This window comes from Cavia porcellus, unplaced genomic scaffold, assembly GCF_034190915.1.
Source record: "Cavia porcellus strain 051 isolate PalLab524CR breed Dunkin Hartley unplaced genomic scaffold, mCavPor4.1 scaffold_27, whole genome shotgun sequence".
Taxonomy (NCBI): domain Eukaryota; kingdom Metazoa; phylum Chordata; class Mammalia; order Rodentia; family Caviidae; genus Cavia; species Cavia porcellus.
This window is the reverse complement of record NW_026947510.1, coordinates 38,452,645-38,596,823: the sequence shown is the minus strand read 5'-3', so window position 1 is coordinate 38,596,823 and position 144,179 is coordinate 38,452,645. Positions and strand designations below refer to the sequence as shown.

The 144,179-nt window shown below is 40.7% G+C and overlaps 2 protein-coding genes across 4 annotated transcripts; one reads left to right on the top strand and one right to left on the bottom strand.

Moving 5' to 3' along the window:
- The first annotated feature begins 81,749 nt into the window (after window positions 1-81,749).
- Window positions 81,750-98,281, top strand: Gsg1 (germ cell associated 1). Of its 2 annotated transcripts, none has more exons than XM_063238254.1 (6): window positions 81,750-81,964; window positions 91,038-91,356; window positions 92,208-92,255; window positions 92,948-93,100; window positions 93,704-93,815; window positions 96,253-98,281. In XM_063238254.1, exons 1-6 carry the CDS (start codon window positions 81,917-81,919, stop codon window positions 96,593-96,595), a joined length of 1,023 nt encoding a protein of 340 aa, XP_063094324.1. In that variant the 5' UTR covers window positions 81,750-81,916; the 3' UTR covers window positions 96,596-98,281. The 2 variants fall into 2 exon arrangements, with proteins under 2 accessions (XP_063094324.1, XP_003470469.1); XM_003470421.3 differs by having other exon boundaries at window positions 81,751-81,964; window positions 92,208-92,372.
- Window positions 97,437-128,096, bottom strand: Fam234b (family with sequence similarity 234 member B). 2 transcript variants are annotated; one of them, XM_003470313.5, is made up of 13 exons: window positions 127,896-128,096; window positions 117,622-118,020; window positions 115,005-115,103; window positions 111,397-111,585; window positions 110,578-110,708; window positions 107,062-107,209; window positions 106,566-106,707; window positions 105,104-105,247; window positions 104,873-104,954; window positions 104,263-104,418; window positions 102,011-102,128; window positions 100,279-100,499; window positions 97,437-99,665 (listed from the first exon to the last, which is right to left on the bottom strand). In XM_003470313.5, the coding sequence occupies exons 1-13, from the start codon at window positions 127,930-127,932 to the stop codon at window positions 99,660-99,662; spliced, it is 1,872 nt and encodes a 623-aa protein (XP_003470361.2). In that variant the 5' UTR covers window positions 127,933-128,096; the 3' UTR covers window positions 97,437-99,659. The 2 variants fall into 2 exon arrangements, with proteins under 2 accessions (XP_003470361.2, XP_063094323.1); XM_063238253.1 differs by lacking the exon at window positions 127,896-128,096 and adding an exon at window positions 127,555-127,676.
- Between the last annotated feature and the right edge of the window lie 16,083 nt (window positions 128,097-144,179).

Here is a 144,179-nt window from a genome sequence, read left to right as displayed (position 1 = left end):
TTTGAGTTGTTTAAAAATATAGGGGATAAAGACAATCACAGCCACACTCCCAGGATGAGTTGGGAAAAGTCTCACAATGGAAAAAGAAGACCACAGAAAATGGGGAGGTGAGTGAATGAACCTCTGTGTTACCTTGGGTGATACAGTCCAAGACAGGGTCCTAGGTTTTGTACATGATGAACAAAGAATTGAACGTGGCATGTGATGGTAAGGAAAAAGAAGCAAAGGTTATGAAGGCAATAGCAGCCATAGAGTGCACAAGCTCACAGCTGCAAAAGGAAAATGGCATGTGCACTGGGAGAATAAGGTGCAGGGATTTAAAATGTGCACTGACTGGGCTATCTCCCATTGGGGTGGTCTTCCAGAGCATGATTGACAGAATGTTGAGTCTTGTTAGGTGCATCTATTCACATGTCCTTTCCCATAATTCACTGTTATAATTAGATGTCCCAGATTCAGTCTATATGCACGAGCCTTCAATGAGCTCCACATGAAGAAAAGTTACTGCAAGTCATTAGTGCACATTGGCCGTGGATTGGAAGTTTGGAATTTTCCAGAAGAGACTTGGAAGTCTTTGTTTTTCTTATCTGTGCCTTCCTGTAGTAAGCTTTAGAACAAAGGTCAGATGATTGGCCCTGAGGTTGCTCAGATTAGGTGAGTGGAGGGGAGTGGTCCAGTAGCCAGTAGAGAGGAGCACAGCCCTTTGTAGCCCCAATGGTACTATCTACATTAGCTGAGTAGTAATTAGACAGCTCTAATAGGAGAAGGTAAAGATGCTGACTGTGGAAAGTAAAGGAGCTTAATTCTATGCAGTTTGACAATGGTTCAGATTTATAAAGATGCGACAGTCCTTAGATGACTTGGTCATGAGGCCTCAATTTTCTGTGGTTTCAGAATCACATTTAATCATTTGAGAAAGATGCAGCCTCCTGGTCATTGTAAAAGAACAAACCCGGTATTCCCTGGGAGAATGAGTTGCTGCATCAGAAACTGAAGAAAGAGGATTGTGCATGCCTGGCTTCTGCTTCCGCATTCTGGGCTCGGTTCCCTTGTCCCCTGAGTAAGTCTCCATGGCTGTCGCACTGGCTCTGCAGCCCTATCAGGGCTGGAATGGGAGGCTCCTCCCAGGGGCCAAAGCAGGTTCACCCAGGTCTGAGAACAGTGCGTTCCTGCAGGCACAGTGTCTCTAAGTCTTCCCTCCAGCAGCATGGTGTGAGGTGTGGCCCCCATCTGTGCTGTATATTTAAAGTATCAGCCTGCAAGGGAACCATTCCTTTGAGTTAGCCCAGCCCCATGCTGAGGAGTTAACTTGGACTCCATTTCTCTGCCTCTTGTCCTACTTTTCCCTGTAGCTGAGAGAGATTTTTCCATTTCATTTTGCAGACATTTGAGGTATCTCACACGCCCACTTTTTCATCCCACTTGTCTGTCCACACATCTGGAAGAGCAGTGTTCACATCTGGAGACCATTCTCATCTGGAAGATTTCTTTCAACATTCTTTTCTTTGAAACCCAATCCATATAACCCCTTGTTCAAAAGGGCCTCTGAACTACTGGAATCATTTGAAGAAGCTTGGGAAAAAGTCTTTAGTTTCAGCCAACATTATGTTTCTGATTGTTTTTAAAAATAATTATCTGTTAGATCTTCATGTTTAAAAGGACTGGAAGTTCTAGCCTAGGTAACCCACAAAAAGAAAGAGAAAAACGAGGTGTTCAGCAATCACAAGGGTGAGTCAGGTTACTCAGAGTGTGACCTTGAACAAGATAGGATATTTCCTCATCAATAAAATTGGGACTCATTATCCCAGCTGTATTTTCCTATGGGTGTGTAAAGAGAAAACATAGGTGAACATGACTCGTCTCAGACCTGTATAAGATAAGGGGGGGTGAAGAAAGAGGAAGGGGTTTGTGTCAGAACAAGACAGGCTCTGCATTTGCACACACTCCCTTAAAAGTCAAAGAAAAACACCAATGGTGAGGTGCCACTGAGGGGAAAACAGAAACTTCTGGAGTATGAGCCCACTGGTAGCTTTGCACTCTCGTTTTGACCAGAGTATTTGATCAGGGTTCTCAAACATAATCACTGTACAGACTCTCAGGCCATTCTGACAAATGCAGATTCTGCTTAAGTGGTCTGGGATGGAACAGGGGTCTTCTTTACTAACCAGCTTGCAGAAGAGGCTGGAGTCACTAGTTCAGTTCATTTCAGTGTAACCTTGGCATTAGGAAAGTGGATCCCGAATCAAAAGCCAAAACAGCACAAAAAGTCCACCCTCTGCTAACAAGAAAACTTGCTTCACAGAGTAGACTCTTATTCTCCACTACAGCCAGTGGAAGGGAGAGGCATGGAGGGAAATTAAATTCACATTCCTGAAATGCACAAAGTCCAATTCAACTTCACCTTTACCCTCTTCTGCAGGAAGGCAGAAATCCTGTGGCTCTTGGGTGTGAAGGCAAAATTAACTGCTCTATTTCACCCAGTTCCCTGCCTGCAAGTGTTTCCCCTTCTGAGTCAGGTTTACACCTAGTGGAGAGAATACCCTGGCTCTGGATGACTGACTTTGACCTTCAGCAAGTGGCCCCACTCCCAATAGGCGGCTACCAGACAGTACAACTGCTATTGCAGTTGGTCACCACCAGCCAGCAATGCTTGGCCCTGATCCATGTTGCCTGGCAACCAGAGGGCAGGAAGAAGGAGGTATGGAGGAAGGAAGAAGCAAGGAGGAAATAATGGTGATGGAGAGACAGGCCTGAGGCTCTGTGGAGCCTCCTCACACAGGGGCACACCAAGGGTGGGGACTGTTACCACGTCTCAGAGGGAGGGTGCCAGTGGGTGTGAACCTCGAAAGCAGCAGGCTAAAAGTATGAAAGCATTCACTTTTTCCATTTTATTATTTAAAAGTACTAATAATAATAGAGGAAAAATCCTATTTCTTAGATAAATTGGCAGGGTGGGAGGAAAATACTGAAAAACTACTTATTAAAAACACGAAGGGAATCATTGAAGGGTGGGGGGATGGGTGGAGAAGGGCTGCTAAAAATCTTGTGCTAAAACTAAGACATGACTTGAAAAGTGGCCAGAAGTAGTTTATAGAGAGACCTAAAAAAGCTGAAATGAGATGAAGGCTCAGGTGGGGCACCTAGGGCTCCTAGAGGAGGAGGAGCAGATAATTCCAGGTCACCGACCTCTGTCAGCCACCAGCTGCTGCCTATGGGGGTGTCCCACAGCAGGGGCCACCCCACCAACAGGAGGGGACGGAATGTGGGCCAGTCCAAGGAGACAACTAACTTGACAGGAATAGTTTTTATTCCGGGTGCCGCCATGGAGAGTCAGTTTCTACATGGGTCAGAAACCATGTCAAGACTCAAGATTCCTGGTTAGCGCCACTGCCATAGCCTCTAATCTAACCCTCCTGCCTCGGGTCGTTCCCACAATCCTACCCCTCATCCCTACTGCTGTGAGGAAGATCCTCCTAAAACACAGATGGAATCACGCGCTGCACAGCTCAAAACTTTGCATAATCCCCCTCTGCCAACAAAGGAAATTCCAAACTTCTTAGTATGGCAGTAGATGCTTTCCACAGCTCTCTCCCAACCTCCTTTTCCAGAGTCCTCTCCAGCTTTTCCTACCCAGCCCCCATCAGCCACCCCACAGTTCAACCACAAAACCACACCACTCCCAACCAGCCACAAGTCAATTCCTGTTCCCTTGTACACTGCTGTAAGCCTCATTCGATGTATCTTCCAAATAAGCCGTATTTATCCTTTTAAAACAGATTTATAGTTTTTCAAAGGGATACAGGCGCATGATTTAGTTTTTTAACGTGCAGAGATTTAAAATGCAAATCAATAATCTCTTGCTGGGGCCTCTTACCTCTCCTCTTCCCCTTGATCACTTCTTCCACCAAAGCACTGTCAGTCTTTTTGGATTTTCCTTACTTGTGATCTTCACCTCCCCAGAAACTATTTCTTGATTTATATAAACCTATTTCTTAATTGAGCACTTTTACAGAGCCTCTTTTGCATTAGTACAAAGGGCACGTACAACTATTTCCATTTTGCTAGTGAAAGTTTTTTGGAAGTTTAAGATAGGCTAGGAGAAGCACCATCTGGGCATAGGTGAGAGTGCATGCCCTGAGCCAGTGGACTCAGATCCCTAACTTATTAATCTACTCTTATGCTCATGTGTTCCACATCCATGGATTCAACCAAACAAGGACAGAAAGTATCTAAGAAAAAGCTGCATCTGTGCTGAATGTGTACATGCTTGATTTCTTGGCATCATTCCTTAAACAATACCATACAACTACTATTTACAATTACTGATTTACGTTGTATTAGATATTATGCGTAACTTGGAGAGGATTCAGAGTATATAGGAGGAGGGGTATAGCTCATACACAAAATACTATCTCATTCTATATAAATATCTTGAGCATCCTTAGGTTTTAGTATTTGATAATGTTCTCTGGAACTCATCTCTTGTGGATCTTGATGGATGACTACACTTATTCATGTATAATTTTAACCAATTGATTTAATCTCTCTGTACTTAGGATGTCTTCAAAGATGTCTGAAAACACAAGTAAGTATTCATCTGTGAAATCTCTCTGGTCTCTAGACCTACAGCAAAACTGTCATCTTGTGTTTTCTTTCACTAGTGTCCTGGGTTCCAGAATCCCAGGATCCTCCTGCTTGCTTTACTCTGTGTTGCTGTGGTACCTTCTCACACAGCTTTCTTAAAAGTAAGCCTCCGACTCTTCACCCATCTCAAAATGTCTTCACTACTGCTTTCAAAATTTACTCATATTTTGCTGAGCATGTAAATCAAGTTGAAAAGTCATTTCCTTTACCATCTAAGCCAATTGAAAAATATCTTTGAGAAACCTAGGTTGCTATTAAAGGTCTTAGATGCCTGCTTATTGGTAGGTTGCTGTTATGTCTCTCTCCCTCTTTCTAAAAGTGTTAAGGTCTCTCTCTTTTTTATTACTAATTTCTTGAGTCTCTTGTTTTTTATTTCCTAGATTTTGTAATATTACCTTTGCTAATTTTTATTCACTGTAGCTGATTACCAGATTAATACTTTTTTCTTAAATTTTGTATCTTTCAACTCCAGGAAATTCTTTTGCAATATTTCTCTATAATTCTTTCCCATGTCGTTTCTCCTCAATATTTCCTGTCAGTTAGTGTTGAATCCCTGGGTTATTTCATTTTGATTTTCTCATTCTTTTTTTTTTTTTTTTTTTGTCTCTTCTCTTGCAGCCTCTCTCCCCTCTTTCCTTTTCTTTCTCTCTTTGTTTTCCTTTTCTCTATTTAATTAACATTTCCATAGCATCCTGCTTATCTCTTTATTCTTTAACAGATAGAAATTATATATACATATATATATATATATTATCATGTGCAACATGATGTCTTGAAATACATATAGTGTGTCACACTAAGTAACATATGCCTTATTTTATATACTATTTTGTAGTAAGAACACACAGGATCTATTCCCTTAGCAGTGTTCACACATACAGTATTTTGTCATTAATCATATTCACCATAATGTAATAGATCAGCATCCTCTTTTTGTTCAATTGATGTCTTTTATAAATGTCTCTGAGGACACCTATTAGGCTTTTTCTTAAGCTCCTTACATACTCTGAATTATCTTTTGTTTTGTGTGGTATCATTTCTCTACTTCTCAATCTGTTTTTCATCTGTTAGAGTTTCCACAAATACCTACTGACTGTGAACTCGGACCACACTGCCAGGCCTTGTTGACTCTTAGGCTCTGAGGGGGTGGCGGGGCCTGGAAGTAGCATTAGCTGCCACAAGAAGAACAGGTTGTACAATTTCTTTAGAAAGCAGCAATCCTTTCCCAGGACAAGTTCATCTCAGTCTGTATCTTACTCTTGCTCTCTGTCAAACGTAGAGTCTTTGAGTCCTCTAATTCAGACTCTTCACACAGTCTTCAAATTTAGAGTTTGGAGCGCTTCTAGGGTGGGCAAGCAACCTCAACCTTGACAGCAGCTTCTCCTGTGTATTCTTCACAGCGATCCCTCTGTACCACGGTGCACACACCACACCACACCACCGTGTGGCCTCTGAACACCTTCCACATGCTCACAAGCGTTGGCAATTCATACCAGTGTTTCTTCCTGGGACATCGTATCAAAAGAGTTCAGATGGTAAAGAAAATAAATGTGTACTTTACAAAAGCAAAATAAAAATGACAATTCTAAAAGTTTCCAGAGTGAAGCTACAGATCCCTTGGAATGGAACCGGAATCTTTAATATTGACACTGGATACCAAACAAAAGAATAATATTTTTCAGTGTTGAAATACAAAAAAGACAAACTTCCAGTTACAATTTTAATTCTGATTACCTTTAAATCTAGGGGCAAACTAATGTTATTTTTGGCATATGTAAGACCTTTTTATTATTCTCCTGGAAGTATACTCCGGTAGAAAAAAAAAGAAATATAAAGTAAGACTATGAAACTTACATTAATTAAAAATAAATACATAAATACCATACAGATTTTTAATTTTTTCCCAAAAAATGAAAATTAAGATAATGGAGTAAAGAAGTAGAAGACTCACCAAAAGCTATAGAAAAGACAACAAAATTAATGCAGGAGGGATCCATCTAAAGAAATGAATATTATTTCTCTGAATTGAGGAAAATAAAAACCTTCAACTAAAAGGACTTATGAAGTACTTTGCAATATAAAGGGACTTCTTTAGCTAGACACATTATAGTGAATTTGTAAAATGTGTCCATATTGGAAGAAGAAATCAAACATTTGCATAAATAAATAACCATTTCAGAAATTAAAATAGTGATCACTGTATAAAGCTAGTAAATGCAATCTTGATTCCAAAATTGGATAAGAACAATATCATAGTATATTACCCTTACATGTAGATAATTATATATCTAATATAGCCAAAGAATCTCATGCTAATCAATATGAAGAATAAACCCAAAAGAAAAATAAGCAAAAGATGTAACATACAATTTTGAGACTAAATACCTGGTACAAAATGAGAATGAACCCTTCCTAGAAATCAGAAAAAATACAAATTTAAAAGCAATAATATACTAGTTTACCCAAACCCAGTATGGAAGGATTAAAACCAAGTAATCCAAAGTGCTGGAGAAGAATCAGGGAAATAAATAGGCTCACTGATGCACTGTTAGAGCACTATTCTATCAGCACTGTCATTCATTCTGAACTGGAAAGAGAAAGTGTTCGGTGAACGTAGGTATTCATATTCCCTGTAGCCCAACCATCCCCATATGGGACACATGTACAGGGAGCTGCTATCCCATTATTACTGCACCGTGTGAGTGAGGGCTGAGTGGGGCCATCAGGAAGGGGAACAGAGGGAATGGCAATAGAAATCAAGGATGAAAGGTAAAAAGCAAAACTAAAATGAACCGGAATATGACCCTACACAACTCACTAAGGACAATGTGTTACATATAGGCCTTTATTTACCACTTAGGGTTCAATCAGTAGTGGTGGAAAATAAATGAGCATCTTGTATTGGGCTGCTTTGTCCCAAAATGGAGCTGTGCAGTAGACGTGACCTTCCGTGGGTATCCTCCCTCACCTTGCCAGTCACCTGACATGATGAGAAAGAGGAAGCCTCACTCTCTATAAACATACTGCTCCCTGCCCTGTCATCCCCAGGCTTAGCTAAAACCGAGGCTGCAAGCCCATCCCCCACGCCCAAACAACCCTTGAGGAGTGGTTTCCTCAACCTGAGTAATCCCTGCCCAGGATCCCTGGGTCACGCTGGATCCAGGCCAACACCTGCCCTCAGCACTCACTTGAGTACGGCCTCTGCTATCCCAAGAAACTCTGGCCCAGGGGCAAAGGAAGTGCTAAGGCACCAGGCAGAGGAAAGATCCCGTGCTTCAGGGGTAAAAGAAATTATTTCAGCAGCAATAACACCTGGCCCTCCTGGGTAATCGAAATGAGACCAAGAAACCCCACCTCCCCCTTCCCTCCAGAAATGGCGACTTGCTGAGCAACATCGAGATTCAGAGAAGGCATGTAAAGGTGAACTCTAAGAGCAGGTGTCATTATAGGAGACAAATTTCTTTCAACAGGAGCATCACTGGTATTTTTTGTCTTTCTCTTGCCCATGTCTGCTCCAGACATCATCTCTTAGGACTAAACACTGTGTTTTTCTGTTTACCCTCATTTCTTACTCCACAGATCCTGTCTTACCTAGTTGCCTAGTTCAGAGAAACACACAGTATCTTTTTCCCCCCATTCTCCATGGATGTCCCTGGAGCCAAGATTCTTAATCTGAACTTCTCAAGACTTCATGTGCACCATGAAATGGCCTGCTGGTCTTTCCACTTTGCTGGACCTCAGCTACCAACAGACAGATTATAGTAGTCACCAAGCACACACTGTGAACAGAGCAGCATGGTGCCACCTTAGCAAGAAAAACTAGAGAAAGAGAAGTTAGAGGCTCTGTCTTTAATGTATGTGAATTGGTATCTATGGGTTCCTCCATTAAGTGACAACAATTATTTTAAGCTCTTTTATATACATTCCTTTATTTATATATATTCCCAAATAAGTGACTCCTGGAGGGAAAGCACCATTTTCTGTTTTCCAAAAGAGTAAACTGAGCCTCTCAGGGGGAGAAACCTGGCTCAAGGGACAGCTGTTAATGACAAATCCCTGACTTCTGACTCCAAGCCCACAGCACTTTTCTAGACTCCCTAATCCCATTAAAGAGAATCATCACACCTGGAAACACAAAGCATTGTGCCCTGAAAAGGATTCAAAGAATTTTCAAAACAGCACATCCACCAGAGCAAATACATGAGAGAATCTCTGACAGCCTGTGTTCTTGGCTCTTCTGTGGAAAAGAGCAGGCTCAACAGTGAAAAGAAATATCTTTTTTAAAACGCTAGCTTGAGAACTGAGTCAGCAGGATTCCAAGTCTGAGGCCATCCTGGGCTACTTAGAGAGTTAATGAAATCCTGTCTCAAAAAATAAAAAGGGGTAGAGGATGCAACTCAGTGCAAAGGCCCTGGTTTCAATGCCCAGGACCAAAAAAATTCCAATTTGAAAAAACAAGTCTGTAGAGTGGCAGAGAAGAAATAAGGTCAGAATTCTCATCTCCTCTCTGTGCTAGACATTCCTACTGCTATGCAATGAATTTTCCACTCTGTCCACCAGAGTGAGAAGAATCTCGGCAAAACGTGGCAGGGTGGATTCAGGTCAGACAGCCCAGAAAACATTTCTGGATGGGAAGGCTAAATACCAAGCTATTTCATTAAAGGAAGTGGTAAAATGTCGATTTTTCTCCCCTCTGAATGATTGTGACTTACTTCTGTGGAGACAGGAGATGAAACACAGGAACTCAAGAAGCATCACCTGAAAATGGCAATTCTGTGGCTATATGATAGCTTTATCTCATGCTCAGATAACAGGGTTCAGGGCAGCCTATCTAGGAATAAAGCATTGCCCAACCTTAGAGCCTCCCAGAGAATCACAGCAGAGCCATTTCTTGCTTTTCTCCGGGTTCCCATACTCTGACAAGCAGGAACCAGAATGAGCCTGAGTCATCAGATCATGTGACTGAAAGTACACCTGAGGACTCCCTCCACACTTGGCACAGCCACATGAAACTGCAGTGGCCTGTGCCCTGCAAAGTATGGCTTTGTGTCAGAAACATGCAGGGATCCTGCTTGATTATCCAAGCTTAAGGAAAATGCATAGCCGGAAATGGTCCTTTCAAAGGGATAAAGCATGGCTGCAAGACCTTCCCAGGAGGCCATGTATGTAACCATGATTCAGAATTGACAGCTCCTGTTTCAGCCTCTGCCCTCCATGTTCCACAGAAAAGGACTTTAACAAGCCACAAATCTGGCTCTGTTCACATGTGTCCTATTTAGCAGTTGATTAGTTGATTAGTTAATTACCTTGTTAATTGGTGAACTAGTTGGTTGGCTAATTGGTTACTTTTGAAAATAGCTCAGGATATAATCTGCCCCCAAGATGATGATGTTCTTTCATGAACCCATCAATGTTTTTACTGCCCCTGTGGGAAAGCAAAAAACAAACAAAAAAGCCTCTCAGACAAGAAACTGTCAGAAAGAAATTCTTTTCTTGCTGGTCTAATGATCTCCAATTCCTAAGAATCATAAAGTTGAGACTATTCTAATTACTCAGACTTCAGAAATCTTCTAAGCAACCACGTCATTCTCGGAAAGGAAGCCTAAGCCCATGAGATGAAGGGACTAGCCCAGGGTCACAAAACTGGTCAGTGCCCTTCATCTGGGAGTGGATCTGTACACACCAAGGTTAAGGAGGGGGAAGTAGGCTGTTTCCCTTTGGTTTCAAGCCAGGCAGGTAGAATTGTAGACATTTTTCCCTCCTCTCCATTGTCATTATCTGTTACTGGTCTGCTTCTATTTCCGTAAGATCTTTAGTTTATAAACACTATCTGTTCCTTGTAGCAGAAACAGGGCTAGCTTCATAGCCCACAGAGAAATTGGCCCCCCTCAGCGAACTCGGGCTCACAACAAATAGAAGCTTCTTGCCACCCAGGTTTTACCACGCAGGTATTTTTCTATTCGTATCCCCAATCCCAGAGTTCACCCCTTCACCACCTAACTGAATTAATCAAGTGTGGATGCAGACAGGTCAGGGGTAGACAAAGAAAAAGTGGTTAAGAGTACTTTGTTTTCAAATCCAAGACTTAAATATGTATGCCCTAGCTGCATGGTCTCACTCAAGGTATTTATCGATTGGCAGAATTTAAATTAAGGACAACAGGACTGGGGATTTAGCTCAGTGGGGTAAGCACCTGCCTGGCAAGTGTGAGGTCATGACTTAGATCCCTGGACCAAAAATAAATAAATTAGGAACGATAATGTGAGAAGAAAATGAGATCATATTTTGGGACAGCCCTGCTGAATTGCTAGGAAAGTATATGTCAGCTGCCCTTTGGCCACGCAGAAGAGTTCACAGCTGCAGGCAAGGCTGGACAGGAGACAGGGCTGGGGTTAGAAACCGGTCTCCTCCTCCTGCGTACCCAGGGAAGCTCTGCCCACAGAGCCTCAGAGGGGGTATAGCGGCGCTGCGGCGGGGCAGGTCATTGCTGGTGCCTGCTGCACACGCAGTCTCAGAGTGTGATACTCTGTGTCAGACCCTGAAACTCCCTCTCTCCACCCCCTTCCCTTTTTGATTCTCATGGCTTCTGGAGCGTTTCAAAGAGGTTGTGTCACTACTGGCCTGGCAGATGGGTAGATGGCTCCAGGGCAACAACTCACTCCTTTTCCTAGTCTGAGCTTGTGCAAATGGAGAATGTTGAGGACTGGAGGGGGAATGTCTTCTTCGACTTCCTTTAAGCACTTCATCGGCCCCTCCCAACTCCCAGATAGCAGTTTGATGAGAAATGACAGTCTCCCGCCTAACAGGAAGCTTCCTTCTCCATCTCAACACTTAGTCCCCACAGTATAAGAGGGCACATCCTTTTCACAGAGTTGTGCATCGCTTCTTCCAGAACCTTCTTTTCTTGACAAGCACAGTTGACCCTCCCCGCTTCCCTATCCTCATCCAAAAGCAAATCATTTTTCCTTACAGACTTGCCCCATGCATACAAACACACTCAGGCATATAATAATTTTGATCATGTTCCATGATGTTCATTATACTGCTCACTCTATTCTCCAAATTTTATTTTCTTTACATTGGCACACTTCTGAAATCAGTGGTCTATACCAGCAGTCTCTTCTTTTTCTAAAATTGGCATTTTGTCCCAATTCATGCTCTACAGAAACTTAATTCCAAAAAGTCACCCAGAACTTGTCTGAAGGTCTGCACCTAATTTTTGACCCTCATTCTTCCTGTGCAGTGCTAACTTTGCTCAAGGGGATTCATTCTCCTGTGGCTTCTGCAGCAGTACAACTGTCATGTCTCCGTTTCTGCTGTCATGTCCCTGTTGTCAACACTTCTTCCTCCTCCTGCCTCCTTTTATCTGTCAAGACTCAGTTCCTACAGCCTTCACTGGTCTATTCTCTTTCCTTTGTTAATTACACCCACTTGCTTAAATGTGTGGTTGTTCCTTTTTGACAGCGTGTCCAAAATCTCCATCTCTATATAGGACTTCGCTGACCAGCAAATGCCTGTTGGATATGGTCTTCCTTGGAGTCTTCATGGTGACTTGATCTACCTAAAATTAAATTTTCCATCCTTCTAGCTTTTCTATTTCTGTTAACAGACCTACTTCTCTCATTACCATTTAAGGTTCACCCCTGAGAGCCATTCCTAATTCCTCCACCTTTCTGGTCCCCATAGTTAGTCAGGCAATCCCTGAGTCAGTTCTTTCTAAAGACCTTTGCAGTCTGTTCCTCCTAATGTCACCTCACCTGATTCATATAAATCATTTGTTTAATAAACATGTATTGGGGCTGGGAATTTAGCTCAGCAGCATAAGCACCTGCCTTGCAAGCAGGCGGCCGTGCGTTTGATCCCCGGTACTAATAACAATAAAAAAAAATAAAAAACATGTACTGAGTATGTGCTCTGAGCCAGTCTTTGTGTTATGAACTAGGTAAACAAAAAGTGGACACAGACTGCCCATTCCCATAGTAGAATTTGTAATTTCCTAGAAGAGACATTGAAAACATAAATGAATATATGACTCAAATTGAAATGAGTACCCTGAAAAAGAACACAGAAAAGATGAGACAGGAAGCCTAAGAAGAAGTTAACTAGACAAATGGACACAGCCTGTGGAGAGAAAAAAGAAAGCTGCTTACTGATGCAGCAATGTATTCAAAGACTATTTAGTCAGAGGGAATACAGGAGAGTCAAAAAACTGGCAGGAGCCACTGAGGCTGGAGCTGAGAGGGCACAGGTGACATGAAGCTGGAAAGGAAAGGGACTGGTCATGTCAGACCTGGCTGATGAGGGTAAATTTTTTGGTTGAACTCCAAAGATCAGTGAAGAGCAAGTGAATCATTCTTGCCATGGCTCACCATAATAGCAGCAATAGCACTAAAATCTGAGTTTCTAAATTTCCTTACTCCAACCTGTGCTGTGTATCATCACAAGAATTTTCATGGGTATCCTCCAAATCTATCTGTCTAGATTTACTTGGTAATAACTATCTCACACAATTCATGCATCACAGATAACTTATCTACCCGTTGGTCCCTGGTTATCGTGTACTTTCTTAACTGTGCCTTTGATCATTTTCCCCATCCCTCCTGCCAGCAAGCCACTGCTCCTACCTCTGTTATGCTTATTCTTCCTTCAGGGGGTCACATAAAGTCATATTTTCTAGAAATCATAGAGCTCCTGATCACCCTAATGGAATGACGCTCCGTGCTCTCAACAACCATGATACTTGACATATTGTAAGAGCCTGGGCTTTGGATCTGGAAAATCTTGGTTTGAGTCCTGATTTTGAGCAAATCATTAATTCTGGAAGCCTCAGATATATAATCTATATAATAAATAAAATTCATTGTATTTGCAGAGTTGTTCCTGAATATACTATATATTTCTGAAGTATCTAAAAGAGGACCAGGAACAATGTAAACACTGAATATTGTTACACACCTGCCTCTTCAGCTTCTCTTACTTTTCTAAGGAAATAGTAACCTTTTAGCAGAAAGGGACAATGTGTCATTTATTTTTGTATTTCTGCACTTAGCACAGTGCCTGGCATATTAAGTATCAATCAATAATGTTGAATGTTTAAGATGTTGAATAAATGTTGAATAATGCTGCATAAATATTTAATCAAATAAAACTCAACATCAGAAAAATGTTTTAATTAAAGACTATATTAACAAATGAAAGAGGAGAAATTTTATCATACCAATAAATGAAAGTAGCAAAAATTTAATTTTGTAGTGAAAACATTTCATTAAGAATCAAATAGAATATTCTTAACCGAAAAAGTATGTTCACCAAGATACAGTACTATAGACAACATCATATTTGATGATAAGACCTTAAAAGCAACTATGTTAAAGTCAAACATAAGACAGGGATGTTTGTTTCATCGTTTTCATTCAGTGCTAGAACTTCTCATCAAGGGAAGAAGAGAAAGATTAGAGAAAGAATTAGAAAAAATGAAAAAGGAGCTTACACAACTATCCCTTTTGGCAGAGAACAAATTTTCTGTAGAAAATCAACATAGAAAATTAGTGCCAATGAAATTAATTAAAGCATTCAGCAATATTATTAGAAGAGACACCAGGGATTTAGTTCAGTGGCACAAGCACCAGCCTGGCAAGCTTGAAGTCATGAGTTCAATCACTGGTATCAAAAAAAAAAAAATTAGAAGTAAAATCAATATATAAAAATCAACAGAGTATGTCGATACAATGGAATGTATTTATACATACCCTAATATGAAAAAGCATTTAAAATTATGCTAAATCAAATAAGCCAATCACAAAAGACTGCATAGCAGACAATTCCATTCATATCAAAGTACAGAAAAAAAAGGTCACAAAATAAATTAGTGAATGTTTGGAGCTGGAGGAGGCAGAGAGGAACAAAGGATGAGGATAAATATAGAATCTTGTGTTTCTTAATGTAATAAACATATTCCAAAATCCACTGTGCAGAACTAGGCGTGCAGCTCAGTGGCAGGGCTTCACATATGCAAGGCTTTGGGTTCAATTTTCACAAACAAAGCCAATAAGTGAAAATAAAATTCACTTGAATATGGTTGCATGTATTTCTGAACATACTAAACTAATGGCCACTAAATTATACATGTTAAGTGGTTAAGTTGTGTGACATAAATCAGTAAAAATATTAATGAACAATATATGCATATAAATAGCTAACAAGCAATTAGAAAACATAATAAAAATTCCACTTACAAAATGTACCAAAACGGAATGATGTCTAGAAATCTAATATTTTGTGAAAACATTTATTGAGAAATTTACAATAATGAAACAAATAATATGTGAAGAAATGGAGAAATAAAGCACATACATGGATAGAAGATTCAATATTAAAAAGACATTAATTCTTCGTAAATAAATCTATGAGAGGAATATTTACATATTGATTTGATCTTAAAGTTCATATCAAAGAGAGAAAGGTTGATAATAGCCAAGATTCTCCTGAAGCAGATAAAGAAAAGGGGAAAGCTTGCTGTATGAGAGATCAAGTCTTTTTATGAAGCAAAATTATGAAGATGGAGAATATTAGTAAAACATGGGCAAATACACCAAGATAACAGCAGAGTGCTCAAAACTCAGCTCCCATGTAAACTAAAATTTGGTATTGAAAAGAAATAACCTTAGAAAATTAATGGAAAAAATATGATGTATTTAATAAATGGCTCTCTCTGGGAGAACATGCAGATAACAGCAGCTATGGAGGCTCTCTGAGACAGCCAGCTTAGAATCTAGGAATGGTGCAGTGTGAGGAGTCCTAAACAAAGGGAGATATACCCTGCTGACCCAGGAACAAACTAAGCTAAGAGAAATCAACTAGAAATGCAATCCCAGTGCTATAACCGGAACAGATAAAATCTCAGCGCTGAAGCTGGAACACGCCCGATTTGAATTTCCTGCCGCCGCAGCTATGTCTGAATCCACACGGCCCGAACAGAGATGCAAAAGCTCTGAGAGAGGGAATCAGCAAACGGACTTGAGAGTGGGACTGGCGGGGAGCCCTGCATTGACCTGTGGTGAGTAAGAGGAACAGAGACCCTTCCATAGACTAGGAGGCTCCAACAGAGGACATTCTGGGACTGGGCAGACTAGCCAGAACAGGATGCTGCAGTGACTTTAGTCACATATTCCCCTCTCAAGTGGGATTGATGGGGAACACTCGGCCTGGGTGACACTGTGGACTAAGACTCAGTAGGCTAGCTCAAACCAGGTCCCAGTGCCTGGCGGTGCACCCTAATGCAGTAAGGCCTTCAGTAGGTTGACCTGGAGGGGAGGGCCCAGCAGAGGCTGCCCTGGTCTGTGTCTCCCTAGTACACTGCAGTGGGCAGGAACACCTAGCTGGCACAATTCAAACAAACTGTAGCCAACAAAGAAAGAAACTGGGCCTCCAATATACACTTGTATGGAAGGAACAAAAAGTACAGGAAGAGGGAGCAGCAAGAAAGGGTCCTCAGCCCCCAATCCTGAGAACACTGATCCAGGAAAGGTAAATGCAAAGGAGAATGAGGACAGAAAAAAATGCAATATCAGACACAGCACCAATAGACATAAAGCGATATCTCTGGAGCCTCATACACGAGTTCAAAAGTGAAGTTTTGAACAACCTAAAGCAAGATATAAGTAGAATAGTTAGAGAAATGCTAAGCACCACCCAAGAAATAACAGATGGTGCAATGGAAGAACAGAAGAAAAGGGGAGAATTGTTTGATGGAGAAAATAGAGAAAACATAGAATACATGAAGCAGGTTCAAAGAAATTACCAGGAAACTAAAAACTCTATTGAAAGCTGGCATAACAGCTTGAAAGAAACTAAGAAGAGATTATCTGAACTGGAGGACAAATTTGTAATGTGGGAGCATCAAATGAAAAACTTCTTAAAAATAACAAGAAAACAAATAGCAATAATACAAAGGCTTGAAGATGATAAGAGGATCCATAACTTAAGAATTAAGAACATAAAAGAAGTAGGGACACAAACAAATGAACTACAAAGGCTACTCCACAGAAATAATCCAGGAGAATTTCCCTAATTTAGCAAAAGGTAAAGATGTATGAGGCATACAGGACCCCAGCCACCTACAACCCAAACAGAACAACACCCAGGCATATAATAATCAAAATTCCAGAAATCCAATATAAGAACAGAATATTAAAAGCCGTCAGAGACAAGAAACAGATCACTTACAAGGGAACACCCATCAGAATTACAGCAGAATTCTCGCCACAAACAATCAAATCACGAAGAGGGTGAGGGGAAATAATTCAAGCCTTGAAAGACAATAACCTCCAGCCAAGATTGATATATCCTGCACAACTGTCCCTAGAAATTGATGGAAAAACAAGGTGTTTCCAGGATAAAGAGGAACTAGGAGAATTTGCAACCACCAATTCAACTCTACAGAGAATACTGCAGGACATTCTAAAAAAAGAAAAATACGAAGAATCCAGAAACAGTGGCAGAGAGGCCACAATGAATGGAGCAGAAAACGAAATGAAGAAAACAAACTGACAACTAATGACAGAAAAAGAGCTCAAGAGAAATGAGGCAGAGAAAGTTGGATGGTAGGAACAGCTATTTTGGAGAAAACAAGACATCATAATAGCTAGTGCTGATTTAATATCATCTTGTTTTAAAGTCCCATCTAGCTTTTGTTCTTCTGTCTCCATTGGTCTTAACATGTTGTATCTTATTGGATTTTACTATATGTGATATTATAAACAAATACTTTTATAGACAAGGAGATAATACAGAAACCATTGTTCATTTTCTGTTAGTTGGTTCTAAGTACCCTGTAATACTGTCATTCTCTTGAATGGTTTTACGTTATCGTGATATGTTTGATGCTACAGTATACAAAGTTATACTCAAAGATTTCAAGGAAAGAAACACTACAGTAACTATTTTTATGTTGGAATATCTGGTGGTGAAACACTCTTTTGCTTAAGTGGTTATGTTTTGACCTGTGCTGTTTTGTTGTTATGTCCTCTTTTATCTCAATCTCCTTTTTTTATTTACTTTTTTATCTTTTTAATTAAGGGAAAAATTTAAAAAATAGCAGGATATATTATAGTAACCCACTTTGATTTCCTATTAACTTGATTTGAAACCCTGTATTGCTCTTACCATCTTGTTTTGACTGACATTCCTCTATTCTGTTTTGCTTGATACTACCATGTTCAAAAGTATAGGCAACAACTGTAAAGATAATAAGATTCATTATGACGCCCATTCTGATTTGACTATTATCTTCTTTTGAAGTCCTGTAATGTCTCCAATGCTTTGGTTTTATTGTTCTTTACTGTTTTGTTCAACTTTATTATAACTGATGATATAGGCAATTCTCTTTAAGATAACAAGAGGCATTGTGGTAACCATTGTTGATCACCTTGTACTTTGTTTTTACATTATTATGTCTATCCTATTGATTTGACTGACCCTGTTTTGTTATGTCACATTTGGCTTTACTCTCTTCAAAAAAGTAATAAGAACTGTGGGAGTAATAAAACCCAAAATGTGTAATTGTCATTGTACCAAAGAGAAGAAAAGAAAGTGCTCTAAAGGATATAACTGCATGTATATTTAAGCGTATAAGATTGATAACCATATTACTGAGTTTTTGTTGGATCATTGAACAAAACTGTTTGCAGTCTCACTGTTTTAATGTCCGCACTATATGCTTTAATTTTGTAACTTGAACAACCATTTCTAAGATGACAATATGTAACCTATTAACTAGTGATTTCCTATGTTTATTTTTTCTGAAATTCTGTATAACTTGTACCCTTTTTCTGTTTTTTTTTCTTTTTCTCCTTAAATAAAATTTTTAAAAATAAATAAATGGCCCTCATGAAACTGAGTATCCACAAATTTTATCTTTTATCTCCCCCTCCCACTAGTCACAGCCATAAATTTTGAAATGAATAATTCCAATTTGGAAGGAGATCTTCACAAATTTCAGAAGAAAATTGAGAGAATATCTTCATAACCTTAGAGCAGAGATTTTCTTGGAAAAGGCATCAAAACATTAGCTTTATGTTAAAAATTATAACTTTGATTAATCTTTTAAAAAGTAAAGTACCATAGGAATGTTTCCAAAGCAGTTCAGGAAGTCCTCTTTCATGAGTCTTTAGTTGCACCATGATGGCTGCTTGGGTGTCCTGAGTGAGTTCAAAACATTTGCCTTTCATGGTCATTTTTTCTTTGGAAAGATCCAGAAATTGCATCTATTGGGGTGAGAGTGTCAGCAGGAAGTAGAGCACTGCACCAAGCCACTGCTACAGTTTGTGCACCACACACTTGAGTCATGAAAAATATTGCTAAGAAACATAATAATATTAAATATCTGTGTTCTTGTGGGACCATATTACTAAGGTTTGGACAAACCTGTGTTAGATAAAGAGTTAATATACAGAGCCTTTCACAAATTAAGTATATATAATGTATCGTTAATAATTGAAAAATAATATGAACAGAGAATTCACAGAAAATGAAATATTACTAGTTAATAAGAATCTTTAAGTCATCATCAAAGAAATTCAACTTTCAAATAAATATGTATCATTTTCACATATTAGATTATCAAAAATATTTTGATAATTTTGGTAATACTCAATATTGACAGATATGATAAGAATATTTGCTGCTGCTAAGATTACAAATCACTACTATTTAAGAAAACTCTTCAACAGTTTGTATATAAATGTCCATAACTTTTTATCTTTAATTAATAGAACTTTCAAGTATCTGCCAGAAACAATACCAGGACTGTAATAAACATTTACACTCAGAGATGTTATTTGCTACATTGCTTATAATAAAAAAAAGACAAAAAAGAACTTAATCATCCAATCATAAGGAAATAATTCTATAAATTGTAGATTCTCTTTATCCAAGAGAGAGTTTTATGTAGCCAATAGCTTAAGATGATATGTATAAAGAATTCTTAGAGACACTGAAAAATATTTGTGATGTAATAATCTGTTGTAGCATAAAGTATAAGCCTACCCAGAGTGTTATACAAGCTATGGAAATACATATAGGGATACTCATTATCCAAATCTCTAGAGTTGCAAGATTTCATGTGTAATGAGGTAGTTTGGCAGCTGCACAAATCACATACAGAGCCACTAGCGAATGAGAATCCGGAGAGTTAAATCAGTAAAAAATAATTGGAATGAAGGCCAAAAGGGATGACTGTAAGATGAGCTATGCAAAAAGCACAATCTGAATATTAAAGTATTATAAGAGATCACTGAAGAAATCCATAAACCCTTTAAACATTTTTGTGCAAATATTCCTCTTTATGATTGTATTACAAGAAAAGTCAAATGTGATATAAAAGATGTAGCATTAAGTTTTCACTTTCTTTGGAAAAATTGTCCTTTTACTCCACCCCAAATCTCTTTTTATTGACATTTTCTTCTAAGAATTGGTATAAGACAAGTATGATTTAAATTTTATTTTAAAAATTAACAATAAAATTACATTAATAATGTTTATTATAGTTCAAGATTTAAAAATCACAATTTTTGGTCTAATTATGAAAATTTATTCCTAGTTTAATTAATAGCATCAGAATGATCCCTTTTTAGGGTATTTACATAAGTATTTAAAATATACTAATTCAACATGTAATACATATAAAATTATTTCTGAGATTTTTTATCAAATCTTTATAAATCTGTCTGCATTTTATACTTACTGAGATTCTCAGTTTGAATTAGTCACATTTCAAGTGCTATATAGCTCAGGTGTAGAAGAAAACACACTGAAATGCTTTTTAAAATCCATACAAAATGGCTGTTTATGAAAGAAAGAATCAAATGTTGCTTGCTTTTTTTTTTTTACTGGTATCAAGGATTGAACTCACAACCACGCACTTGCAAGGCAGGCACTTATGCCACTGAGCTAAATCCCCAGCCCCTGAAAGAATCAAATGTAAGAAGTTATTTCTGTAATTCAAAATTATTTTACATTTACATTATTTTAGATAATTCATCCTATATTTTTAGTTTTCTTTTTTTTTACTTATGAAGAGTAATGTTTTTCTATGTGTCTCATTTATGTATTAAGTATTTAAATAATATTTTTTATCTTTTTCTATTAATATCCTTTGCTGATTATATTTCACTACCTGCTTCAGCTTTCCTAATTTTTTTGGCAATTTATTTCTTTTTTTTCCATCATTTTTCACTGGTAGCTTGGAAAATTTTCTACTTCTGAGCTCATTTGAAATTAACTCTTAGCCTCACTAGATTACTTTAATATTCTTCACTTCCCTACTTTCTCAGTAGCAAGACCATTCTAACTCATATTATTAGAGCTATACTGTTTTTTTATGGAACTAACAGTTCCCTTGGACTTCTTTATCTTTTAAAAAGTCCTCTTTGAATGTGGGCCCTGGATACCTCAATTGGTAAAAAGTCCTCCCTTAGGGTCCTTTAAGCCAATGGAAACCACAAGGGTGATATTCACCTTTTTTTTCCCCACAGGGTTCCTGCCTTTCAATCACCAGCATCAGATAGTCCATAATATGCAAATGTACAGTCCCTTTATACTAGGTAGCCAAGTTTAAATTCCCACATACTCTCTTAATCCTGTATATCCTAGCAAGTGATTTCTCTACTACTTGTCATGAAGGATTTCTTCTAAGAAAGCCTGAGAAGTAGCTTTATAGCATTTCAGTGTTACCTGTCTTAAGAGTAGATACAAGCAGGAATTATTGCTTATATACCTTTACTGTTGTATTTGGTATTGAAGAATTGTAGTAAATTTTCCAAATAAAACTATAGAGGTTGGTCAAGGAAATCTCTCTGTATCATATTCTTAAGACTAATTGCTGAAATACATCTTTCTAACATCTTTTAAAGTCCTGGATCTGACCAAGAACAGAATTGTTGGTATGTAACATAATCTAACTAATTTTGAAATCTCTGGATATTAAGAAACTAGTACTGATCACTGTAAAAAAGTACACATTCAGAAATTAGAGGTGTTGATTTAAATTATAGAATTTAACTGAATGGGAAAAAATAAGAGGAGGAAGAGACATTCAAGTAGCTACTGCTAAATAAAGCCATACATATACAGATACTGAAACTAATGCTCTGAACATCTCAGGCCATCTGCAGAAAACTAGAGATTGTGTTCATTAAAGTAGGAGTAGAAGGCTGTGAATAATAGCTTTTTAATGCAAGAAATGAAAAAATAAAGCAAAACAGACATTAAGATTTTGCATGGGATCCTTTATGGCAATCATTCTGCAAGACACATAGATAGGGGTTATCATTTTAAGTCAACATAGATTATCTCATCAAGTGTGCCTGATTTATCAAGGTCCCTTCATCACAGAAAAAAAAAAGTTTATTTTTTTTAAAGTAAAATATAAGAAAGGATAGAAATAATACAGAATTTCAAAAAAATGTAAGAAATCAACATTAGTTAACATATTGCATATGGTTATTTTAGAAGAAGTTGTTCAGGTTACCGGATAACAAAAATGTTTTGAAAAAGAAAATGTCTAGATGAAGGAGCAAAATGCAATCTCAGATCTCCAGCCCACTCAGAACAAATCCAGGAAACATCAACATACAATAAATCGGAAGTCAAATACCTGAAATTTCTGAAATGATAGCAACTGAAGCAAAGAAACAATTCCGTGAGGCTGTAGAAGAAATCAAATCAGACATAATCTCTTAGGTAAAAAAAGAAATGACAACCATAATGAAAGAACTGCTGAGCATATTTAAAAGACACACAGATTCTAAAAATAGAGGAGCATAGAAAAATGATAGAAACCTTGAATGAACAATTTAGAAAAGAATTAGAATGCATGAAACAAGTTCAAAGTAATATCCAGGAAATTAAAAACTCCATTGAAAGGTGGTGAAACTGCTTGAATGAAACTAAAGATAGACTTTGAGACCTTGAAGACAGGATTCCAGCTAGTAATCACAAAAAGGAAGAGCTCTTAAAAATGACAAGGAACCAGGAAATAATAATTCAACTGCTGCAAGATGATGCAAAAAAGAAAAAAACCAATATAAGTTGATAGGTAAAATGAAGAAGCAGGAGTAAACACAAAGGACATAAAAGACTATTTGTAAAAATAATAGCAGAAAATTTCCCAAGCATGGGAACAGAATCTGACATACAGATAAGTGAGGCATAAAGGCCTCCAAGAACCATAACCAAAATGAATCTGCACACAGACATATAATCAAGATCCCAGAGATTCAGCATAAGAACAGAACCTTAAAAGCTGTAAGAGAAAAGCTTTAAGCTATAAAGGAAATCCCACCAGAATCACAGCAGACTTCTCAGCACAAACCACGAAGTCAAGAAGAGTTTGGAGTGAAGCATTTCGAGTCCTGGAAGAAAATAACTTCCAACCCAGATTGATGTACCCTTCAAAACTATCTTTCAAAATTAATGAAGAAATAAAATACTTCCATAACAGAAAACAACTGAAGAAATTCATGACCACCAAACCAACCCTACAAAGAATACTGAAAGATATTCTAGAAAGAGATAAAAGTGACCTCCAGTCCAAGAATATCAACAGAAAGAAACCACCAAGCAGAGCAAGCAATTAAACCAAGAGGAAAACAGGAAACCAACAGCAGGAAGATAACATGACAAACATAAGCCTATACATCAATGTAATTCAATGTCAATGGCCCTAATTCACTAATAAAAAGACTTTCAGAATGGATCAACAAACAAAATCCAACAGCATACGTATACAAGAAACATATTTAACTCAAAAAGAAACTCATAGACTGAAAATAAAAAAATAAAAAACAATACTCCGTGCAAAAGGAATCCATAAAGAGTAGGGGTAGCTATTCTATTTGCAGGCAATGTGAATGTTATACCAAAAATGATCAAAAGACATAAGGAAAGTCTACATACTTGTTAGGGTAAAATTTCAAGAGGAAGAAATAACAATCATAAATATATATCATTAAACATGAGAGCACACAAGATAAGACAAATATTAATAGACATAAAAAATCAAATAACCAATAACACATTGTAATGGGGGACCATAACACCTCATTGTCATAAAGAAATAGATCAACTAGACAAAAAAAAGTCAGCAAAGAAGTAACAGAACAGAACCAAACTTGTGAACAAATGGACTCAGTACCTGTTTAAAACATATTCCACCCAACATCAGAATATACATTCTTCTCAGCTGTACACAGGATGTTCTCTAAAATAGACTCTATACTAGCCCATAGAACATGCCTAAGTAAATGCAGAGGAATTGAAATTATTCCATGCATGCTATCTGACCATAGTGCAATGGAATTGGAAATTAATTACAATAGAAACTGCAGAAAATCCATAAACACAGGGAAATTAAATAACACCTTCCTGAACAATCAATAGGCCACCACAGATGAAACTAAAGAAGAAATTAAATAATATCTCCAATCAAACAAAAATGCAAATACAATTTGCAGGAACCTGTGGGATGCAATGAAAGCACTCCTCAGAGGGAAATATATAGCAGTGAATTGTCACATAAGGAAAATGGAATGAGCACAATAAACAACCTAATGTTGCACCTCAAGCTACAAGAAAAAGAAGAGTAAGTCAAGGTCAAAGCCCAAAGAAGGGAGGAAATTATAAAGATCAGAAGACAAAATAATACAATTGAAACTGAGAAAACAATACAGAAATAATACAATTGAAACTGAGAAAACAATACAAAAACATTGATATATCAAAGAGTTGGTTCTTTGAAAGAATGAAATTTGCAAACTCCTAGCCAATCTTATCCAAAAAAGGAAAGAAAAACTCAAATTCATGCAATAAGGAATGAAAAAGGGTGAAATCACTATAGATCCTGTGAAAATTCAGAAGATCATCAATACCTACTTTACTCACAAAGGCTGGAAAACACAGAAGAAATGGACAGATTCCGAGAAACATATGAAATACAAAAGCTGGATCAAGAAGACATAAATTTTGAATAAGCCAATATTAGTTAATTAAATTGGAAATATAATTAAAAACTTACCAACAAAGAAAAGCCTAGTTCCTGATAGATTCATAGCTGAGTTCCACAAGGAATTTAGAGATTTAATGCCAGTGCTCCTTAAACTTTAATGAAATTGAAAAGAAAGCAATTCTCCCTATCTCATTTTTGGAAGCAAATGTTACTCTGATACTAAAACCAGAAAAAGACCCAACAAAAAAGGAGAACTACAGGCCAACCTCCCTAATAAACATAGATGGAAAAGCCCTCAATAAGATACTAGCAAACAGAATGCAGCAAATCATCAAGAAGATTATACACCATGACCAAGTAGAATCCATCTCAGGAATGCAGGGACGATTCAACATAGTCAAATCAATAAATATAATATACCATATCAACAGAGCCAAAGACAAAAATCATGATTATCTCAATAGATGCAAAAAAAGTTTATGATAAAGTCCAAAAATCAGTCATGATAAAAATCCTAGAGAAAAATCAGAATACATTTCTGTCTCAATCTGATAAAGGGTATTTATAAAAAGCCAAAAGCCAGCTGCAGCTGTCCTGGGGGAGAATCACCAGCATCTCCTGAGATCTGCACCACGTTGGAACTTAGGATGCTAGGAAACCAAGCAAGCATCTCACTTCCTTGGTAAGAGGCTATGGTGTGACAGGCTACAGCCACCCTAGGGGGAGAACCACCAGCATCTCCTGAAATCCATGCCATGTTGGAGAAACCAAGCGACCAGTTCGCCTCCCTGGGAAGCTGCTGTGGTGTGGCAGGCTGCAGCTGCCCCAGGGGGAAAACCACCTGTGACTCCTGAGATTCATGCCATGTTGGAACTTAGGAGGCTGGGAAACCAAGCAAGCAGCCTGCCTCCCTGCTAAACAATAGTGAGCCTACCAGTGCTCAGGCTGAGAGTCAAACATCCCACTTTCCCCGCCCCCTTTAGCAAATGGGAACCAGAGATCTGAATATCTCTTGGGAGTTTGACCATATGCAATATAACAAATAAGGGGGATTTCCTTCTACCATCTTTTTGAAGGCAAATATTTTTACTACTGTTTTGCTTTATTCTGATTAATGGTTCTGCTCTACTCAATATTCTGTTTTGATAAGTTCTATAATGTTTTATACTTCATTTTATTTTGCTATACATGATTGAAAGACCAACTATTATGAAAACAATGAGATAGACTGTGATACCTGATACTGTTATCCTTGGTAACCTTGTAAAGTTCTGTACCAATTTCACCGTACTGTCTCAACTGGCTTTATTCTGTCTTGTTCTGTTGTACTTTACTACCTTCAAAATAATACATAAAAAAAAATTTAAAAAGCCAAAAGCCAACTTCATACTAAATGAACAAAAACTGAAAGCTTTCAGCCTAAAATCAGAAACAAGACCAGGTTGTCCACTACTACCACTCCTATTCAATATAGTTCTGGAAATGTTAGCCAGAGTAATTAGACAGAAGAGAGAAATAAAAGGAATAAGGATAGGAAAGGAAAAAGTGAAATTAACATTATTCACAGATGATATGATACTGTACATAGACTCCCAAAACTTCACCAAAAAACTTCTAAATTTAATAGCCAAATTCAATAGCATAGCTAGATACAATGTTAACCCTCAAAAATCAATAGCATTCATGTACACAAGCAACAAAATTCACTGAGAGAGAAACTAGGAAAATCACACATTCGTATAGCATCCAAAAAAATGAAATACTTAACAATCAATCTAACAAAAGAAGTAAAAGATCTATATATTGAAAATTATAGTATTCTGAAAAAAGAGATCAAGGAGGGTATCAGGAAATGGAAAGATATTCCTTATTTGTAGATAAGAGGAACCAACATTGTGAAAATGGCCATACTCCCAATACTTTTATACAGATTTAATACAATCTCAATTGAAATATGATTAGCATACCTCACAGAACTAATGATAATATTCCTAATATTTATTTGGAACAAGAAGAGACCTAAAATAGCAAAAGCAACTCTGGGCAACAAAGACAAGCCAGGGGACATCACAATCCCTGACTTGAAATTATACAACAAAGCTACTGTGATACAGTTAGCAGGGGATTAGCAAAAATACACAGGTGAGCACCAGTGAAACAGATTAGAAGATGTAGACAACTACAGAGATACTCAGCCACCTTATTTTTGACAAAGGGGCCAAATGTGTTCACTGGAAGAAAGATAGCCTCTTTATTAAATGGTGTTGCAAAAACTGGCTTACATTGCTTGATCAATTTTGCATGCCTGTATCTGGTAATCTGAGCAACTATTATGAAGACAACTATATGCAATATAACCGTAGTTAATTCCCTATTATCTTGTTTTGAAATTCTGTATCATTTTTATTATTTTTTAACTATCTTTAAAACTAAAAAAAGATTTTTCTTGTAATGAATTAATGACTACTTATGTTTGATACGTAGTGTGGGTAAAAGAGGTGAAATTTACAGATCAAATGAGATTCTTTGGCAGAGACTCCTTAAGTATGTGCACTTCCCTGGGAGGGGATTGCAGTTTTGAAAAAAGGTAGCATTCTACATAAATATTACAGAGATAGAGAAAAAGATGAGGAAGAAAAGAGGAGACAAAAATACTGGAGGGAAGAAAGGAAAATGAAGAGGGAAGGAAGAAACAAAAGAAGGGAGGATATCATTTGTACTTCCTTTATAGAATAGGTTTCCTGGAGGGGAAAACAAAACAAAGCAAAACACTGGTTACAGTTCAGTGAAATTCAAGAAGGACTTAACTGAGATGATATGTGCTGGTGCTAGGGACAGTCACAAGACACCATGAGTAGTTTAATCTCTACAGGAGATTCCCCAGGAGAAAAATACAGTTTTTACTCCTAGTGATGAAAGAATCCGCGACTGCATGGCACTCAAATCAAACCAAGAGCCCTCTGCACAAGTCCAGTCTGGTAGAGCCTCAGGAAGATGCCAGACCTCAAACCGGGCCTTCAGAGTTCTTTTGAGCTTCCAGACCTTCTCTGGTCTCTTCTTTCCTGTTTTCCTTCTTTCCTTCCTTTCTTCCTTGCTTCTTTCCTTCCTTCTTTCCTTCTTTCCTTCCTTCTTTTCTTTTTTTTTTTTTTTTTTTTTTTGGGAGAGAAGTATTTTTTTTACTTTATTTGTTAATATTAAGAAGAAAAGGTAAAACAAATTTTCACAACAAAATAATAAAAAAGTAACAATTGTTGATAAATTACACATCATTATCTTTAGTCACTCAAGTACAAAATATGGGCATAAAAATTTCTTCAATCAATATTAGCACAACCTTTCCTATTCAGTGAACTAAGTGACACTAATGGTGTAGCACAGAAAGAACAGAGACGCTGAGGTTAAGGGAAACCCTAGCATCTGGAGTTGAAGAAAAGAGGAACAGAGCCAGAAGGAAGCCTAGAGAACCCACGTTTGAAAGCCATTTCCTCACTGTGTGCTGTGAGACAAATGTCTCGACCCTTCGTGCACCCATCTCTTCAGTCGCCAAAGGATGATGGCATTACCTGCATCACAGGTCCCAGTGGTGATTTAAAAAGAGCTCAAAACACTTTGGAACCTCTAACACTCTAATGATTATTTATAAAATTATGAAAAAGAATACTCGGACAGGTGAGGTAATAAGCTGAAACTCAATGACTGAGAGACTAGGCCCCTCCTAAGAAAATCCTGAAAACAGAGAAAGGACTAGACTCAGAAAGTCTGAAAGAATCCTCCAGTCCAAGTAACGAAAACATCTAAAATCAGAGGTCCCCAAACCCCGCCACAGACTGGTACTGATCAAGGACCGGGCTGCACAGTCAGAAGTGAGTGGCCCAGAGCAAGCTCAGCTGCCTCTGCATTTACATCAGCTCCCCATCGCTGGAAGTGCCTGTGCTCTGCCTCCTGTTAGATCAGAAGCAGCATTAGATTCTTACAAGAGTGTGGACCCTACACGTGAACTGCATGTGTGAGGGATCTAGTTTTCACGCTCCTTTCATCTGGAAATTATCCCCCTTACCATCCACCCAAAACTCTCTTCCATGAAACCAGTCTCCCGTGCCAAAACAAGTTGAACATCACTGATCTAGATAACCAGTTTGTGCTCTCCATTTGTACAACTTAGAAAACTGAGCCAGAACTCCACGTGCAGACTGTGTGGCAATCATATTCAGTGAACCTAAGGGGGCAGCCAAAAACCCACCACCATCCTGGGCTTCTGAGGGTAAAGAGGTTTGTGTCTCTGAAGCCATCGACATGGCAGAGAGAAGTGGCCGCAAGAGCAGGGAGCTGGTGGTGCACAGACATCTGGCTATGGTCCTGCCCCACCCTCATCTCCATCCGGTTTGAAACTGCACCCCAGGGCTGGCCTCAGGCTGAGCCAAACTCCACACAAGTGAGGGTGCCAAGTGCCTGTCCCCGGTCAGTCACTGGGGAATTTCAATGTTCCTTCTCTGGTCCTGTCCTGAGTTTCTTTCCCTTTCTCTGTTAATTTTCCAACATATCCTGTTGCCTGTTTTCAGCCTGCTTTAGTAAAGCTGTGAGGAGATAAGGCAGGTGCTACATTGACAAGCAGGGCTACAAGACTGAGCTAAAATGGTCCTTTAGGTCTCAGCCCTAGGAAATCCTAAGCCTACATGTTTTTCCATATATCTATGTTTCTTCTTACTAATGCCACATAGTCTCAAAACAGTACCTTTACAGTTGCAGAATTCCCAGACATTATAGGAATTCTGAACAAAAACAAAATAATAAACACTAATAAACTGCATTTAGCTTTGGACAATTGCTCTAGGTAAATAATAAAATGAATATTTATATAACAGGTTAAAATCCACAAAATTTTTATATCATTGCCTCATAATGAAAGCTACCTAGAGAGTCAGGTATCCAACTAGTTTCAAATGGCTCTCACTTCCTAGTATTCAGGGCCTTTGATGACCCCTTCCACAGTGAGTAGAGCTCCTGTATGGCCAATGAAGTACTACAGAAATGATGGAGCATAGCCTTCAATGTTGGTCGTGAAAGGTATTTCAGCTTTCACCTCATTCTCTCTTGGGTCTTCCCTTTAGGAGAAGACAACAGCAGCCATTTTGGAAGGATATTCAATGGACCTGTGGAGAAGTATACATGATGAGGAGCTCATTTTCCTGACCACGGTCAGAACACCTCAGAAGTGGACCCTCCAATCCCTATCAAACCTTCAGATAACTGCAGTCACTCTCAACATATTTTTTAAATAAAAACTTTATTGTAATAAAATTTACATATCATGTAATTTGCTTGCTTAAAAGGTACAATTCATTGATTTTGAGTATATTCATATCCATGTACAGCCATCATCATGGTCAAATTTAGAATATTTTCCTCATGGCAAAAGAAACCCCATATTCTTTAGCTGTCACCTCGTTTCCCAAGTTCTCCCAGCCTTGAACAGCCTTTGAACAGCCTTCAGATTTGTCTTTATACAATTGTCACTTGTGAACCTTTCCTATAAACAAATTCATACAGCAGGTAATAGTGTGTGACTAATGTCTTATATTTAGCAGGACATTGTCAAAGTCCACCCATGTTGTAGCTGTGTTAGAACTGCGTTTCAATTTACAACTGAATAACAATCCACTATGTGTGTTCACATCTTGTTTATTCCCTTGTCTCTTTGTGGACATCTGGATTATTTACAACTTTGGGTTTCTATGAATATGGCTGCTATCAAAAGTCATATATAACTTTTTGTATGGATATGATTTAACTTCTCTTGGTATACTAGAATGAACTTTAGGATCATAAAACAATTACACTTAGCCATTTAAGAAAATTTCAGACTCTTTTCCAGAGTACTATATCATTTTACATCCTCACAAAGAGTATCTGAGGATTCTGATTTTTCCACCTGCTCACAGCACTTCTTATATGTGACTTTTGATTCTAGCCATTCTGGATAAGTATGAAGTAGCATCTCCTTGTGGTTCTGATTCACGTTTCCCTGATGACTTATGGTGTTGGGTATCTTTTTATGTTTTATTGGTGATTTATATATATTCTTTATATATCTATGAGATGTTTTCCCTAGTTTTTTAGGATTTTTTATTTTTGAGTTGTAAGTGTTCTTTTACCATTCGACATACAGTCTTTTATCAAATAAATGATTTGCAAATATTTTCTTCCATTTTGTACATTGTCTTTTACCTTTTTAAATATCATTTGAAGGACAAAGTATTTGAATTCTGATAAAGCCTGCTTCATCTGCATTTTCTTCTGTGGCTCATGTTTTAATGTCTTATCTAAGAATCCATTGCCAAATCCAAACTCATGAAAATTTACCTATTTTCCTTTAACAGTTTAAGGTCCTTAACCTATTTTTGAATTGACTTTTGTATATGGTGTAAGATAAAGGCTCAAGTTCATTCTTTTGCTTCTAGATATCCAGCAGTTCCAGCACTATTTGTTGAAAAAAATTGCTTCCCTTCCTAAATTCATCTGCATCCTTCTTGAAAATTAGTTAATCATAGATACACAGGTATATTTCTGGACTCTCAATTCTTCTCCATTGATTGTTCTATATCTCTACCATTAGTACTCTACTGTCTTGATTACTGTTGCTTTATACTAATGTTCACAATCACAAAATATGTGAATCTTCCAACACTATTTTTGTTTTCAAAATTGTTTTAGTTATTTTAGACTCTTGAAATTCCATATAGATTTTTAAGTCATCTTGTCAATTTCCACAAATATCCAGCAGAAAATCTAATGGGGAATTCATCTTTAGGTCATTTTGAGAAATATTGCCATTTTCATAGCATTGGATTTTCTGGTCTATGAACATGGGATGGATTCTATTTATCTAGATCTTGTTCAATTCCTTTCTACAGTATTTTATATTTTAAGAGGATAATTTTGTACTTCTTTTGTCAAATGTTGTAAATATTGTATTATTTTTCACATTATTATAAATGGACTTATTGAATGCATTGAATTTTGGAGTTCTTTTGTTTTGTTGTCACTGTTCTGGGGATTGACGAGAGGCTTTCACATGTGGTAGGCAAGTGCTCTACCCCACTGAGCTATACCCTCAGTCCTGGGTTTTTGTTTTAATTTTGCAACCTCCAGTCTTGTTTAATTCACTTATTGGATCTAATAGGATTTTAATAGTGGATTCATCAAAATTTCCTATGTATAAAATCATGGTGCCTTTGAATACAGTTGATTTTGAGTCTCTCTTTCCAGTCTGAATGGCTTTTATTTCTTTCTCTTGCCTAATTGCTCAGGCTAGATGTACAATATTGAATAAAATAAGTAAGAACAATATTCTTGATCTGATCTTCAAAGGAGATCTTTCATCATTAATATGATGTTAGCTGTAGATGTTTTATAGATAACCTTCACCATGTTGAGGAAATTCTTTTCCACTGCTAATTAGTTCAATGTTTTGATAATAAAAGTGTGTAGGATTTTTCAGGTGCTTTTTCTGTATCTACTGAGATAACCATGTGCCTTGTGGATTTTGTTCTGTTGATACACTGTGCTCTAGAAATTAACCAATCTCCTCACAATGACCTTATGAGAAATCCTGAGCCAAAACCAAACAGTTAATCTACTATTGCACACCCAACCCACAAAAGCCATGTGATAAATAAATGTTAAAACTTCTAAATCTTTTGAATACTTTTAGAGTAATATGCTACCTAGCAATTGGTAATCAACACAGTATTCTTATCACTGTTTTCCATGGAAGAAACTGAGGTTTAGTTGTGCTTATTTGTCTCCTAAATCTGCTCTACATTAGAGTTAGTAGTAAAGTGTATTTGAACCAAGTCTTCTGACTTAATTAGTAGGCTTCTCTACAAATTTCTACAACATTTAATGACCCTGCCTGAGTTTATTGCCAGTTGTTGTCCCTTTGGTTAGTAGACCCATTTAATATAGAGGGTCAGGAAGTTCAGAGCACAGGATCAAGCGCCTGGGAGTACAGATAGAGCCTCACACAAGGCCTCTGCTTCTGTTAACCTTTGCACCCTGGCTTAGCACTGCCGCTGCCTAGAAGAAACAACTTTTTTTCAACTGTGCCCCCAAGTACAGACCAATTGCCAGATCATATATCTAGAGGCTGATGCCCACTTTTGAAATCTGCACAACATCACTAGCAAATGCAGTCTCTTAGATTGTTCTGATAAAAATATGTAACTAGAAAAAGTCTCATATTTTCCTAATGCTGCTTTTAAATGCCATTCCATCAGTGTTAGTCAGTGGGACTAGTCCCTGACAAATTTTTCAGTCTATGAAAAGATTCATTCCCACCATCTTCTGCTCTTCCCACCATCACACACCACTCAGCCTCTTCTGTAGAACTTGACTTTTGATATCAGGTACCCAGCCAAGAGTTCCAATTGTCAATATCAAAAACCCAGCCAAGAGTCCCTATTGTTAGTCTCAAGAATGTCATGAGAAAAATAAAAAACAGAGACAAGTATCATATTCTAACAATGGTAGGGAAGTCAGTGTCTCTGGATCCAACCTTTTTCCACTCCCAAAACTGCCACTATTTATTTGGTCTATATAGTGATAGGTGGAGCTAGCAAAGGTTTACAAGTCATCCAAAGACTCCGATTCCAGAGGGCGTAGATAATCTTATGTTTGAAATAACTTGACCTGAGTATAATCTTGTGATGATTTAAGAATTATAGATGATCTTATGCTTGGAAGAGTCAATGGGAAATCCCAGATGGGTGGTATCAACAATCCCAATCCTTCCTTTCAGCCCACAGGGAAATATGCAAAAAAAGAGTCACTGTGAATTTGTGGTCCCCAACACTTTGAAAGTTAAAAAAACTCCAGTTACTGGGTATTTTCTGTGAGCAAATATAAGCTGGACACCTTACATACTATCATTAAACACTCATGAGTTTGGGAGGCAGGTATTATTATCCCCACTTTAGAGGTAAAAAAAAAAAACTACTTAAGAGAGGCCAAAGAACCTGCCCACGTTACAAAAATGGTAAATGGTGGAACCTAGATTAGAATTCAGGCCCATCAGACTCCAGCTCCAATGATACTGTATCTTCCCATTCCATATTACCAATTAATCTGTATTTTGCTGTCCATTTGCCTCCTGAACCTTGCTGTTCCATCTTACCAATAAATCCAGTAGTGGCATCTCATGAAGAACACCAGCATTCTCATATGGAGCTACTGCTGAACAAATAACTAGTCTAGAACAAATAATTAGTCTAAAATGCTGAACTCTTTTCCTTTCCAAATCCATTTTATTTCAGGTATAAAAAGAAAGAAAGCAAAAAAAAGAAGAGGAAAAAAACTACAGCAAATTTTCAAAACACATCAATCAAGGAGCAACAATGGTATACACAGTGTACATTTTCATCCCCAAATCATTCACCCAGAGCACAAGATATCTGTATTCAATTGTCCAAACAATATCAGCATAAATCTTTCTCTTCAGTAAATTCTATCTTAACTATGGTTTTATATACATATACATATACATACACATACACATATACATGTTTTATCTTTCAGCTTCTCACACTAATGAAACAATATGATGTTTACACATGTGTGTCTTATTTATTTCACTAATGAGTATGTTCTCAAGTTGCATCCATTGACTTATAAGTCTCCAGCTTATCTTTCTTTATGGCTGAGTTATACTCCATTGTATAAAAATATCATATCTTTTTATTCATTTCCTGGTCAATAGACATTTAGTTGTTTCCAAGATCTGGCTATTACAAACCATGCTTCTATAAACATGGGTGCACATATACCACTGTGTTTTGATGTTTTTAATTCTTTTGGGAAGATACCCAGAAGAGGACTAACTGAGTTGAATGGGACCTCCAATCCTAGGGTTTTTTAGGCATCTCCATGCTGATTTCCACAGTGATTACACCAGTCTACATTCCCACCAACAGTGGAGAACAGTTCCATTTTCCCCACAACCCCTACAGCATTTGTTATTGTTTGATTCCTTGATAGTAGCCATTCTTTCTGGGATGAAGTGAAATCTCAGTGTTGTTTTAATTTGCATCTCTTGAATGACCAGTGATATTGAACATTTTTTTCACATATTTATTTGCTGTTTGTATTTCTTCATCTGTGAATTATGTATGCATTTCAGGTAATTATTTTTGGATTGGCTCTTTAAATCTGAGAGGACTTTTTTTTTTTTAGTTCTTTATATGCTCCTGATAGTAATCCTTTGTCTGAGGGACATCTGGCAAACATTTTCTCCCATGTTGTGAGCTGTCTCTTTACTCTGTTGGTGGTTTCTCTTTGTGCAAAAGCTTTTCAGTAGGGTGAGATTCCAGATGTTGATTCTTTGTGATGATTCCTGTACAATCTGGGTTTTATTCATACACTCTTTGCCTACACCAATGACTTCAAGAGTCTAACCTTCTCTATCTTCCAGAAGATTTAATGTTTCTGTTTTAACATTGGACTCTTGATGTGCCAATTATGGGGTTAATTTGGGTGTCAATAACCCCCAAGAGGCTTCAAAACATAAGTGACTTCCTGGACTGAAGAGCAGCACTACTGACACAAAAATCTATTGAAGTGTACACCCTGGATCTCAAAGATTGGTTCACTTTCCAGTTCTGAGATAGGAGAAAAGCTGTGCTACCATAGTTTGGGTCTTTCAGATCTCATGTGTTAAAGACTTGGTTTTCAGCTAGTGGCACAACTGGGAGGTGACAGAACCTTTAGGAAGTAGTGCCTGGAGGGGGAGAAAAGATGGTGGATAGATGACAGCAGGCTACAGAGGCTCCCTAAGATAGTCAACTTAGAATTCAACATAATACAGAGAGGGGAGACCCGAACAGAGGGAGATGAATTCTCTCATCCCAAGAAGAAACTAAGGTGAGAAGAACCAATCAAACATATAGTCCTACTGCTACTATTAGAACAGCTGAAGGTTCAGTGCTCCCACTGCAGTGCCCAAATCCAAGCAATGGTGACTTACCAAACTGTTGGAAATCCCACCCTTTCAACTCATTGGAAACACAGTCACACTGAGGTTGGGGGTCGGCAAGCTGAACAGAGAGCTGAACTAGTAGGGAACCTGCATTGACCTGTGATGAATGAAGGGAATAAAACCATTCCACAGAGAAGGGGGCTCCAACAGATGACATTCTGGGACTAGGCAGGACTGGCAGGAACAAGGGGAAGCAGTGACTTCAGTTCCCTTCCCAAACGGGATTGGAGGGGTGAGCTTGGCCTGGGTCACACGACCTGTCTGAGCCCCAATAGGTTATCCAAAATCAATTCCCTACAATGGTGGCATACACTAACACAGTGAAGACCTCAGCAGGTTGACTGATCTGGAGAGGAGGGGCCAGCATACTCTTGTCCCTGTATACAACTCACTAGCACACTGCAGTGGGAAGGGTTACCTAGCTAGCGTGCTTCAGAAGAATTGTAACTAACAAAGAAAGAAACGGGGGCCTCCTGGAAGAAACAAAAAGATGGGAAGAAGAAGAAACAAGAAAAAATCCCCAGGTCCCAACCCTGAGAACACTGACCCAGGACAGGTAAGAACAAAGGACAATGAGGACAGCAAACATGCAATATCAGACACAGAACCAGTGGACATAAAGAGATATATTTGGGACCTCATAGACGAGTTCAAAAGTGAAATATTTAACCAAGTAAAGCACAATATAAGAAAATTAATAAAAGAGATGCTAAGCACCCCTCAAGAAGACACAGATGGAAGAATGGAAAAACTCAAACAAAGGAGAGAACCATTTGATGAAGAATATAAAGAAAATATAGAATACATGAAGCAGATTCAAAGAGATTACCAGGAAATTAAAAACTATGGAAAGATGGCAAAACTGCTTGAAATAAACTAAGGTAAGGATAGATTATCCAAAATGGAGGACAGATTTGCAATATGGGTTTATGAAAGGAAAAAAATTTTTAAAATAACAAGGAAACAAGCAGTAACAATACAAAGGCTAGAAGACAAGAGGATCAAGAGGATCTATAACTTGAGAATAAAGAATGTGAATGAAGAATCAGAAGTACAAAGGAACTAAAAAGGCTATTCACAGAAATAATTAAGGAAAACTTCCCAAACATAGGAAAAGGAAATGATATGCAGATGTATGAGGCATACAGAACTCCAGCTACCTACAACCAAAACAGAGCTATACCCCGGCATATGATAATCAAGATCCCAGAATTTCAATATAAGAACAGAATATTAAAAGCTTTTAGAGACAAGAAGCAGATCACCTATAAAGGAAAGCCCATCAGAATCACAGCAGACTTCTCAACACAAACCAGCAAGTTAAGAAGAGCCTGGAGTGAAATATTCCAAGCCCTAAAAGTAAATAACTTTCAGCCCAGATTGATATACCCTGAAAATCTATCCCTAGAAATTAATGGAGAAACAAGATGCCTCCAAGACAAAGAAGAACTTGGGAAATTCGGGAGAAGATGGCAGATAGATAACAGCAGCTACAGAGGCTCTCTGAGATAGCCAGCTTAGATTCCAGGAATGGTGCCGTGGGGGGAGTCCTAAGCAGAGGGATATATACTCTGCCAACCCAGGAACAAACTAAGCTGAGATAAAACAATTGGAAATGCAATCCTGGTGTTACAATTGGAACAGCTAAAGTCTCGGTGCTGCTGGAACCTGTGACTTGAATACCCTGCCACTGCTGCATCTGAATCAGCACAGGGATAGAGACACGAATGTTCTGAGAGCAGAAATTGGCAAACTAAACTGAGAGCAGAGCTGGCAGGGAACCCTGCATCGACCTGTGGTGAGTGAGAGGACACTTCCATAGACTAGGAGGCTCCAACAAAGGACATTCTGGGGCCAGGCAGGCTGGCCTGAACAGGGCGCTGCAGTGACTTCAGTCACATATTCCCCTCTCAAGTGGGATTGGTGGGGAGCACTTGACCTGGGTGATGCCATGGAAAGAGGCCCAATAGGCTAGCCCAAACCAGATCCCTGTGCCTGGCAGTGCACCCTAATGCAGTGAAGCCTTCAGCAGGTTGACTGACCTGGAGAGATGGGCCCAGCAGAGGCTGCCCTGGTCTGTGTCTCCCTAGTACACTGCAGTGGGCGGGAACACCTAGCTGGTGTGATTCAAACAAACTGTAACTGACAAATAAAGAAAGTGGGCCTCCTATATACACCTGTATGAAAGGAACAAAAAATACGAGAAGAAGAGGCAACAAGAAAGGGTCCTCAGTCCCCAATCCTGAGAACACTGATCCAGGAAAGCTAAATTCAAAGGAGAATGAGGACTGAAAACATGCAATATCAGGCATAGCACCAATAGACATAAAGTGATATCTCCGGGACCTCATAGACGAGTTCAGAAGTGAAGTATTTAACCAAGTAAAACAAGATATAAATAGAATAGTTAAAGAAATTCTAAGCACCTCCCAAGAAAAAACAGATGGTGGAATGGAAGAACAGAAAAAAAGGGGAGAATTGTTTGATGGAGAAAATAGAGAAAACATAGAATACATGAAGCAGGTTCAAAGAAATTACCAGGAAACTAAAAACTCTATTGAAAGCTGGCATAACAGCTTGAAAGAAACTAAGGATAGATTATCTGAACTGGAGGACAGATTTGTAATGTGGGAGCATGAAAGGAAAAACTTCTTAAAAATAACAAGGATTCAGACACATAAAACTAAAAAGACATATAAAACTGCTGTATAAGGAGTTCTACCATGGTAACTGTGCTATTTCTTGTTGTCATCAACTGAATTGGCTACATCATCAGATAAAGTAACATATTCCTATAGACACATAAAACTAAAAAGACATATAAAACTGCTGTATAAGGAGTTCTACCATGGTTTATAGGTTTTACATAAGCATGAGTCTTAATATGTATTTCTATCCTTTCTAAGGAGGAACAGAACAAAGCAGTACAGAACTAAACATATTCCTATAGACACATAAAACTAAAAAGACATATCATGTTTTATCATGACTGATCTTAGTTAAATCTGGTTTGTTTGATTGCTGTTTGGTATCAACAGATTTTATTCAAAACTGAAATGATTGATAGTATCAAGTCTGAGAGTATAAGCAACTACACTGAAGATGACAAGACTCACTATGGTACACATTCTGGTTTGACTACTGCTTGTTTTTGAAGTTTTATACTATATACAAAGTTGTGTTTTTATTAATACTGTTATGTCCTGCTATATTCAGTTATACTATGTCTGATGATATAGCCAATTCTGTTGAAGATAACAAGAGACAGCACAGGAACTATGGTAGGACTCCTTGTACAAGGGTCTTATATGTCTTTCTCATTTCATGTGTTTATAGGAATATGTTTTGTTTTGTCTTGCTTTGTTTTGTTTCTCCCTCTAATATAGAAAGGATAGAAATACGTGTTAAGACTCATGCATGTGTAGAACTGATAAACAGTTGATAAGAATTGATCTTATGACACATGATGAAATGAACAAATACTTTGAAGAAAAAGAGACACTAAAATACCCAGTGCTGATCCTGGAGTGTCATAATGTGAAACCCAGCAATAGTATTATTCTTTTTGTTCAGAGTGATATTAGCCTGCTTGGGTTTGTTCAATCTCAACATAATTGAAGATATGGATAACTGCATGTATGTTTAAGTGTATAGGATTGATAATCATATTTCTAAGTTTTGTTGGATAGTTGAACAGAACTGGTTGCAGTCTCACTGTTTGAATCCCCACGTTATATGCTCCTCTTTAGTATCTTGAATAACTATTTGTAACAGGACAATCTGTAATCATCAACTAGTGATTTCTTACTGTTTATTTTTTTTCTTTGAAAGTATGTATTATTTCTACCTGTTTTCTGTTTTGTTTAGTCTTTGTTTAAATAAAATTTAAAAAATAAAAGACACGATAGTACCCAATACAGAGTGCATGATGTGAAATCCAGCAATACTATTATTCTTTGTTCAGAATGATTTTAACCTGCTTTAGTTTGTTTAATCTCAACAGAAATGAAGATATGGATAACTGCATGTATGTTTAAGTGTATAGGATTGACAACTACATTATTAAGTGTTTGTTGGATAGTTGAACAGAACTGTTTGCAGTCTCGCTATTTGAATTCCCACTTTATACATTCCACTTTTGTATGTTGAACAACTATTTGTAAGAGGATAGTATCTAAACATCAACTAGTGATTTCTTACTGTTTATTTTTTCTCTGAACTTACGTATTATTTCTACCCATTTCCTGTTTTGTGTAGTCTTTCTTTATTTTAAAAATTTTAAAAATAATTTTTTTTAAAGAGGAAGTGGTACCTAGATAGAGGAAGCTATGTCATTGGAAGAATGCCCTCAAGAAAGACACTGGTCTATTTCTGTCTCTATCTCTATCTCTATCTCTATCTCTATCTCTATCTCTATCTCTATCTCTATCTCTCTCACTCCTTTGTAGTACCATGAGGTGAACACATTTTTCTGCCACGTGCTCTCATTGTAATGTATGACCTCACCACAACCTCAAAATCAACAGGGTCAACTGACCATGGATTAAAACCATGAGCCAAAATAAACCTTTTCCTGTAAGTTTTTTGCCTCAGATATTTTATCACATGTTGGAAAGCTAACATACCAACCATAAGAAGGTAGTTTTATTCCTGTCACCATGTAGTGCCTTGCTAGCGACCTTAAAACAACAAAGTCAACCAACCACAAACTGAAACCTCCAAACATGTGAGCCAAAATAAATCTTGTCTCTTTACAAGTTGATTATCTCATGTGTTTGTTTTAGTGGTGGAAAGCTGATTAACACAATGTACTGACACAATATAGCACCATTCATTCATTCCTTCACCCGGTACACTCTTTGTTGAGTGTTGACTATGTAAATATGGTAGATACGTTTCCTGACCTTATGGAGTTTAGATATCAGAGCTTCTTAAACTTACCCTTTCCAGATTACACTCACACAGCACATGGCCTTCAGAGATAGGAAAAAAGGTATACACATACCTCTCATCAGAACTCCTGGAGTACAAAGCTCAATCGACTGGGCAGAGCTTGGTGATATAAGAGCAAACAAAAGCTAGGAAATTAAGGCAAAAGTTCTATTCACCTTCTCAAGTGAATAACCAGAGAATAAGCAGATGCTCAGCAGGCACTGTCTACGAAGAGGATAAGACAATTGTTTCTACCTGAGCTGAAGGTAAAAAGAAATACATGACTGGAAAGAAAACCCTAAGGACAGAAGATGGCTCTAGGGAAAGTTTGACTGTAAAACCAAGAATGTCCTCTGTTACTGTCACAACTTGACCAAGGAATCTCAGAAGGTGGCAGAGCTCGGGTTCGTTCTGAACAGCATGTAGAAAGCATTAATGGGCTATCCCCAACCTTAACTGAACCTAAAATTTCTGCAAACTTGGGCAAAAAAGCTCAATGAAAAAACTTTTTCCTGGCAAGCCTTTTTGCCAAAACCCCCTTCAGTCTGGTTTTAACTGAATAAAGAAACCAAGGAAATTAAGTAGAATTTTTGAAACTCGATCTTGGTGTGCTGTAAGCCAAGGGTAGAAATATTTGGGTTGATGTAAGTGGGGTGCAGGCCTTGTTGCTTGAAGGACCTTCGCCCTCTATAGAATCTTGACCGGCATTACAGACTCAGGCTGGTCTCAGCCTCCGAAAGACAAAATTCAGGGTGATCTGTCCAAAATCCTCACCATGTACAAAGCTTCACATGGAGAATATTAGTTAACAGCTCCTTGTAAGAATAGCTTCCAAATTTCTAACAGGAATATGGTTTTTAAAAAACTTGAATACATGTCAAAGAAACAGTGGCATGTACTGATAAGATAATAATGTGGGCACCTCTAGGGCAGCTACAGAGAGGGGGAAAGGGCACAGTGTAAGGATAGAGGCTCTGTTATGCCCTCAGCCATAACAGATCAGCTTTTCTTATGCATAAACTGTGGATCTGTGAAAAGTTTAACTTTGTGATAGAAGATTCAGATAGATGAGTTAAACTAGACAGGATAATGAATAGGTAATATGATGGATGATAGATAGATAGATAGATAGATAGATAGATAGATAGATACTGATATTTGGATGATGGTAGGTAGGTAACGAGATAAGCATTAAGTCACAGATAACTGTTAGGTCATCTCTTTGCTAAGACCCTGTAACTGCAATTCAGAGATGAAATCAGCACATTATTCCAAGGAGGACTATACAGTGCCCTAACACCCAATATTGTCCCCAGAGGTGATAAGTGAAAGGGTACTGCTACTAGGCTCTGATCAGACCTGAAGCCTAGAATTTTCACGTAGTGACTCATTTAATTCCCACAACAGTTTCATATAGTGGGAACTATAGATGTTCTCACAGTACAGATGAGGAAACTAAGGCTCAGAAGAGTTAAGTAACTCATGCAAAATCACAGTGCTATTAATAGCAGAAAGAGACTTCAACTATAGGACATCTATGAGAGTGTCTTAACCACTATGCTGTGACAATCAGAGATGCTCTAATACTTGAAGACTCATCAGGGAAGGGAAAAGAACCTTTAGTGCATTGCCTAGTAGTTGGCAGCTGTGACTAAAACTAGGAGCAGAATGCCTCAGAGATGCTTCAGACTGGGCTGACCACACACACTGAGTTAAGAAGGGGCAGGGGCTCCACAGGACAGAGGGAGAACATGCTGACAGTAGCTCCCTAAGAGATGGTCACTGACCACAAGAGGCGTTCAGGTGGGTCCCACAAACAGGGTAAGGAGGCATGTTGGCAAGGAGGGGCTACCAGAAATGTATGTCAAGCATCCAGGATCAGGCTGCATTGCTTATTGGCCCTCAGACTTTTCAAAAGGATTCGCATAGTGATAAATTTTTTGCTGTAAATCTACAAAAGGTCAACTCTGAGTCAAGCGAACTGAGAGAAGGCTCTGTCCCCACTGCTGAGGAGCTTTTCCTCCATGCCTGTCCTGGTTCCTTGTGGACATGAGCTAGTATTTCCATTCTTTTTCCCCTAAAATACTTGACTCAGTCTCCCAGGTATTTCTCTTTCTATTTGCCCTCAACTTTTACTGCCTTCTCCAAGGTTTCTGGAATCCGCATCAGCTCATCTGTCTACAGGGTCGGCTTCTTTAGAAACAGCCTCACCTCTGCCTTCTTTCCTCCTTAAGCAGTCACAGCTGCCTGCTAAGCACCAGAAAAGTGTCACTATCCCTTGGAAAACATTCAAAAGCCGGATCTACAGGGCAGAGGGAAGGAGGCAATGCGGGAGAAGGGCCATTTGAGGGCTGAAACAACAGGGGCAACTGGTCACACACTGCTGCCCTGCGGAGGCCTCAACTGAGACATGTTGGAAGAAAGGAAGAAGAAAAGAAAGGAAAGGAAGGAAGGAAGGAAGAAGGGTTTAATGATAGTTGCCTCTGATCAGAGATTTTGGAGACTTCCAGACTGTACTCAGGCCCTGTCAGGCCCACGGAAATTTTTTTTTATAAAATGAGTCAGATGATATATTTTGTGAAGGATCTTGGTGACTTCTTTACAACTGTCTTTTTCATTCTTGAGCCTTTTTGAATATCCCACTAAGCAGTCCAAATAACTATCCCATCTTGTCCTCCAAAGCTCCCCACAGGGACTCTACCCCAGTGAAGTCACCTTGATCGATCTTGTCTACCTTGTCTTTTACTGGAATTTTGTGCAGTCCAGTGTGTCTCTAGAACTCTAGGATAAGATCCTTAATTTGTCTCTTGAAGCCCATGTCCTTCTCCTACCATTCTGCATTTGGGAGGCTGGACCATGGGACCATGTTTCTCAAGTGCATGGGGAGAGAAACAAATCCAGGCCCTTCTTCCTTGCTGCCAGGCTGCATTTTGGGTAGTGGTCATGTTCTTCTACCAAAATCTGTGACTCATGTCCAATGACCCCTCTCTGGCAGCCACAGCTCCTTCTAGCTGATTAGTCTCCTTCTCTTTGCTCCTTCAAACTGGGAAGTACCACATTAATCCTTACCTACTGTACCACAAGTGATAGCTTCACCTCCTATGCATTAAGAACTTAGTATGAAGTAGAAGCTGTCCTAGGTACGTGCCATTTCTGTGGTACAAATGAGCCTTATCATCACCTCTCTGATCATCCTGCTGGAGCTCTAGAACCTTCTGTCTTCAGGGCTACTCCTATTCTTTTCTTTTTGTTAAAATTCTACTGAAGGTGACTAATATATTAGCATATTTAATACATCCAGTTTATATTTAGATATACATCTTACAGTGACTTCTAGAAGAAGCACACTCTTATCTTGATTGCTGTGAAAGTGCATAAGCTCATCAGAGTTCTGGGGGACAGTAAGCAAATATAACGTATTTCGAGAACTTACAATATACTAGTCACTAACTAAATGTTATCATTTATAAGAATCCCTAAAGATAATGCAGGAGAGAGATCTTTTAAGTTGAACAGAGGAAAATAATTGGTCATGGGGATATAAAGGACCCCAAGGGAGGTGACCAACAGGATGTAAGGACATGAGAACAAATGAAAGGCATTGTGTCCAAAGATACGGAAGGGCCTCAAGAAAAACGGGATTCCTTGGCATGTTCCTACAAAGCTGGCCAAACCCCACCCATTTCCTCCTCCTTCTCTACACCCACCATTACTTCCCTCCGAGAACTGCTGCTTCCTCCTCCTCCTGTCCTCTCGCTCCTCCTTTTCCCAGCTGTTCTCTTGGTCATGACTCATAAATGCATGGTCCGGGTTGCAAAGGAAGTTCATGTTCACTATTTTGCCAAACAAAAAGATGTCAGGTACTGTTACGTAGCTTCCAAACTCCTGAGGGTCTGGGGAAAAGATTAAGAAATCTGAAGAAGTAGTTTCCTAAAAGCTCTAGTAATCATATTTCTGCCTGGGATGAAACTCTAAGAGGCAAGGTTGTCTGTGTTAATATTCTTAACAAATCTGGAGGATTAGTGTGGGCATAAGAAAGGCATTTCCTTTGTCTTTCACCAAGAGATAGCGAGAATCAGATCTCCAACTTCTGCGTATGAGATGTGAGGGTTAATGACTTTCCAGGGACCCCTGCCTCTGATCTGTAACTCTTGGACATACAGGCCACTTTGTTCCCAAGGTTAGGGACAGATAAGGTTATTTCAACTATGATCACAGATACAGCACTGCAAATCCTCTTTCTCTCTACCCACCACTTCTTCCCCCCAAGAGATTCCCAGTTGTCTAGCACATTATTTCTCATCTTTCCATCTGGAGAAAAGAAATTTCCCAGCCTCTGCTAAGTTCTGGCAATATGTGATAAACATAAGTGATGGGTGGTAGCTTCCAAGAAGTATAAAACAGTTGTCAGGTGCCATTTTTCCCCCTCTTTCATTGTCCCTTCCTTCTTTCTGCTGCTTAGAATGTGGGTGTGATGGATGGAGCTAGAGCTCAAGTAGAGCTATGAGAGAGAAGTCAACGAGTTGAAAGGATAATATCATCAGGGTTCATATCCAGGCCAAAGCCTGGGTCATGAATGCCCTGAAAGCGGCTGTTCCAAAGCCTAGCTATTAAGTAGAAACATGAGCTCCATCTACATTGAGGGCCAATAGAGAGATTAGTAATTAGAGGTTCAGTGTCTCCAGATTACTTGGTGATCCTTAGATGAAAAGAGACTTAGGAAACAGAAACACACCCTGTCTTTGGCTAGAAAATTCTCTGTGAATCAGAGCCGACACAACACGTCTGAAACAGAGAGAGCACATCTGGCAGTTTCAGGAAGTAGTTAGCAGAGTGGGGAAGTGGGGAATAAAAGGAAGGAGAGTGGAAGGCTGGCAGACATGGACACTCTGTTCCCAATCTCTATTTTCTCCTGCCATGCCAGCCATGGGGTGCATTTTGTATGCATCATGGGTCCCACTACCATCCACTACCTCCCCCAACATAAACTTTTGACCACTCTCTGAGTAAGATATTGCTGCTGCAGCCTGTTTCCTGTGTTTAGAAAGGTCATAAACTCTCCACCAGTTCAAAGATACCTCCACCATGAAGCCTTCTGAGCTTTCCTTGGGCAGAGTTAGAACATTTCTCCCGTGCACATCGCGTATTTGAGAAAACTACAGTTGTTAGGAGTAGCCAAAGGGCTGCATTATGTACATGTTTAAGTTGCATAAATTTCATGGTCAGTGAAAAGAAAGAGGAAAAGGGAGAAGAAAAAAAAGAAAGTGACATCTTTTATTTCTGTACTCTACAAAATATACACTGGCCTGATTATTTTTTTAAATAAAAAAGTTGTCTTTGAGACAGCATCTTGCCAGGGCCTTAAACTCATTATGTAGCCGAGAATGTCCCCAAACTCCCTGCAACCTTCCTGCCTCAACCTTCTGATGGCCAGGATTACAAATGAATATCACAACATCCAGCTTCAAAATATTTTTTTTCTTAAAAGAAGTTCTTGATGAAATACAAAGGAAAGTAACAGTAGTTCCTTAGCATTGACTTGTAGGATTTATAGGCCACTTTGTGTGGTATTTGTTGTTTCACTTTATGTGGTGACATTATGACACAGGGGAATGAAATTCCTGACCTACCGTATGTCCGATACGAGTTCATATTCTCTAAAATTGAAGAATGAATTTTAGGAACAACAGAGCTAAGAGCAGAAATATTTATTGAGAGAAAGAAAGCTTCTGTCTGAGAGAGAGACAGAAGGGGTCTGGAGCAGGTTGCCAAAGATTCTGTCTTTTCTAGGGAATTTTATAGAGCAAAACCACAAAGTGAGATGGGTCCATGGTGGGGAAAATCTGGGAATATACAAGGTGAGCATAAGATTAGATACAACTAAGGTTAACCAGTAAGATTAACTCCTCAGATAAAATTGATTAAATCAGGGACAAATGGGGAAGCGAGTCACATAGCAAGCAGCATGCTTAAACAGCACTGACTCTTCCCTTAGGGGCTTGGGATAGTGACTTCTGGCTTTCTCAGAGTTTTAGAGACCTATTTAGAGTATCAGACCTTAGGAAGTGGGTGCATTTGTTTGATCTTTTGTCATGAGGCTTGACCACAGCAGGAGGTGTCTGACTCCCCTTAGTTGCAAGGTATCTGGGCTTTTGCACTGGCTCCTTTGGGGGCCTATCCCTGCCTATAATATTTTTATCTAACTCAGTTGCCTGTGACAGAATAAATCTCAGAACGAGATGTAACTCTCAGCATCTTGGTGACTTCCCTGTCCCTTTTCCTGCTTGATTGTGAGCTTCTGAAAGGTAGGAACTTGTGTCTCCGTTTTGGGATCACCCAGACCTAGCACAGTATCTGTGACATAACCAGTACATAATGAAAATTGTTGGAAGAAAAAAAATGCAATGATTTCATCACTTCCCACCAGCCACACCCTAGTTAGAATTTGAAGCACAAGATCTGACTGAACTCGGACTTTTTCAGACCATTGTCTAATTCCTTCCTAACAGTGAACACCCAACCATAACACCTAACCATGAACTTTTCACATTCCAAAGCAGTGAAGGTTGCTGAAGATAAGCAGCATGGTTAGGAAATGAGGAACACTTGTCATGGTACCTTGAGCAACAAACTTAAGTGACTTTTGCTGCCATTGCTGCCAACATAGAATCACTAATGGACCCAGAAACTCTATACTGGTAAATCCGTGATGCTGGCTTTCTGCAACCAAGGCTTGGGATACCAACAGGTGTTGAGGGCCGTTCATTTTCAGCCATGCTTTTCACACCCAGTTACCCTGAGATCAGCCTCTTACCAACCTCAGAATGGCTACAAATAAGAGAAAATAAAAGAGCAGAAGGCTTTTGGGTGGTGAATCAACTCCTGATCACCCACAACAGTAAACCAAGGAAGCACAGGAACATGAAGGCTGGTGAAGGCTGTTGTGCCAAAAAGAAATGCAGCTCCAAAGCCAGGCATGGTGGCACACACCTGTAATCCCAGCATCAGGGAGGCTGAGGCAGAAGGACCACTATGTGTTTGAGGTCAATCTGAACTACATAGTAAATTCAAGCCCAGCCTGAATTACAAAGTCAGACCGTTTTAAAACTCTACCCTCAAAAAAGGAAGGAAAATAGAGCTCCAATTGTTAGTGGCATAGAGAACATGTATGCATCTTTGCCAGGAGAGGTCATCTTAAATTGATCCAATTTCTTATCTCCTTCCATTTCACTTTATAGTGGGATTAAGAATTTTGTTCCTTCATTCCCAAAATGTATTTTGATCATTTTTTCTATGCCAAACCTGTGCTGACGACGTGAGTTCAACAAAGTGTAAGACAGAGTAACAGACAATCATACACTGGAGTATGCTAAGGGCCAGGAGAGCGCTAATCAATATAATGGATGCATAAATGGAGCAGAAAAAAACAAACCAATGAGAACAACAACAATAATAATAACCAACACAGTGTTTACTACATGCTAGATACTACTCTGTATTTTATAGTATTAACCTAATGAATCCACAGCTTGATGGTAAAAGTAAGCTTATCATAATCCTCACTTTCAGCAAAGACAAAAACAAAACCTGAGCCCCAGGAAAAGTAAGAAACTTATCTAAGATCAGACAGTGAGAAAATGGCAAAGCCAGGATTTGAACATAGTGGGTCTGAATTCAAAAGCTGTGCTCTTATCAATTACTATGCTCTGCCCTCTGGGATCTCTGACCTGGGGCCGCGAGACAAATGGGTCTCTAAGACCCCTGAGCCAAGATGAATGTGGAAAGGGGCCTGGGCAGTAGTGAGTAGTGGATCTGGGAAGGCAGCCAAGAGCAAACCAAAAATGGCCATGAAAATTGGCCTTGATTCTGAAAAACATAAAGAACTATGGAAGGACCAGATTTGCATTTCAGAGAGGTCACTTCAGGTCAGGGACAGTGGATTAGTTGAGTTTAAACTAGAGACAAGATCAGACAGAAGAGTGACTTATAAGGGCCTGCAATGAGGGCACTAGATAGAAAGTGGACAAGATGTGAGCAGGCAAAGGAGAGAGATCTCCTAAGGAGACACCTGGGTTTGTGACTTCCTTGACAAATGGGTGGTGGGACCAGTCACAAACAATCAACCCCTTTGAGGAGTTTAAACACCACACAGAGCATTTCACTGTTACAATAAGAAGAGAAGTCAAAGTCCTCCTGCTTCTCTCAACCCAATTGTCTACCACAGTTGTGGTGCAAAGCCATTCTATCACCCTCTGCAACCCAGCTGCTCTGGATGATTGCAGTAAGGGTCAGAGGTCACCAGCAAAGAAGATATTGTGACCATAGAAGAGACCCAAGTGAGAGACAGAAGATAGACATTGTTTAGAGTCTGAATGCACAAGGACCCCACAACTCCCCTGGAGTCTGTCCACAGCCAGTTCTGAAAGCACCCTTGCAGAGCTATCAGCAATAGTGGAGCAGGAGCAGATATCCACAGTCTTTGGCCTGGTGAATATACAGACTGTCTACCAGGTACTCTCCAGATCCTGAAAGTTCTGTGACAGGTCTGTCACTCTGAAGGTTGGCACCTGCCCCCAAATAAAAGCCAAATAAACAATTAAGATGGGCTATATTGACTGTGAGAATAGAAACCTACAGAAAGAGTCAAAATCAAAGAACTTAAAAGGAACAAAAAAAAAGACAACAGAGCAAATTTTTGTAGCCCAGTCTGGATTTGAATTGATATTTTTTTTTTAATTTTATTTAAGGAGAAAAGAAAAAAAAAGCAAAGAAAGGGTACAAGTTATACAGATTTGCAGAAAAAAAATGAACAGTAGGAAATCACTAGTTAATGGATTACATATTGTCATCTTAGAAATAATTGTTCAAGTCACAAAATTAAAGCTTGTAAAGTGGACATTCCATCAATGATACTGCAAACAGTTCTGTTCAATGATCCAATAAAACTCTGTGATATCATTTTCCATCCTATACACTTAAACATACATGCAGTTATATAGTATAGAGCACTTTCTTTTCCTCTCTTTTGTACAATAACAATTACACATTTTGGGTTTCATTGCTCCCATGGTTCTTATTACTTTTTTGGAAGAGAGTAAAACCAAATGTGACATAACAGAACAGAATCGGTCAAGTCAAAAGGGTGGACATAATAGATAATGTAAAAACATAATACAAGGTGATCAACAATCGTTACCATAATGCCTCCCGCTATCTCTAATAGAATTGCCTATACCATTAGTTATAATACAATTGAACAAAACAGTAAAGAATAAAACCGACAAAACCAAAACACTGGAGACATTGTAGGTCTTCAAAAATAGATAAAAGTCAATGAGAATGGGCGTTATAATGAATCTCATTATCTTCACAGCTGACGCCTAAATTTTCGAACCTGATACTATCCAGCAAAACAGAATAGGGGAACCTCAGTCAAAAACAAGATGGTGAGAGTAATACAGGGCTTCAAATCGAGATAATAGAAAGTCAAAGTGGGTTACTATAATATATCCTGCTATTTTTTTCCTTTAATTAAAAGGATAAAAATAAAAAAGTAAATAATGGAGTGGAGATTGAGATAAAAGAGGGCATAACAACGAAACAGCACAGATCAAAACATAACCATTTAAGCATTGAATTGATATTAATCCTCCTGCTTCAAACGCCCAAGGCTGGGATTACAGGCATGTGCCAGCACGGAGGGCAAATTTTCATATAGACAACACATTGATGCTGCTTGATGGAAACCCAGGGGAGATGATCAGGTCATGGGAGCAATGAAGGAAATGCCAGCAGTGGGCTTTGGTGGAAACCAGCTAGAAATGTGGTGAGAGGCATTTGGTAATAAGCATACCATGGGAATGTACTCTTGGAGATTAGGTTCTTCTCCATGGCAAATGCAAAGAAGTCTTTAAGAACTGAGACTTAGAGGAGTAGGAGGTAGAAGATCTGCATAGCACAGAACATAAGAGAGAGGATTTGAACAATTAAATACAAAGAAAGCTGATGAAACACCTGACCTGGCCATTTTGTGGCTACAGGTAAGAAAAAGAGCATCTACCATGGGCGGTATTAGTGATGTGGATGGTGGGAGTGGACACTGGGCTGCCTACTCAAAACTCAGGAAAATCAGAACAGAAAACTAAATGTGAGGGAAGGCAGGAAGGTGGGTGGTAACACAGAAGAGAACTGAGAGGAAGGGCGGTTAGGATGGAGGGATGAGCATCTATCAAAGGAAGTTGTAAGGTTCACAGCACTGGTAAAACCACTGGTGAGTTTTAGAGAAAAGTCAGCATTACAGAGGTAAAAGCTACTGTCACAGAAGCATTATTCATGGAGAGAAACCACAGTCCTCTCCACAAAATTCATACTGGTGGTCTCACCAGCAGCAGGTGAGTGGGCCTTTGGAGCCCATCTGGTATGGGATTCAGTCCTGTGTGATTCAGGGGGCTGGTAGAAAAGGAGCTTGAACAACGGGTAATTAACAAACAGCTTCCTTCATCAGAACAGAGGTCAGTAAACTACCATCTCCTCCTCCCACCACAAAGCTGTGTCAGATTTCATAGAAAAAAAAAACACCAAATAAACAATAGTTGTATTGGTGCACAGCTGGGCCCCCTTTTCCCTTGTTTATGTGTGGTGTGCAGCTGCTTTTATTGCTACTAAACAACACTGAATAGTTGGGACAGAGACTGTCTGACCTGCAAAGATAAAAATACCGACTGTGGCATTTATAAAAAACAAAACAAACAAGCAACGATAACAGTTTGCCAGTTTGATGTAAAAGACTTTGTTTTAAAGAGTTGACAGAACCTAAAAGTGTGCTCAGGAACACCATTGGTTTGGTTATAGACTGGTAACAACTGGTGGACTGGTTTCCGTGGCCAATATCAGGCAGCACTATCCACAGGGCAATGGGAGAGGCAGCCACACTTACCTGTGGCACGAAAGTCAGGCAGCTGAAGAGGCATCAAATGTGCTTCCTTCTCCAATTCACCTTCCCAACACTATGATGCCTAGAACAGACTGAAACCCTGGACTCTGTATCTGAACGGTAATTCAGAAGCCAGGAAAGCTAGGCTCTGCGTAGAGGTTATTTCAATGAGAGAAGCAGAGCTTATTTCAACAAGAGAGGCACTTATGTATATTTATGCTGGTTTGTCTTCATTATAATTAGACTGTTAACTCCTCAGGGCAAAACTCGTCTAGCCATAAACTTCAGAGTGTACACTTCAGTACTAAGGGTAAATAAGGTAAGCAATAACTGGAAACCATCAAACCTTTTGCTGGGAAAATGAATCTATTTGTATTTTATGGAAGTTTGTGAAATGTACTGGACAAATGTAGGTATAACTTGGTGTTTCTCTCCATTTTAGCACCTAATTAAAAATTTCCATGGATCTGACTATTCTGTAAAGTCCTAGTCCAAAGTGGACTTTGCATTATTTTTTGGGATGTGTTTGTTGCAGAGCCAGGGAAGGAGGGACTATTTTAAATCAGGAACCGCAAGTAGTTTCAGAAATATATATTGTTATCTGTGAAAAAATACCAAAGAAATCTCTGTGCTCCATCCATTCATCCATCCGTCCATTTATTTATTCACTCAATGTTACTGAGAAGTTAGCTCACTTAGGCGCGATGCTCAGAACTAAGAGTACAATCATGAGAAAAATACACAGAAAAAAAGTTGTGACCAGAGCAGAGAGCACAGGCATGGATTGTTTTGGAATCTGGTCTTGATTTGGGCCCAATGTAGCTGTTCTTCAATTCCATTGGCTTTGGCCTGTTGGGCCCACAGTGTTCTGTGACACTGAGCTGACCTTGTTGGAATGTTGTCCCATTCTGACCTGATCTTCAGCTAGGACATTTTCATCTCACTGCCTTGGCACACTGGGGTACCAGACTTGCTTCTCTGCCAGTGCACAGTGGGGTGTGGGTGTCCAGAACAGCTCTCTTATAACCACACCTCCCTCAGGCTTTCCAGAAAGGCCCCAGGACTCCTGCGTTCCAGCAACCAGCCCGTCCAGTTTGGCAGACATTTCCTGCCCCAACGACCAAAAGGCATTTTGTTTTGCTTTATTTTAAATGCACAACACATCCCTAGGCAGCCCCACCTCTGTTCTCACTCCACTAATTGTGTTCTTTTGGATCTTTATTTGCATGCATGAGAAACGGGGTTAGAGAGAGGGTAAGGAGATATGGTGGCAAAATAAGGGCTCTCCATAAAAAGTAGAAAGGAAAACTGAGAGTCCTCTGTATTCTTTGTTCTGTGTTTTATTTTGTCCTTCCTTTAATGTGTCACTTCCAAACACTCTTGAGCGGGAACTGAATCTCCCCTCCCCAGGAAGTGGTAGGCTGCTTACCTGAGCTGATACAGTATATGTAATGTCACAGGAGTTGGGAATAATTCAAGAATAATGTGGGTATCTGTGTCTTCAGACAATAGTATGTATGCATATGCTTTAAACCTAATAACAGTGTCATCATGCTAATATGATTAATATCTCACTTATTAGGCCTTATAGGGAATGAACTCCCTCATAATTGATTCTTCTAAATTCCTGGAGTTACAATTCTGGGAAATCAAATTATGTAAACAGCCTCAAAATTACAGAACTCTTTCTAAATATATTTCATTACTCTCTATTTTTGTAAGTAAAGACTATACAATGTAATTTATTACCCTCCATAAGAACAGGACTCTCTGTCTGTTATTACATACCAAGTGGCTGGTAGAATAGACTCTTAATATATGTTCACAGAACAAATAATTATAACCTCTAATATGAGACTTTGATGAACAAAAAAGTAATAAAGTCTGGGCTTCGGTATTATGGAAAACAGTTTGTCCTTACTGTCAAATTACTGCTTTTTGCATTGTTACTTGTGCTTTTACAATTCTCCTGTCCCTTACCATAAAGTTGCTATCTTCTTGTTTCTATTTCTAAAAGTCCTCTTCACCCTCCCCCACTAATGCAGTGATTCTAACCTGCCAGAAATCAAAATTAAGCTTACTAGGTCATAATCGAATTAAAACTGTCCCTTTTAGGGCCTTAAAAAGGCAAAATAGTGTCACAAACGTTCAGGTACACAGTTACCAAGAAGTCTTTTTCACTTCCTTTTTATTTCTCAGGTACATTTGCAATTGTGCCTGCCACCTGAATAACCTCCAGGTAAGTCAGCTGTTACCATAGGAGCCACAATAACAGCTCAGAATATATGCTTCATGCATTGGTTATAACATCTCACTATATGTCACACAGGACAAACATCACTTCTGATGATAAAATCTGACATCTACATTAACTGGTTCTTCCACACTTGTCAAAACCAACCAGATAAACCAACCGTTGACACAGCTAAAGGACACAGCACTCCTCATAACTCAGGGGTACATTTCTCCTAGTATATGCTAGATTTTCCAACAACTGGTGAAACATTTGGCTCTAATAATCTTCCCCTCTCTGGGTGTCTGAGTGTCTAAATTTACTGCATAATCAATGCAGCAGAACTGAGTTCCCCAGCTTTCCCTCAGAGTTGTGAGAATCTCTCCTTTGTGCTCCAAGCTGTGTTAAGACAGTGAAAAGCAAACTGAAGAAAATCCTGATTTTGAGATCGTCGAGAAATCATCTGGGCTTCAGTAATGCATTCCGTCAGCCATGAGTTGTTCGATGAAGACAGCAATAGGGAAAGGGGGAAGGAGGGAAGAAAATGAGCATCAGGTCCAGTGGTCCCACCCTTGGTGAGGCCTCTAATACCATGTTGGTTCCAAAGCAAACTGATTCAACCATGAGTTTTCTTTCCCAGATGAGGCCTGGTGGAGGGCCAGAGAGCTCTTGGTTGTTGGAATAAGAGCCCTGGGCTGACAGACAGAATTCTTAAGCCTCACCTCTTAGTCAGCAGCCACCTCACCAGTAACCTTGGGCATGCTGTCTCAGTCCTTTTGGATTCCACGTTGCCAGCTATAAAACAGCTGATGATTGCACCCCTCTGCTCATAGCACTGTGTGAGTTTTTGTTAACTGATGTTTGGAAAAGCTTGTATCTTTGGATGAAAGCATTTACAAGTTTGGAGCTCTGTTCTTAGCTGAAGTCTCTGTACATATGAATTTTATTAATTATAGCAATGAAGCTTCTATCATTTCCCTTTTGAAAAACAACTCCATAACACCAAATGTCAGGGGAATAGATGCATTTTTAACCTCTTCTTTTCCCCTCTCACTAGTTTTTCACCCAATAGACAACCAACATGGATTCCAATTCTAAGAAAGACTCTTTAAAATTTTGTAATTATAAAACTATTTGGTATAAACTAAATATTTGGAATCATCTAAATCAAATTGTATATTGAATGCAGCGGTACTGACTTTTGCTAGCTTAAAAAAACAGCTACCTATTGTCATCATTATCTTTTCTAGCAGCTTCATTGTGGTGTAAATGACATATAGCAAAATACTCTTTACATTGTACAATTCTAAAAAAATTGCAACATGTATATATCCATCCAAGTGCAATCAAGATAGCAAATGTATCCATATCTTCACAGCTTGGTTTTGCCTTTTTATTATTCTTTGTTGTCTTTTCTTCCTCTACAGTTGGCATTTTCTAGATTTTTATGTAAGTCAAAGTATAAAGCCTGTGCTCTCTTTTGTCTGGCTTCCTTCACTCGGCATAATTTCTTGCAATTCATCCATGTTTTCAGATGTATTACAATTGGCCTTTTTTACTGCTGAGCAGCAGTTATCTGTAGATGACCACAATTGGCCATCTGTCCACCAGCTGAGGAACATTCAGGGCTATTACAAGTAAAGTTGCTACAGAGATTTGTGTGTAAGTCTTTGGATATATCCTTTAATTCCAATATGGTCTTTTGAGTGGATTCTGAATAAATATACATATTATACTATAGAAAAGCATGATACATGTGAACTTCTGTGTACAATTCTCTCTATAGCCGCAAATATTTACCATAGAATCCAAAAACTTATGTTTTCTTCCTCTTTCCTTACATTATAATAAAAAGATAAATAATTTGCCTTTGTGTTTGCAACACAAATTACAAAATACTTTTGTATAATGCATCTTATTATATGCTTACACATCATTTCTTCTTCTCTTTCTCTGATTCATTCCAATTGTCTCTATAAATAACATCAATATTGTGAGGCTGAATGAGATATTCTGTCCTCTCAAAAGAGCTCCAATGTTCCCCTGAAAATAAGACCTAAAGGAAGATAATCAGCCTTAAGGTATAATTCAACAAAGAGAGCTTTTCACATAGTGAGAAGTAGTATTTCCCTTTATATGCATCACAAGTATTTTCAACTGAAATTTCTCTATATTGAATTATATCTTAAGATTTATGTATTTTATTATATGGAAAATTTACTTCAAAAATAAAAAGGACTATAAACAAATACTTAATTCTGCTACTGATAAGTACCAGAAATATTTATTATAATGACACTGCAAGTTACTTCAAAATTCACAAAAATAAGAGATACAAATAAATGAAAGAAATGGGGAGATGAAAAAATATTTAATAAAATCCATATAGCAAAATGTTAAAGATTCCAGATGACAGATACATGGATAACCACCATATAATTCTTCCAACTTTTCTATGTACTTGACAATTTTCATAATAAAACATTGGGAAAGAAGCACCCTAAAATTAATCAAAAATGTATATGATGCCTAAGAACAGGAATCAAAGCAAAATTACAGGCAATTTTAAAAAGAGAAAAACAAATCAGAAAAAGGGAAAGAAAGAAAACTGATCTCACTTGGACTTAGTAAAAATGTGTAAAGCTTGAGAACAGCTGCAGAAATACACACAGGAAAAACACATGCAAAGATACTTATTTCTTTGTTGTTGGAAGCAGAAAAAGAAAGAAATGATCCAAATGGGCTTCCTGGTACAATAGTTGAGTAAATGACAATGTCACTATCTATTCAACAGTTAGAGTAAGGAAGTTCTGCTTGCACTGATGTGGAAGATCTCCAAGTCTATTGTTCTCTGAAAAAAAAATGGACATCATGAATGAAGTGTGTAAAGTGATTGTTTACATAAAAAGTAACAGTGCTGTGAGTGCATGCAAGTACACCCCAGAAAACGTTCCACATATTCTGCATATTCAGTCCATGAATCCATCTTAAGAATGAAATTGGAAGCAGAAGGAGTGAAGACTATACTCTAAAGACTTCTGTATTGTTTGTATTTGTTACAAATGTGCAACGCTTTGATAACTTTTTAAATTATCTAAACTGAACCAAGACACTAAGAATATCCCTTATCTAAATATCCCTAAAATGTCCTACAAAAATTTCAAAATTCAGACAAGAATGCACATATTTTTCTTGCCTGACATCAAAAGCTTCAAATCATGCAGATGGAACATCTGGTGATCTTTCATGGGATTTTTCTTTATTTTTCATGTGAATGTCTCAGCCTTCATGCCTATAACTCAAGTGGTCACAAGCCTATAAATCATGTGAAAGTTCTTTCTTTTCCCAACTTCACCCCACCAAGGGCTTAGCCCAGTTCTGGATGCAGAATCTGGCCCTGATAGAAGCCCCATTGAAAAAAAAAAAAAAAAAGAAGAGTGCTCTTAAACATAATGGAATGCATTTTGAGCTAAATGCCAGGGATTAAATGGGGCCAGCAAGAGGAGAGTTTTACACTATATGCCAAAGGCAAGAAAGGCAAAGATGAAAAAAAAAAAGAAAAAGAAAAACAGAAGAGTGGTCAGGCTGACAGGAGAAGAGAGCAAGGAAAGAGTGTGAGTTGAGTTTGCAAGATTCCAACCCACAAAAGAACTCAGAAGGAGTTTCACCACCTAGGCATACACGTGTCTGTGCACATCCAGTTCCATTCAAAAGAAGAGAGAGACTTTATGGAGACAAATAGAATAGCAAACTCTTCTCCAAAGCAAAGATTCTAGACAATGGGTGTGCAAAAATGGAAAGAGGAGCTAAAAGAGTTGAGTCGTAGACACTTTAAAAAATTATTTGCAGGGGCTAGGTATTTAGCTCAGCGGCATAAGCGCCTGCCTTGCAAGCAGGCAGTTGTGAGTTCGATCCCTGGTACTGATAAAAAGGAAAAAAAGACAAAAAAAAAAAAAAAAAAAAGATTATTTGCAGGTGGTGATCTTGTTTTCTGCTCACAGAGGCTATCAAAGCATTTTACAGACATTTTTGTGTTTGCCAATACCTCTGCTGAAGGAAAAAACTGCCCCCGGGCGTCTGAGGAAGCAGGTAACAGACTCACATGGGTTCTAATTCACACCTTCAGTTCATCTAACCCATATGTACTAGATGCCTAAATAGTGCCAGATACTGTGCTTCCCTCAAAAATGAGGCAAGATCCTCTCTCCCGAGAACCTCAGTCTGATAGTTAAATATTTATGATGTGGTAGATGTTTATATAAAGTACAATAATTGCAAAAAAATGTCAATAATCAATTAATGAGGAAGAAGAAAGGCAGCCCAGTGTCACAGAAAGTAACTGTTGGTTGTCTTTTAAAAATAAGTAGAAAGTTCAGAGAATAGAAAGCCACAGGCTGGGAGAAGTGTTTGCAAACAGCCTATCTGATAAAAGACTGATATCCAAAATATACAAAGAACTCGTAACTCAGCAACAAGAAAATAATCTAATTTTAAAATGGGCAAACGATCTGAACAGCTATGTCACTAAAGATACACAGATGGCAAGTAAGCACTTGAAAAGATCGGCTACATCGTGTCATTAGAGAATTCCAAATTAAAATGAGACACCACTGCACATTTATTAGAATGGTTAGAATCCAAAGCTATTATAGTACAGTATCAAGCTCTGACAGGATGTGGAGCAACAGGAACTCTCCTGCATTGCCGGTGGGAATGCAAAATGGAGCAAGCACTTTGCAAGGTGGTTTTTCAGCTTCTTACAAAGCTAAATATACTCTTACCCAAAGATCCAACAAGTACACTCCTAGGTATTTATCCAAAGAGTTAAAAAAAATGTTAACTCCACTTCCAAACCTGGACAGATGTTATAGCAGGTTTATTCAAAACTGCCAAAACTTGTAAGCAACCAAGATGTCTTCTAGTAAGTAGATGAATGGAAAAATGAACTGTGGTGCATCCAGACAATGGAAAATTATTCAAGACTAGAAATAATAAGCTATTAAGTCAGAAAAAGACATGGAGCAAACTTAAATGTATATCACTAACTGAAAAAGACAAGCTTGAAATTATACTGCATGACTCCAACTATGTGACATTCTAGAAAAGACAAAACTATGGAGACACTTACAAAATCAGTAGCTTCCAGGAGTTAAGAACAACGGACACTGAACTGTAGACATGTGTCATTACAGATTGGCCTAAACCTACACAATGAACACCACCAAGAATGAGCTCTAATTAACATCCCTATGGATGTTGGTGATACGAGGTGTAAGTGTGGCTTCACCAGTTGTAACCAGTGTACCACTGCAGTGAGAGGCTCCCACGGCGGGGGAGGCCGGGGCACTGCAGCAGAGGGCATACAGGAACTCTGTGTGCTTCCACCCAATTTGCTGTGAACCTAAAACTGCTCTAAAATCTAGAGTCTAGAATGATGCTACCATAGCATTTTTTCTTTGTCTTATCTTTTTCTTCCTCCTAAAGAAAAAGTTTATTTAACAACAACAAAAAAAGCTAGAATCTATTTAAAAGGAGAAAATGAGAAGGAAAGGCAGCACTACAACACACACACCAACATGCAGTCCTTTTGTGGGTAGGAGACACAAAGTCAAGCTCCTGGATTACACGAGAATCACTCATGTAAATAAACCCAAGAATGCATTTTTAAAGATCATTGGATGAATTCACCTGAGGGCCAAGGTTGGCCAAACGCAGATTATAAATGTAAGATATTGAAAATTTCCAATGCATGGGAGCTGTAATTGCTATTTGCATCCTCCTTTTCTTCATTGTAAACCTTCATTGCCACAATACTCAGCAGCAGTAAATGCAGCACACCTAAGGCTAAGCGACAGGAAACCCCACCAAACTGTAAAGAGATCTCCGAATGCACTAGAACACAGAATCAAGGTACGAGCAGCAAAGAGACAGATCAGATGTTGCAGAGCCATAATTATTCCCAAAAAAATGTGGCCATGTCTTGTAGGTAAACAGGGCACCACTAGATAGTCTTATGAAAGAAGGTGCATGATAGCAGATTGGTGTTTCTGAAAGATTAGGGATTGGAACCAGCCCAAGGCTGCTGCCTACCCACAAAAAGAAGGCAGCTGCCCTGGACTCAGTAGCAGGGGTAAGATGGGTGGGAAGGAAGCTGAGCTGGAAGAATCCACAGACTTTAGTGACTGTTCAGAGGGTGGCACTGGCGCAGAAGGAGAAAGGAAAGTCTAAGATGGTGTTTGGGTTCAAGATCTAGTAAATGAGAATGGTGAGAACTTCAAGGGGAGATGCCGGAGGGACAAGGCAGTGCGGAAAGGAGGAAGAGAAATGAAAACCATATGAGCTCCCTGTCCATACTACTTCCTGCGTGGCCGCAGACTTCATGAAACCATCGATGACCAACACAGGCCACATCGGTGAAGCCCCAGCACTGTGCCATGGCTTGTGCCCACTTGATCTCATTTGATTCTTCCAACAACATTATGTGATTATTGTTGATGCTGCTGTGGTCGTGCTTGTTTTACAGATGAGGAAATGTATTTGTAAACATCCCCAAGTCACACAGAAAATATAAAGCAGAAATCTAATTTTAGCTGCCTATGAAGTCCACATCCTTTAAACCATGGCTGTCCAACTTTTTGGTTTGCCTGATTTCTGTTATAACACCCAAGTTTAATAAGTAAATATGAAAACTTCCATATCTGCTTAATAACAATAACAATAAATGCCTGTTTTCACAGGCCCACATGCATGTAGGTAGGTTCAAATACTATTATTGGTAATCTTTGAGCTTTAGTCGCCATCGCATACAAACACACGTAAGAATGCAACCAACTCAAATAGGCAATGATTCAACTGAAGGTCGGCAGCTGGCAGCAGAGGCAGAGTTAGCAGTGCACCAGCCCCTTGTTTGCACAGTATTCTCTCGTCACTACTCAGCTTGTGCCTGAGCACTACATGACAGAGTCAGGAAAAATCTTGCCACAAGTTACATGACAATTTAAAAGTTCACAATCTTGTGGGGCTGCTGTTCAAAGCCACACGTGGACTCATCTCCTCCAAATCAACAGCCTCCACCGACTCAGTGGAGGAACTAACCACGTCCAACCTTTTCTCCTGTGGGGACCAGAAACACACGGCTTTGTCTTCCTAGCAGATCAGACCCCACCTGAGCACAGTGTGATGAGATAGAGGGTATAATGTGCCACCTGGGGTGTGATAGGTATGATATGCCCACTCTTACTTAGCTGGAGAACCTGCCCAACTATTCCCATACCCTTGTGCTCCACCGTCTAAGAACACTCATGCATGGTTTTCTGGTTTTCATCCTGAGATAGGACTGGGAAGATCTAGAGGCATCATAAGTCCAAGAAAGGATTTCTGCTGCAATTAGGTCATGTTCCATTAGGTGAAGTAACAGTTCCCCCAGGAATGCTCCCCATCTGTAAGTGTTACCGTCTCCCTTTCCTGGTCAATCCCCTAGGAACTAAATAAACCACCACAACAAACTGGAGATGTCATTTTAATTTAAAAGAAGTCATACCATAGGTAGAAATTGAGCCAAGAAGGAATAAAATATGGATATATGTTTGATAAATTTGTCGTGAAAACCTTTGGAACTTTGAAATTTGCTTTCCTCAGCAAAGTAAAGCAATGGTAATTGCTACAGTTAATTAATGGCTGTGACTTTTAGGATAGCAGTTTCCAAATGTCAGTCCTCAGACTAAATAGGTCCCTGATCATCAATGCAAGATGGAATGAGAAAAATAAGGGCAAAGTGAGATGCTTGTGTATAATGTGGGTTATATAAATATGTGCATATCAATATAACTTGTCTAATTGTATTTCTTGGGAAGAATACTCCTTTATTCAGCAACTATGCTCTTCTAGATTTTAGAATATTTTTTATATACAAAGCAGCAACTCCAAAACTCTGGAATAACAATTACATATAACAAACCTTACTCAGTCACTTTACCTACATTAATTGTCTATCCTCTGCCAGGTCCCAGGGATGCTCCAGTGAACAAGACCAACCACCTGCCACTCTTACAGAGGTAACTTAGTGGGGAAATTTGTGCTGGTGTTGTTACAGGAGCAGAGGGAAGATGGCAAAGCAGTGGCTCTGGACTTTAGATGTGATTTGACAGGCACCTTTGCCCTGCTGGGGATATCTAGGAAAGTGTCCCCAAGAAAACAGTATGTCAGCTAGGACCCAAAGATGAGCAAGAATTAGCTAAGTGAAGCTGCTCTAAACAGCAGCAAAAGCTGAGGCAGTTTTGAAGACTGGATGGAGGTGTGAAGCTTCGGGGCTGACAGGCTGCCTGCATCACAGGAGCGCTGTATGGTTTGTATCTGGATAGTCAACGGCCAGGACAGGAAGGTGCCCTACTATGGTGTAAGCCAGAATCAAAGGTGTGCTCTGTGTGTCCTGGGCGTGCTTCTGATACCTGACAGCAGTTACCAGCTGATACGTATCTGGCTGCACGTTGTTAAGCACTGTTTGACAAATAACAAGTGTTCCATGAGTATTGTGCTGTCACCTCTGGCAAGGTTGGATACGCAGGTAGCTTTGCTGACTATTCTGTGCTTCTTCTTGTTTTTTTTTTTTTTTTCTCATGTCTGCAATAAGAAGGTTAAATATGTTCTTAAGTCCCTTCTGAGGCCAGCATTTCCTAGGAGTAAAGATGAAAGCTACCACTTAACTGGGCCTGTAATACTGGAAGTCACTGTGTGAGACAGTACCTCACTGATGCTCTTAACAATCATCTAAGGCAGATGTTTTTGTTTCATTTTGTTTTGTTTTTCCCTAAGATAGGAATTATTGCCACATTGTCCTAGGTAAGAAACTCTGAAACAATGACTCAGGATTCTGAGCCAAGAAACACCACAAAATGGAACCCCAGATTAGGAGCTGGCCCCAAGAGATAAAGAAAGCACATAACCACTGATGTGGGGATGCCCCAAAGAACTCAGGCTGGTCACAAAAAGAATGAGAGATGGTCTCAAAACACAGATTTGAGTCTAATGGTCTAGAATAAGAAGCCAGGGAGACCATCATACTTAATCTTGGATTCTTTTGGTTCTAATCCTAGCCCAGATGTTCATGAGCTGGATGATCTTGAACAAGCTGTTGGGAAATAATTCTCTGTGGATTCCTCACAACATTTCATGTCTTACACTGACTTCCCTTTGTCCCAGATTATCTTTCTGAGGATGTTTTTAGACTAAGCAGCTTTGTGAGGTAGACATAGTCTCTTCCTTTGGAACACAAGTTAAGCAGGCATTCTACCCACTGTAAAGAATTAAGTTCCCTAAGCTTGGAGTTACCCATTTCTAATAAAAGTCTTTCATGTGTAGGTGTCATTTGGTCCACTTTGCATATTTACACAACAAATTTTATTTTCTCCTTCTACTTCTTATGGAAAAAGCTGTTTGTGGGACTGCAAGCCCATGAAATTTATCTGAGGTTGACTGAGCAGTTACTGTGTTCATAGCATATATGCATCAAGTGTATTATTAAGCACAAATGTAAGTATCAAATATGCAAAGTAAACAAGCAATAATTCATATTAGTTCTTTCCAGCACTTCATCATGAGAAACAGGCCATCTGCTCACCCACAGGAAACAGTCACGGTCAAATCTCAGAAGCCACATCTTCCCCCTGTTCCTGGGACCTCCAAGCCACAGGGCATGTCATCTATTCCAATAAGATGATAATGCAATTAAGGTCAAAGCGATTAGAGTCGGTAAGCAATAATTCTTATGAGCAAAAGCAAAATTAAAGCAATTAGGAACCAAGATAAAGCTGATACAACAAATGGTTATTATGCTGTTTGGAATAGATAAGAAATTTGCTTCTCTAAGATATTTGTCCTGCAAAGTGAGGAGAGGTCCCTTGGTACTGGCCTCAGGATCTCATATCTATATATGATCTTCAGACACATAGATAACAAAGAACTAAGCAGCTTGTTCACTGAGTTCTGCTAAAATTCTAAATTATTTCTACAGAGTCATCAGCACACTTCAAGGACTGTCGTTAGACGTGATTGTTCACAAAGTGAATTGGAGCAATCATTTCCCTAACCCCTAAAATTGCCTCTTAAGTGCAGAGTGGTGGCTCACACTTATAATTCCAACACTCTGGGAGGCTGAGGCAGGAGAATCTCAACTTCAGAACCAGCCTAGGTGACTTAGGAATTTAGTGAGAGTCTGTCACAAAGTGAAACATTTTAAACTGGGGATGTAGCTCAGTATAAATGCCTTCGTTCAACTCCAGTATCATTTTTAAGTGCTAAAATATAAGATATCAATGTTAGAATCTGACAACACATCAGTACTGTTACCGACTGTGAGCAGAAAGAACAAGGAGCCCACAGTCTCCCTGTCTTCACATTTACTATGTTGTAGCCTAACCACATATTACCCTCAATGCTCCTTAGCTGGGATTCTTAAAAGAATCAATGCTCTTGGCTATCACTGCAACCTGTGAAATTAAGTAAAATCATGAAGGCATGTGTCAGATTCGTTATCAGCATACACTGAACATTAACTTACTTTTTGCTTTCCATCTTCCTAAGGACACCGGAAGTTAGGGATAAGGAGGCAGTGATGGGAAAAGATCACTGCCAGCTTCATCAGGGGCTACTGCATCCCCACCAGCCTCACCCTGCACACAGGGTGAGAAGAACACCCATCCGTGCAGAGGGCAAGAGGAGAATCCAGGACATCTACTGTCACTGGAGATGGGAACACCTGTGTTTTAAAAGTCCATGTTGTGAAAAGACCCACCTGGATGATCTGGCTGTAATCTTTCTGATTAGGTTCAGTTTATCTGGAGGCAGAGGAGACAAGAGGAACACTATTCAGAGTGTTCACATGGATAATCAGGAAATGAAATTTTGCCATCACTTTCCCCAGAGTGTGAGGCATTTGCGGTGCAATGGAGTGCTAGTGAGTTAGAGCATTCGTGGTTGTGCATGAAGTAGGGTCCAAATGACACCCGAAACTGTCCTTCCAGTGCACATGGCTAAACCCAGCATGCTGCCCAGAACCGGAACCAAAGATCTTTCATCCTTGATTAATAAACACGGTTTATTCATCAAAACACAGAAACAATTGACTGATCTTTTCACAACCCAATACATTACCATGGCTGTTGTTTATGTGTAACAGGTGAAGTTCTAAGTTTGATCAAGTCCAAATTAAACACAATATGCCTGACAGCACACAGCCAATATGTCAAGTATAAATAGCTATGAGATGTGGAGATGAAAGGCCCGGTTCTCTCTGTTGTCTGTGATATTATTTTGCAGGAACCCACTGTTATGGTCCTCTTCCTCTTTGGTCCTGTGCTTTTTTTTCCACTTTCCCCATCTGAGGAAACAGAACTGGAGAAAATTCTCAGGCCAATCTTTTGTCTCTAGTTTGTCAAGGAAGGAAGGAAAGAAGCATTGGAAAGGTGGCCTTGAGGTAAACTTCTCTGGTCACTGAAACATAAAAATGACCTGGAATAAGCCTATCTTTTTAAAACTACTCCAGTTTTTCAGGTGATGGGCATGAAATGAGAGGTATCAGATATCAGGCAGATGTGTTGTGTCTGCCATACAAATGTTAATGTTTTCATGAATGCTTTTGCTTATTTTATTCGAAGGCCTTGAAATCCTTCAGGATGAAAGGGCCTGGGAGCCCAAAAGGGACTAATAATAGACTTGAAGTGTTATTATCCTTCCCAGAGACTCCTGCAGTCTGGAGGACAGATGAGTTTTCAGCCCAAAGTGCTCTTCTGACATGCAGATTGCTACTCCAGAAAATCTCCCCTGGAGAAGAGGAGGGCAGGGAGATGGTGACAATCATAATGACTTTAACTCGGGATGAGACTTACCATGAGGCCTGATGCCCAAATATTATAATTTTTGCCTTTTTTTTTTTTTTTTTTTTTTTTTTTTTGAGACAGGTTCTCACTATGTAGCCCAGGCTGGCCTCAAACTCATGCCAATCCTCCTTTAGCCTTCCAAGTGCACAAAAACTTTCAATTTCATTTTGAGAATGACAGTATGTCTATTTCCCAAATGAAGAAACTGAGGCACAGAGAACAAATGACTCACTCAAATTTAAAGCAATACAAGATAGGATTTAAATCTAAGTAGTGTGATCAGTGAAACCAACATCATAAATGAGACCAGTATTTAATCTTGCCCAATTCATAAAAGATTTGACCTATTCAAGCATGACTAGATCTTTGACGCTATGACGTTGTTCCTGCCTTTATAGTTCTGGTTTGTTGTTGCTAGTTCTATCCACTATTTTCAGATGAGCAACTCATTTACCAGCAAATTTAAAAGACACCCCCCAGGTATGCTTGCTCTAACAGACACTTTTGATTTCAAAAAAACTGGTCTGGGTCTAAAAGGCAGGTCCTTGGAGAGAGAAAACACAGCCCCTCAGATCTCAGGGAAATTACTTAGGCTTCAAAATATTTTTGAACATGTGATTTTTTTGTGCATTTGCATATACAACATTTTTGAGATAGTACTCTTTTAAGTGATTTGTGATGACATGGTTTGTGGTTTTTATCTACCTCACCATCATATCCACTCTGGTGCTTGAACATATTTCTTCAACAGTTTGCTCTGTTTTCTTTATCTGTGAGCTCCAGGCCCACAGTGGAAAGAGCTCAGGAATGTTGTGCCCAATGGAAAGGGCAGGAAAGCGCTGTTTGCCTTGGAAATCTTACGCGGAGCAGGCAGGGCGCAGAAGTCCTGGGCTGTCTGAACAAGGTCTGGGGACCTTGGTGGAGGAATCTGAGTTCAAAACAAATGAGTGAGGAAGGCTGAGGATGGCTGAGGGCAGCAGGGACTGAACGCAGTGAAGGGCCAGACTAGTAAGTATCTCCATGCTGCAGGTAAGAAGCAGTATCCGGGTTACAACTGTCCTTTCATACTGTAATATTGCTCTGTCTTTCTTCTTTTTTCTCCTCTTCTCCCTTAAGAAAATAGTTTAGCTAGTGATTAAAACAATTTTAATTACAACTTGTAGGAAGAGAAGAATGGTGAGAGAAAGGTGAACATAAGAGACGAGACTTGTGAGGGACTTCAGTAAAAGAAAGTTGTAGAACATGAAGTGAATTCATCCTCCTATGCCCCAAGTGCCGCAGATGCTGCCTCAATGGAAGGAGTGAAGGTTCGCCCCATCGAGTTTCCTTCCAGTGTGAGATTCTTTGCTTACTGAAAAGGGGAGCTTCCGTAGTCCGGTGCTGTGCGAGCAAACAGCGACACTTCCCTAGGTGTGCCTTCTCCCTCCGCTGGACCACGGTGACCCAGGAGCACAGAGCGTGGCAAAACTGGTTATGGAAGTAGGTGTGGCCAGTTAAATTACCAAACCTCAGGACACATGCGCAGAACAGTTCCCAAAGCCCTGCGAGTGGAGTACTATCTACTACTCCAGAGAATCTGAGCCCAATTTTCAATAGGAGGCCTAGACCTGATGTCAGCCTGACGCATAGAATCCCAGTACTGCTTAATAGGATCCATATGTAGTTTCCACGGGTTTCCACGAGATTTGGACAGTATAAAGGGACACAGATGCCAAGAAGCTTGCTATGGTGGCTTCTCTCACAATAGCCTGCCTCACTTTCTCCAGGAGATTCCTTTATCTTGCTTTTTCCTTTTACTTAGCCCAAGCTCTCTCTGCAGATCCAGTTTTTCCCTCTCTCCGCTTCAAATAAACATTGCCACTCTTTATTGCTTGTTTCATTTATTTCTTTGTTCGAAACAAAAAGAACCTGGAATCCAGCTCAGAAGAACAGAGGAGAACCCCACAACCCAGTAACGTTTATTTGGCAAGTCATTTTTAGAGGAAACTACCAGATAACTATGGGATCTCCATTAAGCCACCTCAGGTGCACACAGGCTACCATAAAACCTTTGGGAAAGATGATCCAGGATGTAAGCTTAGAGGAACTTCTAACTGTCCAGGTCACACCTTCCTCCAGGTAAAGTAATTAGGTGGAGAGAAAGCAACCAGAAGGGAATTAGTCTATGAGCTTCTTCAAATGTTTGTAAAAGAAACAGAACCAGCCAGGCATGGTAGTGAACACCTGTAATCTCAGCAGGAGGATGCCAAATTCAAGCCCAAACTGAGCAGTTCAGCAACTGAGTGGGACGTTGTCTAAAAAAATAAAATAAAATAAAATAGAAAAGGATAGGAAACACAGTTCATTGGCAAGGCTCTAGGGTCAAACCCCAGTACTGAGAAAAAATAAAAAAGAATAGAACCAATGAAAAATGTGAGCAGGAAAGGCCCTGGCTTTTCCAGGGGATCAGTTACCTCAGTCCGACTCTGTATTTTAGGATTATCAATGAGAAGGGCAAAGTTAATCTCAAATGGCCTTTAGTTTCTGGAAATTTCCCCACAAATAAGGCCATGGATGTAATGGTGATCAGGTCCTTTCTGCTACAGGCCTGAGGAGGCACAGCTAAGAGACATTTTTGGTATCAACAACTGACTTTATCACTAACTGTTATGGCTTGTATCTAGATGTCACCTCAAAACCTCATGAAGTCATAGATGAGGCTTTTGGGAGGTGGGTGGGTCTAGGGTGTGTGATACTGGGGTTAAGGGTGTGTAGTACTAAACTGGACACTGATTAGTTTAGCGTGCTTAGGGGTGAGTGTTGGGAAGGCCCACCCTGCATGTGGTTGGCACCACCCAAAGAGCATGTAGCCAGGATGGGATAACAGAGAAAAGGAGACTTGCTATTTTGCTGCCTTCTCCCCTGCTGTGTCATGAACTGTTTCTGTTCTGCGATGTCCTTCCACCATGCCTCTCTGCCTTGGAGCCAACCAACTATAGAATGGAATCTGTGAGCAGAAATAAACCTTTCTTCCTTTAATTTAGGATGTTGGGCATCTCAGCAATGAGAAAAGTGACTAGGAGACTAGCAAAGGCAGGCATAAAGCTCTATGGGGTCCAGTGTACCAGTATCATAAGTTAAAGAAAAAAATCTAGAAGAAAAATCTAGCAAAATGCAGAATGGACTGGGGCAGTATCAAAATAGAAATAGTCACAGAAGACTCAGAAATTATTCTGGATTCCTCAGTGGTGCTCTGTGCATAGTGACTGCTTGCACACTGACCAGAAATCCCGAGGAGTTTTGGGTCAAACAGTAGCCAGTCAGTGCAAACTTTAGTTCAGGAGACATGTCTGCACACATTTCCTTTTACTGATGAAGGACACCCAGATTGGTACCACACTGCCTAAGAGTAGGAGAAGGAGGGCCACCCAGGACTCCCATCCTAAAGTGCTCTGTACTGCTCTGCAGAGACACTTCATCTGAATACAATAGTTTGAATGTAGCTAGTTGTCATCTCTGAGATACAAAGCCACCCATAAAGATCCAGGCCTTAAATAAATAATGTCATAATTGTGCTTTCTACATGTGCCGTGCTTTACCATGTATATAAATTTTAGGTTTCTTATCTCATCAAATGCTCATGGCAACCCTATGGAGCAACCGGACTGATATTATCACTCCTGTTTAAAAAGAAAACTGAGGCTGTAAATGACCTAATGATATAGTCAAGAGTCAGATCAAGAACTCTGGCTTCTGAATTAATGAAAAACAGCACTTCAAAACAATAAAAGGAAGCAGAACCAATCCTCTTTGCTTTATGGAATTTACTTTTATTCATGCCACAGTGTTGTAAGCCTCAGGGAGAAAACTGTGTGCACATTCAAATCTCCACAAATCATTAGCCTCTTCCTGCTCCCTCTGCAGGTACGCTACTCCCAGCTCCCTGGAAACCATATGGAGTGGAAATGTTAACAACAATCCCAGCTTCCCTTGGGCACCAGTTAGTACTTAATATACTGGACACCCACACAGTCCTCACCTAGCCTGCAGGCTCTATGGCCACAGAGAAAATGCTGTTTTTATTCTCAAAAAATTTACAGTCTTAAAAAGAAAGAGATGATGATGCACTCCAAATTATACAAGGTATAAAATTCCCCACAAAATGCCGATACATGAAATCTAAATTTAGGTGAACAGTGTCTCAGTTGGGGCAAAAATCATTAGGGTTGGTCATACTTCCACATCTAACACTAATTGCTTGAACCAGCATATTTGCCTTGCTTACTATCATAAGCAAATAAATACATGTTTCTAAGTGTATGCTGTAATTTCACAAACCTTACATGTGCAACAACATATTGCTCAATTCCTTTTCACATTTTTAATTCCTTTTATATAAATTATTAATAATAGTAATAGCTTCCATTAGTTCAATGTTACTTTGTAACTCATGCTCTTAAAATGCTTTATATTTACTATTCCATTCACCTCCCTCCAAGACTCTCTGTAGTAGCTTTTATTATCTACATTCTTCACTTGTAGAAATTGAGACTGGATTTTCAATATGATTGCCATGGACATTTAACTTATAAGTGGAAAAAGCGGTTTTTAAACCAAGATCTGTCAATGAGCAATGCTTACCCCAACATGAGCAAATAGGCCTGCACCTGACACACAGTGAACCCCCAACCCCAGCAAGGGTGCCCCAACCACCGCTTCAAGCCAGCTTTACATTTTATTTTCCTCTCACATGGCAGAGCAGAGGTGTGATCTAACCAACAGACCTGCTGCTATACAAGGGCAATGCCCAAGAGAAAGAAGCTAAGCCTAGAAAGCCAGCAGACCCAGGGAGAAAGTAAATTCAGGAACATCAGTGTTACCCTCCCAAAGTGACTGGGTGACAATCACAGAAGACCACTACAGAGAGGAGCTGGACCAGACTTAGATCCCCCACTAAAAAGTTTAAACTCAGGCTGGGAAGGATACAGCTCTGCCCTCTGTAGGGAGCACCTGAACCTCACAAATGTCAACATTAAGTCCAACAGTCTACCTGAACCCCTGCCCCACGGCCTACATCCTGCAGAGACCAGAGAGATGATCACTTTTCCAATCTGCAATCAAGATCAAGGACATCCCTTGACTTGAATGATACCACAGTCTGCATATATCCTGCCACTCATGCTTCATCTCTGTGGAGATTCCCTTCTCTGAAACTCTGCCATATTTGTTAGTCACCATAGTGATCTGGGCAATATATGAATCTAGATCATAGTCCTCCTCCTTACCTAGGATCCTCATTAAAACTACAGTCCCTGTTGCATCTTATCAAGGAATCACATATGACCATCAATAATACCCCAGATCATGTTCTTCATCAATTAAAAAATACTAATAACAGACCCTAACTTATGACATCTGTGGATATACATGAGACTATGGAGCAAAAAGTTCCACAGAATGGCAACTGATACATGGTAAAGAGTCAATAAATATTAGCTAACAATTTATTATTATTTTATAACATCATCATTCTTGGTGAAGAGCTTAAGTATGTTACATTTAATAAAGGATATGACTAAGTACCACATATAATTGGATATTTTAAAGCCTGAGCTGGGTCGTTTCTCAGTCTAGCATAGTTTGGATCTAGCGTGTCCCTCAAAGGCCCATGTGTTAGCGGCTTGGTTTCCAGAATAATGCCAGTGTAGCATTACTGAGAGGCCACAAAACTCTTAGGAGTTAGGCCTTAGCAATAGGAAATTCAATTATCGGATATGTGTGCTTGAAATGGGTATTGAAACCCCAGCCTCTTCCTCTCTCTTTGTTCCCATGTAACCATAGGGTGGGGGACAGATTGGCTCTACCATACACTCCCCACCATGATGCTGTGCCTCAAAGCAATGGGCCCAGTAAAACATGGATTGAGGGCCAGGGATTTAGCTTAGTGGCTCAAGCACTTGCCTGGTAAGCACGGAGTCGTGAGTTTGATCCTCAGTAAACCCCCCCCCAAAAAAAATAGTAGTTCCTCAATTCTGAGGAAATTAAAATGTAAAACATGGACTGATACTTCTGAAACCATGATCACCAAAATAAATCTTTCCTCTAAGTTGACCATCCCAGGTATTTTGACACAGCAAAGAAAACCGATTAACACACAGTCAGTTTGGATCATATTTCTGTCCATGATGTCTTAAATGAGTTAGGAAAAGAAGGCCAGGGTGGGACCCACCGGTCTTTATATGACAGATGAAGAAAAGGCTCACACAAAAGAAATTGTAATATTTAGACCCTCACTCCTTTTTACGCAGTATTCCTACACATTTAATTTCTGTTCTAAATTAAAATCAATAAATTTGAAAGCAAACAAATAAAAGGCAATGAGACTCAGAAGTTCTGGAGGCTGAAAGTCTGATATTTGTTTCACTGGACTAAAACCAAGGTGTCAGCCTTCCTCTGGAAGCTCAGGAGAGGATTCTTCCCTGCTTTTCAATTCCTAGTGGCTGCCAGCACTCCTTGACTTGTGGCTTCATTGTTCAGTTCTCCTCAGTGTGTCAAATTTTCCTCTGCCGCTGTCTTAGCAGGATGCATATGATTTCATTTAGGACCCACCCTGATGACCCAGGATAAAATCCGTCTCAAGATCTTTAACTTAATCACATCTGTGGTGTTCTTTTTTTTGTTTTTTTTTTTTTGTTTGTTTTTTTGTTTTTTTTTTTTTTACATAGAAGAAAACTTGCATAGATTCCAGAGATTAGGATGTGAATATCTTGGTGTGGGTGGGGGACAGCATTTTTCTTCTACCACAACTACTTTTTCTACTAAATTATTTATGCAGTTCTGTTTTTCACACTTTCACCAGTCGTGATGGAGGCAATCTTGAGAAGATGATGCTGACTAGACAGAGCTCCTTGACTTTGAAGAGGTTTGTTCCAAAATTCCTCAAAACAAAACAACCTAGGCTCAATCTGTTTCAAGTTAACAAATGTTAACTGAGCAAATGCCTGTATCCCAGGGATTTTGGAGATCTCAGAGATGAATAAGGCCCATTCTCAGCCCCTGAAGTAACTAGGACTAGAAGAAGCAGTGGCTACACTTTCTTTCATAAACAATAGCAGACTATACATGAAATTAACAGCACTGAAGAGCTGCAGGGCACATTGGGGACATTAGCCTGGATCCCAAAAGAATCTAAAACAGAAGTTCTGGAATATATTCACATCTACACCCAGAAAATAGTTGAGAACTATTTAAAGGTCTCTGGACACTTTTAATATCGTGTCGATGCTGACATTTTTGAACAATACAAATCCAGCTTTTAAAAATAGAATATTACTCATTGGGGATTTTTCCCCTGATGTTTTCTCATGCTTAAAACAGATCTGTGTTATTTAGTCACTGCCTGGATACTACAGAAGTGGTGTATCTCAGGGTTTCATACCTGGAGACACAAAGTGACCCTCTGCCTGTCGTTGATGAAGGCCATTTTAATTACCTGGTCAAAATGTTGTGTGATTTTTCCACTGTTTAAGGTATTATCTGAATTCTCTGTGGTACAGTCACTTTTTCTCTTGCAATGAATAAGCAATCTGTGAAGACACTTTAAGGCCATACAACCAGCCTGTTTTTTATTAACATTTTCCCCTGTGTTTAGCAGCCGTTCTGTCTAAACTCTTCTTTATTATAATTGCTGCAAAATGGTTTTCCAAATTAGGCTCACCCTCCACATTTGTACAGTCAGAAAAATCCTTTTGTTTATTTGTTTTATTTGTTTATTTGTTTTATTTGTTTATTTATAGGCCTATCTATATGTTATCAGTATGAATTCTTGGATTCTTCTTTCCAACATTTTATAACTCAGCACTTCATTTAATTATTTTGATACTTAAATTTTACCCAGTTAGAACAATGGGAATCCCTTCAGGTGGCCCCTATGCCCTGTGAAATTCCTCCCATCATTTTTCCCAAGCTTTCCTTTATTTTCTGGCATAAAAAGATGTTCCAAACTTTACCTTGTGCTTGCCTTGTCTCAGCTCTAGAATTGGCATTTCTTTGAAAAGCTCTGGCTTTAACATTACAGACCAGGATCTGACTACTGCTGAACAGTCTTTGTTTCCAGGACCTTTCAATAAACAAAATTAGAAAAAATACACTTGTAATCACAACACATATATACATGTATACATACAATTATATGCACATGTATATGTGTGTGTATGTGTGTGTGTTTCTGTTATATACAATACATATACACATATATATCTGAACTCAGGTATTCATACTGATGCCTCTCGTACAATCCAACCCACAAAGTTGCTTCTTGCCTTCCTTCATTCCATATTTTGATGTCTCTTTCCCATAATTAGAATTCACTCCCAACAGCATCAATAAATACATTTCCTCTTTTTCCCAACCCCATAATAATCTAGAGTAGTTTCGCAATTACTTCACACATCTATTACAAGATGAATAAGGCTTATACATTAACAAGAGTTTGGCAGTTGATTGCAGTCACCCCTTGTTGCTAATCAAACGTGGGTTTTTTTGCTCAATTCAGATGGGATCATGAACTGGCAAAGTCCTCTTTTGCTAGCAGTCCTAATGTCATTAGATGACAACAAGTAGTGGATACAACAGTTGACAGAGCCAGCTCCTGATCACTGCCCTTGCCAGCCATCATCATCCAATGCCAGCTTGTGCTGGACATTGTAGGTCAGCTTTACCAGGTGCTGTGTCTCACACTGGTCTTCATTGGCTGCTGGTTGCTGGAGCTGTTTGGCATTAATAGCTTTGAGTGTTTATTTGCTCTGTCCACATTACTCAGGATAAAAATCCTAAGTGATGCACAGGACTGTTGGAGCCCATAATACCTGAAAAGTAAATCAAAAACAGGTTTATAGAATCATCAAAGTGATAATTTAAACAGGGCCTGCGCTGCAGCAGCACAGGCACTTAAACAGAGGCTAGTACCCAGGAGGGAACCCTCCTAGACTAATCCCAGTAAGTGGCTTGGAAGTGCTACTCATGTTGCAGCTTACAGACCTGTTTCTGTAAGAGTGAGGGCTGAAATCAGAGAATCTTCTGGAAGGTTTGATGTGAATTTTGGGTTGCAAATAAGGGGCCCAGATCCCTCTTGCCTTGACCTTTTCCCTATGGACTGAGGAGGCTGGAGTGTTGGAGGGGCACCAAGCAGCCTGACTGCGCTCATTCTGGAGTAGAAAATGGTGGTGACAACCAGGGAGGACATTGCTAGAGAGCCCTGCAGGACACTGAAGCAAACTCCCTGCCCATTGATGTCCCATCTGAAGGACACACTGGCCACTAGCCATGCCTCACCCTCTCCAGTTAGTGCAGGGAAAAATGAATCAGGTGCTTCCCATCTGTTTCGTCCTCGCCCCCAGACTCTCTTATGACTGACAGTAGAGAGTCAAATGCTGTGTTCCTGAACCCTTTGGATTTGTTCTTCCTTTGGCTCATCGCCTTTCAGTGTGGTGATAGTATTCATGTAGAATACAACTGGGTTTGCAGTTTTTTTAGTTGTAAGTTTTTCTTTCTCTTGTCATCTTGTTTTAATTTTATTTTTGAATATGTAAAACACTTGCATATTTCTAAAAGTCAAAACTACAGCCAAAACATGCTAAGGGAATTATCACTCCCCCTGTGGTCACTTCCATTCCTGGCCTTTGTAAGTAATCAATTTCACTTTTTTTAAATTTTTTCTCCTTGGGTTTCTTTTGGTGGCAAAAAACAGATATGTATGTTTTGTTTCTCCCTCTTTCTTACACAAAAGATGGTATGTTATATATTCTCTTCTGTGCTTGGAATTTTTTCATTGATTATTTCCTGGAAACATTCCATATCAGTTCTGGAAATCTTATTAGGTTTTTTCATTTTATAGCAGCACAGTAATCCCTGGGGGGTATGTACCATATTTTATTCAAACAATTTTCTGTGCCTGGATATCTAGGTAGTTTCCAATATTTACCATTACAAATAATGCGATGAATAATTTCATGCACATATAGTTTCATATTGTGTGGGTGCATCATAAGGGTAAATCCCAAAAGGATGATTTGTTAGATTGAAACGTAAGTAGCCATGTGGTTTTGTTAAATGGTGCAAAAATCTTCCCCAAGAGGCTGCAGCATTTTACTTTCCCACCCAGAGTGTATGAGAGCACCTCACAAGTGCAGTGCAGTGCCAAGCTTTTCAATTCTGCCAGTCTGGCAGATGAGAAGTGATGCCTCATTATAGCTTTAATTTTTGTTACACTTATTATAAAACTGAAGATGAACAGCTTTTCATCTATTTAAGAACATTTTTATGTCTCTTTTTGTGAATTGCCCATTCCAAATTTTGCTCAAATTTTTCTATCAGAATTTTTATCTTTTTCTCTTAATTACTAAAAGTTCTATACCTACTACAGATAGTAGCCTTTTTATCAGTGGCATACACACATTTTCTTCCTGGTTTTGTGTATGGTGGTTTTTGCCATGCAGAAGCCTGGTTGACTTTTGTTTGTTGTTGTTTTAATGAAGTCAAATGTGTCAACCTTCTTTTTCTGGGAGAACATGGCAGATAGATAACAGCAGCTATGGAGGCTCTCTGAGATATCCAGCTGGATTCCAGGAATGGTGTAGTGCGGAGAGTCCTAAGCAGGAGGAGATATTCCCTGTCGACCCAGGAATGCACTAAGCTGAGAGAAACCAACTGGAAATGCAGTTCCAGTGCTATGATTGGAACAGCTAAAATCTCAGTGCCGAAGCTAGAACCCGCACCTCTGGAAACCACGGCTTGAATTTCCTGCTGCTGCTGTTGCATCTGAATCAGCACAGCAGGGATAGAGATGCAAAAGGTCTGAGAGCAGGAATTGGTGAACCAAATTGAGAGCAGAAATGGTGGAGAGCCCTCCATCAACCTGCGGTGGGTGAGAGGAATGGGGACCCTACCATAGACTAGGAGGCTCCAACAGAGGACATTCTGGGACCAGGCAGACTAGCCAAAATAGGACGCTGCGGTGACTTCAGTCACATATTCCCCTCTCAAGCAGGACTGGTGGGGAGCACTTGACCTGAGTGATGCCGTGGACTAAGACCCAGTAGGCTAGCCCAAACCAGGTCCCTGCGCCTGGCAATGCACCCTAATGTAGTGAAGCCTTCAGTAGGTTGACTGATCTGGAGGGGGGTGCCTAGAATAGTCTGCCCAGGTCTGTGTCTCCCTAGTACACTGCAGTAGGCAGGAACACCTACTCAGCATGATTCAAACAAACTGTAACTAACAAAGAAAGAAACTGGGCCTCCTATATACACTTGTATGGAAGGAACAAAAAGTATGGGAAGAGGGAGCAACAAGAAAGGGTCTTCAGTCCCCAATCCTGAGAACACTGATACAGGAAAGGTAAATGCAAAGGAGATTGAGAACAGAAAACATGCAATATCAGACACGGCACCAATAGACATAAAGCGATATCACGGGGACCTCACAGACGAGTTCAAAAGTGAAGTATTTAACAAAGTAAAGCAAGATATAAGTAGAATAGTTAAAGAAATGCTAAGCAACTCCCAAGAAAAAACAGATGGTGGAATGGAAGAACAGGAAAAAAAGGGGAAAATTGTTTGATGGAGAAAATAGAGAAAACACAGAATACATGAAGCAGGTTCAGAAAGATTACCAGGAAACTAAAAACTTGAAAGCTGGCATAACAGCTTGAAAGAAACTAAGGATAGATTATCTGAACTGGAAGACAGATTTGTAAGGTGGGAGTGTGAAAGGAAAAACTTCTTTAAAATAACAAGGAAACAAGCAGTGACAATACAAAGGCTAGAAGATGATAAGAGGATCTATAATTTTAAGAATTAAGAATGTAAAGAAAGGAGCAGGGATACAAACAAATGAACTGCAAAGGCTATTCACAGAAATAATCAAGGAGAACTTCCCTAATATGTGAAAAGGTAAAGATACTGAAATCTATGAGGCATACAGGACCCCAGCCACCTACAACCCAAACAGAACTACACCCAGGCATATAATAATCAAAATTCCAGAAATCCAATAGAAGAACAGAATATTAAAAGCCATCAGAGACAAGAAACAGATCACTTACAAGGGGACACCCATCAGAATTACAGCAGACTTCTCGCCACAAACCATCAAATCACGAAGAGTGTGGGGGGAAATAATTCAAGCTTTGAAAGATAATAACCTCCAGCCAAGATTGATATATCCTGCACAACTGTCCCTAGAAATTGATGAAAAAACAAAGTGCTTCCAGGAGAAAGAGGAACTAGGGGAATTTGCAACCACCAATTCAACTCTACAGAGAATACTGCAGGACATTCTAAAAGAGAAAAATACCAAGATTTCAGAAACAGTGGCAGAGAGGCCACAATGAATGGAGCAAAAAGCGAAATGAAGAAGACAAACTGACAACTAATGACAGAAAAAGAGCTCAACAGAAATGAAGGTTGGATGGTAGGAACAGCTATTTTGGAGATAACAAGACATTATAATAGCAAGTGTTGATTTAATATCATCTTTTTTTGAAGTCCCATCAAGCTTTTGTTCTTCTGTCTCCATCGGTCTTAACATGTTATATCTTACTGGATTTTATTAAATGTGATAATATAAACAAAAACTTTTATAGACAAGGAGATAATACAGAAACTGTTGTTCATTTTCTGTTAGTTGGTTCTAAGTACCCTATAATACTGTCATTCTCTTGAATGGTTTTACATTGTCTTGATATGTTTGATGCTACAGTATACGAAGTTATACTCAAAGATTTCAAGGAAAGAGACACTATGGTAACTACTTTTATGTGGGGATATCTTGTGGTGAAACACTGTTTTGCTTAAATGGTTATGTTTTGACCTGTGCTGTTTTGTTGTTATGTCCTCTTTTATCTCAATCTCCTTTTTTTATTATTTACTTTTTTATCTTTTTAATTAAGGGAAAAATTTTTAAAATAGCAGGATATATTATAGTAACCCACCTTGATTTCCTATTAACTTGATTTGAAACCCTGTATCACTCTCACCATCTTGTTTTGACTGATTTTACTCTGTTCTGTTTTGCTTAATAGTAACCAAGTTTGAGAGTATAGGCAACAACTGTGAAGACAATAAGATTCACTATGATGCCCATTCTGGTTTGACGATTATCTTCTTTTGAAATCCTGTAATGTCTCCAATGTTTTGGTTTTATTGGTTTTGTTCTTTACTGTTTTGTTCAATTTTATTATAACTGATGATATAGGCAATTCTTTTTAAGATAGCAAGAGGCATTATGGTAACCATTGTTGATCACCTTGTATTCTGTATTTACATTATGTACTATGTCCATCCTTTTGATTTGATTGACTCTGTTTTATGTCACATTTGGTTTTATTCTCTTCAAAAAAAAGTAATAAGAGCTGTGGGAATAATAAAACTCAAAATGTGTAATTGTCATTGTAAAAAAGAGAGGATAAGAAAGTTCTCTAAAGGATATAACTGCATGTATATTTAAGCGTATAAGATAGAGAACGATATTCCTGAGTTTTTGTTGGATCATTGAACAGAACTGTTTGCAGTCTCACTGTTAGTCCACTTTATATGCTTTAATTTTGTAACTTGAACAACTATTTCTAAGATGACAATATGTAATCTATTAACTAGTGATTTCCTACTGTTTTTTTTTTAATTCTGTATAACTTGTACCCTTTTTCTGTTTTTTTCTCTTTTTCTCCTTAAATAAAATTTTAAAAAAAGAAAATCAAATGTGTCAACCTTTTCTTACCAAGTATCTGGATTTTTAGTTTCAGTTAGAAAGCCTTTTTTTACATCTAGGATGTACTTGTATAATTCCATATTTAAATTCAGATCTCTGATCCACTTGATGTTTACTCTTATATATGGTATTTAAAAACTGAATGTAAGTTCTATTTTACTAAAAAGATCCCCAGTCTGTTCCAACACCATTTGTTAAAAAGATCATGTCTGCCTCCAGGATTACTGGTGTCACCTCTGTCCCATATTGGAGGTCCATACATAGCTGTGTCTCTTTCTTGACTAACTCTAGTCTGTTCTATTGCTCTGTCTAGCCATGCACCAGTACCTCATTGTTTTGCTCTATTAAGGATAGTCCGACCTCACGGCTCTTCCTCTTCAGAGCTCTCCTAGACAAACTTGTGTGCTTTCCCCTGTATAATTTTAAATATTAACCTGTCACAGTCTAAAAATTCTTGTGTCAGGTGTGGCGGAGCGCACCTGTAATCTCAGCACTCAGGAGGCTGAGACAGGAGAATCACTGCAAGTTCAAGGCCAGCCTAGGCTACATAGTAAGTTCAAGACAAGCCTAAACAACACAGTGAGATCCTGTCTCAAAAAGGAAAATTTTTTAAAAATCCCTTTAATGTTTGTATTGGGGTTACATTAAATTTACAAATGAAATCAGAATTGAGATCTTGATCAACATATGAAAAACATCTTTTTTTAAATTTTTGTTTTAATGTAGTCAAATTTATCCACCTTTTCTTATCAAGTATCTGGCCATCCCAGACCTTCAGAATCCACATTTGAATAAGCTCCCAGATGATCTTTTTTTAAGGTTAGAGATTGGTTGCTCAGGTATGCTTCCTTTTTTCATTTTATTGCTATTTTTGTTTGTTTGTTTTATTAGTTATACAGATTAATGGGATTAACTTTGGCAGATTTATACATGTGCCTAACATACTTTGGCAACTTTAACCTCTGCCCCACCCCTAGCCTACCCGTTAGCCTAGTTTCACATTTAGGGGGCTCCAATGTGAATAATATATTTTTCTGCGCCCATTTCTCGCCCTGTGTACAGATAGAGAAGCACTGACCTAGAGGCCTCAAAAGACATTGGAGGCTTCAGTAGGTATCAGCATGTCTGTTCCAAACCTAACTCCTCTCCCTACTGCGACTGTGATATCACAGAGTACACTCATGGGTCACCCAGCCCCAGCTTAGCTTTGTCAAGTTACTGACTCTTTCAGGCCCGATGTTCTTAGACATCTAGGTAATTAAGGTCATTTAATGAAATAACACTTCTTGAGTAACTATTATCCCTTTACCGCTACAGTAGGCATCACAGAGGTAAATAGGCTCTGGCCTCAAGCAGCAAGAGAATTTGATGGGAGAAGGAGTAACCCATCTAAGCAGAAAAACCATTCAATATCCCATGTAAAGAGGTTGCCGTACCAGGCGTGCCCTGGGAGCCCACAGGAACAGCAGAAATAGCAAAGTACTGAGACAGGAATCAAGGATGAGAAATGAATCCCAAGAAATGAAGCCTATAAAAGGCACAGAGGTGGCCTAGGTGCGATGTTTCTCAGGGCAACAGACTCCTCCATCCAGACAGCTGGAATACCAAGGAGGCCAACTACACCCACCTGAAGCCTCGGAGAGTTACACCTCTGTGTTTCGTATTCCTGACTCCAAATTTAAAACTCTGTTATCCAGTGTGTCGTAGGCTGTCAGACACTAGTCCTTTAGAATGTAATTTCTGTACATCATTTCCTTTTCAGGGAATGGCCTAAAATCATGCTATCCAATTCAACAGCTACTAGCCACATGCGGCTTTCGGGTCTTTAGGGTGTAGATAGTGACGAGGAACTGAATTTCTAATTCTATTTATTCATATAATTTTTAATTTTAAAACGGAAGGAGGGTATTTTTTACTAGGAAACCCAACTTTGTTTCAGGAACACTACAACTTTAAACATAGCATTAGGTAAGATTTCATTGTTGTGTTGTTAGTGTGTGTCCATTTTAGATTTTTTCAATGTAAATACTAAACAATTTGAAGTAACATATGTGGTTCACACTGTATTTGCCTTTGACAGCACAGGTCTAGACTTTACCACTCAGTGTGGTCTAGTTGGTGTCCTGTGGGAGCCCTTACAGAACTCCAGAGTCCACATTTGAATAATTCCCCCAGGGGATTCTCCTAGACAGGAAGCCCTCAGAAGACACGCAGGCCTTTGCTAAGTACCAGTGTGTCCCTCTCCCAATTTAATCTTCATGGGGGTTGGGGAGGGGTGGGGGAGGGACATCTGGGAGAACCCTGCCTGCCACTGTGACATCACAGAACAAACCTGTGAGTCACCCAGCCCCACCCCAGCCAACTAGGGAGCATCATTTCCATCTCTGCAGCCCACCACACACCACCTCACCCCTCTGCTGGCGAGAGGGGGCCTGAGCTCCTCTCATTCAGTACTCAGTCTACCCAACCGATTGAGACCCCACTGAAGAGAAACCGAAATCTCTTTGCTGCTGAAGTACCACAGTGAATGAGCAATTCTTCTCAACTGACTCACAATGTATGCCTCACCCAGGAGGTAGGTACACTACTTTTTGAAACTCCACAAATATCAGTTAAGTGAACAGACTGTGCTTACTGGTAGGTTTATAATACAGGTGATATCAATGCTTCAGTTTAATTTACTTCACATGCTTACAGTGAGGAGCTCACAAACACACTGTAGTATTACACAAAATAGAATGCAAGTTGCTACTCAAGCCTGTTATTTATAAACCTGGTTTGTTTTTATTTTGGCCGCTCGTTTTCCCACCTTCCCCTGAAGTTTCACATTGAAATTTTTCTTCTTCCTTTGCCTCTTCATCTTCCTCTTTTCTCACTGTCCCCAGGAGCGGCTCAGCTCTTAGTTACAGCAATTCTTTTTTTCCTTCTATCTCTGTGATTCCGGTTGCCAAAATCTTGTAATGGCCAGAAATTATGGAGATGCGTGTCACCCTAGTGAGCTGGAAGAGCATACACCAAGGTCCCGACAGAAGGCAGCTGCCATCAGGAATGAGGAAAGGAGCAAAGCCTCAGGCTTCACTCTGGTCTCAGAGAATTTAGCAGGGTCTTGAGGGACCCTTCCAGACCCAGCAAGACTCTCACAGCAGAGAAGTCCTGTCTTATTCAAGTTTAGAGTTGTATCTGGAAATGACCAGCCTCCTTTCATACTGGGAATTACCAGCTTTTATCTCAAAGGGTTAAAAAAAAAAAAAAAAACAGCGAATGGTGTTCATTCTTCACTTGTCACAGAAGAGAAAAGTACAGCTTGCCATTAGCCAAGAAACTAGAGCACACACACAGGAAGCAGCTGGAAATTAGAGCACGCGGATGGGAGGACAGGATAAACTAAGAGGCTCTTCTGAGACTGCAGGACAGAGCCAGTGGTTCTGAAGAGCTGTCAGAGTGGGAACTTAGGCAGCTTCCTGAATTCAGAAGTAGCCCGAAGTGAATAGACCATAAATAGGAGAGTCCTCAGAAGTGGTTATGAATGTGACAGAACCAGCCAGCCGTGATTTAGATTTCATAGTTTTTTATCACTAGTTGTCTAGACACAGAAGGCATATGGGCATGTCTGCTGGCTACCATTTACCTGAGAAAACTGTGAAGCACAGCACAACTAATCCCTTGCAGGAGTTTCCACAGTGGCCTTAAGTCTGTGAATTTTGTTAAAGGTGACTGTGCCCACCCTTCCTTGAGTGGCAGACAAGGTCATGACTCAGGCAAAGTATGTCAGAAAGTTTTAAACGCTGACTCCATAATTTACTAGCTTTGTGGCCTTGAGCAAGTCACACACCGAACCTGGGCCACTGCTTGTAGAAGGGAGTCTCTCTCTCTCTGTCTCTCTGGTGTGAGGGCTAGGTGTATGGACTAGAGATGCTTGTGAACAGTCTAGCCTGATTCCCGGTAGCAGTGCAGGTTCATTTCGCCTCCTTTTCACGCAGAGAGCTTTCCCTCCACTCTTTTCCGGTATTTAAACCTGAAGAGGTTAAGTAATTTGGCCAAAGCAGCCATCAGATCTGGAGTGAAGCAGTGAACAGAACTGATATCAGATGGGAGGAGCTGTTTTCTTCTTAAATAAAGTTCTTTTTTTTTTTTTTTTTTTTTTTTTTTTTCTTTTGTGGTGGTGGTGGTGGTAATGCAGACTGAACCCAGGGCCTTCACACTAAGTTCATTTCCTACCCTTGTTTAAAATTCTAAATTTTTTCTTTAATTTTGAGACAAGATCTCTCTAAACCGCTCAATTCGTCAGCCTCCCGCTTCAGCTTCCTAGAGGGATGGGCTGACAGGCTTGCGCCTCCACCTGACTCGTGAGGTTCCTTCAGAACAGTTAGCAGGACCCCACTACCTTTAGGGAAAGGGAAGGAGCGAGGAAATCACTGGCTTCGGAGTGCACTGCAACCCGCAGATCCTCAAGGTCGCTGGAGGAGGCCCTCGGGTCGCGTTACCAGCGGACGCTGGAACACCAAGGAATAAAACAGCGGCTCCCCTGCCCCACCCGGTCTGGAAGTCCCAAAGCCGCTAGGGCGGGACTCACCAAACAATGCTAAAGGCTTCCTGGCGCGTCGCTATGGCAACGCGGGCTCGCTGCTAGGCAACTGGGGCGCCGTAGTAAACGCGGAAAGCAGTGTTACTCATCCCGTGACGCCGCGAGTCTGGGGACGGAAGGGAGAGCGAAGAGGAAAGGAAGGGATGAGGGGGGCGCTGACAAGCACCTCCTTACCCCGCCCCGTGGCCCCCAAGATCCCCAGACCCAGCCAGGCCAGCGGGCTCAGTCACCCGCGCGTGAGCGATTGCCCCACAGGATGCGCAGATGTGGCTGCCCCTCTGATTCACTACAGCTGCTTGGGTCAGGGAATAAAGGCGGCTTCCTCTCCTGGAAACGATTGCATTAGCAAAAGCCCTTCAATAATTCCATTAAAAAGCGGAAAGGGAAAGGAAGGCGAGAGCCCCCCCACCCACCACCCACCCCCAACTCTTTCCTTGGGGTCCTTCCCACTGAACAATAGTCCAAGCGTTTCCAGCGCGGGGCGCACATTCAGAAGACTGGGCTGGCTTTACTGTGTGAGCGTTTGGGGTTATTTGGACCCCCGATACACTGCGTGGCGTGAGAAGAATTAGCCCGAAGCTAATTTGGGAAATTGAAGAGCTAACAGTCCTACAGTGTCAACAGCAAAGGCTTCCTGCTTTCCTTCCCATTTCAGGGGCAGAGGTCAAAATATCTTGCCTAAAGACCTTCCTTGCTTGCATCAATGAAGGAGTCAAATGTCCCACACTGAAGTAAAAGTTGTAAAGAGAGCTGTACAATCTCTAGAGGCTCCAGATACATTATCCAAAAGGGTCCTAATCGGTAGAAAATCACCCAGCTTGGAACAGGCCATCATATTTTCAGTCTTTCCCTGGCTTTTGAGTAATCTGTTTGTCCCCAGTCTCTGTGAACTAAAGATAATGCTCGCCCATGAGATCATTGCTGTTTTCTGAGCTTCACTCATCAAAAAGCAGGAATGTTCCCACAGGTGAGAGGAAATGTACTGGCAGAGAATCTGTTTGTGGGAACTGAAAGAGCATCTGTGCAGACAGACCCAGGGTGTGTCTGTGGACCTAGGGACCCTTTTTGTAGCTTCCCATGTTCCTGTGTGTGTGTGTGGACTGGGAAGAACCATGTGGACTTCAGCAGAGTTTGGGCAGAGTTCATTATTCAGATCTTCATCCACAGCAGCCTATGTGCATGAGCCTTGTCAGCATTATAAACTGCATTCCTGGACATTAAAACAGTGTTGGGCTTTGAAGATCAACAGTGAATAAAACAGCTGCTATGGCAGCCAGGAATTAAGTCAAATGAGCATAACATACAAGTAAATCCTCAAGTTACAGGAGAGGTCCCTCAGAGCTGGTGACAACCAAAACCTTTCAATCCCACTCCAGTCTTTTATCTACAGAGTAACAGAGTTGTTCGTGGGATATAGGTTGGAAATCTGGCTCCAGGGAGAAAGACAGAAATTATGGTCAGGGAGGGTAAACAAGATGATGTCAGTAGTACAGGTGATATGAAGAAAGGAAATAAATACCCTCACCAGCTCCCTAGGCCTCAGTCTTCAGCCAGTCTTAGGGAAGCAGTATGCCATGCAACCTGCTCCGGCCCAGCATTCGTAAGCATCGTTATAATTACCTATGATCTACAGAGTATTCACAGCACAATAAACTGAATGAATGTCCATTTATGAAGTGTATATAGGAATCATGAAACCACCGTTTCTCTTTATGCGTATCTAGCAAACATGGTTTTATGTAACAAGACACAGTGACTAAAGATCTTAGCAGAGGTTGGTTGTCTCAACTTGGCTTTGTGATGTCACAATCAGTGAGGTACATACCTAGTCCTGTGGGAGTCATCCTGAAATGGAAAAAGTCCAGTATACCAAAGTTAAATACTGATTTGAGATGTGGAATCTTTGTGTATCTACTGAGTCATGAGCTTCTGGGTCTAGCATGATTATATTTGTGTTACGTTGACTAGCAATTACTTTTTCTAAGAAAGGAAAGGGAAGAAAAAATATATTAACATGCCCAAATTACAATGAAAGGAAATGAGTAGGATGCCGGACTCTGGTTTTTGTGGTCAGGCAGAGAAACTTGTGTTTTGTCAAAAAGAGGAAATTGGATGTTGTGGCCCAGGGGTCTTGGTGGGCAGGGGGCAAAGCTGGTTACTTCTAGCAGCTAGCCAGCCGAGCACCCACAAAAAGATGTACAGCCTCAGGAGGACCTTGGTTTTATGGAGGCCTAAAATATCATTTTGGAGGCCCTCTGGGAGAAAAATAATGCAAAATTATAAGCTTGAATTCAGTAACAGGGTCTTGGGAGCAGCCCAAGGAGGAGGGGAGACCACGAAGCTGAAGTGTCATTAGCTTGGCTAAATCCACCTCTGGGACTCCTCATGTAACGTGCTTGACTGCCACTCCCGTCCCCTTTCCCCCAGAGAAGGCAAAACTTCAGGCTATTAAGGCAGAGGGGGTGCGGTTTATAAGCAGAGGTAATAAAAACTGAAGACACAGGGCTGTGCCAAACAGTGACTCAAAGAGGGATATGAGAAGGGTTGCAAGTATTTGAAGGGTGTAAGCACAGAGAAAGGAAAAGAATTGTTCACTGTTCTAGGGTGGAGAACAAATAAGGATACAATTAAGTAGAGAAAAATGTGCACCAAACTCATCAGGAAACATGGGGTAACTGTATTTTTTTGATACTGTGGCGTTGTATTTCCCCTGGGAAGTATTTGAGGATTTATTGAGTCACCGAAAACTGTAACTGGGCCACCAAAAAATGTGCTACAGGAAATAATCCTAGAAGAGGTCCTCCGGGGAGTGGCAAATTCGTTCTCAGCCTTGAATTCCATCAGGGTGACACATGGTATTCTGTAGATTAGTATGCTATGCAGGGAGGGGGCCAAGTGACGAAGTGAGAACAGTTCTATAGTGGGAAGAACAGTCACTTCCACCCACTTTTTGCTGATGGGGATGTCCAGGCTGGAAGAGGAACTAATGTGGAGCGAGAGCGCCACCCAGTGTCTTGAGGAAGCTGCATGGCCAGGTCCAGCAAATGTGACTGATGGATTGATCATGCATTCCAGCCCCCTTTTCTCTCCCAGAGGGTAAGCTTTGCCATTGATAGGTAGGGAGTTTTTTCATGGTATATATAACATGCTTGGACATAAAGCACACATGTATTTACTTATTTGCATCAGTCTGAAAAGAGTAAAAAATATGCTGAGTAATAAAAGCATTATCCATAAAGAAAGAGTGCATCGAGGCTTTTATGGCACACCTTGAGACCACCCTCGTAAGTAAAATAAATCAAACTCACACTCTAATCCTGCTGCATCCATATCCTCAACTCCATTCCCATCCAACACTCTCACTTTTTCTTTGCACTCCATGTGGAGGGAGGTATTGAGCATCCTTACTAATGACACTACGTAAAAACTGGCATGCACACATGGAACAATGAAGCTGTTCAGTTCATGGCTCCCTGAGGTCCTGACATTGCAGAGAATATGCCCTCTTGAAAGGCACAGAAAACCCTACTCAAAGGAAAAGGAATTTTGTACTACTAATAATGCCCCCATAATATCTTCTGTCTTCCAAAAATCTAACCCAATCCATTCACAGTTCTCTAGAGAATGACAGGTAAGTGGAAATGAAATCACTTACCTTTTAGACAAAGTTCCTTTTGCAAATGTAGATATCCTTGTCTAGTTGTGCTTAATCCCAGATCTCCACTGGCCAGCTCTCTGGTGTAATCTCCCAGAACATCTGGGCTGTGATTGCATTATCAATTATTAAATGCCCATATGCACTGTAAGGCAGCATTTAATCAAGAAGCATTCCAAAAGTATGTGACAGAAGTGGGGAGCCATGGGAGGAGAGTGGGAAAGCAGTGTTCATCCTTAAGACATTAAACCAAAGAGCTTTGTGGTGAAAAAGGAATCCTTCTGTCCTCCGAGACAGGCTGCAGAATGCTGACCATGTCCAAGATAACATGAGCTTCCCCTTTATATCAGGAGATACATCCAACAGATGTTTTTTGCACCTGGTGCTTTTATGAGGTGTGCCTATCTCATCGATCTGTTGTCCTACCTAGCCTGTGCAACTATCAAGTTTTTCTGTTAAAATGTGTTACTAGAGGGAGTACTGACATATCAGGCACCTAGGTACCCTAATAATCTAAGCCCCTAAATGTCAGAGAAGCCACTCTGGACCTTTTCTGGAGAGTTGAGTCAACTTTGCATAGGGCCTGTCTGCTTATGCAAAGATATAACTTTTCTTTTGGCTATATTTCTCCAGAATCACTCAAAGGAAGCCATTGCAAAATGAGATTTCTTCCTCTGGTAAGAGGTATCTGGATCTTAGAAAGAAAAGTAATGTAACAAAGCATGGTACAATGAGTACTGAAGATAATTCTTGAGAATTATCTTTTGAATGAGACCATCACTTGGTTATCAAGACGATAACTCCTGGATGGAGCTTCTCGTGTCTGTTCTTGGTGAACACTTCTACAAGGACCTCTCTGAGCTGATTTAAGGTCTCCTCCATCCTTTGTTTCTCAAAGCACCTCTTAATTTGTTACTTTGGTGCCCCAAGATGGCTGTACTTCAGTGTAGGATTTATTTCTTGTTTTCTAAATAACCTAGAGACTAACTTACAAATACATGTTTTGAAATGGATTGAATGTGGAGTTAAACCTATGTGATGCAATGTGATGTGATAGTAGGTGATTTTCAAACAAGAAAGATTGAAAACATCCCATGGTGACAATTTTAGAATTGTCTAAATCCTTACAGAAAAGTTAGTGAAAATGTTTTACCTGGAAGTCCATTTCTATTCACAAATAGATATAAGAATAATAGAAAAGAAAACCCAGTGACAATGAAGAAAGCCAATAGGATTATCAGAACTGAAAAGGTAAAAACATTCTGTTCGGAGAAGAGAGCAGCACATGTCACCAGGACTTAGCAGTGTAAGATCTTTGCTTCTTTCAGTGTCTGTGTGTGTGTGTGTGTGAGTGAGTGTGGAGGGGTGGATCCTTAGTCAAGGTTACCAAGAGTTTTACAAGAACTGACCAATCTTGATAGAATTAAATTGTCGATTGCTTTTTAAAAAATCTCATTAGTGGGTTGCTTTCCCAAAGCTGTTTTATCCTTTGTCTTCTGTTTTGGGGGATATATATATATATACCCATCTTGCGTATTTCTTATGGTCACAAATAGGTAGTTTGTGGTATGCACAGCTTTAGTCCCTGGAAACTCTGAAGGACAAACAGTTATGGCTCTAAATTAAAGCTCTCTGTTAAATGTAGAAACTGTTAAGCTGGGGCTGAAGAGGGAGGCAGATTTACAGGCCTGTTCATTTAACTGTAGTTTTATTTACATCTCTTAAGCTAAGCAGATTTAGGTCTGATTAATTGCAATATGAGAGATACTCTGGAAAGCTCAAGATGGTTTACTTTAAGAAGCGTCTGTCGGCCACTAAACACGGGCCCCTTTTCTGTTCCAAATGTATTCATGTAATAGCATACAGTGCTCCAGAACACAAGGCAGAGAGCCTGTTGGAATTATTTTTATAAATCACATCAAATCTGGCTCCAAACCACCACTCAACGGAGTTGACAGATTTAATAATGGTCATTTTTTTTAGGTCACACTTTTCATAGGCTGAACCTGACAAAGCAGCGGCTCCACCCGGAGTTCCTGGGGCCACAGGTCTTTCTGTTACTATACATTGTGTTCCCACGCTGAGCCAAGCACTACTGTGGCACCGGGCTGCAGAGATGCCCCTCCAAAGACCTCTCCACCAACTAAGGGCTTGGCTTCCCATTGGTTCCCTGATCCTTGGGATTCAGATCAGTGGCACCATGCAGGCACCTCCCATTTGAGACTCTGGGCTTAGTTCATCACCTCGATCAGAACCCACAAGCCCTCTCTCTTCTGCAGGGCCTTCAACAGCCCTCTGCCCGCTCGGCCCCCTACCTTCTGTGCCCTCCATCTGTACAGCTCCATCTGCTCCCCTCAGGATGATGCCATTTGACAGTGACTGATGGGGCACAGCCCCCTTTGCTCCTCTTTAAGGAGTCCAGAATGTAGAAAAAGCCACTAACTCACTCTGTTATAATAACAAACAGTTCAGCGAGCAGAAGACAAAACCAGAAGTAATTACCACTGTGAGTCCTCCCAATTGCTCCTCTAAACCCTGCAGGCGACAGCCTTCCTGGCTTAGTCACAGTCTGACTGAGGCTATTGCTCTTGGATGCTTGCTCAAACCGTCAGTTTACTAAGTACATCAGGAGTGAGTGTGCAATGTGCAGAACACAGCACCTGATGTTGTGGGACACGACATTGAGAAAGCCAGGTTTGCTACCTAGGGCAATGTAGAGTCAGTCTCAAGCGGGGAGGTAAGCCAGAACTGCAGATAAATTTGGAAATAAAAACTGAGTCCTGGAAGCTCTCCCCAGCCCCACTTCCCACAAAAGGTGTGTGTGAGGAGACCCTCCTGAAGTACATGGGGCCTGGGTGATCTACAAGAGGGGGGATTTCAGGAGGCACAGACTGGCCGGCAACAGCATTTGTTGCAATTCACTTTCACTCTCTCTTGTTGCCTCTGGCCCCACACAGTGATGATTTGGTGCCGCAGGCAAATTCATCACTCCTGCTCAGAACACCTACTGCCTGTGGGGTCCTTCTAGAGTCTTCCCCAAAGGCACACACGCACATTTTCCCTAGTGTTCGCCAGTCAGAGGCCAGTTCAGTCTGACATGTGCATTCTTCATTATGATGTGTGCCATCTGGTGGATCGCCTTTATCCCTCCTCCTCTGGATTGTGTGTCACGCCCAGAGTCCATCCCTGTCATTATTCCATCTGTGCAAATCACTACTGTTTTTCTGTAAGAACCACACAAGGTCCAATTTAAATTGAGCCATTCAACCGAGCTTCGGGAGAAAACCACTCAGACCTGGTTCTGCCTGCCAGCACTGAAGGCAAAGGAAGCTGGTCCACACCTCCAAGGAGGCTCTGAAATCAGGCTCTCCAGCTCCCTTCCCACCCTCCTGTGTTTGTGTGTTGCAGATGGAACTCCCGAAGGACTCCTCTGGCCAGCGGACATTCGTATCTGCCGTCCTCAGCATGCTATCACTCAGCCTCTCAACAACATCCCTGCTCAGCAACTACTGGTTTGTGGGGACACAGAAGGTGCCCAAGCCCCTGTGCGGAAAAAGTCTGGCAACCAAATGCTTTGACATGCCACTGTCCTTGGAGGGCGTCCTCCCCAACACATCAGCCCAGGAGGTGGTACAATACAGCTGGGAGACTGGGGATGACCGCTTCTCCTTCCTTACCTTCCGAAGTGGCATGTGGCTATCCTGCGAGGAAATCATGGAAGAACCAGGTAGCCTTCCCACATCTACCCAGTTTTGGCTTTTGTCGGGGGCATTTTTGCTTCTGTTTTTATTTTTGCAAGGGGATAGAACAGGGCTTTTACGCAGGCAGGAAACCAGTTAAGGCATCCTGAGCTCCAGCAGCAAAGGAAAGTACTGCTCTGCCCCAACCCAGCCCTAGCCGTATTCTTTTGTTTTCGTTTTGTTTTGTTTTGTGTTTTTGGGTACCGGGAATTGAACTCAGGACCTTGCACTTTCCAGGCAGGCCCTGTGCTACTAAGCTAAGTCTGGTGATTGCTTACCATCTCTGAGGCCCTGGGTTCAATTCCTGGCCCTGCAAGAATGAAAAAAAGTATTCTTCAATTAGAACCTTCACACTTAGGGCCAGGGTAAAAGTTTAGCTCAGCGGCACAAGCACCTCCTTGGCAAGTGCAAGGTCATGAGTTTGATGCCCAGTATCAGGGAATAAAATTGCATGATTGTACTTGCATTTTATATTTATTATTGTGTAGCTCAACACTGCTCCAGCCACAGTCCTGGAAACAATTTAGAGCCATTTTGTCCCTCGGTCCAGTGGCAGCAAAAGGCATTCATTCATTCATTCATCAGCACCAGGGTCATGTGCTCTTCCTGAGAAGGGAAAGTGGGACCATCAGCCTGGGCTGGTGTTCTCAGGGAAACAGCATGTCTTACCAGAAAGGCAGGAGAAACCAGTCTGATGCCTCCTGACTCTGCTATTCATTCATTCATTCAAGTACTCTTTCCTGCTTTCAAAACGAGACATTTACTGAGTCCTAGAGCAGTCCAGGGATGGGGCTGCCCAAGGAAGCACCCTCATGAAGTTGCCTCTTGTATGTTTCAGGGGAGAGGTGCCGAAGCTTCCTTGAACTCACACCACCGGCCGAGAGAGGTGAGAAAGGACTACTGGAATTATCCACGTTGCAAGGCCTGTGTCACCCCGCTCTCCGATTTGGAGGGTTGACGGAGAACTCGTTCCTCTCCTACCTTCCCTTGGGGCTTGTGGCAAGTATGTGTTCAGATCCAGTCTAGCTACGTGAGTGGGGCCTCTCTGCATCTAAACTGCGCTGTGATTTCTCCTTTCCTCTTCTGAGTGGGGAACAGCAGAGCTAAATAAAGTTCACAAATAGAAAACCACCAAGAACTCTGGCTGGCTCTCGCTGCCAAGAAGCCATGTTGGAAAGCTTCAACACGGTTCTCTGATTATTACTTTTAATGAAAGGAATGGAGGGAGGAGGGACAGGAAGAAAGAGAACGGACACAAAACTAGTTTTCCCAAAATTCAATAAGAAAAAAGCAAAAGTGATAACTAGCAAAGCTATAGTCTATCAGGATTTATGCAAGTACAGGCAATTTTTTAAAATCGCAAACTTCCCTAAGTGTATTTACAGTCCATATTTACTTGATTATGTGCAGAGTGACCTCAACTCAAAATAGAGTCCCTGGTTACAGCTTGATCGCATTCTCCTCTTCTCCCAGGCCTCTGGGCTTCTGACTTCTAGGGGGGCTGGCTGTGTAAGTTGACCATTGGTCCAGTTATGTAACTGCTGGGGTGGGGTCCTCTCTCTGCATGGTTTCCAACAGAAATCCTCTGGTTATCGCTGGGCGCCCAAATCACCTACATTGGGCTGCAGTTCATCAGCTTCCTCTTGCTACTGATGGACTTGCTGCTGACGGGGAACCCAGGCTGCGGGCTCAAGCTGAGTGCTTTTGCTGCCATTTCCTCTGTACTGTCAGGTGAGTGACTCCCAACCTAGGAGGGGCTCTGGCTTTGTCCTTGAGAGCGCCTAAAGATAGGAAATAGTGACACATGGCAAGTACCCTTTTTTTATTACTATGTTTGTGATACACAGTGATTACATTCATTGGGGGGAATTGGTACACACATCACATCTTTCATTTTAAGCTGAAATAATATGGAATTGTTTACTGGATCATTTTGTTCTTTACAAAATGATCTACCTCTAGGTTGCTTCCTTTGCAAACTTTCCCAATATAGAAACCCTCTTGTGGTGGCAGTCACACAGCTTTTCAAGACAATCTTGGATGAAGTGAAAGATGCATGTGAGAGAGGACAAACAGAGTGAGGGAAGAAGGCAAATGGAGCGGTGGCCCTGGTGCAGCACTCAGAGGCTTTGTCCATAGCTCTCACCAGGAAGTTGGGGGTGACCACTGCAAAGATAATGCACTCAAGATGTCCCCAGAACAGATCGGTCTCCCAGGAACTGGAAGGAGGGAACAGGAGGTCCTGACAGAGGCTGCAGTGGGCTCCAACATCATCTTCCAGGGAGTGACAGGGCCAGCCTTCCCTAATGCTGTGCCTTCCTGTTCCCTCTGAAGGCCTCCTGGGGATGGTGGCCCACATGATGTATTCGCAAGTCTTCCAGGCCACTGTTAACTTGGGTCCGGAAGACTGGAGACCACATGCCTGGAATTACGGTTGGGCCTTCTAGTAAGTGAGCAGCACTCCCTAAATGTTTTCACCTGCTTCCCAGCCAAGCTTCCCTAGATTTTCTACTCTCACCTCCATGTTCATTTTCATATTCCTCTGATTTCTCTTCATCCTTCATTCCAGAAGTCCGTCATCAGGGCATCCATTTTTTTCCTGTCTTTGAAAGGGATACAGACCATTCCTGTGACATGTAATGGCATGGTCTTATCTGACCCTTCCTTCCTTTTTTTTTCCTTGTTTTTTAGTTCTGGTTTGGTTTTTGTTGTTGCTGCTGTTGCTGTTTTGTTTTTTGGGTAGTTTGGGGGTTTGGGTTTTCTTTTTGCTGTTTGTTTGTTTGTTTGTTTGCTTTCTGAGATAGAGTTTCAATAGGTTGGACTTCAACTTGTGTATGTAGCCCCAGCTGGCCTCGAATTTATAGCTAGTCTCCTGCCTCAGCCTCCCAAGTGCTAGGAGTGCAGATGTGGACCATCACACCTGCTATCTGGGTTTTTTAGGGGCCAGGGCTGCTTCTTTCTTTCCTCTTTCTTTTCTTCCTTTATCATTGCAGCATCAGTGATTGAACCCAGGATCTTCCACCGAGTTACACGTTCCAAGCTCTTGTTTCAGTTTTCTGAGTCAGGATCTCATGAATTAGCTAAGTCACCCAGGCGGGGGCTCAGCCTTGTGACCCTTCCATCTCAGCCTCCCAGATTGTCCAGTTTTTCTGCTCAGCAGCAGCAGCCATTGCTTCCTCACCTATATATATGTTGTCCTTTAGAAATGGGACTGATTTTCTCTGGCTTACAGAAATGATACTTTTTTATATACTTTTTACAATTCCAAGTATTAGAGAAATGAAGAATAATTAGCTTTGAAATTTGGATTGAATTCCAGTTCACCTGGAGTCAACGATCAATGACTTTTCTCCAATCCACTGTAAACTCTGAGTAACTACTTCTTCCTATTTTATTCTTCCACTCAGAGATAAACTTCCCCATCCACAGTGATTCTCTAGTCTTTAAAGAACTAAGGGTTCAGTCATCTTGAATTCCCAACTCCAACACTGGCTTTAAAAGCTCCCCCACCTTCTCCTTTGAGGAGCGCTCTTTGTTTGCTGTGAAGCTGCCAGTTTGGACTCCCATTAACTGCTCAGGGCACATACATAAGTGCATTGACAACATGGAGAAGACAGTGCTAGACTCAAGTTTCCATTGGAATGAAGCCCTCATGCGCCTGTGTCTGGTGTGAGACCCTGTGCCCTTTCCTCATGGTATCGTGTGTGCCCTTTGGTTCAGAAGTCTTTATTCTACATCCCCACCACTGCATCAGCTTAGCATTTCTCTAAACCCCATTCCTCACCTCTTCTGTCTTCATATCCTCTTGGCGTTGCAAGAGGGGGGTTTGTCTGCCAAACAGGTACCATGAAGCGCCTCGGTCTGAAGCTACATTTTTCAGAGGCAGCAGATGGGAACATCCAGTACCAGCTGTGGCCTGGCTTCAACCATCCCTCGGCCTCATGACAGCCCTGCTAACCTCACAAAACTTCCTGCTCCCTGAGCTTCCCAGAATTGCAGGGAGATTTAGGGTTTTCACATTCCAAGATTCTAGGGAATGTGTTTGCTATGGCTCCCTAGTGTGTCTTTGTCTTTCTTAATTCCATCCAGCTTCTCTTAACCTCCAGCTTCTTTTGGAGCATCCATCATAAACTACCTTAAGCCAAGAACTACACTGTTTGCAGAATAAGCAAATGTAGCAAATGCTACAACTACATCGTATAATTCCCTCAGATTTGTAGTAGTTTTTGTGAATGAGTCTCAAAGGCAACTCTAAGACTGCTCAGTTCAGAACAAACAAGGCTTTTTTAAAAAGGGATGAGGATCCCTCCAGGCATCTGAGTGAAGTCTTTGGCAGGGTGGGAGTGGGTTGAGAAAGGGAGAGGATGGGGATGTGGAGGAATCATGCAGGTCTGTGGAATCATGGAGATTTTACAAGGGTAAAGGCTGTGAAAAATATTTCAGTCACATACAAAATAGGCACACAACTCCACTGAATTGCTTGTATAATTTTTGTACTACACGGGTCATGTCACCATGCTCCTACCTCTCCCTCCTTTGCCCTCCTTTCTTCCTCTTTTTACCCCGCCCCACCTCTGTGTGCTGGGAATGGAACCCAAGGCTTTGCATATGCTAAGTAAATGCTCTACCACTGAGCTACAGCTGCAGCCTAATTTTTCTTTGCCAGTATTTGTGATTGAACCCAGAGCCATGTGCATACTAGACAAGAACAGTACCACTCCACACGGAGGCACACCAGTTCTTCACCTAAAACATGGTGGAAGGCAGAACACTCAGGCCCCCAAATCCCCATAAGGCATCAGTTTAGCGCAAAGGGATAATGGCATTTTTCTTTCAAGAAAAGTCATACTTCTTCTGTCCCTTTTGTGCTTGTTTGTCTCTAGCATGGCCTGGATTTCCTTCACCTGCTGCATGGCGTCAGCTGTCACTACCTTCAATGCATACACCAGGATGGTGCTGGAGTTCAAGAGCAGACACAGTAAGAGCTTCAAAGAAAACCCGAGTTGCCTACCCAACCACCACCGGTGTTTCCTCCAGCAGCTGTCATGCACAGCCCACCCAGGGGGTCCTTTGAGCAGCTACCACCAGTACCACAATCAGCCCGTCCATTCTGTCTCAGAAGGGGTCGACTTCTACTCAACTCTACAAGACAAGGCATTTCGGCAGGGGCCCATCCCCGAGCTGAAAGAAGTGGCTGAGTCATCTGTAAAGGAAGAGCAGTGCTAGGATTTAAGTGGGTTTGGAGAGCAGGCTGAGCCTTACCTTACATGGTTACTTGTTATCAACATCTGCTTAAGCCAAAGTCTGTCTCTTGAGTGTTTTTTAAAGCTAAGGACAAGGGTATCTCGAAGTACAAGTCCTAAAGGGGCATTGCTACCACCCCTTCTCATTCACAGCTGCCTCAGTGTATCCGTCCCATGCCTCCTACATCCAGAACTATATTCTCATCCTTCACTGACTGCTTATGTGCCAGGTTCCGGACTAAACAATGGAGATAAAAGGAGTGAAATACACTTCCTACTTCTAGGGGTCTTAGAAATCTGGTAATGGGCTGTTCTCTCTGGAAATTAGAAAAATGGAGGTAAGCAAATTAACAATAGTTGGATTAGGGCTCAACAGTCCGTGGCGCACTAGAATCTTTCTGGAAGTCACAGCTTGGAAGATGGAAGCACCACTGAGTGCTCTGATGGAAAGAACAGACTCCCCACACTGCCCGCTACAGTGCCCTATATCCACGTCACAAGCAACATTAAATATTATCCCAAAAGCCATTAGAAGGCTAGCATAGTACAAAAAGGCTCCCATAGCCCACAAGGTTATGTTCACTTCTAGAAATGGCCTACAAGGCTATTCAGATGGAACTTGGTGCTCAGACTCATACTGGGGTTTTTCCAGTGAACCAGGCCAGGCAGAGGCTCCCCTCTGGATGCCACCTGCTCTCCCCGCTGAGACGCTTGTCCTCCTTCTCTCCACAAAGAATCCCATCCAGACTGACAGCCTTTCTTTTTTTTCCCCTAAGAGGAAGCAAACTAACCCCAAGGAAGAACAAAAATGACACACCAGTACATTCTGGTACACAGTATTTATTTGTTCTATAACAGTTCACATTTTAAATAGCACTTTCGGACAACAGGCCAGCTGGCGCTCCTTTCATGTGGGCAATAAGGACAGCAATTCACATTCATGAGGTTAGTTGGTAAAACCATGCCACACATTTGGGGGATAGCGAGGATGCTGCCTATCACAGAGAGGAGCATTTGCAAGGGAAGGAAAGGCAGAGACTGAGAAGAGAAATCTCTTGCATTTCTAAAAGTCGTTAAAATGCTGCCAAGTAGTGGTCCAGCTGGCTTTGCTGGAAAGCCTGAGATTGGACTAGGAAAAGAAAGGTGCACTTCCTATCTTGGGTATCTGAGCTGGGTGGTTGCCTTCAAGAAGCAGGTTGAATTTTTAAAAGATAAAAGTTCAGTTACACAATTTTCTAGTGTGTCTGAGATTTAACCTGCATACACACAGTCTGTCCACACAAATCCCATTTGAACAGATTTTCAATAAACAACTCTGAATTTTCTTCCTGTCTTTGCTGGCTGACTTCCCAGAAAGCCTCAACATGGCAGAGAACAGGTTATATCTGGATGGCTCAGCTAAGCCACAGGACAATTACTGGTTTGGGGCTTTGGTCCACTATACGTTAGTCCTGAGAACTAGGCCAGTGGTGGCAAATCTAAGCCACAGTGCCACAGAAGGCTGTTATTACTGAAAGCTCCAAAACTGTCCCCATCACTGTGATCTAGACCCTGACACCCAAGTAGATTCGAATGTCTGGAAAAGAATCTGAAGTGAAGATACCTATACTCAGTATATCCTCTTAACTGTTTTACTAAAACCAAGCTGGACCCACGCTCAACTTCCAAAGTGCTGAAAGCAAATATGCTTTCACGGTCTTCAGGCTGGTAAAGCCAATCCATAGGCCAGACAATCTGCAGGCCAAACGATATACCTGCTTGGATCTATTGCTATGCCTTCACCTATCAGTGGGCAATTAATAGATACCCCTTGAAATCTAGAATCTCTCTATTAACACAAAGTAGCCCAAAAAAGAAGGGAACTCGATTTTTACTCAGGGATGATCAAAATTACTCAAGCAGAAGAAACAGGGTTGTTTTTTTTTCATCAGTTACCCCTGGATTTTCTGCTACATAGACAAAGACCTAGAAGTAACAATTTACATAGAAGAATAGGGAAAGTAAGTGCTGGAAATAATTCTAAAGAACTTAATCACTTATAAAATTTATAATATTTACATAATCTCAAAATACAATGCTTCAAAGGCTCTATAAGGGAAAGTGCAGGGCAAAATGGTTACATACTGGACTCAAGTAGCAAAATTATTACGGTCCAGAAACATATCCCTGAATAAAAGGGAAAGCAAGATGAGAGGAGGCAGGGAGGGTGCCAGAGAGGAGATGCAGCCGGACAAGGACAAGGGCTTCCCAGCCCTGATTCCCAGCCTCTAAGATGTAGACAGCATGCACTTGTGACATCGCTGCAGGAACAGAGGTCATGACTGGCAGAGCCGACAAAAAACATGCAACATACAGACCTGCTTAGAGATAAGAGTTAAACCACTACTCTGCTCCCCTTGATGGGAACATGACTATTCTCATGGTCACTGAAAGATGGAAAGTCTGGGGAAAGAAGGAGATGGAAATGCTGGAATGGATACCTCAGTCCTCCACCATCAATCTCTTATCTACAGCTCAGATACAGCCATGGTACAGGAGTGACACGGGTGACCCTCAAAAGCAGAGGCAGGTCATCTGCAAGTCTCAATATGACCAACCACAGGTTTTTGCAGAGGACAAGAAATGGGATCCCTGAAGCTTAGGGCATATCTGGAAATAAGCTTACCACAACACCAAAAAATATATACACACAGCATAATGCAAAACAAAATATGTCCTAGTCATACACTTTACTGGATTTCCCAGCAATGGTTTATAAATTAGATGTACAAAAAAATTAGATGTACAGAAGATTCACATTTCCAAACTATTCACGCAGAGTTCCTAGAAGGGTTAATACAGGGACTGGAAAGGTGGTGTGACATCCCAGCCAAGTGGGTCACCGGTTATCGCAGCTCCAACAGCCTTCCAAAGTGCAAAGATCTATCGTGTGGAAGTGCTTAGATGAGGCCAAAGTCTTCCTCTCGCCAAAGAACTGCTTCTTCACGGACAGCAGACAGAGGGACCCACTCCTGTTTACTTCTTCTGAAACCGAAGCTTCCATTAGTCTAGATCTGTGAGAAAAGGGAGAAGCATCAGTGACTCTGTTTTTTCACATTAGAAATTTTCAAAGAAATGAGGGAAATCTAAAGGTCAGGACTACTTCATTTCCCTGTCTTCTCAGTTAGCCCCAATAGTTTATCCTTCCTCCCTCCAGAAATGCCTGTAGACTTTATCCTCCTCCATGATAAGCTCTTGAGCTTTGAACTAGACCAGAGTATTTCAGGTAAGGGCGGGTGGGAAATGGACATCAATATTTTCAGCAAGGTAACTTTTCAGCAACTGCTGTGAGCCCTGCATGATGTCAGCATCCTTGTTAGGCCCCATCCAGAAAATATGAGAAAGTTCTGTACCCCTCTACCTCTTACTGTACAATGAAAACCATGACTCCACATTTCCAAATTCCACTAAAGGCGACACAGCTATTTCCAGCTACAAACAATTAACTGAGAACCCTTTCTGCATGGTCAGGAAGTTCCCCTGGCAAAGAGTACTGATCCAATATTACTGGTTCTTGGTATCAATCTGCTCAAAAATGCTCCCCATCCTCCCTAAAGATCAAAGCTGGCATTTGCAGTGTTTATCTCAAGCCCTCAAGAGTAACCACACATCTCAGAAGGTATCCACCTGGTAGGGAGGGTCAACAAACTTTATCCTAGAGAGGAATCTTCGCAGCTCTCCCCTGCCAATTTTGGGGGTGGTCTCCTTTAGCTGGACCATCTGGCTCTCCATCAGTGCCCAGCGAAGACTAAGCTTGCTGACCACCACGGGTGCGGGATGCCCTTCAGAGCCTGGCCCTGTTGTCCTGGTGACATAAAAGGCATCTTTCCAGAGGTCATTGATTCCAACTGAGGAGAAACAAAAAGGGAAGCTGTTAACAAGGACAGACAGCTCCTACTATACTAGTAGAAGAGATTCTGTTCAGCAACGTCCATTCATTCATTCGCTCATCAATTCATACAGGAAATTTACTGAGTCCCTTGGGTGCAGAGCTAAGAGACTGCAAGTTGGCGGATTGCCTTTCTTCCCCTGTCTATGCACCTTCACTTTTCTGAAGCTGTGTCCAAGAAAGCCCCAACTCAGCAAATGAGAGAACATGCCCATTACGGCACTCATGCAGTAGAAAAATGAGCCACACAGACAAGGAAGCCTAAGATCCCTGGACTGCCAGTGCATGGTCACATCAGCTCTCTACCTCACCACTGTTCACTTTGCATAGCTTTTTTTTTTTTTTTCTCAGTTTTTATTTTCTTGGGGTCTTGCTAAGATACTAAGCTGTCCAGGTGGTGTTTGAACTTGTGATCCTCCTGACTCAGCCTCCCAGAGTTGCTAGGATTATAGGTGTACACCACTGTATCTACTTTTGCTTCCTCTTTAAAATAGTGTTAGAATAAAAAGTCTCAAGATTCTTATTACTATTATATAATATTGTTCAATATTCCCTGAATATTTTGATATGCTAATTTAGATCACGCAGAGGATTCTGCAAACAAACAGGAGCTCACTACACCTGCAGCCTGTGGGCAGCATGCCTGAGTGTTCCAGGTCAGCTGTTTCTCCCGCTGTTCACCCAGAAGCAAGCAAGTTTGCAAGTGGCAAGGGAGTAGTGGGACACAAAGGAGATGTGGCCAGATGCAGCTTCCCTCATGCTACTCCCCAACAGGAACAGCAGCCGCCCCAAGGCCGGCATCTGTGAGGAGACCAGCAGACAAACCAGAGGAACAGGTGGCAGCGGCTGAATTTCAGGTCTTTGTTCTTCTGAATTAAGAGTCTAATATATGACCCCAATTTTGCTTTACGTTATCTTATTTAGATACACATATACAGTAGAACAACACTTCCAAAGGTGGTCATGAGCAGTCAGATTATGGGCATTTTTTTCTTTTCCTCTTTGATTTTTCTCATTGACTCCAAACCTGTTCAATGATCCCAATTTCTATGCAGTGTGCATGTTTACTACTCAAAAAGCTCCAGTAAATCAATGCCCTGAAAAACTCTTCTACCCCCATCGTGTCCCTCAGTTCCATACTGTATGTCCCTAAAAGGTTAAAAGAAAAAAAAAAGGAAAAGAAGAAAACAAAAATAACCTGTTCCTATATGTCTTCTCAGCCCCTGGCACAGACCTGGCATAAAGAGAGGTCCAGTAAATGCCTGCCACTTTGGGGGGCTGCATGTACCCCTGCCTTGGCACCTTTTAGAACAGCACTATCCCATGGTTCAGGGACATTAGAGAACATGCTACTGCCGTCACTTGAGCACAGCCCTTGCCTTAATGGGGCGAGGGTCCCTCCACACAGCCGACACACAGTCTCCCCGTGTCCGTGTACATGGACCCGTCTCCCCCATCACAGGCACTCACCCTTTGAGGCCGTCACTGTGCCTGTGGCATTGGCCAGGTCCAGCAGGATGGAGGGGAAGGTTGGATGCAGGAGGTAAAGGTGGTAAAGGCTGGGTGGATCAGCTCCTAGGATGACACCCTGACGATAAGCCACAAAAAGGAAGAGCAAAGGTAACTCTACATTCCCACATGTGACAGGAGAAATGGACGGGGAGAAAATGGTGATTACTCATTCTCTCAGGTGCTGAATTCTGCTTCCCAACTGCAAGGATTCGTCTGAAGGAAACTCCCATGTGCAGGAGACATGTCATTTCAAAGAGCTCAAAACACTGACTCATCACTAACTTCTTCAAATCACTATTTATAGCTAAAAACTGTAAGAAAAAAAGCGAAGAAAGGAAATGTGCATGCCCCAAGAGGAACATGCTGTAGAGAATAACCCTCCTTCTGCCTGCAAGAGAACTCAGGTGCTGATTCATTCCTTGCAGCAGGTGGGGCCTTGTGGAGAGAAAAATCTACTTCTGAAAACACAGTGTGAGCCAAAGAGCTTTCATTTCACTGGATGCCAAAGCCAACTGCAAATAATGAGTTAAAAACTACAAAAATCTTCTCAGTTCCTCAAATGAGCAGATTTGATCTGACACAAGCAAATCATCAATTATAAACCCCAAATTCCAAGGCCTAAGCATCAGGTCCTTAACAGGGCCACCATCATCAGTGTGAACTGTGTGCAGGGATAGGCTGTGGCAGGGATATACTGGCTCAAGAAGAAGAGTGGACAGGACTCACAACCTCACTCCCACTGCAGGCCCACGAGGCAGAAGAGGGCATCTCCACACACCCAGGTATGAGGGCACAGATCCCCGGTTCCACTATGATGACCAGAAAATAACCAAATGCCTTCCTCACTGCCTACAGAACAAAGCCCAAAATCCATAGCATGAAAACCAAAGGTTTACACTATTTACAAAATCTTCCCTCTCCAGACTTGAACTGCAATTATTTACTGCCCACCTATGCTTCCGGAACGTCTGATTATCACCCTAACAGCACGCCTCCCTTTGCTTATTTGCCTGCCCATTGCCAATCCTATTCCTCTGTCTAGCTCTCGTTTCCACACATCAAAGCACTTCCTGTCTTCAGATCCCCGACACGAGCGCCATTTCTTCATGAACAGCTCCCCAGTCCCCCCAAGCAAAAGCAGTATCTCCCTGCTTGTGTATGTCCATCCACACTTCTTCCCTGTACCTCCAATAGCACATTTGTAACGTGCCCTTGTTCTGCTATTTTTAGAAGCTCATATCTGAGAGCCATCTGGTCTAATCCCCTCATTTTATTCTATGAGGAAACCAGGAAATTAAAATGTTAGGTAAACTGCCTGTGGCCACATGTTAGGGCATGGCAGAGCTAGAGCTATAATCCAGGTTTTAGGTAAATTTGATTCTCGAAATAAGGGGACAGATTAGCACCTTCATTAATGGATTAAAGACGGGAGGCTCAGAAATGTTAAATAACTTGTCAGGAGAACACATGGTGATGAATTCAGGACTCAGCAAGCATCAGGCTCCCCCTACTCTGGGCCATCTGCCATCTCCAGAGAGTCCAGACTGCTTCCAATTATCCTTAGATGCCTACAAACAGCTCAGGGCCCGGCACACAGAAGTGTTGCGCGGAATAAAGGTTGGGGGCAGTGCTCAGTAAAGATTCCAAGGCACCTCTTTTGGGTGGCACCATCTCATCGGCCCTACTAAAACACTGCAGTAGAACGTGCAGAACATTTTAAAATCTGCCTTCAGTCAGACCTTCTCATCCTCAACTCCCCCCACTATCACTCAGCTGAGCCCAATCTATGCTCCTCCTCAACAGCTCCGCCTCCCACCCCAGGCCCACATCTGTGGTCTCTTCTTTCCCCTCAAATCTCCATCCCCATGCAAGATTTTGTCTGCCCACTCTGGACCTATCAGATTGATTTCTCCTCCTCAACAACCACAGCATGTAGGAGATATCTGTGAATTTGGATCCAGGGACTTGAGAGGACTTTTATGCTTTATCCAGCCTCCCACTGTTGGTTGTGAGTAGTCAGCGGATCTAGTCAGTGTTTACATCTTTTGGCTAAAAGGCAAAGATGGGAAATGTGGCTCCTGCTTTCTCACGTTGTTTCTACCCCAAACCCTTAGAAGATGACTAGTCAAGTGACATCTGGAGACCCCAGTAAGCCCTGAAGAGTCCCTGTCATGTGCAAAGCAAAAGAGGGACCTCCCAGGCTCACTCACAGAATTGGGAGGGGCAGCTGACAGCCCTTCTGCCCAAAAGAGGAAGACAGACTTCCGCTCTGAAGTCACTGCTGAGGTGGTCGGACTTTCTTTCATGTGGCACGGAGCACTGTAACTCCAAACGATGGAGCCAGAGTCACCATCAACCACCATCATCTGCAGGAGAGAAGACAGTGAATGTTGCCGGAGAGTGCACAAAACAAAAAGAAGAGAAACAGCCAAGATATTCGAATAATACACATGCAATCCTCCCTGGGTATTTGTGGGGGAACCCCCCATGGATATCCAAATCAGTGGATGCTCCTGCTCCCTGTATGTGGCATTTGCATACATCCTATGCATACCCTCCAATACACTTAACTCCTCTCCTAATATAATACATAATACAAAGTAACGGTAAATAGTTGTTATATTTATTAAAGAATAGTGACAATAAAAAAAAGTATTCAATGCAAATATTGAAGTGTGAATTTTCATTTTACCCATTCAGCTAGGCTTTGAACTCTTTGAAAGAAGAGACCATATTTTTAATTTACACAGGCCAAGCAAAGGGCTGGGCACAAAGTATATATTTTATATACGCTTTGATTTGTGTCCCAGGGATTTTTACCTTTTTCATCCCAACTACTTCCTGTGTCTGCAGAAGGAAGTCTAATGTCTGATCGTCTGTAAAATACCCAGGAGTAGGCTGGCTACAAGAAAGGACAAAGAAGCAATCAACAGTGAGCAAGGAGAACGTAGAACACCTTCCCTCTCTTCCTTTGCACCAGCCACAGGTATCGAGCAATTATTTACATAATTTTTAAACGTAGGAAAATGGACTGAAACAGTAACTGCCAACCTGTGCAGGCCAGGGAGGCTCAATGTCCAGTGAGGTGTAAGGTTTTGTCCTCGCAGCAGAATCAGGCCTTGTCTGGTTGTAATCAGGAGGTTGCTGCAGTTGGAATCGGGCATCTTCACCATCTGGAGTAGCTCAACACCATCGCTGAGTTAAACAAGACCCCAATAGTTAGTTTCTAGCATAAATGAGTTTCCAGAATCCATTTATTTTGGCCTTTTTTCTCACTGCACATTTGTCTCCAAATACACAGATCCTTCGATGTCTGTGGGGGATTGGATCCAGAATCCCCTGAAGATACTAAATCCACAGATGTTCACGTCCCTTACATACAACAACATAGTGTTTCCATTACCTACATTTCCTGTACACTTTAAATCACCTCTGGGTTATTTACAATACCTAGTGCCATATAAATGCTATGTAAATAGTTGTTATGTTATTTAGGAAGTAAGACAAGGAAAAAAAACCTGCACGTGTTCAGTACAGACTCAACTTTTTCCTAGTATTTCCAATCTAAAAGTGGTTGAATTCACAAATCTGGAGGTGCACAGATATGCAGAGCCACCTGTAATCTCATATCCATTTCCAAACGTCTCACCAAGGGAACCCTGTGCTAGCTATTCCCACTTAATCTTTTTTTCATCCTTAGAAATAAAAAGCCCCTAGAAAATTCAATGCAAGGGCAAAAAGAACTCACAAGAAACATGCTATGGTCCAATGCCTCTTACACTGGATACATGGGAAAAAGTAACATAGCCAAGGACAGTGGCACGGAAAACAGGGACGGGGACAGCAGGCCTAATACAATCAAAAAGCTTGGACAGAAACTACTGGAACACGCTTATTTCTTCCTCTAATCACTGGGACCAGTTGATTTAATACCTATCAAATTCACTGAAACAATGAGATAATTTGTAAGAAAACACTAGAAAATGATTTGAAAGTTCTGGTAGAAAATAACAAAATCATTACCCAAACTTGGTAAAATGGGTAAAAATGGACTGCTTACCACCAGAATATGCTTTTAGTCAAGAATTAAATAGGAATTCAAAAAACAAGGTTTCATGGCCACAATGCCTGCTGCTGTCAAAGTGATTCGTCAACTAACAGAAAAATACAGAGAAAGAGTTGGTTGGAGACATCCGTACAGCTTTATAAACCATCGTTTTAACTAAATCTATCTCCCTGTCATGACACTGATTCAGAAGCCTAGTCAAAATTTCCTTTCCTGCAATCTACATTTAAGGTGATCATACAGATAGTCACTAACATCTAGACACCAACAACACCTTATGTGACTAAGAAAAGAAAATTCCTAGGTCACATCTCCCACATTAGAAGACAGTTTAAGGGCAGTACTGCTTGCCTCAGAACCCTGCCCACACGTTCACCAGCCCAACAAAGCCAACCAAGCACGTGAGCTCACAGACTCACTGGGACCAAGGACAGGCATCTGCCCTACCTGTATATGTCAATGAGCTCAGACAGGTTGACGGATCTCCGCTTCTCCCATTCTGGCTCTTCTATCTGTAGAGAAGGTGGTGAGCTGTCTCGATTTTGGGCCTGAACAAAAATGTCCCGCAGAGCGACAGCTTGTACATTTCCTAGCACCATAGGAAGAACCAACACTGAGAAGTTGAATTTAATAGAATATCGTAGGGTGGGGAGTTAAAGAAGACTAGCCCAATCAGAAGGATCTAACACAACCTGTTTGGGCTGGTCCCACCAGCAGTGGGTGGGGAAGTGTAAAGCAGGCACTGGACTGAATCTTCTCTCTAGAGAAGCCAGTAGGGAAGGTGGAGTTAACCACCTACCATAGGGAGGGACAGACAGACTCCTGCATAGGAGGCAATGGAAGGGCTGACCACTGCAACCTCCGGGTTTTCACCCCATCTTACAAGGCAAGCCTCAGCCCAAACCTGTGGAGAGCAGCAGTGTAAACCAGCCTTGCTTCTTACCAAAGCCAAACAGGATGTAGACAGCCCCACCGGCTGTGATGTACACCTGAGGACCAATCAGATTCCCCACTCCCACGATGCTGTACTTCACAGGTCGGCCCACTGGGTTCCCTGTCTGGCCAGACACCAGCAGAAAGTATACATCCGGCTGAGAAACGAAAGAAGGGTCACATCAGTAAAAGCCTTCCACTCCCAGTCTAACAGCCTCTGTGTCAGCTAAGGGCTCAGAAATGTTTCCCTCATTTGAGAAGCACAAAGCCAACTCTGCCTCTCTTATTTCCCTGGAAGTAAGAAATGAAGCAAATAGTCCATATGTATAAAAACCACCTTAGGTTGCTGCAGACAATTTCTCTGAGCACAGTCGTTGCTGACTACACAGTCTGCTCAGGCATAAGGTTCTAGCCTAGAGCTAAATATAATCTGACTGACCCCACGTCTCCAATTCCATTCCCAGAACTCGCAGGAATGTTTGTCCCCAAGTAGAATCAATACAGAAAACAGAGCTTCCCCATCATCTCATCAGAAGTCTGGCCTGGCTACTTTCAACTTTATTCTCAGAGAACAGCAAACCTCTCCCATGAAGGCCCAGACAGTAAATATTTCAGTCTGTGCCACAGAGATGTCTCTATAGCAACTGTCCTACTCTGTTGATGTAGCACGAAAGCAGTTATAGATAACAAAAAGATGAATGGCCATGAATGTATTCCAATAAAACTTTACTTATAAAAGCAAGCACCAGGCCAACTCTCAACAGAGTTTATTAAACCCAGCTCTACAAGATTTTTCTTGAGGATAGAGTCACCAGTTGAGAAATATAAGAATTGTGCTGATTATCTTGACAAAATTTATCACCATCAATTCTTAGGGACAAAATAAAGAAATGTGGGTTGCAGACAAAGGTATTTATGAGGTCAAAACTAGCCTAGGGAGAGGTGTGTAATGGAATGACATAGCATTCTGCTACTGGCTCATTCTTATCAAAAGATCTGAACAAATAGAATTCAGGCTTATCACAAAGCTAGGAGGTCTGGCTACTATGCTGTATGATTAACTTGAAATTCAAAGAGGCCTTAAGATGGAAGATGAATAAAAATCTATGTAAAAATTGGTACATAGAGGACAGAGGAGGGTAAAGGAGATATATATTCTGACCTCCTGCTGATGGAGAAACACTATGGGAAAGTCACAGGTTTAGAGGGACCAGGCCAATGGCCGAAGGGCTTTGTCATGGTTGGGGATTAGACTCATTTGGAGAGATTCTATGGCACTGACACTGGAACAATGAGTGGAGGCCATCAGAAAACTCATTTCTCAGCAATAGGACAGAAGTTTTAGGGCTGACCAGAAATGAAACAGCTGCCTCACCAATGAGTGACACTCAGTCTGCCCACACGCTCAAGGAGGGCCCAGTGCAGTAGGTCTGGAATCAAATCAGACCACAGCGTGATATGAGAACGGTGAACACTGGTTTTTAAGGTCCTTTCCCTCAACATTCTCAACAAGGTTTCCACTAAGCCTGAACCTGATCCAGTTCTCCCCAGCTAGCTCCTAAGAATGCAGTGGCTTTAAGTCAAAGGCCTAAGGTGTTTCCTTCCTGTGAGAGATCCCCTCCCATGCGTGTAGCTTCAATGCTTCCTCAGGTTCTCTGTTGCTGATAAAAAGGGCAAAGAGATCACAACAACGGTAAAGCTGCTGCTCCAAACTCATCATCTCTCCAAGAATTTCCTAGAAGTGCTTGTCACTTTTCAAGCAGAATGGAGAGTCTTCCACGGCTGTGCACTACCGTGCTAATGAGAAGCTCTCAGAAGCAAGCTGGGTAACACACTACTAGCTTATGAGCAGATAAGGAGCTGATTCTTCCAATGGAGCCCCTCACTATCAGGGAGTCCCTAATGGCCTGAACTCTAAACCCCTCCACCACCCTTCGTAACAAGTAGGAGATGGAGTATTAAGACCAAGACTTTAAATCTGTTTAGGATATAAAAACATATTCAGTGCTTTGGTCTGCCTGTGCTGACCAGAATTGCATTAGAGAGAAATTCCCCAGCCTTTCCTCTTTGGGACTTTCATAAAAAATCTCTCCCTGCTTGAGGTAACATTTGAAATTTCCTTCAACCCATCCCTTTACTCACAATGGCTAGTATACTTAAAACAAAAAACAATTTACATGAATAATTTCTAAATTCTTGATTCTGGTCCAATTCCAGACCAAACAGCTTGTTGAAGAAAACCAATTGAAGTATACATGAGGCCTTTTGTTTTAAAATTAAAAGCAGCTACCAAATGGGGCAAAATTATCTGTCCCACATGTTCCCACATTTCTATATCCACATTTATTTTTATTTTGCCATTTGTTGAATTTTTAGTCCACAAGCATTTCCTTGGAAGATCAGGTAATCTGAGAAAAATGTCTTAGAAAAACTTTTACATAAGCTCTAAACAAGTGGGCACAGTGGTACATGTCTATAATCCAGTGCTTGGGAAACTGAGGCAAGAGGATTGCTGAGTGCTCAGCCACCTTGGGCTAAGAAGTGAGTCCAAGACCAGCCTGAATTATATGACCAACAAAAAAAAGGAAAGGAAAAAAAAAAAGCTTTAAAAAGTGCTTCAGGATTAACAACTTAAAATTGAGATGATTTTGTTCACTAACTTAATCTTTCTTGCAATGTGGCGAAAATACTTTATTTGTATATATGATGGCAAGCTCCATAATTAATAGGATGATTTTTTTTCTTGTGGTACTAAGGTTTGCACTCAGCACCTTCATTTTGAGCTATGTCCCTCGCCACCTCTCCCCCTTTTTTTAAAGACAGAGAGTCTCATTAAGTCACCAAGTTGCCTAGATTGGCTCAAATTTCCATCTTCCTGCCTCAGCCTCCCAGAATGCGATGAATCCAGATAGCTAACTAGACCTCACTTAAGAGGTACTATACTCAAATCAGTCTGTCTTGTTACTGCGTAGACTATAACTCCGCTTTCTTTGGATATGGATGCCGCTATTTAAATTTTTTTTCTATATATACTTTATGAACCTTTTACCAGGTGGTCTCATTGTTTTATAGTTGAAGTAAAATTTAAATATATTTAATACAGTAAACTAACAATACCTTTAAAGATATAAAAGGTAAGCTCTACTTTAGGAACCTGAAATGTGTTCAACTCAAATTTTCATAGCAAACCTACAACCAAAAGAAATAGTCTGATTTTTTGCACATGAAGGAACCAGAGCTTGGGTAGGTCCCGTGGCTCACCCAAGACCACAGAGCTGCACATGGCAGTGGACACAGTGCCCCCTACACCCAAAGCTCACTACACCGCTACCCATGGAACCCTGATGAGACGGCTGGGAAAATGTGTTCACAACGCTCTCTCCTCACTCAACCTAACCAAGAGAATTGATTTAAACTTTGTCTTTTGTAAAAAGAAAGTTTCAGACATTTATAACATTAGGAACTACAATAAAGAAAAATAAAATTTTCTCTGTATTAGACAAAAACCAGTGAACAGAGACCATACCTGTGTTTCCCCAATGGCCAGAACCGCAAGATCTCTCACGCCATCCTCATCCACGTCTGGCAGCACCACCACGGGGGCAGCCAAGGTGCCATTGGACAGGGAGCTTGGGCTCAGCGTCCAGATGACTTTCCCTAGGGCAAAACAAAGTAGGTGATCACTAACATGGCCTTCTGTTTTTTGGGGGAGGGCAGGTTGTTCTTTCAAAACAAGATCTACTTAGGTTACCTAGGCTGATCTTGAACTCCTGGGCTCAACTCATCCTCCTGCCTTTGCCCCTAAGAAGCTGGGACTATAGGCATAAGCCACTGTAGCTGACTTTTTCCCAGGCGGTAACCAGCACACGGGCAGGGTACTTTTAATTCTATAAGGAGGCTTCATCATATTTGATGGTTTTTCCCTTTTGTCATTAAGCCCAATAAGAAGCTGAAAGGCCAAACCAACATGCCTCAACAAGCCATTGTTTCTTCACAGAAATACTATTAATTCATTAATGCCTAAATCGACACATGGACTCACTTATATCAAATAGGAAGGGACAAACTTCATCTGTCTTTTCTACAGAGTAGGGAGAAAATTTACAACCAAAGGCGTCCGGCTAGTTTCTGAGTTCAGCCCCATCTTATCACAAACAGGTTGAAACACGGATCCATTCATTCAATCTGCCAAACCTCTTATCTTAGTCCCTTAACAACCACCTTCCAGGGTAGCAAATCAGACTTTCCATCTGCCACAGCAGAAAAGTCCCCTCCCCACCAGCCTGTTAGAATCCAAAATTACAATTCATTACAGCCAAGACCTTTTGCAGCAAATGATCTTCACCTGACGTTGCGTTGAATGCGCTGAGCATCTTGCGTGTCCCAGTCACGAGACAGATGATTTCAGCCACACTGCCTGGCATCAGATCCAAACATGTGATATCCTGGGCCTCTTCTGGGAGGGGAATGGACCATAGCGTGCTGCCATTCATCCCCGAGAGACACACGAGGTCTGCAGCTGGTCCTGGGCCACCTAAGAGCAGACAGAGAGAAGGAGAAGGAGGCAGAGGAGATGAGAGGTGGAGCAGAGCAGGAGGCGGGGAGACGAGACGGGGAGTGCGTGGTGGTGAGGCAGCAGCTCACATGTGCATGTTCAGCTCCGTGTGTTGGTGTCAGTGAGGTCTGAATACGGAGTGGCTCTCGCCTCTGCCGACACACCTCCCATGTCAGACAGGACGCGGCGACTGCCTCACTGAACCTCCGCTTTCTCACCCTTCCCAGCATAGCTTGCCTGTCTGACACCACAGAACCCACTAACAGTGATGTCCTTCAGAGTAACGACTGCCTCTCTCATTCCTATACCCTCAGTACCCTGCAAATGCCTGACACATTGTACCCAACTGTTTGCTGGATGAAAGAGAGAGCAAAACCCAGCATATGGCAAATGGTTGTTGGGAACCAAAAGCCAGGAGGAAAAGGTATGCTCAGAAACACCAGCCTGACCCAGAATACATGCAGAGCAGAGAGCAAAACACCTGAATCATCATCACCTGTAGCAAATGCTGCCTAAGAAGAGAAAAACAATCTCTTTTAAAATAAACCTGAAAATTACAGGAAAAGCAGTAGGTATAGGTCCTGAGCTCCTGGGAATCAGCTACTTTGGTCCCCGGCACGAAAGATTACTTGGAAAAACAATTCCAAGGGCTGAGGACAGCTGCTAGGGAACCAGAGTGCTCACCTCCGTAGTAAACAAGGTTTTATGTGACTAAACACTCAGAATAATACTCTTGCCAGGCTTCCTTTCACTTTCAGGGCACAGACACCTTGACTCATCTCACATACTCCCTGCGACAACTAAAACAGGGAAGCCAACATAAGCTTTATAGCTTTGTTCTACCTAATTTCACTATGACTGACTATACAACCTAAACACAAGTGGCAGACTATGGTCCCCTGTTCCAGACCTTGGTGCCAGAAGAAACTGCACAGGACAAACAGTGGTACCCAAACTGGCTTCCAGATGTCTCAAGGAAGCTATGATTAGTCTGTGCCACCTTTCTACTTAAGGGCCTTTCTGATCCCCTAAGCACCTCTGGTTCATTTTCCAGGGTACTAAAGGGTCACCCCCTCCCCAATAGCCCTCAGTTCCTTGAGGCAAAGCATGTTCTTCTCTTGGTAAGGTCTCTGTACAGCCCTGAGACAAGCCGAGCACCTGCCATAGTCAGCACTGATTCCTGGCCCCTGAAGGGATGGACGGACCAATGCAGAAATGCATTAGAATCCCAATCCTGCTACATCCGGTGGCACAGAGCTTTGTGGGTTTGGGCACTTGGCCTAAGGCATAGGACATAAACTCCAGAGCGTGACTCCTGGATCTGAATCCCAGCTCTACCATTCACCAGCTAAGGGACTCTTCAGAAGTTTCTTAACCTCACCACCCATCAGTTTTCTTATCTGATAAAGGGGGGCAGTAAGATTAGCCTACCGCATAGGACTGTGTTGAGGAATAAATTCGTTCACATATTCCACACTTGCAACAGTGCACATAGACAGCACTGTATGATAGGTTATATTCTTACTTTAACAATCTGTGGGCAAATCAGGCTGGTCCATCTGGTGTCCAAACCCACAGTCTTTCCATTATGCATTCCATAAGCAGCAACACATGCAAAATAACATCTGACTAAAATACTCCTCTATGTAAACATAGGTGAGGGAAATCTACTTAAAAGGTTAATCAATGAGCCACAGGCAGGAAAGAAATGTAGTCAAGGCCCAATTATATGAAAAGAATAGGCAGCAGTTTTTCTCCGTCACTGAGCTCTGCCTAAATTCCTTCTATACACTGCTAAAACCCCAGCAAGGTATTTCTAATTGTGTCAAAGGTGTGCACAGTTTAGAAATCTCTAAAATATACCCCCATGCTTATTCCAAGGCTGAAGTGAGTAACAAGTTATCTCTCAGGGCATTCATGGCCTACAACTACAGCTCTTGTGTCAGCTGGAAGAATGCAATTAATGCCACTTTAACAGAGGCTGCAGGATGAACCAGAGCCCCTGTTTCCCTAGGCTGAAAGCAGAAAGTGCTTTTGCTTATGTGTTTCCACAGCTGACAAGTGTAACAGCCAGGGTCTCAGAAGCAGGGTCCTCAGGGCAAGCAGTGGAAGATTTAATGAGGCTACAAAGACATGGTGGGGGTGGAGAGATCCAGATACACAGGCCAGCCTCCAAGCACAGGGCAGGATATTCAGGCATGAAAATCAAAGGGGAAGAAGACAGCACCCAGCCAGAACACATGCGTGCAGAGATGTGTACAAGGGGTGATCAAAACATACAGTGAAAGTTTACATTTTCAAAATTCAGGAGAAGACACTGCCATCACCAGGCATGATAGTGCACACCTGTAATCTCAGCATTTAAGAGGCTGAGGCAGGAAGATCGATGCAAGTTCAAGACCAGCCTGGGCTATACAGTCAGTTCAGGGCCAGTCTGCACTACAAAACCAGGCCCTGTCTCAAAAAAAAATTGTTTTAAACACTTCCATTAAACCTCCTCAAAATATTCCCCCTCACTTTGAACACACTTAACTCATTGTTCTTGAAGGATTTTTGTTTTGTTTTGGTTCAATTTTTTTCTTGTCTTTTTGAGACAGGGTCTCACTATGCAGTTCAGGCTGGCATGGAGCTCACTTTATAGCCCAGGCTGGTCTCAAACTCGAAACGATCCTCCTGCCTCAGACTCCTAAGTACTGGGATTACAGGCATGAGCCACCACACCCGGCTGAAATAGTTCTTTGATAAGTGTCTGTACAAGGCATTATCAAAAATATAGTGAATGCTGCTGCTGAGTGCCAGCCAATGGAAAGGTAGGCTTGTAAAACCATTAGTGTGTCATCCACCTTATTCACCAGCCTGGGTATCATATGACTTTTGGATCATTTCCCAAATCCAAGTGACCATGCAAAGTAAATATTTAGAATCAAACCAGGACATCAAAGCCTCCATGACAGAACAACTAAAGACACTCATGAAAGACCTTTAAAACTACTTCTGAAATCAGAAAAAGTGATAGGATAAGTATTTTTGAAGCAAGGGAGAGTGTTCATAAGCAGAGATTAAGAAAATATGCCTTTTATTGTAATAAATGGTTTACATACAGATCACGTCTGCAAGTTCATCCATACAGGCCACAGGCATTCATTATGATCAAAGAGGCGACAGAGAACATATGGAGGAACTCCAGAAACCTAAGCACTAACATGGACAAACCACTTCCTCTCGGGATCAGTTTTTTCTGCGGCCTAGGCAACCACTGAAAGTTCCTTTCAACTATAGCTCTCTCTGGTTTTTTGAACTAGGCTCTATTTTCATGCAAGCACTTTCTGATCAGACTCATATGACAGATGTGTGGTAACTTTGTGTTCAATGTGGACACAGACAGATGCATCCCTTACCTGGTGAACTCCCGTTCCTTGATGTCACAAAGGAAAGAAGCACATCCCGAAGGCCGTCTCCATTCACATCAGACAGTTCTAGCGGAGACAGGTCCCCACCTGATGTACACATAAAGGAACAAAAAGGGCTTAAGTACATGCCCATAACCAAAAGGGGACAAATACATCACACTGCCAGTACCAATGAAGACCAAGCAGGCTTCTGGTTCCCAGGCAAATGGCAGAGACACACTTTTCCGTATCTCCTTGGTGCTGTCAGTCATCTCAAAGCCCTGGAGATTATATATAAAAAAAACATAGCAAGGCAGATGGATTACAAGGCAGATGAGTTCCCTGGGTTTTCTGGGGGGCTTCATATTTCTCAGATGAGGTGCTGAAGAAGTCAGGAACCAAGAAATGTCACAGGTACAAACCAAGGACCTTAGGAAATACTGGCTTCTCTAGCCAAAGCCCCAGAGAAGGAGTGGCCTGGCCAGGCAGAAGTTTGAGACAGTGACTGTTCACTCCAAGTGCTTAGCACACAGAAAACTATGGCCCTGGACCAAATACACACACTCAACACAGAGAGACAAAGAGACAGATGGACGGACGGACAGACAGACAGAGACAGAGACAGACAGCTGAACTGGGAGCCCTACTTCCCTGGTCCTGGCTGACAAGGTACCTACCCTCCCACCACAGTCAGGACAGAGAAGGCTCTCGTCCTACAGTCCCAAAACCCTCCACTCACAAGGGAAGCCTGCAGCTCTAAGGAGGCAGGTGGTGACCCAGGGCAGAGGGGGAGGCTGGACTTGCACCCCACCAACAGGACAAAGTTGGGCCTCTCCCCCTCACGAGGTGGGAGTCAGAGGGTGCCGGCCACATCTGGAGAGAACTCACACACTGCAAGGGAAGAGTAAGCTGACAAAACCATTCTGGAAGATCAACCAGTAAGAATGAACGCGCACACAGCCTGACCCAGGAATCTCCCTCCGAGGATTATGCCTTAGGGAATTGCTTCTATAGTGGATGAGGAGACACGAAAAAATGTCCTTAGCAGCATCATTTACTTTAAAATAAAATTTTAAAAAAAGCCTGGAAGCCATGGAAATGCTCATCAATAATAAAATGGATAAGTCAGTCATGGGATATTCATATCATGGAAGATTCGCCAGTGGTAAAACTGAATAAATACCAGATAAACACAGGAGAGACGGGATTAACCTCAAAAATTTTATTTCAAAACCTCATGTTGAACAAAGAGCAAGTCTATGTGACTACATTTATGCAAAATTCATAAAAGAGACAAAATTAATAAACAGATTATTTTGGACACATGTAACTGAGGTAAAATTTAGCCAAAGGATAATCAACACAAAATTCAGGCGAGCAGAATCCCACGGAAGCAGAGGTGGATACAGTCAGGAGGAACACGAAGGAGACTATAGAGGGCTTCATAATGCGCGATTGCTTTTTGTCTTCCTCCATCTCCTTTGGCAGTGGGGATTGAAACCAGGGCCTTTGCCCTGAACTACATCCCCAGTACTTCTTATATTTTATTTTTCTCAGCATCTCAGCAAGTCAAACTGCCCAGGTTAGGCTCAGACATGAGCTCTTCCTGCCTCAGCCCCCACAGTAATACCATAATATCATGCATCTTGGAAAACTGGTACATATACACATCACATTTTAGTCATTGTTACTTCCCTCTTACCTTCTCCCTTCCCTATCTCTACAAATTCTACTTCCCTGTTTCCTAAAATCTCTTTCTACTTTGTTCTTTAAATTTTTTGTATTTTTATGTTTATGTTTTTTATCGTTTGGGTTTCTCATACAAGAGAAACCATGTCATATTTATTTTTCTCTGGTTTATCTCACTTGGCAATATGTTCTACCTCTCAAACTGGGTGTTGGATTCACCACGAATTTGTTATCAGCCTTCACACTTTATATAAAAATCACATATGTAAACTACGTCTGCCTTAAGATACCCAAAGACGATAACACTGAGCCCACCAGAATCTAATTCAACCAGGATCGGAGAAGCAGCAGAGAAAAAGCCCCTCCCTGTCAAGATGACAGGAGGTGCCTGGGGACAGCCTAATCCAGCTCACAGAGGACAACTGCTTAGCATAGCTGGAACGCAATCCCCATTCCAGACTAAGAGGTTTCGGAGATAAAAAGCTGGCTTCACTCGGGCAGCACCACCCTAACTGCTGAGACCAAGAAAAAACAAGAAACAAAAACCAGCAACTGCCTTCCACATGAAACAAAATTATTCTAAGTAGGCCAGGCTTGTATAATCAAAGAGGGCCTGAAGGGACCCCCCCCAACTTTACTTTCCTCTGTAAATAACAACTTTTCATCACCTGCTGCAGTGTTTGCTCCCCTGAATCACAGGAACCCAGCAAGCCAACACCCCATCCTCTCTGCATCCAAAACCTGCACTAACACAACACCGTGCTGACAGGTGCAGCCACCCACCCACTTGTCTTCTTTCAAATCTTAACCTCCTAACCACTTCCATGCATGCAGGGGTGGGTACAGTACTGTGCAATACACATTCGTTTTTAAGATTTGGAGGGAAAACTCAATCAGATAATTTCACAGAACTAGCACAGAAAATCCTGCCACTCACCTCTCTGGGAGCCCAAGCGGCGACGCCAAGTGCTGTGCAGGTCTCTGGGGGGACAGGGGATGAGGAAAGCACAGAGGAGCACCAGGATCATGGAGATCCCCAGTGTCAGCAGGAAGACGGATGTGCGCACGTAGGACACGAGGGAGGAGGTCGCCTTCTGCTCCAGGCCCCCGAGGGGCTCCGAGGGGTAGCCCTCGGTGGTGACTTCAGAAAGATGTGGCTTTGCAGGCCCGGCAACCTCCACATCAGAGTCAGGCTCTGGTGCTTCTCCCAGCGGACTCTTCCCATTTTTGACCCCTCCGTTCTTCTGCTGCAAGTTAAGCACAAGATCATCTTCGCTCTCGTCGCTGTCAGCCTGGGTCAGGGGATCGTACTCCCCGAGGTCTGGGCTCTTCTTTCCTGAGAAAACAGGACAGTGTCAAGGAGAACTAGCAAGGAGAAACCCTCACCAAATCATAGCAACTGCAAACCTAGGGAAACAGGGAAAGTGACAATAAACAAACAAACAAAAATAGTGAGTTAACATGAAGCTTGGACCTTGGTGGCTATCTGTAAAATGGGTGCAAAGGATAAAGGGGACAATGGAAGGGGGTGCTGAGCACAATACTTCAGAATTATTGCCTGCACTGCAGGTTAGAAAAACTGAAAAGGATGCAGCAATATGGAGGAAATGGAAATCATGTTAAATAAAATAATTTAGAAACAGAAAGACAAGTATTTTGTATCTTCACTTATATGTGGAAACTAAAAAGTTGATCCCACAGAAGTAAAGAATAGAATAATGCTTACAAAAGGCTTAGAAGGATGGGGGGAGAGCAGGGAGAGAAAAAGGATGGTTTAGCAGACAGAGGGATGAAACTGGACTGAAGCAATGCCCCTAGCATTCTTAGGCAAAGTAAGTTAATTGTTTGACAACAATTATTAAAATACTTCAAAACAACTAACAGAGAAGATTTTAAATGCTCCCCACACTAAGAAACGAAAAATCAGGTGATAACTATGCCAATTACCTTGATCTGATCATTACACCTTGTATATATGTAGAGAAATGTCACACTGTACCCTATAAATATGTACAATTACATGTGTCAATTAAGCCACATGCAGTGGTCCATGCTTATAATGCCAACGACTTGGGAGACTGAGGAAGGAGGATCAGAAGTTCAAAGTTAGCCTGAACACCTCTAGATAGATAGATAGAAAGATAGATGAAAGAATGAAAGAAAGACAGACAGACAACATGTCCATGGATTCAATCTCTAGCACCATCAAAAAAAAATTGTAAAGAAGACAAGCAAATTTCAAATATCTTCAGTCTTACAAGAGCTTTCTTAATTTGCTTCATTCTCATTTATGTGATAAAAACTTACCGCTCTTTCATCAACTTACCACATACCTAACATGTATTTTTGCCTTTGGTTTCTTAGATCTATGATCCCCCTCATCTTTCCTGGGAAATATCTAGAACAATTCTGCTCTGTACATTGCTCCTCATGGTTCTAGGCACGGGTTCCCAATTGTTTCTATGGGAATTTAGAAAGCAGAACACTAAATGTCATCTGGAGATTTTACTGAAATGGCACTTTTCAAATTGTCCTGTGGTCTGAATGTCCTTCCAGTGCATCTTGCAGTACAGTGTTTACCTTTCAGGCTGTTCTAAGCAAGTACCCTGGAGAGGTGGTAACTCAGCAGGCCAGCAGTGGTAGAAGACTTGTTGAAAGCTGTGTGCAAGTAAGCACTGTTTTTATGTGAACTCTACAATGATTTGGAAGGACTGAAAGATAGAAATTACAAGACAGTTTACATGCATCTCTTATGCCAACCTCTGGCCCGCACTGCCAATGACTAAATGATTTCATGCCTTTTATGTCATAACCAATAAAAATTGCCTTCTCTTGGAAATTTACCTACAAGCTGCTGTTAATGTAAACACTATTGTTAAATCTTTTGTTCAGAAGCCAATTAAATACACACACACACACACACACACATACACACACACACACACACACTCAATTTGGCTAACAGGAACGAAAACTCTTGATGCCAATCTCTGCTTCTGGGTCACTCAGTAATGTCACTACCCAAACCACTTCTCAGTTTGCTCAACACCAGAAATGAAGCAATAAATCAAAATATGGAAGCCAGAAATGGAGAGGAAAACCTTTAGTCTAAAAGTTTAGTATTTGGGACACAGAAAGACAAATTTTGATTTTAAAATAGCAATGTTCCACAGAATTATTTTATGGCATTAAACATTCTACCAAAAAAGCCCATGGATAATATTAAGTAATACGGAACTCTAACAACCAGAAATTTCTCTTTATTTTCATTTCAAAGCTATTCATTTGTCCAATAGCGATTGAGTTTTATTTTTAAAGGCATATGTTTTAAGAAAATAAATGGATTATTAGGAATTTAACTCAAAACAGTACTTCCAGAACAGGTCAGCACAGGTGCAGGCTGATCTCCTATAATGTACAGTCCTACTATATGATGCAAATAATTCTGTTAATTAAAGTACACCATTCTATATACATCTCAGGTAATGCAATATATAATTGGCATACAGAGCCATAAACCGTTACTATAACATCAACTCCAAGACTTTAAGTGGTTGGTTGTTTTGTTTTTAATTAAAATATACCTGAGATGATAAGTAAAACATGGGACACATACACCATGTATTACTGTGTGGCCTTAAAAAGGAAGCAAATGCTGGCACATGGTACAACATGGATGAAGACCAAGGACATCATACAGAGTGAAACAAGCCAGATATGAGAAAATACATAGGATGATTCCACTTCCATGAGGCAGTTAGAGCAGTCAGATTCACAGAAACAGAAAACAGAATGGTGATTTCTCAGATCGGGAGGAAATTGGTGGTGGTTGTTTAGTTGGTACAGAATTTTACTTTTACAAGATAAAAAAGTTCTACATAAACTTCACAATAAGGTAAATATATATAATCTTGAATTATATACTTGAAATGGTTACGATGGTAAATTTTATGGTATCTATGTTTCGTACAATTTTTTTTTAAAATTTAAATATATCTGACAAAGAGGCAAACATGTGCAAGACCCCCAAACCCTCAGTTAGAAGAGGTTTTAAAGATCATATAATCCCCTGCCAACCCTATTCCTAATTTACAAGTGTCTTTACAAACACCCAGCAGCCACTTAGCACGCACCTGAAAGTGAGCAGAACTAGAGGATCCACCGGCCCACAGTCTAGAAAACAGTGCTTTACTCTGAGTCAAGAATATGCTTCTGCATAGCTACCTCTTCACATTCAAGTCCTTTTACATAGCTTTAAATAGCAGAACCACTATTTAAGAATTTAAGAGCTCCAGTTTTCACAGTAAGACAAAAGACAAATCTTGGCCCTCTTGTTAACCGTGTGACCTCAAATTTCTTAACTTCATTGCACCTCAATTTCCCTATTGAGGGATGAAATGGAATCCTGTCTCAGAGGATTTTTACGAGGATTAAATAAGATAATACGTTGATTGTTCTTAGTGCCTGGCTTATGGTCACTCAATGACTTCAAGCTTCTACTAATTTCACTGCCATTACTATGGTTGTCAATAATTTGCCCAAATTTTTTTGGCCGGCCTTCTTTGCATCTCCAAGTTAAACATCTTCACTTCTTTCAACCTAGTGCTTAACAAAGCCTTTTGTTTCAGGTGGCCTTAACATCCTGGTCACTCTCCTCAGACACAAAGTGACATGTCAGTGTTTTTTAAGGTGTGTTTTCCTCAGAACTGGATGTGATCCCAGGGCACAAACCAGAGAAAGGGAGGACAGAACTGGGCTCTGGTGATTCCAAAGAGTAAGTTATAGTTCAACCACAGCAATCCAAAATCGTGGTGGCTTTCTGGGCAGTCCATCACACTACTGATTCAACTAAAACTCCTAAGCACTTTTAACACACATTCAAGCCATCTTATAATTTTGTGCAACAGGACTTTTAACACCAAGGTAAAATTTTAGCATCAACATCTACTTTATTCAATCGTGCTTGTCAGTGTACACCTTACAACAAACATAACCTAAAGCAGCACCTTTGCCAAAGTGAAATCATTAATAAAATACTGGCACAAAATATTTAAAGGAAATTCATTATTGTATACACAGGGAGGAAGAAAGAAAACTGGGTTACATATACTACAGAAATGTAGAAAATCACTAATAAATCTATACAAATAACTTGCAAACACTCTTTGGGGAGGGGAGCTGTTGAACTGGTCCTTTTAGAAGGATTACACCCCTATAATTAATGGTGGTATAGAATGGCACTTCTGTCACACTAGTTCCCCCCAAAACCAGGGTAGGAGAAAAAGAGAAATTGTTCAGTTCTCATACATGGTGAGACCTGTATTTAATTGAGGAAAGAACATAAAAGTAGGCCCATACATCTGCAAATCTTCAGCAAAGAACAGAGTTCACAGAATTGATGACAATGGAACAGCTGGAAATGTGTTGTGCTTACCACCCCAAGCACTGGTCCAAGCGTTTTACATATACTAATTCATTCAGTCCTCACAACAACCCTACATGCTAGGTATTATTATTCCTACTTTATCAGTAAGTAAACTAAAACATACAGAGGTAAATTGCCTAAGATTACAGAAGTACCAAGAAGAAAAGCTAGGATTTAAACCCATGCAATCGAGCAGAATCCATTTGCTTTGACAAGGTGTACTACCTTCCTGTTTCACAAAGCTTGACCAGTTAATTTTTTTGCTAGGAAAGACAAAGTCTAGGGTCACAGTGATGCTTGTGAGCACCATTCCACATCATATATGCAAGGAGAAAAAGTGTAAACTGACATCTTTACAAGCAGCAACCTTTTAATATGGAGAATAAAAAAGTAACCACAAGCATAGGCAAGGTCTGAAGAGGCTGGTTCTGTTTTTTGTTGTTCTTTGTTTGTTTGGACAAATTATACCTCCTGAGGATACAGGAACCAGACAGTAATTTGAAGAAGATACTTCAATGCAAAAAAAAAAAAAAAAAATTATTAATCATCACAGGAAAGTAAATATACAGATGGAAGATAACTTAAAGGTACCCTATGGCGAAAGAAGAGTAACCAAAGAAAAATAAACTTGGCATTTTAAAGTCCAGATCAGCTTTCACAGATCAGATAACAAAGGCAAATTTGAAGTTCAGAGGCAACAGGTTGAAAACCCACATAACAAACAAAGAGAATCAAAGGCTTTATCAGCACTTGAGGCCCAATGATAAACCAGCATTCTCCCGGAATAGAGACAGCCACAGAGGCTGCTGGGGAAAGAGGTCTCAGTTAGCAGGCCTGCAGGAAATCCTAGCTTCCCGCTGGCCCAGCTCACTGCCCCCACCCCCGCCCCTGCCTCAGTCCCATGTGCCAGCCAACAGCTCTTTATAAAACAACTACTGACATTTAAATATCAATAACAATCAGAAAGAAGTATCAGCATTCATTCCACAAAATACCACAAAGTTCTACAAGTATCCAAGAATGAGGTGACGATAAGACACAGCAAACAAAATCAGCTGAAGAGTCAAAGCTGCACCATTTGTACCATCAGGTGGAAAAAATAATGAACAGCGGCTTCCCTGGGGAGCCCAGGAAATTAAAGAAAATGGTCTTCTCTGAAATAAGGGCTCACAGAAAGATATAACATTTCCTGGCAGCTCAGTAGAAAAAAAAAGAAAATAAACAAGCAATGACGATAATAAAGCTGTTTTAGAAAAGAAATCCTTACTGGAATCAGATTAAGCAACATTAAGCATACAGCAGTGACAATGTAAGCAAAATGAAATAACACGAAGACTGGAAATTTTGAGCATTTATTAGAAACACTCCCAAACCCTTTTAAATCTCTTGGAATCTCTGTAACAACTCTCAAGATAGACATACTACTGACTTTCATGTTCTAGACAGCAGTGCCTACCTCTACGTTCTCACAGAAATAAACAAGGTTTTGGAGGGGTTTGTTTGGGGGTTTTGGGGGGTTTTTTGTTTTGTTTTTTGAGATGGAGTCTCGCTATATATTTTAGGCTTACTTTCATATCACTGTGTAACCTAGGTTGGCTCAAACTTATAGTGATCTTCCTACCTCAGCCTCCCAAGTGCTGGGATTATAGACATGGGCCACCATGCCTGATGAACAAGGCATTTTAAAAGGCAAGAAAGAACTAGATAGGGCCAGGAATATATCTCAGCAGCATAAGTGCTTGCCTGGCAAGTGCAAGGTCCTGAGTTCAATTCCTAGTACCAAAACAAGGAACTAGACAGATACAGAGAACAAAGGTTAGCATATCCAACTAAAGAGAACCAATAACAATATTGAAAGGAAGGGAATGGTGGGAAATGGGAAGGAAAGAAAAAGAAAGAAGAATTAAGATATATCATGCATGGGTACAAATTCCCTATGAGAAATGTGGTCATTATATGTAAGTATCTAAAATGTAACAATAAAATTTACTTCAAAATAAAGGAGAAACAAGTCAGGTATGTTAGCCAGCCCTTAGGAGGCTGAGGCAGGAGGATTCTGGTCTATATAGTGAGTTCAAAGCCAGTTTGAACTATAGAGAGAGACCCTGTCTCAAAAACAAAACGAACAAAAATAGGAGTTACCAAAAAATACCTGCAATAAAGCTAAAGCAAGACCTAAAACTTTGCAGTAAAGAGCAGGTAAAGGTCAAAAATATACAATACAGAATAATCAATAATGAAGCATATCCTAGTACAAACATACCTCCAACAACAAAGAACAAAAAAGAATCAAGTCTCTAATGATGGGAACAAAACCAGGCTGACTTTTCCACAGCAACACACAAAAGATAGTGAAGCACAATCTAAAAGCGTGTTGTGTGAGGTCCCAGGACTCTGACCTGGCCGCGACATTTCTGAAGTATACAGGCAAGATACATGAAGTCAGAGAAACCATAGTGTTTGCTGTACCTTCCTTTAAAAGAGCATAGAAGATCAAGATGACCAATTTTTGCAGTTTGATAAATATTTACTTTTATACCAATACACTTTTTTTCAGCTACTGCAAAAACAAATCTCGTCTTAACTATTATAGATTGCGTGGTTTGACTACAGAAGTCCCAAATAATTTTTCTGTGTATTTGCAGAGACAAGAAAAATTATAAAGAAGTTGTCTGACTTGCCTTAGATCACAGGCTGAGAAGCGAGCTGTCGACTCCAGGCTTCAAAGTTGGGAGCACTTACCACTCGAGTGCTCGCATCTCTGCTGATTGCAGGTTTTTTTGTTTTTTGTTTTTTTCCCCCAACCATTTCTTCAAAAGATTGCAGGTTTTTAATCAATAAAACATTTGAAAAGAATACACAAGAAGGCATTTATTTCCTAATGTACCAATACAAACGAGACTTCTACACTGCTTTTCCTCCAAGGGAGAGGGAAGATGCCAACTAAATATCATTTCTAGCATGGTACAGAGGAATTCACTTTTTTAAAAAAGTCCTAAAAATACTATTATGCCATTTTCAAAAGTTTCCAGGAAAATATACTAAAACATATACTACTCTATAACGTACACTACACTATAATATACACTATACATATACTAGGGAAAATATAACTGTAACTAAGGGTAAATAATTCATATCATAGATTAGTTTATCCAGAGGCACAATCCCTCTAAATCATAAGTAATAAAAGAAACTGTAACAATAACATTATGCTCTGTTACTGCCTTCAGTGTTTGCCCTTCAATCTTTAAAATGACCTAAAAATATACTTAAATATACTTAAGAGATAAGTTGCTCCACAGGCTTTATGAATGTCATAGTGTTCTTTTGTTACTAATTAACCTCACATCACATGTGTGAGCCAACCATCTTTCCTTCCTGGGCTTAGGGAAAGGATTCTAGAATAAGAACTACATCCCCAGCAACTGCTCTTTCATTAGCAGGTTGTTGAGGTCTGTCAGCAGGGGCAATTGTATCAGCCCTTCCTTCAGGTACCAAATTCACAAACGATTGCGATGCTACTGTTAATAATAGTAACAACAGTTAGCATGTCAGAAGTTAAGCACGTCCATCCCTTGTAGTATTCCAAATAACCCTGTGCAATAAGTATGGAATGCAGCGTGTGGCATAGCGAGTGTTCCGTAATAACACCATGATTACTGACAAGGAACCTAAAGCCTAAAGTGATTAAGCAGCCTCGCAGGTGAATCCTGGATTTGAACCTGAGCCTGTATCCTGCTCTTAGCCATCATTCCATTCTGCCTTTTTCACACAGAAAAACAAAGAAGATGCTAGCCAGGGTAACATGACCCAGGCAGGACCACAGGCTCATAGCCCCAGTCACAGGATATCCAACAGCAGCCATAAGATAGCAATGTCTATCTATCAGAAAGACCCAAAATTGTATTGTGGGTAGAGCGGAGAAAGAAGAAGAGAAACCAGAAAAAAGTACAGCTGGAGAGGGAGGGGGGGGCTACATCACACAAAAGAACATATGGTTAATATATCCAGGCCTAAAACAGTATCCATCACACCTCACATCTCAGAGTCAAGTTATGTCCAGACACAGGCCCAAGGACTGAGCTATGGGATCCTTTACCTCTGCTAGCAGCTGACCAAGACACTACTACTGAATACTCCAGGAAACTACAAATGTCACAGCTCAGGATGGGAGATCACAAAAGATCAGAAACATTTCTAAATCAAGATTTTCTTGCATTCTCATCCTCAGAGCATAACAGTTTTGCTGAAATAACACAAAGATGAAAAACGAAGAAGAAGAGGGAAGAAGAGAGGGAGGAGGAGGAGGAAAGCAAGCTAAGTATGTCTGACATTTGAACAGATATCATCCTATCCTAAGGCCACTCTTTCCAAAGTAGGCTAATCCTGCAGGTAAAGGGGCAGGTCTCTCATTTAATTCCAATACCGTATTAGGTACACATTCCAAAATAGATATTATCAATTTCCCAGCCACGCCCTAATGAGCCTATGAGGAAAAAAAAAATCTGTCTGGAGTTATGAAGTCCAAGACAGGAATGCAAATTCATATCCAACCCAAAGTCACCCAAGGCACAAGGCTTGTCTCACTGCAACAGACTGGAAGCTCCTTGACAATAAGGACCTTGCAGCTTACTGGCAGTCTCCTGCTAGGTCTCCACCAGTCACCCATCTAGCCCTTTCTACAATGCCAGGGAGCCTAGTCGGGTGGCCTATGTCTGTAAACTCAGCAGTTGGGAGACTGAGGCAGGAGGACTGCCATGAGTTCAAGGCCAGCCTGAGTTGTAAAATGAGACCCTGGCAGGTGGCGGGAGTGCCAGGGAAAGCAACTACCTTTCCCTCAAACATTTTAAGTTATCAGCAAATAAATGCTAGTAAATTAATGTTTAAATTTTATATGGAGCTATAAAATTTTTTAAAGCCGAAGTGTTTAAAATTTACTTGGACAAAATAAATATTCTCTGTATTAAAATAGCAAATTTCTAACAGTACGGTCCTATTCTAGCAGTTTAGAGACAAAAGAGGGGAAAAAACTTAGAGCTGCTGCCCAAAGTACTGAATCACCTCTAGAAGGTATCATCACCACTAGCAGTTCCTAAAAGAATATTCTATACTTTATAGGCAGTTTACAAGTAAGTGCCAAGTCATTTCCCACGCTTCTGTTTAGCAACCAGAGTCTAAGTAGTCAAAAGCTCAGGATCCAGATCCCAAACACCCCTAATATTCAAGACCAGGGTTCTCCAATACTGCTTGAATGACCCTAGGCAATTCAATCAGCCATTCTCTTAATTTTCCTGTCTTAGTAAGAAGGCAAATGCCTGTCTCACTTAGCTCTCAGCTGCGTCACGCTGTCATTACGGGGAGACTGCTCCACGCAGGGTCATTTCCCGTGCTGCAGCCCCCGGCGCCCGCCCAGCTCCAGCCCAAGAGAAGGAGCTGCGGTACCTGGTCCTCGGCTCTCGCTGAAGGATGCTCCCCTCACCAGCACCCCCTTGGGGACCGCCAAGCCACGCGCTCCGCTGCAGTCACCGCCGCCGCCGCGGGCTCGCTCCGGGCCACCTTCCCCGAGCGCCACCCCGCTCGCCCTGCGCCCCCGCCTGGCAGCGCCCCTCCCGCCCCCTGGCGGCGCCCGGACCCCAGCCGGGCGCTGCAGCCGCTCGCCTCAGGGCCCCGCAGCCCTCGGAGGTTGGGGACAGTCCCGGACCAGCCTCGCCCTCGGGTCCTCGCCTCCCTGTCACCCCCAGCCCCGGCGAAGGCAGGGTGGTCGCGAGGCTGCGACTCCTTACCCGGGAGCTTGAGCGCCCTGGACAGCACTGTCGCCATGGCGGAGGCCCGGGTGCGCGTGCGCGCGGCGCGTCCTGCCGGGAAGTGTAGTTCGCTGCCCGGCTGCGCGTGGGCTGCGTCCCGGGAAGGTGGGACCCGCGCCCCAGCTAGCAGGAGGAGGTGCTGGGCTGCGCACGGGTCACCTAGCGAGTCACCTCCCCACTTTAAGTCTCGCTTGCCTCATCTGTGTATGCAGACAACGATAACCACCTCCTAGGCTTGCCGAGAGACTGCAGTGAGATAACAGATACTTATAGAGGCGCAGGTTGTGAAATGTGCGTAGGCTTTGGGGTTGAACGAGCTGGATGTGAAGCCTATCTGTATGGCTCACTGGCTGGGCCATCTTGGGCAAGGCACTTTTGGTGTCTGTCTAATCTTCAGCTTCGTTTTGTAATGGAGAGGACACTACCTACTTTATAAACTCGCTGGGAGAATGGCTTTATGTGATCTGTTTAAAACACAGTTCGAGGAGTCTCTTTGATGTCTCTTAGGTTACACGCTGACGTTCCCTGGAACTCTAACCCACATTTCTTGTTCCCAGTTGTTTGCATGTGTCTACTCAGCACGCTACCCCGAAGCTCCTGGCTTGCCAGATCTAGGAAACAGGAACCAACTTGCTTCTTTCCCAGAGATACCATGAAGTCAACGTTTTAATGCAGGAATGCTAAAGATGTTACATTACCCTGGAACCAGAATGTCTGAGAGGCTATCTGCACCATCTCCTTGTTTTGTTGAAGAAAAAAACTAAGATTTGAAAGAACAGTGTTACGTCTTAGTGACAGAATAAAAGATCCAAAGGAAAAGCACCCTGTGAGGAATTGTAGCTAAGATTCTGCTTGAGATTGCTCTTCTAGCAACAATCTCTGCCTCCTTTTCCCATTGAAGAAAGATCACTTCTAACCAGCCTAAGGTCTGAGCCGGACCTCCTGAGTTCAAACCCCAACTTTGTCATTTGCTACCATCTACACAGACAGCTAATTACTTAATCTCTCCCTGCCTCGATTTCCTCATCTGTAAAATGGAGTTAAAGTAGTTCCTGTTCCACAGAGTTGTAGCGAGAATTAAATTAAATGTAAGGTGCTCAGAACAGTACCTGGCTTTAGTGTTTTATTAGTTTTAAGTCTTTTGATTGATAATTTATTTATATTTTTTCACAATTTAAATTTTAACTCAATAAATATTAAAGTTAATAATTTAAGAGTTCAATAATTTACTAATGAATTAATTCCTTCAGCATGCTACCATACCCAGAATGTATACTGTTTGCCACTTCTCTGGAGGTATGATTAAAAGCCATATTTTACATCAATGTAGGTCATTCTAAAAAAAGAAACACAAGTCATAATGAGCCAATAGTTGCTTGCTTGATATCAGATTAGCTAATTAGAACAAATTCTGGGATGCAAAGTCTGAGAAAAATGACCTTCTAGCATAGAAAGATAAAGGATATAATGATTTCAGTTGCAGACTAACAAGAATTTGAACTTCCAGAGCAACCAGTGGGTGGATCAGAACAATCAGATTACAGGGGATAGAAAGAAAATCTGTTCCTTTTCTTAGTGAAAAGGTGTATGTCCCATATTCCAGGAGTGTCCCTTCTTATGTGATCTAAGTAAAATTGTGTAGTTTAAATTTTGATGAAAAGTTTCGCTTCAAATTGTACAGTTACCCAAAGTGCCCATGTGCATCCATCCATTTATATGTATGCACATAAACAAATGTGAGCAGACACACATCAAATAGATGTGGCATCTCCAGCCCCTCTGATTTCTGTGCCTAACCTATATAGCATTTACACACCGTCATAATCACCCCAGCTTTGCACAAATGATTTTCAAGGGCAAGCAGTGCTGAGAAATCTTTCCCTCCCTGGATCCCTCAGCTTTTCTCCATTTGGTTTCCCTTACCCTTGACAGAAATCTCTCCCATTCTGCTACACTATTTTTTCCATTTTTATTGTAATCCCAAATATTGTGTATAGTCATCTAAGTATTGTAATCTCTTTTGTAGTCTTCCTCACAATCCAAAAAGTTATATTTACAATCCCATTGAGACATTATTGGAATCCCAGCAAGTCAATTTTAATCCACCACCTCCAGTACAACCCATAGCGAGAGTAAAAACACCAAGACATATTCCAAGTTAAGGGCAGCCAAGGGGTCCTAAGTCCAGTCCCTGTGAGGATGTGTGGACAAAAGCTTTGATCTGAGGCCTCTCCCAGAATTTGTTATCTTGTGAAGAAGGGGGTAGTTTGAGAATGAGGTCAGTGAGGATAGTGGGAACTACTTGAGTAACTTGAGCTGGCTAGTCAGGTAGTGAGAAAAACATCTTTGCAAAATGCGGGATAAAGATATGCAGAAGAATCAATTCACATAATTTAATTAAGGTAGCAACTGAATTGTTTTAAGAGGCTGTTGGTTTAGTTTTTGATTTATAAACATTTGTGTCCTGGGGAGTCATAGCCTCTGTATCTTGAGTCTCATATCCAGTTGACATTCTTGAAGCTGACTGGCTCTACCATCCTGCTGTGCTCATATATTTGAGAGAGAACACTATTCAAGGAAAGAGACTGTCTGATAGCTTTAGAGATTACATACCAGTATCTTAGCTAGTCTTATTTACAGTGCTTACAGCCAATTAAAGAAAAAAAATGATAGCTCTAAACATATCAGTATAAAAAATAAGTCTCCATATAGTCAAAGTTGCAGCAATTATTCTACATTTAAGGGGAGTCATTTAAGTTCTCTCCCACACATTTTAACATAGGAACTATAGGTCTGATCATCCTTTGCTCAAAGCGTAGGACACTTGGAGATTTATAAGAACTGGTAACTATGGGTTCCTCTATAAGTTATCAGAACTAAAGGAAATTAGAGAGGAATACTCAGATCTGTTCACCTGTGTTTTTCAACTTTAATGTACTTTTCTTTCAATTAAAGAAAAAAGTTCAAAGCAGTTACCAAAGGAGTCAGGATCTTTGCCTTTTATATGAAGAATACCTATGAGTTCCTCTCTAGCTTCCAGGTGTACTATAAATACCTTTGATGCCAAAACACCCACTGAGGTCACCATAGAAAGTGCAGGTATGCCCAGGAGCTGCCTGACTTGTGAATGTGGCTTCCCCCAAGCAAAAATGACTGGAAAGAGACAACATACCTTCCTAAAAGCTCCGCCTCTGAGAAGGGGAGCAATTATGTTTTCTGAAATTCCAGCTGAAGCCAGAAAATCATCTTTTATTCCTCCTGCATCAATCTACAGTGGAAGTATTTCTCCCGAATTCTCTCAGGTTCTGATAACTTATGGAAGGAACCTATAGTTGCCAGCGTTTATTGCCTTCATGATATTCTAAGTATCGCTCAAAATCTCCAAGTGTTCTGCACTTGATTAAAGGACACTCAGACCTTGTCATCCAATACTTATCATTCCCTGAACACCATGGTTTCTTCAGCTGCAAGGTTTCATGACTTCCTCTTGGAACCAATACCACTGTGTCCATCAAAAGCTGCCACCCCATCCCCCTTGGCACCACTGGTATTGGCCAGGGCAGTAACCATGTCTCCCTTCTGGCAAAAGGCTTTTCCCTGTGTCTCATCACAGTCAGTGTCAAATTCATGGGTTAAAATGTGAAAATCACAAAGCACAATAGAAAGTAGGGAAGAAGGGCTTTCTGTTTTTCTTAAATTATACGTTATCAGAAAATGGCCCGGGCTGTACTACATATTCCTCAAGGTCAGATGCAGTGTTTTCACTAGACAGAGCTTCCTATTTTTACCTAGTGAGTTCATCAGGGCAAGGTAATGGCCATAACAAACAACCTCAACAGTCCAGTGATATTAGAGAACACAAGTCTATTTTTTTGTTTATGTCACAAAGGGGGAGGCAGGGTGGATAGCACTGGGGCTGTATTCCTCCCAGCCACTCAAGGACCCAGGAATTCCTGTCTAGGGTTTTTTTATTCTTAAGCCCTTGGAGACCTTCACTGGATCATTTGTATTCCAGATCATACAGGCCAGGAGCAGGTGTAGATGACTTCTTGCCACATTTATTTTGCTAGAACTCACATGCAAAACATGTGCCAGGAAAGTGTGAACACAGGAAGGGAAAGAAGTGAGTTTTGGAAGCATCTAGCCAGTTTCTGCTTCATTAGTCACCGAACATAATTACAAAATACAGGCTTGAGCTTGTGGGGATGGGAGAAGTCCAGTTATTGCTCTTCATAGAGTTGCCTTTTTTCTCTGGGGACAAAAAACTTTGTTCCTGTGCTGAGTTTGTTGTCCTGTGGTTATGGACTTGCCACTGTGCATAAAGTAAAACTCTCCTAGGAGACAGCTCATTCTCTCTGCCAGTAGATTACTAGAGGCCATATCCACATCCATCAATAAAGCATGAACAAATCTGAGCTCACTGGTAGATCCATCCTAGACTCAGAGGAGTACCTTGGCTAGGCTGGTTTCAAAGAGAAAAGAGTCAGAAAGCAGTAACAAGTATGAATAAGTCCATAAGACTAACAGAAAAGATGCTAGCAAGTAACAATGAGAGCAGAGGGATGCAGAAAAGCAAAAGAAAAGCCCAGTAAAGAGCATGTAGGAATGAAATGCAAATGTCAAGGAACTAGTGAAATCAGTCTTGCATGTATATCAGGAAGCTAAAAAGGGCACGTCGCCATGGCATATTCACTTCTTATCACATAAAACTTGACTTGGGAGCGTCATGAAAACAAACAGGTTTATGCTCCCAATGCATCTTTTACTAAAACACAAAGGCTCACACAGTTTGCATGCATGCAGACTTCCAACCTACAGAACTCTTTAGAATCTAGACTATAAAAGGCTTTCTTGGCCTGTGATTTTAAACAAAGGCTTTTTTTAAAAGCAAGTGTCTGACTGGAACTGATGTTTGAGAACAATATAATTAAGGACAGATCCACCCAAGCCAGCTGAGCTCTCCTTCCTCTCAGCCCTTGTCCTTGCCGGTTCACATCTGACACACTTGCAGTAACAGTGGAGGTGGCAATAGCTACCACTTATGAGCCCTTCTCATCTACACAAGAAGGTGCTATTTGATTTAAACATTGCCAGTTTTGATCTAAAATTCAGACCCTTTATCAGCTTCCAAAAAAAGAAAAGAATTTAATTTAAAGAGTATTGTAACTTAGGTACCTTTCCTGATAATTTGAGGGGTCAGGGAAAGAGATGATCAATTTAAAAAGTGGATAGGTTTATTTGGGCTTACAGTTTTAGAGGTTTTAGTCTATGGTAAGTTGGCTCTATTGCTTTGGGGCCAATGGCAAGACAATACATCATGGTGGATTTATGGGGCAGAGAAAATTGTTCACTTCATGGTAACAAGGAGGCAGACAGAAAAAGAGAGGAAAGACCCAGGGTCCCCAAATCTCCTCTAAGCACCCAGCCCCAGTGATTTAACTTGCTCCCATTAGGTCCTACTTCCTAAATTTCCACCGTATCCCAATAGCAACACAGGCTGATGACCAAACCTTCAACATACGGGCTTTCAGAGAATATTTAAGACAGAGTGTCATATTAAAATTCAATATATATCTACTATATTATGATCACCCATACTAAATGTTCAGTTCTTTTAAAGTAAAGACATTTTGTCTTTTGAGCTTTACACAATTGTAACATATGGACCCAGATGTTTGTTAAATAAATGTGAATTCAGGAATGAATAACTAAGTGAGCATGGTGGCTCACACCTGTAATCCTAGCACTCTGGGTGACTGAGACACTGAGGAATGCAAGTTTGAGATTAGCCTAGACTACACAGTGGGGCCCTGTCTCAAAAATTTTTTTTCTTAAAGGGCAAGACTTGTAAATCAGTGCAAAAACCCTGTGTACCACACACACACACACACACACACACCATCACTTATAAGAAAAGCATTATAAGAAAAGAATAAACTTAACTAGGAAAACATAGGGGACCTTATAATAAAAATTAATAAAACTATTGTTCTAAGCTCATATTTTTTGAGTCATACAATCCAAATATTCTCAGATTATTCCATCATTCATCTTCATTCCAAAGCCATGGTCCAAGAACCAGCCTGCCTGATTTCAGGAACCCCAGCTCCCCAGCACCCGCATGTGACACCCTTAGCAGTGCACGGAGGCCTGAGTCTCATGGCTGTCACTCCTCCCCCTCCTTCTCATTAGGCAGACTCGGTTTTTCCTGACAATCACCTCTTTCATCACCTCTCTGCGTCTCCATGAGGAATTGTAATAGAGAATGGTATATGTTAACTCTGGTATTATGTGTGCCCTTCCAGATTCTTCTGGCTTTGGCCTTCTCACAGGACTATTCCCAGCCAATTCATTCCACAGTGCTGAATTTTAAAAAGTAAACAAAGCCAGCAAGTTCATTACCTGGTGGAAAAGACATATATTAAGCCTGCAATACATAAATATATAATTATATACTGTGACAAGTGCTGTAAGGTGAAAAAGCCTCATAACTATGAAAGACAATTACATGGAGAATGCAGACTGGGCTGGGAGCAAGAAAATGGCTCTCTGAAAAACTGATGTGTAAACTGAGAGCTGAAGACAGCTGGAAGTTGGTAATGTGCAAGGTGAAGTACATGAGGTCTAAGTCAGAAAAGACTGGGTTCTTTTCCTGTTGGTGGGCACAAAGAGCGGACAGGGGGTAAAAAGCAAGAGGTAGACAGGTACCTTGAAAGTCTAGGCAATGCAGGATTTAAATCAGAAAAATGACATGACAGTTACCTGCCAAGTAGAGAATAAATTGGAAAAAAACAAACATGAAGATAAACAAACAGGAAAAAAGTCATGGTGTATTAAATTACTCATGTTTTAAACTCTTAGACACAGCATGTACAAATTTGATTATTTACACTGCACTTACTTTTCTGTCTTAACAAGAAAAAAAAATAGGTGCTGCTTATTTTCTCTTATTATAGAGACTACCAAATCTCCTAGAACTCAGATTTCTTCTCCAATGAGCCACAAATAAGACAACCACTCATGCCAGGCCAGGTACAGTCCTGCCCTCCAGCATGTGGTCTCCTCAAAGCTTCAGTTATCCCTCGTCTGGAAAACCAAGCCAAACTACATAGACACTGAAACTCACTGCCGCTCTCCTGCGTTCAGTGCCACCTTAGCAAGGGAGGCATTGCGTTAGAAGACAGATTCAAAAATAAACTCTTTCCCTCGTATTGATCTATCACTGAGGGAAAGATAAACACCATCATGGGAAACCCACTATATAATGGTAAAGTCTAATTTAAGTACTATCTTAAGTGCTATGCAGTCTTCTCACTGCATACAATTAACTCTTTCAGCTTTTCTTACTTGAAGCATATCACTATAATATACTTTCAAAACTGTACATATCACATGTCCGGTTCTGCAAACACTAAGAAATGAAGTTTCAAACCATAGTGGGAGATTAGGAGAGTTTTTATTGAAAATATGGATTCTGGGGCTGGGGATTTAGCTCAGCGGCATAAGCGCCTGCCTTGCAAGCAGGCAGTCGTGAGTTTGATCCCTGGTACTGATAAAAAGGAAAAAGACCAAAAAAAAAAGAAAGAAAAAAGAAAATATGGAAATATGGACTCCAAGTGGAGTCTGAGTGGGATGGCCGCATGGTGTCCTAATCTAGAGCTAATTACACATAAACAAATCACAGGAATTTTTCAGTTGTCTAGTGGTCACTTATCACAGGTGGCTCTGTATATTAAAATGTCCAATTAGGACTCAGGCTTTTAACTCAATTCTTTGGTATGTAGGGTTTAACATAAACTTGGTTCTCAGAAGGAACTCTTTAATTTGTATTATAATTTCCTTAAAATTCAGGAACTTAGTAGAAAGTGGCTACATTACCCTTTGGTTAGATTGGGCTACATTCTATGCTACCTGAGGAAATTCATTCTCTGTCCAAAGTCCTAGTCTATGTCTATGCTTAAGGTTTATCACTAGGGCTAGTTACTCACTCTCTCTGAGACCCTTCCAATAGCTATTTGCCTTACGCATAAGCTAACCAAATAAACTGTTTTCTTCAATTTTATGAATATCTCAAAAATTATTTCTGAAGATTCCTTCACTATAATCTTCCCCATAGAATAAGGAAATACAGTCCTTCCCACACAAAACTCTGGGGTAGATACCCAGCACTGAAAAAAAGTTACAATCTTGCCTCAAAAGCAATCTGGAAAATTGTTCAGCATTAACTTCTGACAATATGCTTGGCTTTTCAATCTGGGATTTGATATGACATGGTACTTGATGTAGTGTTTATCTCTAGATTGCTTCTTGAGGTTTTAAGAGGATTGATCATAATGGCCAGGCAAGAAGATGTATATATGTAAACACCATGTAAAAACCATGCAGAGATTGTGAGACAGATAAAAACACTGGGCCTTGCCTCCACAAACTTTTTTTATTTTGTTATGGTTTCCTTACATGAATTTTTTCTTTTTTTTTTTTATTTAAGGAGAAAAGAAAAAAAACAGTGAAAGGGTACAAGCTATACAGATTTACAGAAGAAAAAAATGAACAGTAGGAAATCATTAGTTAATGGATTACATATTGCCATCTTAGAAATATTTGTTCAAGTCACAAAATTAAAGCTTGTAGAGTGGACATTCCAACAATGATACTGCAAACAGTTCTGTTCAACGATCCAATAAAACTCTGTGATATCATTTTCTATCTTATACACTTAAATATACATGCAGTTATATAGTTTAGAGCACTTTCTTTTCCTCTCTTTTGTACAATGACTATTACACATTTTGGGTTTCATTGCTCCCACGGTTCTTATTGCTTTTTTGGAAGAGAGTAAAACCAAATGAGACATAACAGAATAGAATCGGTCAAGTCAAAAGGGTGGACATAATAGATAATATAAAAACATAATACAAGGTGATCAACAATGGTTACCATAATGCCTCCCGCTATCTCTAATAGAATTGCCTATATCATTAGTTATAATACAATTGAACAAAACAGTAAAGAACAAAACCGACAAAAATGAATTTTTTCTTAAAGAACTAAAAGTTCCTCAAAATTTTTCAAGAAGCTATTCACAACTACTAATGTGGAAATTAATAGGTACAGACAGAGACAGGCCCTCGAGGAAGTCAGTGCAGACTATGAGAACATATCAAAACTGTGGCTGAAGGTGCATCTGAGGGAGATAAGGTCTTGAAATTAAAGTCACAATGACCATATTTGGATAATTCCCTAAGGTAGGGAACTTGAGACTAACTGTAATTAGTACCAACCTGTCCATTAAATCTAAGTATGCATCAGACAACCACAGGAGTAACCAGAACATCTGGACCCATCCCTTACACAAAATGTTCCTATTTTGGAAGTCATAGATAAGCCAAGGTTAATGATATCAGTTATATACCCTTGCTATGTGTCCTACTTCCTACTGCATCAAAATTAGCTAAGAATACACTTGTAATCTTATTGGTTGATTTAGTGTGACCTACATTGTGCCCACATTTGTGACTTTACGATAAATTATCCCTGACAAAGGATGTCAGCAGTAATTCAAGCAGGACTCTTCCTGTCTTTCAGGGGCTATTCCTATTTCCCAGTAAACTTTTCTTACTGTTAACCTCCTTTGTCTTTTGAAATTCATTCTTCAATTTCAGGGGACATGAACTCAGCACATCTGCAGTCTAGCAAGTTGGGAATTATATCTCTCCTAGATCATCTTGGAGGTCCCATTTAGATAATTAGAAGGAGGTAAGAGTTTGCTTTTATCTCATGGCACCCCTAAATATTTTCAATGGATTCTGAGTTTTGATTCATGTAGGTAATCAAAATGTCATCCGTTATTTGCTGGCTGCTTATGCCTTTTGTTGGTTGGTTAAGCCATGTTAAAAGTTGAAAGCAGGGAAGATTATGGTGTCTTTGTACTTAGGTTTCTTTGATGGAACAGTTTTATTTTTGCAAGCAGAGCCTTATATTCCTGTTTTGTGTGTGTTGCATTTAGACCTACTTCTACACAGGTTGTTGAATTTACTTGTATTCCTTTCTTGACTTATTTGGCAGTTACAAAAGGGCCAATTGTCTTAATTTCAGACAGTTCTTTGGAATGGCTTTTTTAGTTTCTAATTGCTTTGTAGCTCACACTCTTGGATATGTCTGAGGCTATGGAACACATTTTGGCACTTTACCTCTATTATGGATGGTTGTTATCATTGTCAATAAAATGGCAATATACTTCTCTTTACAGTCTTGAAATTTTTTTCCTAATTAAAACTCCTAAACTTCTAAAAAACAAGTGCTCATCTATAGGCATTCCTTTATAGACTCCATAACTCCCATATGTGGCTTAGAAGGGAATCAGAATTTATGCTTATCCAGAAAGGCACACATGAGAGTTATGGCTGATGCAGTGCCTAAGCAGGGTATTTTTCCTGTGATCAACAGGACTCACAGTCATTCAGATCTCTTGATCATTAGTTTAATTTTTCATGGGCAATACTTTCCTTCTTAAACAGCAGGAATCAGTTGTAGCTTGTGCTCCTGGAAACATACTCTGGAGTTGGAAATGTGAGTTTTCAGAGGAAACATCAGTAAGGGTGGCTAGTCCAGGCTGACTGATCTTCTGGTAGCTCTCTAGATGGTAGCAAACTGCTCCAGAGCAGGATAAGCTCAGGAATGATGCCTTAGGACATACAAAATCCAACAGGAACTAGGTATGGTGGGGCATGCCTATAATCCTTGCATTTGGGAGGCTGAGAGTGGAGGATTGCAATAAATTCAAGGCCAGCCTGAGCTACATAGTGAGTTCAAGGCCAAACTGGACTATAGAGTGGGAACTCTGCCTCATAGGAGAAGGAGGAAGGAAAGGAGGAGGAGAAGGAAAAGGAGAAGGAGCAGGACCTAGAGAGATTAAGAGATACCTTCTTCTCCCCTTGTTTTCTAGAGGAAAAAAGCAATGTTGAATTCCTTAACCCTTTGGAGTATATTCTTAAGCATTAGAAATTGTTCAACCCTCACACGCTGAGGCAGATCTGTTCAATATATTTCTGCACCCATGAATGGCCTGCCCAGCTCTTGGAAGCAGCTTAGAATGCAGCTACTATGTTGAGAGGAGCTGAGAAGGCTCTGTAAATGGACCTAAAAGTCATAGGTAAACCAAGGTTAATGATGTTAGCCATCTATTCGTGCTTACAAATATATTCTAATTCATAATTTGTCTTTTCACATTATTCAGTATTTCCTTTGCCTAGCAAAAGTTTTTTAGTTAATGTAGCACCATTCATTTATTTTGCTTTGGTTATCTGCATTTCTGAGGACAAATCCAAAAAAAAAAAATCTTTGCTCATACCAATATCATGTAGTTTTTCTCCTACTTTTTCTGCTAATAATTTTACAGTTTCTGGCTTTACAATTAAATATTGAATCCATATTAGCTGACATTTGTATATGATGAGGTAAGGATCTAATTTTATTCTTCTTCATATGAATATTCCTTTTTCCTAACACCATTTATTAAAGAGATTCCTTTTCCACTGTGTATTTTTGGTAGCTTTGTTGAAAATAAGTTAACTATACACATTAAGTTTCATTTTTAGTTTCTCTAATTCTGTTACAGTGGCTGACATGCATCTATTCTCTTTTTTTGTATAATTTTTATTTCATTACAGCATTTTAGCATAGCTTGAAAACAGGTATTGTGGTGCCTCTAGCTTTGTTCTTTGTGTTTAAAATTGCTTAGTCTATTCCAGGTCTTTTCTGATTCTGGTGAATTCAGGATTACATTTTATAATTTTTGGAAAATGCCTTGTAATTTTAATGGAGTTCCATTGTGTTTGTTCATTGATCCCTTTGAGTAGCAAATACATTTTAACAACACAGTACTTTCAATCCATGAATATGGGATCTATTTCTATTTTTCTGTGTCTTCTTTAATTTTCTTCATCAAATTTTTATAGTTTTCACTGCACAGGTCTTTAACCTCCTTGGTTAAGTTTATGCCTAAGCTTTTCATTAATATCTGTTTATTTGCTTGTTTGTCTTGTCTTCTATTGTAAGTGGAACTGCTCTTAATTTCTTTTGCAGGTCATTCACTGTCAGTGTATAGGTATGGTGCTGGGTTTTGTGTGTTAATTTTATGTGCTGCACTACTCCAATCTCAGAAACAAAAGTAAATTTAAAGATGAGATTTTGCTTAGAAACATTTCCTAACACACATGATCTCACTTTTATTTTTTTCTAATTTAATCTGTAAAACTCTAGTTTTTTTCTCCTGAGATATTTTACATGAAACCAGTCTTTCCTCCACATCCCAATTTTAAAGCCTAATACAAACCTTACTTAGAAAGATGTCTTTAATAAATTTTACATTCCCACCCACCATCACTTTTGGAGAGAAATACTTATTCATTGATGTCCAGATTTCCTTGTGAAGGGATTTCTGCTAGAGTGCCTTGTGAGTTTTCTGATTAATGAATTCAGAAGAAGAAAAGAGGACATACTTACCATAGCTACTTCCCCTTTGAAAATCATTTGCTAATTTATATTTTAGATTATTTATTTAATAAATTTTTGAGTGATCAAACTGAACATCTCTATTCTAATATAAAATAAGACAACGTGGACAAAAGTTTTCTTTCTTTTTTTCTAGGACCTTGCACTTACCAGGCAGGCACTGAACTGTACTGCACTGCTGACCCATAACAGTTCTCCTCCTATGATGTACGTATTTGTGGAAATGTGGGGTCAGAGATGACAGATAAACAGATAAAACATGTGCTGATAAATTCTATATATGCTGTGTCAGATAGCGATATTTAATAGACAAAATTTAGAGGGGAAAATGACATGTGGAAGCTGTTAAAGTGTAAGATATAGTGTCTATTTTTAAATAGGACGGTTAGGGAAGGCCTGGAGAAGAGGGTGACATTTAAACAAAGGTCTTAGAAGGCCGCATGAATAGCTAGCAAAGAGCCTCCAAGGCAGCTCTAGGACTACCTAGAAGGTTCCTGACAAGGATGATTCTAGGAAAAGATTAGTAGGAGATGAGGTCAGATATAGCCAGTACAGGCACAGATTATGTGGTCTCTGTAGTGTTAGTCTGTGTTAAATAAGAAGCCTTGGAAAGCTTTGAGTCCCTAAAGTGCGGCTTCAATTTAGATTTTCTAAGGATCTCTTTGGATGACTTTTTCTTTTCTTTTTGGATAGTGGACTATGGTTTGGGGTGCAGCCAAGAACTGACAGAGGCTGATGATGGTGGAGTCTGGGAGGGTGGTAGTGAGGATTTGCTGGTGAGTTGAGTGTGAGGGCAAAGAAATTAAGGGCATCTTTGAGGCCTAAGCAGCTGGAAGACTAGAGAAGACTGGACAGTAGGAGGCTGGGAAAGACAGGCCAGGTGTTCGGTTTGGGTGTGGTAAATGCAGCATTCAATTAGACCTTCAAGTAGAAATGCTGGCTAATTGACTGGGTGTAAGAATTTGAGTTTCAAGGAGAGGACCCATGGGGGACATAAATTTTAGAGTTACTATCATAACTCATATCTAAAATCAGGAAATTGGATGAGGCTGAGGTAGAATGAAAATCAAATATTTGCAATGGTCATAAAATCCTATTTTATGGTCTTTAAAGATATGGACAAGGCCAAAACAAACAAACAAAAATCAAATTATCAAAAAAAAATTTCAACTCCAGGATAAAAGATATAATGATAAATAAATATGTTCAATTTCATGAAAAAGTGACCCCTTGCAATATCATGTAGAAGAACGTGCTTGGACAACAGTCTCATTTCTGTGACAAACATGCATTTTTATTATTTTTTATGTCTTTGGCATAACGTCATGAAACTGTTCTCCTGCTTCAGAGACTTCATTTCTTGCCTGGATTATTTCAGTATCCAAAAGCTTTTCATCACCCCCACTCCTCCCACAGACTGTTTTCAAAATAGCAAAGTAATCCAAAGAGATCGTTTAAAAGTCTAAATCAAGTCAACACTTCTATATCTAAAAGTTTTCCAAGGCCGCTTCATCCCTCACAAATAGAGGCTTTAAGACAAGTAGATTTCTGATAGAAGAATTTCCCATACATAACATCAACCTGTGCTTCAGATTACACATGCCTTTTTCTCCATTTTAAACATTTTTGATTTAGTTACCTTGCTGCAAAAATCTATGTGCATCTTTTCTCTTCTACATTGAAACTAGGGCTTGAAATATTAGACTCTAAAGAAGTTTATTAACTCTTCACCTTATAAGGGTGGAAAATTAGTGATTCTTTTCTTTCCCATCATCAGGGTCTTAGAAACATTCTTGTAACAAAAGACCGATTAACAAGAGAAAAGCCTAACAAATATATTTAACCAAAGATTTTACAAAACACAAAAGCCTTCACATTGTAGACTCAGCAACATAGGGGAAAATGTCTATTACATGCTTAACTTCAATGAGCCAGGAACAGTTGCGTAGTAACATGGTTTGAAAACAAGATGTGAGCTAGTGATAGACTGAGCAGGCAAACCTAACAAGATTTGTCTACTTAAATTCCTCTAGACCTGCCTGATGTCATCTTCTTCCCTTTGGTACTAGGCAGGACTGCCCTGGAATAAGGGTTCTATGACCTACGATTGCACAAGAGCAGGTCAGAGAAATTTTTATTGTCAGCTCCTAGACAGAGAGGTGAGAGAAGATTAGAGAAAAGATTATAGTATCTTGAGACTTTGACTTGTTTTGAGGGAAGTGGATTCCAGTTTCTATCACCTGCCTTGGACAAGAGGACTTCTGGTTTCTGTGACTCACTTTGGGACAGAATGAGGACAAGAGATAAAAGATGTGTGTAAGATTAGAAAGACCTTGGCTCCAAGGCTGACTCTGAAGGCCACCACTGTCTTAATTCGAAAGTTCTCGGCCTGGCAAAGACCCATCTTCGGGGTTTCATTTTCTGAGCTCCAACAGTATTGTATAATTCTTTCCAAGGGAATAAAACATTTCAATCTTTCTTCTATTCTACCTTTACTCAATTTCATTGATGACCTATCATCTCTTCTAGTTACTGGGGGGAAAACTATGGTTTCTCAAGCTTTAACTTAAATAAAGAAGTGAAGGAGAAAATTAAGCAAATATTTAGTTTAAAATGGAATGATAGGCCGGGAATTTAGCTCAGTGGCGCAAGCGCCTGCCTGGAAAGCTCAAAGTTGTGAGTTCGATCCCTGGTATCAAAAAAAAAAAAAAAAAAAAAAAGAATGAGAAAATAATAGAATTTATTTGATCCTAAACAGTGTATTTGCCTGAGATATTGTTTACCTACCAGATTTAATCTTATGCCTTGTCAGGAAATCCAAAATGAAAATTGTAGACTGAATGCAAAGGTGGCCTAATGTCTCAGGGAACCTCGTGCTTTGGTGCATCTTCCTCGAAATTTGTAGGACCCCTCCCCTGCCTGAGACCAACTGGAGCAATGCCACTAGGGTGGCGTGTGCACCTGCTAATGGTTTCCTGTGTCTTCTTCGGAGACACATTCTCATGTGCTTACATACACAATTCTGCAATTCATTTCAAACTGAGCTATTTATATTGATGAGGCTCTGCTGAGAAATAATCCCCCTGTCCCTTCATGGTTTTCCAGTTCCACCGTCACCCCTCTGTACCCCCAGAGTCAGCCCTGCTGAAGGGATCTGTGTCCATGTCTTCATTTCTTTTCACTGCATTGGATCACAGAATTGGATAGGACCTCAGAGGTCTGCACATGTAATCTTCAGCAAGCAGCCACTGCTTCTATAACCCTCAAGAAGGTCATCTGCGTTTGGACACTATCAGCTTCTGAGAGCGCGTGACATGTGACAACTGATAACCACTGTTGTCTGTCTGTGCCACTGCCGCCTGTGGTCACCCCCAGCAGTATTGACTTTCCCCTCCTGGAACTATGGAGGAGGACACCTAATCTCTAGTCTGTGTGTCATCCCTTAGAACACCTGCAATATTGACACACAGTTATTAGGAAACTTGCTTAGAACTATTTTCTCCTTTCTATTAGTAATTTTCCCCATTCTCGTTGCTTTAAATATATGAAGCTTTGTTATCTAATGCATGAAGTTTTCTTTTGAAACTAATTTCTCCTCCAGAAATCAAACCTTCATTCCTCAGAAAGACAGTTCTTTATGGAGTTAATGTCTCTTCCCTCTCAGAAGTATTTGCTCTCGTTGTTGGCCTGTAAATCTTTAAAGACCATATACATGTGCCCTGAAAGACAAGGAAATTTCCATTTCCATAG

Coding starts and splice junctions, on each gene's coding strand:
- Fam234b (XM_003470313.5), bottom strand. CDS start 127,932: ATGGCGACAGTGCTGTCCAGGGCGCTCAAGCTCCCGG. Junction 104,955..105,103: donor AGCCTCCCTGGCCTGCACAG/GTTGGCAGTTAC, acceptor CCTTTCTTGTAG/CCAGCCTACTCCTGGGTATT. Junction 100,500..102,010: donor CACAGTGACGGCCTCAAAGG/GTGAGTGCCTGT, acceptor GTTTCTCCTCAG/TTGGAATCAATGACCTCTGG.
- Gsg1 (XM_003470421.3), top strand. CDS start 81,917: ATGAGCAATTCTTCTCAACTGACTCACAATGTATGCCTCACCCAGGAG. Junction 91,357..92,207: donor GGAAATCATGGAAGAACCAG/GTAGCCTTCCCA, acceptor TGTATGTTTCAG/GGGAGAGGTGCCGAAGCTTC. Junction 93,816..96,252: donor AATTACGGTTGGGCCTTCTA/GTAAGTGAGCAG, acceptor GTTTGTCTCTAG/CATGGCCTGGATTTCCTTCA.